This window comes from Phaseolus vulgaris, chromosome 8 (assembly GCF_000499845.2).
Source record: "Phaseolus vulgaris cultivar G19833 chromosome 8, P. vulgaris v2.0, whole genome shotgun sequence".
Lineage (NCBI taxonomy): Eukaryota > Viridiplantae > Streptophyta > Magnoliopsida > Fabales > Fabaceae > Phaseolus > Phaseolus vulgaris.
The window spans coordinates 32608021-32752199 of record NC_023752.2 but is presented as its reverse complement, the minus strand read 5'-3'; the positions used below and the strand labels follow the sequence as shown (position 1 = coordinate 32752199).

At 38.5% G+C, this 144179-nt stretch overlaps 4 protein-coding genes across 16 annotated transcripts; 2 read left to right on the top strand and 2 right to left on the bottom strand.

Annotated features, from left to right (window-relative positions):
* Nucleotides 1–27872: 27872 nt before the first annotated feature.
* On the bottom strand, nucleotides 27873–32660 carry LOC137824291 (probable beta-D-xylosidase 7). The gene is made up of 6 exons (XM_068629866.1): nucleotides 32135–32660; nucleotides 31737–32036; nucleotides 30542–30711; nucleotides 30219–30316; nucleotides 28764–29531; nucleotides 27873–28646 (listed from the first exon to the last, which is right to left on the bottom strand). Exons 1-6 carry the CDS (start codon nucleotides 32540–32542, stop codon nucleotides 28057–28059), a joined length of 2334 nt encoding a protein of 777 aa, XP_068485967.1. The 5' UTR covers nucleotides 32543–32660; the 3' UTR covers nucleotides 27873–28056.
* A 5942-nt stretch (nucleotides 32661–38602) lies between these two features.
* Nucleotides 38603–40385, top strand: LOC137826657 (protein POLYCHOME-like). 4 transcript variants are annotated; one of them, XM_068632724.1, is made up of 3 exons: nucleotides 38603–38983; nucleotides 39412–39474; nucleotides 39927–40385. In XM_068632724.1, the coding sequence occupies exons 1-3, from the start codon at nucleotides 38678–38680 to the stop codon at nucleotides 39963–39965; spliced, it is 408 nt and encodes a 135-aa protein (XP_068488825.1). In that variant the 5' UTR covers nucleotides 38603–38677; the 3' UTR covers nucleotides 39966–40385. The 4 variants fall into 4 exon arrangements, 2 of the variants coding, with proteins under 2 accessions (XP_068488825.1, XP_068488826.1); XM_068632725.1 differs by having other exon boundaries at nucleotides 38603–39006; nucleotides 39404–39474; XR_011083565.1 differs by having other exon boundaries at nucleotides 38648–39006.
* A 9102-nt stretch (nucleotides 40386–49487) lies between these two features.
* LOC137824964 (uncharacterized) lies at nucleotides 49488–50219 on the bottom strand. The gene has a single exon (XM_068630634.1). The coding sequence runs from the start codon at nucleotides 50217–50219 to the stop codon at nucleotides 49488–49490; it is 732 nt and encodes a 243-aa protein (XP_068486735.1).
* A 29408-nt stretch (nucleotides 50220–79627) lies between these two features.
* On the top strand, nucleotides 79628–116215 carry LOC137824063 (ABC transporter B family member 26, chloroplastic-like). 10 transcript variants are annotated; one of them, XM_068629500.1, is made up of 20 exons: nucleotides 79634–80126; nucleotides 81486–81613; nucleotides 82001–82043; nucleotides 84725–84769; nucleotides 84899–85021; nucleotides 85116–85219; nucleotides 86466–86520; nucleotides 86603–86673; nucleotides 91173–91275; nucleotides 92124–92213; nucleotides 97914–97931; nucleotides 98055–98124; nucleotides 98209–98282; nucleotides 110066–110122; nucleotides 110185–110274; nucleotides 114788–114862; nucleotides 114930–115211; nucleotides 115341–115402; nucleotides 115487–115547; nucleotides 115816–116215. In XM_068629500.1, exons 1-20 carry the CDS (start codon nucleotides 79740–79742, stop codon nucleotides 115888–115890), a joined length of 2013 nt encoding a protein of 670 aa, XP_068485601.1. In that variant the 5' UTR covers nucleotides 79634–79739; the 3' UTR covers nucleotides 115891–116215. The 10 variants fall into 10 exon arrangements, with proteins under 10 accessions (XP_068485606.1, XP_068485601.1, XP_068485596.1 ...); XM_068629495.1 differs by having other exon boundaries at nucleotides 97914–98124; XM_068629502.1 differs by lacking the exon at nucleotides 92124–92213 and having other exon boundaries at nucleotides 79635–80126; nucleotides 110200–110274.
* The last annotated feature ends 27964 nt before the right edge of the window (nucleotides 116216–144179 follow it).

Sequence of the window (144179 nt, the reverse complement as noted above, 5' to 3'; positions counted from 1 at the left end):
TCCTTGGTGTGTTCTACAATGTGTATGTGTTTGTAGTTATATTTGTTGCAGCTCCTTGCCTTAACCTCTTATGGTTAGCCAATTAAAATCTTCAAAACAGTACCTACTAAGTAGGGATAGACTCACCACAAGGTTAATTCCACTTAACAAGCACCAATTTGAATTTTGTTCTCCAATCAATTTAGAGGTCAAGAAATGAAAGTAAGAAACAATTCAAATTTTAAAATAGGACAACAGCAAATGGATTTGAATTATATGACACAACTTAGAAGGAGTATTGAATAATATTGGACAAGCAATAAAAATAGGCACTCAACAAAAGGTAGCACACAAATGGAACCTAGAGAATGACACTAGAATTGATTAGAAAAACCAAAACAGCACTACTGGAAATTTGAGGTCCAAAAAGCGTGACTTATAAAATTTATGTTGAGCTGGCTATTTGAAATTTGATTTTGAAATTTGTACCACAAACAATTCAAGGTCTTGGCAAACTTTTGGTGCTGGAATCACACCAAAACTATGCACTAAATAATTGTGATAAATTTTTCAAAATTCTTGTCCAACTACCGTATCTTTTGGCGCCAGGATGCACACTTTTTTTGTTTTATTTATCATTTTTTCTCTATTTTGTCTTTTGATCTGATTCTTTTTTATTGATTTTCTAATACATAAAACTGTATAGATCCAGATTTTCAAAAATTTTCTTCAACGTATTTGAATTTCATAACAAAAAACAGCCAGCACAGAATTTGAAAAACAGAGTAATCCTAATTCTGGAATTTAAAAACAAAATGAAGAACTTAAAAAACACAATGGAATGAATGTATATGAATTTGTATGGATCTAACATACAAATATGAACTCAAACTAAAAAGAAAAATGCACCAAAGGATCAACAAACACAGAATTATAAATCTGGACTCAAATCAAATCAAGAAACCAAAGTTATCAACAAAATCAGCACTACATGGATTTGATGACAAATTAGGAGAAACATGACTTGACAAAACACAATTGGATTCAAAAATCAAAATGACTCAAATGAACACAATATGAACCAATTAAAATTGCAATAAAGACTCAAATAAACCAAAAACAGAACAGCAACACAAACTATATGGAATCCTACACAAAATTGCACAAGGATTGCTTAAGAACAATTGAACAAGATGCACCGATTGGAATTTCCAAACAGCACACCAATTTAAAACGAAAATTAAAAAACAGCAAGACAATATGGAAGTGATGAACAACGAAGAATATAGAATCAAACACAAAAATTAAAATGAAAGAAGACACTTAGCTCTTGTAGAACCATAGCTCTGATACCAAATGATGGATTTGTGCCTTCCAATTTTTGGTTTTGTTGATGAATTGCGGAAGCTACACGGATTGGAGATGGAACAAGGTCCTCCTAAGAGTGGTGGTGACCTTGAAGGTGCATGATAGGTATGATTTGAGAGTGGTGAGGCCAACTTTACTTGCAAAGGGCGAATTTGTGAAGATTAAAAACCTAACCTAGGAGGTTTTAGGCAAAGAGTGATATTGGCACAATTTTGGCAGCAATTCACTCATGTATTAATCTTGAATTTACATGACCCAAACTCCTCTATATATAGCAAGAGTGGGCTGAATATGAAAAGAGAATTGGAGGGAAATTCAAATGTTGGCACATGGGAAGGTGGCTCCTAAATTCAGCACATGTGAGGTAGGTTCTAGAATTCTTCCATGTGCTAGGAGTTCTAGAACCTTACGCTCCACTTAGGCTAAATGTGGGTTGGACCTAAGTTTAATTAGGAGTAGGAAACTCTAATTAATCTTAGGTTAGAATTTTAGGTACCACTTTGCATGTTTCAACAAAAATACAAAAGAATTAAACTATGCTACTTTTGACAAAAATGTAAAAACTATTCTACACTAGAGTTTATGACATGTAGAATGCATCCTCTTGACCCCTCTTTGACCATAACTCTAGTGGTTGCCTTAATTTGATATTTTGGTGGCCTTTCAATGGATTGGTGTCGGGGCCTCTTCCATCACCCTTGCTCAGGTTGTTTGCAAACTTCCTGAGATGGACACTTCACCCTTTGCCTCAACAAATCACATTATTGATGGACAGATCGTGCCAAGGCGTTCTCAGAAGGATATCGCTTAGTCTTTAGGCTTCAAAACTGTAGCTCTGTAAACACTTATAATCTTGAATGTAATTTGCACCTTAAATTGGATGTTTTATTCGTCTTTACTTATGCCTTTACTTGCCGCTTTTACTAACAGCGCTCTGATGCTAACCTCATACGGCATCCTTGAGATACTTTAAGACTTTGAACTTTAGGTAGCACGCCTTCTTGCCCTCTTCTTTTAACTTGTCTAACTACCTGTGATGGAAGTGAGCATGCGTGAACCTTCGACTATCCTTGCCTCCACTTCTTACTTTGGGTAAGGAACCTCTTTGCTCGAGGTGTCTAAACATCAAGGCAACGGGTTCGTTTCTTACTGAACCGTACTGTCCGCGCTTGGCTTCCACTCTCGAGGAGGAGGCGCCCCGAAGGAGGTTGCCACTCCCTCTCGAGGTGTCTAAATACCAGAGCGACAATGTTCTCCCCTGCATTGTACAGAAACTCAGGAATACTTGAAAATGTAATTTTTATTGGGTGACCTCGTTAAAAAACCCCTGTAAGGGAAAAAAAGTGTCCCCCTTTAAACTGTATACAATGCAAGAGTTTTTAATTGAAATAAAACTTGAGGTCGGTTGCATTCCAAGTACGAGAAATGGGGCCTCCCTCCAAGGTTTCAAGGACTTCCGTCACCCTAAAGGGGCCAGTCCACTTGGGGGACAGCTTGTTCTCCAACTGGTATGGGTGAGCCTTCCGCATTACCAGGTCAGCGACTTGGAACTGTCGGGGCTTTAACTTGGAACTATGCTTATGCTCCACCCTTCTCTTTACTCCTTCAGCTTTGATCCTCGCCTCCTCTCTTTCCTCGTCCAGCAGATCCAGGTTCACCCTTCTTTCTTCATTAGATTCTTCGGCCATGAAACATTGAAAGTGTGGCGAGCTCTCCTGAATCTCTATTGGGATCATCGCGTCTGTCCCGTACACCAAACTGAAAGGTGTCTCTCCAGTGGTGGACTGAGGCGTGGTGTGGTAAGCCCACACTATTCTGGGAACTTCTTCCGCCCAGGTCCCCTTAGCCTTCTCGAGTCTTCTCTTCAGAGCCCTGAGTAGGACTCTGTTGGCGGACTCTACCTGCCCATTTGTCTGGGGGTGCTCGACCGATGTGAACACCTGCTTTATCTCGACCTTTGTACACAGCTTGCCCAGCTGCTGGCTTGCAAACTGTGTACCGTTGTCAGAAACGAGACGCCTTGGCACGCCAAAGCGACATACTATATTCTTCCATACGAAGTGTTGTACCTTGTGGGCTGTAATCTGCGCCACCGGCTCAGCCTCGATCCACTTCGTGAAGTACTCGATAGCCACTACCAGATACTTCATCTGCCATATTGCCAAATGGAAAGGCCCCAGAATGTCGATTCCCCACGTGTGAAACGGCCGCGGGCTATAAATCGACCTTAGCTCTTTTGGGGGCGCCTTATGCCAGTCGGCGTGCTGTTGACACTGCTTGCATCGTTGGGCGTGTCTTGTGCAATCTTCTCTCATCGTGGGCCAATAATAACCCGCACAGACAACCTTCGACGCCAAGGAGCGTCCTCCCACATGGCTACCGCAAATCCCCTCATGAAGCTCTGTCATTATACGTGTACACTACTCTCCACTCACGCACACCAAGATTGGGTGAGTGAAACCGTGCCTGAACAGCTCCCCATCTAGAAGGGTGTACTTGGCAGAATTTCTTTTTATCTTCTTGCTCTCCTCAGGCTCCAATGGGAGTATCCCATCAGCCAAGTAATGCCTGTAGGGCGTCATCCATGTGTCCCCTTCTTCAACTACATATACCTGCATAGGATCCCCCTCTCCCACCGAGACCGGGTAAGCACTTACACTGGGCGTCCTCAGCGTTTCTTGAGTCAACGACCGGTGACTCCTCGCCTCTCCCCTAACCGTGTTGATCTGATGGACGCCCACCATATTATCAGTGACAAACGTCCGTGGTGTTTTGAGGGTCTCCTGTATCACCGTCCTCTGCCTTCCCCCCTTGCCCGAACTAGTCAACTTGGCGAGTAGGTCAGCACGAGCATTCTGCTCCCTTGGGACGTGCACCTGCTCAAACACCGTGAATGCCTTCCTCAAGACTTGGAAGTACCCAGGTACGCGGGCTATCTGTGGGTCCTTGGCCTGGTACTCCCCGGTGAGTTGACCCGTAACTAGTTGGGAACCACTCCTTACCAACAGACTGCGCGCCCCCATCTCATTGGCTAAGAGCATTCCAGCTATTAGGGCTTCATATTTCGTCTGGCTGTTGCTTGCCTTGAAAGCAAACCTCAGGGCCTGCTCAATCAACAGCCCGTTCGGCCCTTCCAAGATTACACTAGTTCCACTCCCCTACTGATTGGAGGACCCATCCACTGAGAGCACCCATCTGAAACTGACCTCCTCTTCCAGCTGTGTACCTTCTGAGGAGAGTTCTACCATAAAGTCCGCGTACATCTTGCCTTTGATGGGCCCCGGGGCTCATACTAAACGTCGAACTTCGAGAGCTCCACCGCCCAACGCACCATTCTTCCTGCCACGTCCGGATTCTGCAGCACCTTCTGGATAGGTAAGTCTGTCATTACCACCACCGTAAACCTCTGAAAGTAATGACGAAGCCTCCTGGACGAGAACACCACGGCCAGGGCCGCCTTCTCCAGGCCCTGGTACCTCACTTCTGGCCTCTGCAGTACCTTGCTTACGAAGTATATTGGCCTTATCATCTGGTCCTGCTCCTGAATGAGGATTGAGCTGATCGCTCGCTCCATCACGGCAAAATACAACTGGAGCGGCACGCCCAACTGTGGCTTGCACAGCACGGAAGGAGTGGCCAGATACTCCTTTAGCTTGAGGAATGCCTCCTCACACTCCGTGGTCCACACGAACTGGTTGTTTCTCCTCTGTTCCGACCTCAAGTCGTTGGGCAACATCGCTAGGGTCAATCACCGCATCCGAGGTATTGTCCGCTTTGGAGGTCGGTGCTCCGTCACGATTTTGTCCTTAAAAGGCGCCTCGAAGGGTGAAGGGAGGAGGGAGTATATAAACTGCCCTTGGCCTCGATTCCTGAGCGATGTGGGACTGTATTGGCATACGGGAACAAGCCCCCCAGTCGAGGTCTAAGGGGAGTGGATCCCCCTAGTTTAGGGGCGAAGGAGCCTCTTCGGCCCCACGGTGGGCGCCATTGTTCCGACCTCAAGTCGTTGGGCAGCATCGCTAGGGTCAATCACCGCATCCGAGGTATTGTCCGCTTTGGAGGTCGGTGCTCTCCAATCCCCCCAACACAAGTTTCGCCTACACGCCCTCCTTCTCCGGTCCCTCTTTCTTCTCCTGCTCCACTTCCTTCCCCACCCCCAGCCAGCCAACCCCTCACCCTGCCATCTCAAACTGTTAGGAGCGGGGTCGCTCGCTCGGGGGGAACCTCTCACCCCTCAACTTCACCACGCTCTCAAGCTTCCGCCGCCACGACCGAGGGTGGGAGTGAGAGTTCCCACCGAGCCTCGGGGTCCAGCACTGAAGGGCTCACCAGGGTCATCCAGCTGACCAGGCAACTGCTCCAAAACCACGAGCTGGTCAAGTGGAGCGGGAGCGAGGTGGACCTTCATCTGGCTCGCCAACTGGTGCTCTCCTTGGAATTCTCCACCCAGCATCGCCGCATCGAGAAGCTGGAGGGAAAGATGGGCGAGCTGATCAACCAAAAGGAGTCGCTTCAAAGCGACTACGAGGCCCTGCAGAGCACCAATGAGATGTTGAGGGATATGGTGGAAGAAGCCAAGAGAGGGCGCGCCCTACAAGTCCAAGAAACCATCAAGACGGAGATGTTGATGGGGGACGCCGTCGCCGCTCTTGACGCCGATCTGGTCGATACCACAGGTAGGGCCATCCAGCTTGAAGCCGAGAATGCCTTCCTGCGCCAACAGATCGCAAATCTGGCGGAGGCTCTCGCAGCGAACGAGAGGCGTGCCAATGATCAAGGGTCCAAGCTTAAGGAAACCGAGTCCACCATCGCCACCCTTATCACTGAGAAGGTCGTGCTCGAGACCGGCAAGGCTGAGTTCGAGGCTGAGAAGACCAAGCTTTGGGAAGAGGCTGTTGACACCTTTGCTGAGGGATTTGACTTGGCCCTCGAGCAAGTCAAGTGCGTCTTCGCAGAGGCTGACTGCTCTCAGTTCGCCATTGACTTCGAGGTGGTGGATGGCCAGATCGTTCGCCCTTGATCGTTTGTTGTTTTGTCTTTACCTTCTTGTACATAAACTCTGAATGTAAAAACTCTTATTGTATATATAAAATGCCACTTTCCTCTCACTGTTTCTTCTGCTGTGTATCTCTTAGTTTTTATCTCTTTCCATGCACGATTAACTGCTAACCTGCTCGAACTTGGCACAAATCTTCGCTGTGTTTGACTTCTTTGCTTCTGACTTTGATCACAACTAACAACACTTGATAACTGTTCTGGCGTGGCTTTGCTTGCTCAGGCCTATCGCGTAAGAACTTGTCTAAAACTTCTTAAACAAGGCTCTAACCACCGATAATCGATCAGAATGCTACAGCCACCCACTCATCAGTCATCGCGCCTCTGCTTCTACCTTATATCTTTCTAGATTGCTTGTCATTCCAGCGCTAAGTGCTTAGAGGACCCCTACACCGATCGGTCAAGGATGATGCCTCGTTTTGGGGATGAAGATTGTTTCTCGATAACCCCTCTTGCCTGCCCCAAGATCATCGACCCTTAACACATCGGGTCGTGCTTCCACCTTCTCAATCCTGGGGTGAGAAGGGTTTTGACTAAGAGTTCTACTGCGCCAATATTGATGCTATGCCACTTGGGTAAAGGCGTTTCTCGAAATCCTTCCTTTCCCTTCTTGGGCTTACTAGCACCCCTGGCTTTTCGAACCTTAGCTGCCTGCACTCACACCTGGGGTGAGGAGGACTTTAAATCGGTTGCCATGCTCGCGCCTAGGGCGAGGAAGGCCTAACCGATTACCTGCACTCGCGCCTGGGGCGAGGAGGATTTTAACTTTAAAACTTTGCAAACTCTTATACTGATAACTTCTTTTTTATTGGGTGGCCTCATTAAAACCCTCTTCTGGGAAAAAGAGCGCCCCTGAACTGTTCAAATTGTTTATACTAGCGCGAAAGCGCGACTACTTTACATTTTCAACTAAAATAGAACTTCAAGTGTGTGGTGTTCCACGTTTTGGGGATCGCCCCCCGTCCAAAGTCTCCAGCCGATAAGCACCATTCTCCAACGTCTCCACCACTCTGAACGAGCCATTCCACTTGGGGGACAACTTATTCTCCATCTCGTGCTGATGTGCTTTCCTCATCACCAGGTTCCCTTCCTAAAACTGCCTCGGTCTCACCTTGGAGTTGTGCCTACGCTCCAACCTCCTCTTCACAGCTTCGGCACTGATCCTAGCCTCTTCTCGCACCTCATCCAAGAGGTCTAGGTTCACCTTCCTCTCCTCATTAGACTCCTCAGCAACGAAGTTCAGAAACCTTGGTGAGCTTTCTTGTATCTCCACAGGGATCATAGCGTCTGACCCATAGACCAGGCTGAACGGTCTCTCATGGGTGCTAGATTGTGGAGTTGTGTGATAGGCCCACACGATCCTGGGAACCTCCTCTGCCCACGTTCCCTTGGCCTTCTCTAACCTTCTCTTCAGCCCTCTGAGCAGTACTCGGTTGGCCGACTCTACCTGCCCATTCGTTTGAGGGTGCTCCACCGAGGCAAACACCTGTTGTATCCCCACCTCTTCACACAGGTTCTTCAGTTGGTGACTCGAAAACTGGGTGCCATTGTCGAAAACCAAGCGCTTAGGCACTCCGAAACGGCACACAATGTTCTTCCACACGAACTGTTGAACCTTGTGCGCGGTGATCTGCGCGACCGGCTCTGCCTCTACCCACTTTGTGAAATACTCAATGGCAACGATTAGAAACTTCATCTGCCTTACTGCCAGGGGGAAAGGTCCCAAGATGTGGAACGGCCATGGGCTGTGAATCGACCTCAGTTCTTCAAGGGGCGCCTTGTGCCAATCTGCGTGTTGCTGGCACTGCTTGCAACGCTGAGCATACCCCACACAATCTTCCTTCAGTGTTGGCCAGTAGTACCCCGCACGGAGAACCCTGCTTACCAAGGCGCGACCACCCACATGGCTCCCGCACACTCCCTCGTGGAGTTCTAACATAATTCTCGTGCACTGCTCCCCGTGCACGCACACCAACACCGGATGGGTGAATCCAAATCTAAAGAGATCCCCATCAATAAGAGTGAACTTACTTGAGCTTTTCTTTACCCTCTTTGCCTCTGTCGGGTCCAGCGGAAGCACCCCATCTGCCAGATACCTCTGGTACGGCGTTATCCACGTATCAGCATTCCCAACAGCGCAAACCTCCATCACCTCGTCAGACCTCACTGGTCGCGCTCTCACCCTAGGTGCTCTCAATGTTTCTTGAGTAAGAGACTGATGACCGACCGCTATACGCTCCTTTGACTTATACACTTGAAGTACCTGGTTGTTTGTCACGAACGCGCGAGGCACCTTTAAAGTCTCCTGGATGACGGTCCTCTGCCTTCCCCCCTTGCCTGAGCTGGCTAGCTTGGCAAGCAAGTCGGCTCTGGCATTCTGCTCTCTCGGCACATGGATCAACTCGAACTCTGCAAAGGACGTCTTCAGGGTGCATACATACTCGAGATATGCAGCCATCTGAGGGTCTTTGGCCTGGAACTCTCCTGTCACCTGCCCAGTGACCAGCATAGAGTCGCTTTTGGCCATCAAACTCTTTGCTCCCATCTCTCTTGCTAGCAACATTCCAACAATCAAGGCTTCGTACTCCGCCTGGTTGTTGCTAGCCTTGAAGGCGAAACGCAGCGACTGCTCAATCAACACTCCGTTTGGGCCTTCTACGATTACTCCAGCGCCACTCCCTTGCTGATTGGAGGAACCATCCACTGATAAGACCCAACGAAAGTCCAAACCCTCCGAAGGTGTAACGCCTGATGACAACTCGACGACGAAGTCCGCAAACACCTGTCCCTTGATCGGTCCTCGGGGCTCGTACCTGATATCAAACTCCGACAGCTCTACGACCCACTTCACCATTCTCCCGGCTACATCTGGCTTCTTCAGCACCTTCTGGATAGGCAGATCGGTCATCACCACCACCGTGAAGCTGTGAAATTAGTGGCGGAGCCTCCTCGCCGAAAACACCACCGCCAGAGCCACTTTCTCCAGGGCCTGATACCGTACCTCAGGGCCTTGCAGCACCTTACTCACGAAATAAATAGGTCGCTGAGCTTGGCCCTACTCTTGGACCAGCACCGAACTTACCGTTCTCTCCGTCACAGCAAAGTATAAGCGGAGAGGGGTGCCCACCTGTGGCTTGCACAAAACGGGTGGGCTCGCCAAATATTCCTTTAGCTTGACAAAAGCCTCCTCGCATTCCTTAGTCCAAACGAACCTGTTGTTCCGTTTGAGACATTGGAAGTAAGGGTGACCCTTCTCTCCCCCGGCGAACATGAATCGCGACAAAGCAGCCAGCCGACCGATGAGCTGCTGCACCTCCTTCACCGACGCTGGACTCCTCATTGCCATGATCGCCGCGCATTTCTCGGGGTTCGCCTCGATTCCCCGCTCTGTCAAGAGGAAGCCCAAGAACTTCCCAGCTTCTACGTCGAAAATACACTTCTCTGGGTTGAGCTTCACCCCGTATTTGGCGATAGTCGTAAATAATTCATCCAAATCAGCGACATGTTGTTCCTTCTCTCGTGAAGTCACCACCATGTCGTCCACGTAAGCTTGCACATTCCTTCCCAGCATCGGCGAGAGCACTCTATCCATCAGCCTTTGATAAGTGGCTCTCGCATTCTTCAGCCTGAATGGCATTACCTTATAACAGTAACAAGACCACTCAGTCATGAACGCGGTCTTGCACTCGTCCATCGGATGCATCCTGATCTGGTTATAGCCTGAGAATGCGTCCAAGAAGCTCAGAAGCTTGCACCCCGACGCGCTATCCACCAGGGCGTCTATGCTGGGTAGGGGATAGGAGTCCTTGGGGCACGCCTTGTTCAAATCGGTGAAATCCACGCACATTCTCCACTTGTCGTTCGACTTCTTCACCAGTACCACATTTGCCAGCCATTCTGAGTACTGGATTTCTCTTATGTGCCCCGCGGCCAAGAGCTTGTGGGTTTCTTCATGGATCACCTGCCTTCTTTCCTCATTAAACTTTCTCCTTCTCTGTCGCACCGATCGGACCTGAGGGTCCATTGCAAGGCGATGGCAGAGAAAGTCTGGGTCAATACCTGGCATGTCTGAGGCTGACCACGCAAATGTGTCCAGATGCCTCTCAATCACACCGGCGATCTGTCGTCGCGTGTCCTCGCTGAGCGGCCCTCCCAGCTTGAACTTCTTTCCCTGGATCTCTATCTCCACCCACCCCTCAGCAGGGTGGGGCCTCCTTTCACTGGCGATGACCGCCCTCGCGATCCCAGACTCGCAGGGCGCGATCATGCTCTCTTTCTCAACTTCTTCTTGGGCCACCCCCGAGCCCCCCGACACTTCTTCCTCCATCTCCACATCACCTTATGTACCTCTTACCATCTCCACCTCTGATCGCCTCTCGTCCACACCGGGCGGTGGTGTCGAGGTAACATGGCACACACTCCTTTGCTGCTTGAGGCTGTTTAGGGCTCCGTTGCTCTCCCTCGCGCGCCCCCTGCCCTGGTCCTTCCTAGGCTCGTAAGGGCAAGGCTTCCCCTTAGCCTTCTTTCCTTCTTTGGCCTCATGCACCCTCATCGGCTGCTGAGACCTGCTCGGTCCTCCGTGCGACTTGGTCGGGGCCGCGCTTCCCCTTTTCTCAGAAACCTCCGTTTCTGCTACAATGTGCGCCACAACACGACGCCTAATCTCCGCGAAGGTGCTGGGGTGATTTCTGATCAAAGATTCACTGAAAGGGCCCGGCAGAACCCCTTTCTTGAACGCATGCACCAGCATGTCTTCATCTTTGCTGGGCAGCCTCACCACCTGGGCTCCAAAACGACTAAGGTAGTCCCTGAGGGACTCACCTTGGTTTTGTCGTACGTCAAACAAATCATACGTCACCACTAGGGTGCCCTGTTCACGATATACTGCTCCATGAACAACTTAGAGAACTGCTGAAACGAAGTGATGTGGCCATCTGGTAGGCTCACGAACCACTCCAGAGAAATCCCGCTCAGGTGCTCATGAACAGCTTGCAATACACCGCATTCGAACCCCCAGAGAGCATCATCTGGGACTAAAACGCCGTCAGATGCCTCTCTGGATCCTCCACCCCGGTAAACGAGGCTTTCACCCCCACCAAGTTTGGTGGCACCACTGCACTCATGATCTCAGATGAGAAAGGCATGGGGAAAGTTCTGGGGGGAGATGGCGGTGACACCACTCTTTCCTCCGCTGCGCGTTCCTTCTGCACCTGCAGCGCCTTGCGCAACTCTTCATTCACTCTGTCCAACTCCTCGTTTCTGCTCTGTGATGCAGCTAAATCTGCTTGCATCCTCTCTTGTTCCATTCTTGACGCTGCCACATTGTCTTGCAGCGCTCACATCATTTCCAAGACCTGCGCCATTGTCACAGCTCCTTCTTCAGCTTATGGCATGGGTGTAGTTTGCCTTGTCTTTCTCATTTTTTCAGCAAAGAATCTCTAGAACAAACGAAGTCTAACAGCAAAGTGTGGATGGGATCACAAATTCACACGGGCCCCACGGTGGGCGCCAAATGATCTCGCAGGGGATTCGAACGTCGAAGGATTCGCCACGTCAAACTTTGTCTTCCGCAAGAATGCTCCAAGCACTCCACAAGAACTCCAAGCAAACCTGCGAAACACAACAAACGGCACCTCTAGCGGCCAATTGCACTCTGACGCTCAAGTCAGCCTCGCAAAACCACCAAAGAACTAAGAACTAAGAATCTCAGCGAGACTCGTGTGCACTCTGTGATTCTCTCTTTCTCTCTGTGTGTAAACTAGTAACTTGCAAGAATGAATCTTACCTCTCTTTGCATGAGCGCGGAATGCCTTTATATACTCTGTTGCGCGCCTAAGTTATTCGTGTATGAAGTAACTTAGCGCGTTTCTTTCACTAGGTGTCTCGTGCAACCTCAGCGTGAATACCAAGTGTGGCTTGGCTAAGCGCACGCACCAGGCATCACCTACTGTGTGAACGATCACCTCTGCTTTGCACCATGCACGCTATGGGTTAGGAGAGCACCAATCACCGACTGGCGACTAGCTCTCTTAGGCCACTCTCGTGCACGACACCACAAAGCACATAACTTCTCCTTTCTCTGATACCCTGCCACACAAGGTTCGTATGCAACGCTCTCGCTGGGAAACGTCCTTCGTTTCCAGCTTAACTGCGTGCAACACGAAAACCCGATGATCATCGCTCACACCAGATGACCGATCGGTGCACCATAGCGCCACGCCCTCGGCTTCCGGGCGCTTATCTAGGCGTTGATCGTGCACCCTCTCTGACCGCCATCCCCTTACGACCGATCACCCCCTGGGTGACTTTCTCAATGACTCATCTGCTTCCCTGGCCCACGTGTTCCACTAAGAACGGTCCACGTGGCTATCCTTTGCTGACGTCACCGACTACCGATGACCGACCGGATCACAAGCCCCCCAGCCTCGATCTGTAAACTTGTTTTCAACGAAGAGGCTAAGTGATCATCCTCAGTGGCCACGTGGCAAGTGATGCCACATCACGTGCTGTGTTTTAAATGACGTTACGCCTTCCTTCCTCAATCTTGCGACAGGTGTACGCATCAACGGCTAGCATGAAACGTCGTTTGCGCTTCTCATATTCAAAACTTACGCGCCTCCACTGTTCCATCACCTTCTCCAACACTTCTTCTCTTAAACTCACGAACTCCCTCTTTGCGATTCGTCTTCCCCAACATCAGGCTTCCAGAAACCGCTTGCAATCAACAAAAGGTACCCTTTTTCTTTATCTATGGCATATTTGAATACTTTCTACCGATTGCATCATCCAATAACTGCACTGTGCATACGTTGTGGGCTGTTTTCCCTTTCCCTGCATTGTACCAGGGTTTCTTCTGGTTTTTCTGTGTTTTCACTTCTTCTTCTTCGTCACTTTCGCTTCTCCACTCCCTTCAAACCATAGCATTTTCGTTCTCCTCACCTTCCTCTTGTTTTTCGCTGAACCATGTTTTTCATTGGTCCTTCACTCCTTCTTTTCTTTCTCCATTGTAGCTACTGAGCAATGGCTCGCACAAAAACCACCGCGCGTCTCGCTTACTCCTCCGGTGAACAGCCTTCCGCAAGTGTACCACCACCGCCCTCGGCGAGCGCGCCCCCCTCAACGAGTTCGCACCCCCAAGTGGCGCCTCCTCAACACAACAATGCGCGGGTGTACCAGTGGGCTCCCCTCCACCTGCTCGCTGAGACGTCTACACAACTCCCCAACGACCATCTCGCCAACCTACTGAGCAGCGACACCGACGAACCCACCTGTGCCCTTGACAGGGAGGATGACTCACACTTGAACGTGTGCATTCCCCCTCGAGGCATGCCAATATGTGTGGACGATAGGGCCAACAACGGAGTGCCCTTCACCTTCATCTACTCTGCCATCTTCAAGAGACTGCGCCTCCGCCTCCCCTTCACCTTCTTTGAGAAGGACCTACTCACCGAGCTGAACGTGGCTCCCTGCCAACTCCATCCAAACGCTTGGGCCTTCATCCGAGCATTTGAGATTCTCTGCAACCACTTCGGCCACCCTCCCTCAACCGACGTCTTCCTCCACTTCTTCGAGGCCAAGAACCCAGGCGATCGGTCATGGGTGAGCCTGAACGGCGTGACAGGGAGAGTGATCTTGGACCTATACCAACAATCCTTCAAGGACTGGAAAGGTAGGTTCTACATGATCACCTCCAACGAGCATAGCCCAACTCTACTTGAGGGCTTCCCACTCTACTGGGTTCCCAAGGTAGAGTTCAAAAAACCCCGGAGCTTGGAGGTTATGGCTCCTTACGAGCGCGAGCTGTGCAGCCTACTCTCGAGCTTGGGCGCGAAGTTCGGCTCCTCCACCCTCATCAAGCACGAGTTCGACGTGGAGATGCTCAAAAAATACATTGGTTTGTACCCTCTTCCTTCTCTTCGACTTGTCATACTTGCACATGTTAACCCCTTTTCTGCATGCTACCACCGAGCTGATTAGTTTAATTCACTCTTTTGCACCTTGTTTGCTTTCTTTGGCTCTTTGTGTACTAACCCTTTGCAATGTTTGACTGGTGCAGATATGACTTCTAACAAAGAACAACGACAGAAGCTGATCGCGCTAGCCAAGAGCCGACGAGCTGTCGGGTCGTCCACGGGGACTGAGGCCACCTCCGAGCCTATCTCTGCCTCCCCCATCTCGGTCGCGCCAGCTGAAGGCCCCGAGACCAGGGGTGATAAGAAAAGGAAACGGTTGGTGAAGGCTCCCACCACCGTCATATCCATTGAGGAGGAGAGCTCGGGGTCTCCTTTAGTTCAACGTAGAAGAAGGGGAGCCGAGGGCGATGAGGGAGATGCCTCTCCAATCCCCCCAACACAGGTTTCGCCTACACGCCCTCCTTCTCCGACCCCTCTTTCTTCTCCTGCTCCACTTCCTTCCCCGCCCCCAGCCAGCCAACCCCTCACCCTGCCCTCTTAAACTGCTGGGAGCGGGGCCGCTCGCTCGGAGGGAACCTGATGGCAAATTCATGAAGCTCTTCTTAGAATCATGTGAAAGATGGTGCGAAGCCATGGTTGTAAATGTGCAAGATCCTCCTAGGAGCTATGGTGATCTTGAAGGTGCATGATATGTATGGAAGTAGGGAGGTTCGGCCAGCCCTATAGTAAGTGAGGAAAATGAAGATTAGAGCCTAGAAACTAGGTAGAAGCAAAGCATGGCACAATGTTGGCAGCATAACTTTACTCTCATTAATCTTGAAAAATACAAAAGATGGTCTTCCCTTTTATAGGCTAATGGGCCGTGAAAGCTAAGCTAATTACACATGAAATGGGAGCAAAATGAAATGCAAATGACAAGGCACATGGCACATGGCCGGTCATGTGTGCTAAGGTTCTAGAAAGTGCACAAATCTAGGGTAAATCACATATAAGACAAATTTGTGCTTTCTAACACTACACTAATTACTTAGCCACCCCTAATGGGCCTCCATGTAACATATAAAAGGTCTTCTCTCTTCCATCCGTGGCTAGGTCCATTTGGGCGTGAATATGCTTAGCCATTGACCTTGTAATAGGGCCTAGACGATCTAGGCCTCCTCCTAGACGCTCCATGTGTAGCCTTCCCTCATCACGTCCTAGACGCTCTCTCCTTGAGTCTAGACGCTCATCACGGTCTAGTCTTGGGTCTTGGCCTCCATGGTGAGGTGTGCTTGGCCCTCCTCCATCATCCCCTCCCCCTTGGAAAGGATTTGTCCTCAAATCCAGCTCGTCATCGTCATTGGTACCTACAAATGGAGAAAGATCAATTACATTAAAAGTATCATGTACTCCATATTCAAGAGGTAGGTCCAATTTATATGCATTGTTATTGACTCGCTTGAGGACTTGAAAGGGTCCATCACCTCGGGGACTTAGTTTGGACTTCCTTTGAGTTGGAAATCTATCTTTGCGAAGGTGAAGCCAAACTAAGTCTCCTTCCTCAAAAATTATTTCTTTCTTCCCTTTATTGTTGTATTTTGTGTACTTCTCATTTTGTTGTTGTATTTGGAGTTTAATCTTCTCATGCATTTTTTTCACAAAGTCGTCTTTGATTACTCCTTCCTTATGCACAAATTCTTGTGGATTAGGAAGAGGCAACAAATCCATGGGTGTGAGAGGATTAAAACCATATACTACTTCAAAAGGAGAAGCATTAGTAGTCTTGTGAACTACTCGATTGTAAGCAAACTCAATGTGGGGAAGATACTCATCCCAAGATTTATGGTTGCCCTTCATGATAGCCCTAAGAATAGTCCCAAGAGATCTATTGACTACTTCGGTTTGGCCATCCGTTTGAGGATGACAAGAAGTTGAAAATTGTAGTCTTGTTCCAAGTTTACCCCCAAAGAGTTTTCCAAAAGTGGCTTATAAACTTGGGATCTCTATCGGATACTATACTTCTAGGGAGACCAAGAAGTCTCACCACTTTTCTAAAGAAGAGTCTAGAAATATTTTGAGCATCATCTACCTTGTGGCAAGGAATAAAATGGGACATTTTGCTAAAACGGTCCACTACCACAAAGATAGAGTCATGGCCTTTTGCAGTCCTAGGAAGTCCTAAAATGAAATACATGCTAATGTCTTCCCAAGGAGCATTTGCAATCGGCAAAGGGGTGTAGAGTCCATGAGGCATTGTTCTATACTTTGCTTTTAAACATGATATGCATCTAAAACAATGTCTTTGGACGTCTTTCCTCATGTGTGGCCAACAAAATTTTGCTTTTAAAAGGTCTAGAGTCTTATCAACTCCAAAATGGCCCATGAGTCCCCCTCATGTGATTCCTTGACAAGGAGTTTCCTATTTGTGCCTTAGGGAATGCAAAGTTTTCCTTCTTTAAAAAGATATCCCTCGGACACATAGTAACCTCCTTGCGCTCTATGTTGACATTGGGCATAGATGGATGAGAGTTCTTGATCTTCTTGATAAAGCTCTCTTATGTGATCAAATCCAAGAATTTGGGCACCCAATTTTGAAAAGAGTGTATGCCGCCTTGAAAGAGCATCGGCCACTATATTGGTGCTTCCTTTCTTGTATTTGATTACATAAGGAAATTGTTCAAGAAATTCCATCCATTTAGCATGTCTCTTGTTGAGCTTGTGTTGGCCCTTTAAATATTTTAAAGACTCGTGATCACTATGGATGACAAATTCTTTGGACACAAGATAGTGTTCCCAAGTCTTTAGGGCTCGCACAAGTGCATAGAGCTCTTTGTCATAGGTGGGATAGTTGAGGGTGGCACCATGGAGTTTTTCACTAAAATATGCAATGGGGTGTCCACCTTGCAACAATACCGCACCTATGCCTACCCCCGATGCATCACATTCTATCTCAAAAGTTTTGGAAAAATTTGGGAGAGATAGAATTGGTGCATTGGTGAGTTGAGCTTTTAGCCTTTGGAAGGCTTGCTAATGCTTTTCATTCCAACAAAATGCAACATATTTTCTAACAAGTTCATTCAAAGGAGAAGCTAGACTAGAAAAATTAGGCACAAACCTTCTATAGAAGCTAGCTAACCCATGAAAACTTCTTACATCACTTACATTTTGTGGAGTGGGCCACTCTCAGATGGCTTTGATTTTCTCGGGGTCTACATGCACCCGTCTTTTGTTGACAATGAAACCTAAGAAAACTACACTATCTACATAAAAGGTACACTTATCCCTATTGGCAAAAAGACTATTTTTCCTAAGCACTAGAAGAACTTCCCTAAGGTGACTTAGATGGTCTTCTAGGGTTTTACTATACACTAGGATATCATCAAAATAAACTACTACATATTTACCTATGCAATCTCTCAAGGTGTGATTCATAAGCCTCATGAATGTACTTGGGGCATTAGTAAGCCCAAAGGGCATCACCAACCACTCATATAATCCAAATTTGGTCTTAAAAGCGGTTTTCCACTCATCACCTTCTTTGATTCGAATTTGGTGATATCCACTTTTAAGGTCAATTTTGGAGAATATGGTTGACCCATGTAATTCATCAAGCCTTGGGATTGGATGCCTATACTTGATGGTGATGTTGTTGATTGCTCGACAATCACAACACATGCGCCATTTTCCATCCTTTTTGGGCACCAACAAGACAGGTACAACACAAGGGCTTAGGCTCTTTTGAACCCAACCCTTCTCCAACAAGTCTTGAACTTGTGATTCTATCTCCTTGGTTTCCTAGGGGTTTTTTTCTATAAGCAGGCCTATTTGGTAGGCTTGCCCCCAGAATGAAGTCAATTTGATGTTCTATACCTCTAATGGGAGGGAGTCCAATAGGCCCCTCATTAGAGAATATATCTTCAAATTCACTTAAAAGTTTTTCTATTGGAGGAGGTAGATTCATAAGTTCACTACTTATGGCAGTGCATGTAAGTGCTCCTTTACAAAAGATAAGGCTTGGTTGTTCAACAAGAAGCAAATTTTCAAAAACGTTTTCAAAATGCTTTTCTTGTTGAGCAACCTTGTGGGACGGAACACTCTTCTCCCACGCCTTCCTATCCCTAAGGATTTTCTCTTTTTCTAGCGCTCTTTTTTTTTTTCCTCATCCCTCTTATGTTTCATTTGTATTTGGTCTTTCACCACTTGAGAATGTGGTAAAGGACTAAGTACAAATTTCTTATGTTTGTGGGTGAAGGAAATCTCGTTACTGAGACCATCATGCAAGGTTTTCTTGTCAAATTTCCATGGTCTCCCTAATAAGATGTGGCAAGCTTCCATAGGCACTACATCACATAAAACTTTGTCTTTGTAGTTCCCTATGGAAAACTTGATTTCCACTTGCTTGTCTACACTTAGTTCCCCATTTTCATTAAGCCATTGAAGTTTGTAAGGTTTTGGGTGAGGAACTATTTGTAGATTAAGTTTTTCCACCATTCTAGCACTACAACAATTACAACTAGATCCACTATCCACAATAAGGGAACATATGTTTTCTAAAACATTGCATCTTGTATGAAATATGTTCTCTCTTTGTGTTTCCATGGATGTGCTAGGGTGATTGTTGAGGGTTCTCCTAATCATAAGAAATTCTCCCTCTAGTGGAGCTACTCTATCATCCTCTCCCTCTTCCTCTCTCTCACTAGGCTCATCCTCGCCACTAGTGTATTCATCTACACCCTTAAGAAACAAAGTCCTTTGGTTTGGGCATTGATGAGAATCAAATAAAGGAGGCTTTTATTAATGGAGGAAGAGGACATCCACCCTCACATTTGAAGTTCTTCCTTCTAGTCTTCTCAAAATTAAAAGAAGACATAAAATAAAGATGAGGCCCAAGCCCAAAGCCCAAGCCCAAGAAGGCCAAAGCCCAAAGAGCCCAAGTCCATCCCATGAGGGGCAAGGCCAAGCTTTGAAATACTCTTGTATAGTTTTAGGAGGTGTGGTTATTAAATAAAGGAGTGTGAAAATGTAAAATAAAGTCACATTACCCATGTGACTTAGGAGAGTGGTGTAGGTGTAGTTTTTGGGAGGTGTCATAGTAGAAAAAGGTCACACCTCCCATGTGACTTGTTTTTGGTGGGAATTTCAAATGAGTTTATTTGAAATTTCCCACCTATTTCAAATGTGCTAGGGTGATTGTTGAGGGTTCTCCTAATCATAAGAAATTCTCCCTCTAGTGGAGCTACTCTATCATCCTCTCCCTCTTCCTCTCTCTCACTAGGCTCATCCTCGCCACTAGTGTATTCATCTACACCCTTAAGAAACAAAGTCCTTTGGTTTGGGCATTGATGAGAATCAAATAAAGGAGGCTTTTATTAATGGAGGAAGAGGACATCCACCCTCACATTTGAAGTTCTTCCTTCTAGTCTTCTCAAAATTAAAAGAAGACATAAAATAAAGATGAGGCCCAAGCCCAAAGCCCAAGCCCAAGAAGGCCAAAGCCCAAAGAGCCCAAGTCCATCCCATGAGGGGCAAGGCCAAGCTTTGAAATACTCTTGTATAGTTTTAGGAGGTGTGGTTATTAAATAAAGGAGTGTGAAAATGTAAAATAAAGTCACATTACCCATGTGACTTAGGAGAGTGGTGTAGGTGTAGTTTTTGGGAGGTGTCATAGTAGAAAAAGGTCACACCTCCCATGTGACTTGTTTTTGGTGGGAATTTCAAATGAGTTTATTTGAAATTTCCCACCTATTTCAAATGTGCTAGGGTGATTGTTGAGGGTTCTCCTAATCATAAGAAATTCTCCCTCTAGTGGAGCTACTCTATCATCCTCTCCCTCTTCCTCTCTCTCACTAGGCTCATCCTCGCCACTAGTGTATTCATCTACACCCTTAAGAAACAAAGTCCTTTGGTTTGGGCATTGATGAGAATCAAATAAAGGAGGCTTTTATTAATGGAGGAAGAGGACATCCACCCTCACATTTGAAGTTCTTCCTTCTAGTCTTCTCAAAATTAAAAGAAGACATAAAATAAAGATGAGGCCCAAGCCCAAAGCCCAAGCCCAAGAAGGCCAAAGCCCAAAGAGCCCAAGTCCATCCCATGAGGGGCAAGGCCAAGCTTTGAAATACTCTTGTATAGTTTTAGGAGGTGTGGTTATTAAATAAAGGAGTGTGAAAATGTAAAATAAAGTCACATTACCCATGTGACTTAGGAGAGTGGTGTAGGTGTAGTTTTTGGGAGGTGTCATAGTAGAAAAAGGTCACACCTCCCATGTGACTTGTTTTTTGTGGGAATTTCAAATGAGTTTATTTGAAATTTCCCACCTATTTTTCAGCACCTTAGGCTATAAATAGAGGTGCTTCCTTTGTAAAATTCAGATTGGAATTAATCTAAGAAAACTCTACTCAAATTTTGAGTGATCATCGGAGAGCTTTTGAGCCTTCTTCTCTAGTCTTATCTTGATGGATCCATGGAGTCCTCAAGTGGCGGCAGCACTCTCATCTAGGAGCATTCCACACTTCTAGTGGCGAGATCACCCATCATCCTTCCATCTTCATGAGCAATTCTTCTCTCCTTCCTTTATCCTCTTTCAATTGTTTTTGTTAGCTTGTGTTCTTGAGTTTTGGTTTGGTGTTCTTGCTGTTTTTATGAGTTTTTGGTTCGGCAGTTTTATAATTCTGTCCATTCATCTTGTTCCTTTGTTTTTCTAGCTCATTTGTTCGGTTCAATTCATTCCTTAAGTAATATGTTCGGTGCAATTGCATTTTTTCTTCCACTTTATTCGGTTCAATTTGACTATAATTGGAACATCCAAATGAGTTTGGGATTTGGAACTAGTTTTTGGTGAGTTCTTGTCTTAGAACAATGATCCAAATCTAAGAAAAGTGCCTCTATAATGTCCAACTCAAGGTGATTCCTAAGAAGGTCGAGAACCTTTCTCTATGAGGCTATTGGAATCACATCAGGCATTGTGGTTGCGCATGCCCTCTACCATAGCACTTGAAACACTTAACATCTCTAGCTCGGATGGGTGGGGTTGAGGTTTCTTTGGTTAAGGGTTTGGTAGGTTCTTTTGGTTTTTCTTTTGATGTACTACCTTCCCTTCTAAACACTTTCTTGGGGTAAAAGCTAGAGTAGGAACTCACCTTTTGACTTGAAGTTTTGCGCAAGATTTGTTGTTCAACTTTAATGCAAAGTTGAACCAAGTCATTCAAGTCTTGGTAAGGTAGGAGTTCTACCCTATCTCTTATCTCAAGTGATAGGCCACTAAGGAACCTAGCAATGGTGGTGTCCTCCTCTTCCCTAATGGATGCTCTCATCATGTAGAGCTCCATTTTTTGCCTATACTCTTCCACACTCATGTTTTTTTGTTGGAGTCTTTGGAGCTTGTCCATCAACTCCCTATGGTAATAGGAAGGTATGTGGCGACGTCTTAGGGCACCCCTAAGGTCATTCCAATATGCAATGGGAGGTTCCCTATGAAGACGTCTTTCTCTTTCGAGAGAGGTCCACCAATACATGGCGTTCCCTTGGAAACTAAGGGCGGCTAGGGGTACCTTTCGTTCCTCACTCACCCTATGGCAAGCAAAGAGTTGTTCTACTTTCATCTCCCAATCTAGGTAGATTTCTACATTTTCTTTTCCATGGAAGTGAGGTAGATCTACTCTAACCTCCCTTGGCCCCTCTTGTTCCCTTTGCCTATTTCTTCTAGGGGGTGGTTGGTAATAGTCATTGATTCTAAGGCTCCCCTCCCCTAGAGACTCATTACTCCTAGATGCATGAGTATGAGTTTTCTTTGATTTTTGTGATTTTTGTGATTTCTCTTCTTGGGTTTTAGCCAATTCATTAATTTTAGTCTCATTCTCCAATTGTCTAAAATAAATCATTTGCACAGCTTGTGAAACTTCTTTCAAAAGAGATTTTATAGATTTTACTTCACTTTCAATAGACTTTGGAGAGTGAGGAGGAGAAGACATGGCTAAAGTTTTGTGTATACAAGTATTTTACCTAGAGAAAATTTAGGAAAGTCAAAGAAGGTAGTTTTCCAGGTAAGGGAGGTGAGTCACAAAGGACTACTTAAGTACCAAGCCTTTGCCTTAGCCAAAAACTATCCCTCAATGTCTTCACACAAAGCTTTCTCTTAGTAAACTACTTAGAACACAATGAAGTTGAGAAATCAGATTTTAATACAAGAAAACAATGCAAGCTAACTAATTAACCAAGCTAGACGAAATAACAAAGCTTAAACAAGGCAACCACACATGCAAAGCGTAACTAATTAAGCAAGTAATGTAATTAAAAACAATTAATAATTGCTAATTAAAACTCTACACTAATCGACCCTAGGTGAGGCTTCTTGGAAACTTGGAGCCCTTGAAGACACACTCACCGTCTAATCACGTAATTAAAGAAGTAATTAACACAAATTAAGTTGCAAAGAAATTAAGAAAACTCCCTTTGTTGATCCTCTTTTTGCTATTGGCACTTCCTTGGTTGTCTTTTCTTGTTGGGCCCTCCAAGTGTTTGTGGTGTTTTGAGAAGTATTTGATTCTGCCTTTACCTTTGTTTCCCCTTAGAATTAAGGACTTTAATTCTCCAATTCCAGCACCTATCAAGAAGACTAGACCTTACCCAAGTCAAATTTCCACTCAAATAAGCACCAAAAGAGACTAAATTCCAGCACCAAATTTAGAGGTCAAAGAATAAAAGCAAGAAACAAATTAATTGAAGAAAACAGTACCACACAAATGGAGTTAGATTATGACAACTAGAAAGAGTTCCAAGAATATTAGACAAGCAAATAAAGGTACTCAAATAAAGGTAGGCACACAAAAAGAATCCTAAGAATAGCACTAGAATTAGATTACAAAATAAAAAACAGCACCACTGGAAAATTGTTATGGGCCAGAGAACGTGTTTTTCCCCAATTTATCTGCAAATTGATATGCAAAATATTCAAGATCTTAACTAAAATATGGCTTTGGAATCACTCCAAACGCATGAGCCATTTTTTTTTAATTAAATTTTCAATTTCAGTGTTCAGTTACGCCAACTGTAGCGCCCAGATTTGCACACTGTTTTTAAAATATTTATCATTTTTTTTTCATTGACTCTTTTGAGCTGATTCTTTTTTTGTCCTTTCTGTAACAGCCTAATCTTGCATATTCCAGAGAATCAAAAATTTCCTATGAGTGAAAATAATTTTCTGGAACAGAACAGCCAGCACAGAGAATGTAAAACAGGGGATTCTGGAAAACTGGAAACAAAAACAGCAAGAGACCAAAATATAACACAATGGAATTGATGAAAAAGGAATTTGTGTAAGATCTAAACACAAATATGAACTCAAACTAAAAATAAAAGGCACCAAAAGATCAATATCACAACAGTTTCAAAGTAAGCAAAAATACCCAAAATCAAGAAACAATCAAGCCAAACAAAGGACTACTATGAATTGATGACATTGTGGATGAACATGACTTGACAAAACATATATGGATTCAGAAATTAAAAGACTCAAAGAGCATAATATGAACCAAAATAAAAGTGCAATAAAGACTCAAAAACCTAAAAGAAAAACAGCAACTCAAAGGTGTATGGAATCCTATCACAAATTGCACAAGGATTGTTCAAGATCAATTGAACAAAGTGCACTGGTTGGATCTTCCAAATAACACACCAAATCAAAGTAAAAATTAAAACACAGGAAGACAATTATGGAAACAAGATGAACAACATGAAATAAAGAAGAACTAAAAATGAAAAGACCAAGAACAACTCATCTTTGAAGAACCTATGCTCATGATACCAAATGATGGCAAATTCATGAAGCTCTTCTTAGAATCATGTGAAAGATGGTGCGGAAGCCATGGTTGTACAAGATCCTCCTAGGAGCTATGGTGATCTTGAAGGTGCATGATATGTATGGAAGTAGGGAGGTTCGGCCAGCCCTATGGTAAGTGAGGAAAATGAAGATTAGAGCCTAGAAACTAGGTAGAAGCAAAGCATGGCACAATGTTGGCAGCATAACTTTACTCTCATTAATCTTGAAAAATACAAGAGATGGTCTTCCCTTTTATAGGCTAATGGGCCATGAAAGCTAAGCTAATTACACATGAAATGGGAGCAAAATGAAATGCAAATGACAAGGCACATGGCACATGGCCGGTCATGTGTGCTAAGGTTCTAGAAAGTGCACAAATCTAGGGTAAATCACATATAAGACAAATTTGTGCTTTCTAACACTACACTAATTACTTAGCCACCCCTAATGGGCCTCCATGTAACATATACAAGGTCTTCTCTCTTCCATCCGTGGCTAGGTCCATTTGGGCGTGAATATGCTTAGCCATTGACCTTGTAATAGGGCCTAGACGGTCTAGGCCTCCTCCTAGACGCTCCATGTGTAGCCTTCCCTCATCACGTCCTAGACGCTCTCTCCTTAAGTATAGACGCTCATCACGGTCTAGTCTTGGGTCTTGGCCTCCATGGTGAGGTGTGCTTGGCCCTCCTCCAAGCAATATGGAAAGCGAAAGCCATTGGAGTTCAATGCAGTTGTTAGGGGCAATGGAAACAAGAGAATGGGGGGCAATGCAGTTACGTACCTTCGAAAATGCAGAACTTCGCAACCAGAGAAAACGAAGAACAGATATGAGCGCAAACAGAGAATGAACGAAATTGTTGAGCGCGTAAAATTTTTAGGGTAAAAACCATTTACAAATGCGGCTAAACGTAAAAACCGCATTTGTAAATCAAGCTTTTTGATTTACAAATGCGGCTATTTGAATAACCGCATTTGTAAATGGAAGCTCTTGATTTACAAATGCGGTTATTTAAAGAACCGCATTTGTAAATCAAAATAATTTCAAAAATGTCACTGCGTTTTTTACGAATGCGTTTAAGCGCTGAACCGCATTAAATAAGGAGCACTATTTTCTTATTTTTGTACTAGTGCAAAATCCATTTTCAAACATTTTTCATGTATTGACAATGTCATATAGTTCGTATTTTTTTTCAACTGAGTGAAAAACGGGAATAATGTTTTAATCTGAACGATTTTCATGCATAAATAAGTAAATAATATTTCATTTTCAATTAATTTTAATGACAAAGGAATGATTGTAATCTTACCTTTTTATCAATTAAAAAAAATTATCAATTACACTATCACATCACAGACAAACATTCACAAAAGTTTCTATCCATTTTCCTTCATTTTCTACTTTCTTACCTTCATTCCAAACATCCCCGTTTTTCACTCAGTTTCTTCTCAAATCTATATATTTCCTCTCCCTCAAATCCATCTTCAAATTCAAACAAAGCATTAGTGTCATCTTCTAACGGGTTGGACGTTAAGGTTGTTTTGAATTGGGGAAGGGATGTGTGGGGATTTGAGAAGGTGGATGTGTGAGGATTTGAGAGGGAGGTGTGAAGAAAGTGAGTGTGTTTGGATTGGAGTATGTTAGAGTGGATTTGTGAGAAAAGTTTATTAAAGTTTGTGAATAATATGATGGTTGTGAAGAATTTTTTAATTTTTTTAAAAGGTGTAAAATGTAAGTTTACAAATTTACCCTTATATTTAAAAATATTTGAATAATGAAATATGAGATATTTTTGTGTAGATTTGAGTTAATTAAAATTTTATAAATTATTTTTGTTAGGTAATTATGGACTAGGGTTAGGGTAGGGTTACCATCATAACTAACTATATTAATACAAAGTTAAAAATTTATAACTAAGTATAACGCAAATTCATATTCATATCAACATAATTATTATATACAAAAATAAATTTACAAATAATTATAATTCACACAAATAAAATTATAACTAATCACAATACACACAAATCAAATTATAACTAATAACAAAACACAAATCAAATTATAACTAATAACAAAACACAAAATAAATTAATAACTAATTATAATACACACAAATAAAATTATAACTAATTACAATACACAAATAAATTTATATCTAATTATAATACATAAAAATAAATTAAATAAGTTATTATAATACATACAAATAAGATCATAACTAATTACAATACACAAAAAATAATTTTTAACTAATTATAAGACAGAAAATTTAATTTATAAGTAATTATAATATAGAAAATTAATTTATAACTAATTCTAATATGCCTTTAATAAAATTTCGTATTTGGTTAAATACCAAATGACTCATTGTTTCCAAATACTAAGTTAACAAACAAATTTATTTATGAAGAACTTAAATCAATTATACAACCAATTATATACAAAGTATAAATCTACACAGTTTTTAATTATTAAATGAAATATAATTTTTTTAAAACAAATTATTTAACAAACATTAATTAAATATTTAATTTTTTTTAACACACAACCACAAACTTTTGTGCAAGCTTACAAAATATAGGTTAATCAATTATGCATGAACATAAACGTGGAACATAATCGATTATGACTTTTAAAATAGTTTGTAATCAATTATAGCTAAGATTGAAGCCACCACAATTTTGCTTAGAAAATCTAAGACACAATTGATTATGTTGCATGTGCTTTGCCATGCATAATTGATTGTCTACTAAAAAAATGATTAATCGATTATCTTGCATGTGCTTTCTCATACATAATCGATTATGGTCTCTGTGTATTACTGTACCTAATCAATTTTGGCTACCTTGGTTCCAAGCTTCAACACTAGTTGCAAAATTTTCATGTTTCCAGCAATGTTATCTTTGATCCTAAGGCATAGAAAGTTTCTGAAACACTGCCAAATTTTGAAATGGGAGTGAAGAAACCTCTCAAATGCTTTGAAGAGAACTCAAGAATGATCCTACGTTAATTCCTTCATGGCAGTGTCTCAATGCATTACTTTTCACATGCACACAATGGCAAAACTGCATGTTACGCAGTAGACAAGAGAAATAAGGTAAAAGTCGAATATGGTACATGACTTTAATCGTATTTCTTCGAATTTCTTCATAGTTGAGCGAAGATGCAAAAATCTCACCCACGCGCTTTTTTGTCCTCAAACACAGATTCAAATACGTTTCATCCGCACTCGCCCTTGATCGTGAACAGTACTACCGTGGATCCAAACATAACATAGGGGAAAACAAGTTTTTTTTTTTCTTTTAAAATTTGAGAAACTATATTTTTTTTTTACTCTTAAACTAAAATATTTTTTGTTTTAAAATTGTCCAAAAATAATAAATATTCTTTTATTTAAAAAATCTTGTTTTTCAACTAATTACTTTTGTTAGTTTTTAGTATTTTTTTATTTTTATATTTTTCAAATGAATTCTACTATTTTTTTTATTTAACATTTTTCTGATTACTTGAATAAGTAATGCTTATACAACGTGATGGTTCAACCAAGTTTTATTGATGGCTTCTGGTGGCGCTTGGTGCTTTTATCAAAAAGTGTTGAATTACCTTTCTTCCGTTGCTTTTGATACTTACCAATGACTTTTAGCTAATGCGAATATTAAAATTCCTAGAAGTGACAACTAAAGTGGATAAAGTGCTTTTATTTATTTTATTTAGGTTTGATACTAAAATAAGATAAACTTTTATAAGTATACAACGATGCTAAATAACAAGAAGCGAGATTATTGATTCATGGAAGAAAACTTCTCGACACTTTTTTGAAGTCTCCCAAATGTCGATCACCACGTGTACAATCTGTGAACGAACACTGCCAGGATGTAACATCTTTGCAGATTGGTTATTTATGGCCTTAAGGCGTTACTTGGTTTAATACTGCAATGGTAGCATCAAACTGTAACTTTTAATGGGTACTCTTGGTCCCCCACAAGCAACAAATAAGACCCTTCTTCAATCACCAATGAACCAACTTCGTTTGCCATGCTAAGATGGTCACACGGGCTTAGCTCAAAACCCACTTGAGCAGTTTCCCCTGCATTTAAGTTCACACTTTGAAACCCCACCAATTGTTTCACCGGATTCCCTTTTCTCACTTGTCCCTTCTTCAAAAACAACAACACTGGATGCTTCCCTGCCATGTTACCATGATTTGTGACTCCCAAAGTGATTGACAATGACATGGATTGGCATGTTTGTTCTCCCAAGTCTGAAACCAGTTTGTAACGGATGGTTTCAGAATTTTCAGTCATCAAATGGGTGGAGGATTGGTTGATGTGGAGGGTGCTGTGTGAGAGAGAGAGGAGATTGTAGGAATATTTTGTGTAGCTTAGGCCATAGCCAAATTCATAGACCTTTGGACCAGTGTAAAATCTGTAGGTTCTCCCCGGGTAGCCTGAGGCTGGATCAGCTCTCATCCTCATATCAGTCATTGGTATTCTGATGAAATCCTTGGGGTACCAAGTAATTGGTAGTTTACCACCTGCATTGCAGTGATGAAAATAAATCACCCCATGATGTAGTATGTGTTATATACCTTGTGGGTCTGATGTGTTGTGTGTGTTCATATGGTGACAAATAAAGTGTAGTAGAAATTTACCTGGGTTATGGTCACCAAAGATAACTTGTGCCAGAGCCACTCCTCCAACTTCTCCTGGGTACCCGGCCCACAAGATTCCTCCAACTTTGTTATTAAACTTGGCTGAAGTGATATCCACTGGCCCTCCACACAACAGCACCAAAACAACTGGCCTCTTAGAAGCCTTGGCCACACTCTTGATCAACTCTTCTTGCTTCCCTGGCAAACCTAGGAATTCTCTGTCATGTGACTCCCTCTCTTGACTTTGATCCAACCCCATAACAAGCACCACATAATCCATCTTTTTTGCAACCTCCACTGCCTCTTCTATCCGTGCAGAGACACATTGTGGGCCATCATCACACCCAGGGTGGTAAGTGGTGTCCTTAGAATAGCCTTCAAAGCCTTGCAAAAGGGTCACCAATTTGCAAGGACGACCATAATAGTTTCCTAAGGAAACTAGAGACGAGGCATTGGCATTTGGGCCAATCACAGCAACACTGAGGCCTGTTTTTGGAAGTGGGAGAAGTGAATCAGTGTTCTTTAGAAGGACTATGCCATCTCTTGCTGCTTCAAGAGCAAGTTGGAGGTGTTCTTTGGAACACACTTCGTTGGGACCAATGGTGCCATAGGGAAGCTTCGTGGGGTTCCCATCAAATAGGCCTAGCCTCATTCTTATGGAGAATAGGTTCTGAAGAGCACGGTCGATCTGAGATATGGACAATTTTTTCTGCGACACAGCTGATTTTGCATGCTGAGTTATGTAATCACCACACTCTACATCCATCCCTGCAAATCAATGTTGATTTCTCTATAAGCCAATGATCACAATCCATCAAAATTACTTATGCCATGTACAATGGTGCTTCTCCAACACCCCTCTGACAAATTTCAAATTATATTATACAATTATATCACATGTAATTTTCTAAAATTATAAAACACACTAGACATAGCTGACCTTATTTGTATTAGTATAAACTTTTAAAAATAGAAGTAAATAAGTACATGATACAATTAGAATTATATGTAATATCTAACATAAATACATATACATATCTAACACAAATATAATATGATAAAACTACTATTTGGTCTTAATGTTATTTTCGTAACATTTAACCTTATATTTATATTAATAAATTACAATATCATGATTATTTTAAAAGACAAAACAAGGTGTCGGTGCATGTGATGATTGTCCCTGTATAAAAGTGGTTTAAAAATGTGTGGAGAAAAAAACTCACTAGTGGTGTGGGCCATTCCACATGACTTTGCTAGAAATATTGATTTGAAAAACAAACGTCAAAAGACAAGTGGGAAAATCATCATGCATTGTCAATATTAACACAATTACATAATTACCTTGTGATTGCATTTAGATAATATTACTCTTTGATTATCACATAAACAAAAATGGAAAAAAGATGTATGGATAAAGAATAGACAAAGGAGAATGCACTATATATATAATACCTGCCCTAAAGACATCGGCTATAGCATCTTCTGCTGTTTTTGCATAACCTTGTTTGTCGTGTATGATAGAGACTGCTCCACAATCTGACGTAATATATCTGAAATTTTGCAGTAGAAGAACTTGTTTTAGTTTTAGACGTCACTCTCAAATTTGGTTGTATCTTACCTTCAAAGACATGCAATGAAAAATCCAAATGTGGTAGTATAATGGAAAAAGAAGTTTCAACAGGAAAGAAAACAAGGTTGTACTCTTCCATTGACCCGTGATAGGTGATATATAATTATGGAGCATTGCTTTAAAAAGGGCCAAGCTAAGAACATACCCATCAAATTTCCATTGTTGTCTTGCGGTTTTGGTTAAGAGATTAAAATCTGCACAATTTGGAACTCCATTGACACGGTTGTAGGCACACATTATGCCACTGGCTCGACCTTGCTGAATGCAACTCTTGAATGGAGGTTGGTACGTGTCTGCCAAATCTTGCATTGAGACCTGAATCACAAAGGGTGTGGACAAAATTATGAAAAGTGCAAAAAGGGAAAAGGATTAGGTAGAGAGAGTAACCCGAAAGTAATCATATTATGAGAAGGTATGATCAATCACGTTTGTATATTTTTTTTTTCATAATTAAAATCAAAAAGTAAATTTTTAAATTATATATGCACTAATTTTAAATTATATATAAAATAATTTTCTTAATAAAAAACACAGGGACGTGATACATTCAAATTAATACAAAAAAATTGCATATAATTGACAATCATACAGCAAATTATTTAGGAATGAAATATTATAATTGACTGCTTGAACTTTGAAAAAAATAAATGTGACAAAAAAAATAATATTAAAATAAAACGAGGTTTTCAAAGTTCCGTTTTAGGCTATTTTCTTTTTAAATATCTAAAAGGTGCTAGAGTTAGTGGTAACATAAATGCTCCTTAACATATATTTGCAAATGTGTTTTTAATTATTAGATAAACTTTACTAAAAGTCATACCAAATCCTACTCCTTTGATTCCCAATCACGATTTTTTAATTTTTTTACCAACAAAAATACACTATTTTTATACTAATCCATAAAGTTAAGCAGTCCACTAATGCCATCAGAGCAATAAAATATCTTGTTTAATCATTAAAATATATTTTTTAAACTCAACAAAGATTTTTATTTAAGTAGATAGATGAAAAAAGGACTATTAATTCTTTCGAAAATTCAATTCAGTGTTTATTGTAGAATAAAAATTAGTTGTCGTCTTACGTTAATATACGTATTAAAAAAATAATAAAGAATCCAAATTCAGTTCTTCCATTGGAGTTACTATATATAAATATGTTAAGTAAAAAAGTGCTTCAAATTCCAAAAATGACAGATATCATGGTTCAGAGTTCCAAAAAAATGAATGAGTGGTATGGTAGCATGGAAGCAGAATAAGAAATAATTAATTAGTGATTATGGTGGAGAAAGCATGAAGAAAGAGTGATTTTAAGACAGTGAGTGAGAAAGAAGAGAGACTTACACGAGCATCGAAGACGAAGCGATCGAGGCCCTTCCATTGGTCCACATCATAGGCTGTGAAGTGCTTGCAACAAGCAGAAGCTTGAAGCCTCTCCCCAAGTTCCCCTCCTTCAAAGGAATCACCTTGAAGCCCTCTCACGTAAGCCACACTGTACTTTGCATTCATCAATGGGTCTTCTCCCACTGTCTCTTGCCCCCTGCCCCACCGTGGATCCCTGAAAACGTTAATGTTCGGAGCCCAAAACGTCATCCCTAAGGCTTGCCCTGCATTGTACACCGCCCTCGCTTCCCGGCCAATCGCCTTCACCACACACCAACCACAACAATAATATATTTTTAGAAAGTCTCACATCGGGCATTTAGAGCATTTAGAGGTACTGAAAAGTTGTTTAAGCTGACCTTGCTGATATTGTACCAGAGGTTTTGGTCGAAGGAAGCGGCAGTGAGAATGACTTGAGGGAAGCTGGTGGCGGACTTGATAGTGCCATTGAATCTGATGCCGAGGCCTGCGTCGGCGACACCGTGCAAAGCTTCGCTCCACCACTGGTATTTGGGGATGCCGAGTCGGGGAATCGCGGGCGCTGAGTTAACGAGTTGGGCGAGTTTCTCGTCGAGGGTGAGTTGCGAGACCAGGTCTTTTGCTCTCTGGGGGATAGGGAGTTTGGTGTTGCAGAATGCGTAGTACGGTGAGTTGGAGGAGGAGTCGCAGGAGTGAGGAGGCTGAGTTGACTCGGCAAGGAGAAGGGTGAGGAGAAGGAAAGAGGTGAAAAAGAATGCATTGGGAACTGAAGAGGGAGGGAGAGTCATGGTGTGAAGTGTGTTGGTTGTTTGGTAAAACAGAGTGTGAAAGGCGCGCCTCTCTGTGTAAGGTTCCACTTAGGATAACGTGATGCTCTGTAATGTCACTCAACTAGTAGGAAGAAAAAGCCTGTTTTTAACAGGGTGATCACCAAATAAAAAATATTTATTTTAAAATCATAATATATATTACTATATTATTAAAGTGGATTGTTAAGTCAAGGTTATATTTTGGAAGAATACCAACAAAACTTTTTTCTTTTACCACCTCCACATTTTCTCTTACTTTTATTTAAAAACTATATATAACAATAAAATATTAAATTAAAGTATTTAATTAAAATATAAATTTAATTATTAAATAAAAATTACTATCATTATTAGAAAATGAGAAACTATTACTTGCATATTATATTAGAAACTCCGAATATTATTATATTTAAAAAATTTAACATTAACAAAATACAGAAAAAAAAACATCACAGTGTAAGGTTGGACTTAGATAAGGTGGTGGTTCAGACTGCATTGTCAAGATCTCTAATGCCACTGGACAAGAACTCCGAATATTATTATATATAAAAAAATTAAATTCAAAAAAATATAAAGAAAAACATGTACTTGTGAATGACTTGGTCAAGTTTTTCTTTTCAAAAAAATTTAAACTTTTTCTTTAAAATTGAGTAATCAATAACCTCTTAAATTAGTCCTGAACAAATTACAAATGAAAGCACTTGTATAAGTGTTTTCAAAAATTAAATATAATAATTGTTATATATTTATCATCTAATTTTTGTCATTGCACCTCTTATTACGCCTTATTTCTCTGGTGTTTTGATTTGAAATTTTTTACCAGACATTCTTTATTGTGTGAATTGAGTTGTGACTAAGATTTGAGCATCAAAATCGTTCCACAAGATTTTCAATGAATTTTTTATTCATCATTGCCACAACTGAAAGAAAAGTTCGTTTCTGTGTGAAACTGTTTGATTACTTTCTAACTGAATACTCGTCTATTTGAGCGGAAATTTGTCGCGTTTCGTCCCAAATTCTGTTAAGATTCTTCCATAAGATTTCAACAAGAAATTCTTTTTGGGAAATTTTCCAGAAACTTCTTGCACTCCAAGGCGCTCCTCTTTCCAGATTTGCGAAATTTTGCCCTAGTTTCTGCAATTTTATTCTGAGTTCATATTGCGCTGAAAAGTTCCAAAAACACTTACACAGGTGCTTTCATTTGACGTTATCTAGTCAAAGAGGCACGTCCAAATAGAAAACACAGAAGAAGATATAAGGAAGAAAAACCAGGATGTTCTGTTTTCGAAAAAACAAGTTTTCCAGTTTTGTTTGCTTTCGGTCCAGGACTTATTACGCTTTATTCCTCGGGTGTTTTAATTTGAAATTTTTACCAGACATTCCTTATTGTGTGTATTGAGTTGTGGCTGAGATTTGAGCCTCAAATTCGTTCCCCAAGATTTGGAATCAGTATTTTATTCATCATTGCCACGATTGAAAGGAAAGTTCGTTTCTAGGTGAAACTGTTTGATCATTTCCTAACTGAATACTCGTACGTTTGAGTTAAAATTTGTCGCGTTTCATCCCAAATTTTGTTGGGATTCTTCCATAAGATTTCAACAAGAAATTCCTTTTGGAAAAGGTTTCAAAAACATGTTGCACTCCAAGGCGCTCCTCTTTCCAGATTTGTGAAATTTTGCCCTAATTTCTACAATTTTATTCTTAGTTCATATTGCGCTAAAATGTTCCGAAAACATTTACACAAGTACTTTCATTTGTCGTTTGTATCCAGTCAAAGAGGCACGTCCAAAAAGAAAACACAGAAAAATATAGAAGGAAGAAAAGCCAAGACGTTCTATTTTCGGAAAAAAAACAAGTTTTCCAGTTTTGTTTGCTCTCGGTCCGGGATTTATTACGCCTTATTCCTCGGGTGTTTTGATTTGAAATTTTTACGAGACATTCCTTATTGTGTGTATTGAGTTGTGGCTGAGATTTGAGCCTCAAATTCGTTCCCCAAGATTTGGAATCAGTATTTTATTCGTCATTGTCACGACTGAAAGGAAAGTTCGTATTTGTGTGAAATTGTTGTATCATTTTCTAACTGAATACTCGTCCGTTTTAGCTGAAATTTGTTGCGTTTCATCCCAAATTCTGTTGGGATTCTTCCAAAAGATTTCAACAAGAAATTCTTTTTAGAAAATGTTCCAAAAACTTCTTGCACTCTAAGGCACTCCTCTTTCCAAATTTGTGAAATTTTGCCTTAGTTTCTTGCAATTTTATTATGAGTTCATATTGCGCTGAAAAGTTCGGAAAACACTTAAACAAGTACTTTAATTTTTCGTTTGTATCCAGTCAAGGAGGCACGTCCAAAAAGAAAATACAGAAAAAGATATAAGGAAGAAAATTCAGGACGTTCTGTTTTTGGAAAAACAAGTTTTTCGGTTTTGTTTGCTCTCAATCTATGACTTATTACGCCTTATTCCTCGGGTGTTTTGATTTGAAATTTTTACGAGACATTCCTTATTGTGTGTATTGAGTTGTGGCTGAGATTTGAGCCTCAAATTCGTTCCCCAAGATTTGGAATCAGTATTTTATTCGTCATTGTCACGATTGAAAGGAAAGTTCGTATTTGTGTGAAATTGTTGTATCATTTTCTAACTGAATACTCGTCCGTTTTAGCTGAAATTTGTTGCGTTTCATCCCAAATTCTGTTGGGATTCTTCCAAAAGATTTCAACAAGAAATTCTTTTTAGAAAATGTTCCAAAAACTTCTTGCACTCTAAGGCACTCCTCTTTCCAAATTTGTGAAATTTTGCCTTAGTTTCTTGCAATTTTATTATGAGTTCATATTGCGCTGAAAAGTTCGGAAAACACTTAAACAAGTACTTTAATTTTTCGTTTGTATCCAGTCAAGGAGGCACGTCCAAAAAGAAAATACAGAAAAAGATATAAGGAAGAAAATTCAGGACGTTCTGTTTTTGGAAAAACAAGTTTTTCGGTTTTGTTTGCTCTCAATCTATGACTTATTACGCCTTATTCCTCGGGTGTTTTGATTTGAAATTTTTACCAGACATTTCTTATTGTGTGTATTGAGTTGTGGCTGAGATTTGAGCCTCAAATTCGTGCCACAAGATTTTCAATGAATATTTTATTCATCATTTCCACGACTGAAAGGAAAGTTCGTTTCTGTGTGAAACTGTATGATCATTTTCTAACTGAATACTCGTCCGTTTGAGCTCAAATTTTTCGTGTTTCCCCTCAAATTATGTTGGTATTCTTCCATAAGATTTCAAAAAGAACTTCTTTTTAGAAAATGTTCCAGAAACTTCTTGCACTCCAAAGCGCTCCTCTTTCCAGATTTGCAAAATTTTGCCCTAGTATCTGCAGTTTTATTCTGAGTTGACATTGCGCTGAAAAGTTTAGAAAACACTTACACAAGTACTTTCATTTGTCTTTTGTATCCAGTCAAGGAGGCACGTCCAAAAAGAAAACACAAAAAAAAGATATAAGGAAGAAAAGTCAGGACGTTCTGTTTTTGGAAAAACAAGTTTTCCAGTTTTTTTTGCTCTCGGTCCAAGACTTATTACGCCATATTCCTTGGGTGTTTTGATTTGAAATTTTTACCAGATATTCCTTATTGTGTGTATTGAGTTGTGTCTGAGATTTGAGTCTCAAATTCGTTCCACGTGATTTGCAATGATTTTTTTATTCAATATTGCCACGACTAAAAGGATGGTTCATTTTTGTGTGAAAATGTTTGATCATTTTCTAACTGAATACTTGTCCCTTTAACCTAAAATTTGTCGCGTTTCGTCCCAAATTCTATTGGGATTCTTCCATAAAATTTTAACAAGAATTTCGTTTTGGAAAATATTATAGAACTTCTTGCACTCCAAGGTGCTCTTCTTTCCAGATTTGCGAAATTTTTCCATAGTTTCTGCAATTTTATTATGAGGTCAGATTGCACTGAAAAGTTTCGAAAACACTTACACAAGTAATTTCATATGTCGCTGGTATCCAGTCAAGGAGGCACGTCCAAAAAGAAAACAAAGAAAAAGATATATGGAAGAAAAGTCAGGAAGTTCTGTTTTTGGAAAAACAAGTTTTCCAGTTTTGTTTACTCTCAGTCTGGGACTTATTACGCCTTATTCCTCGGGTGTTTTGATTTGAAATTTTACCAGATATTCCTTATTGCGTGTATTGTGTTGTGGCTGAGATTTGAACCTCAAATTTGTTCCACAAGATTTTGAATGAATATTTTATTCGTCATTGCCACGACTGAAATGAAAGTTCGTTTCTGTGTGAAACTATTTGATCATTTTCTAACTGAATACTGCTCCGTTAGAGCTAAAATTTGTCGCGTTTCATATGTCCTTTGAATCCAGTCAAGGAGGCACGTCCAAAAAGAAAACACAGAAAAAGATATAAGGAAGTAAAGCCAGGACGTTCTGTTTTCGGAAAAACAAGTTTTCCAGTTTTGTTTGCTCTCGGTCTGGGAATTATTATGCCTTATTCCTCGAGTATTTTGATTTGAAATTTTTATCAGCCATTCCTTATTGTGTGTATTGAGTTGTGGCTGAGATTTGAGCCTTTCATATGTCATTTGTATCCAGTCAAGGAGGCACGTCAAAAAAGAAAACACAAAAAAGTATAAGGAAGAAAAGGCAGGATGTTCTGTTTTCGGAAAAACAAGTTTTCCATTTTTGTTTTCTCTCGGTCAGGGACTTATTACGCCTTATTCCTCGGGTGTTTTGATTTGAAATTTTTACAAGACATTACTTATTGTGTGTATTGAGTTGTGACTCAGATTTGAGCCTCAAATTTGTTCCACTAGATTTGCAACGAATTTTTTATTCGTAATTGTCGCGACTGAAAACAAGGTTCGTTTTTGTTTGAAAATGTTTGATCATTTTCTAACTGAATACTCGTCTGTTGCCGTGTTTCATCCCAAATTATGTTGGGATTTTTCCATAAGATTTGAACAAGAAATTATTTTTTGAAAATGTTCCAGAAACGTCTTGCACTCCAAGGCGCTTCTCTTTCCAGATTTGTGAAATTTTGCCATAGTTTCTGCAATTTTTTATGAGTTCATATTGCGCTGAAAAGTTTCGAAAACACTTACACACGTACTTTCATATGTCTGTTGTATCCTGTCAAGGAGGCACGTCCAAAAAAAAAAAACACAGAAAAAGATATAAGTAAGAAAAAGGCATCTCGGTGCGTGATGTCTGACGCCAGCCTTTAAATCGATGAGCAAATTGTTAAAACAAAATTTTCAAAATTTTAAACTTTTTGGTCTAACAGAAAGTTAAACCTAGCATCTTAGTATTTTAGTGTTGAACACTAGATGATTTTTTTTAAAAAAATAAATTAATTAAAACACAATTTTTCTTATTTTTTACACTTTTTAAAATCAGTTTTAGATTATTGTAGGTAACTTTTAGATATATAAAAATTTAGAAGAGTTTTAAACATTTTTCTGAAAATGATTATCTTTCTATAAGTTTTGTATTTATATCGTAACACTGAAGTGATGATTATCTCGTCAAATTTTGTTTGAATTATTCTCTGAAATTATTCGAATAATAATTTTCAAAACATCATACTTACATTTCCAATAAGATTTTAAAAACATCATACTTACATTTCTAATAAAAGAACTCCCATTATAAAATAAATAAATATATAATTTAAGAAAAATGAAGAATTAAAATTATAATTTATTATAAAAATATGGTAGTTGCGTTATTATATAGTAGGTCTAAATTTAATTAGAATAACCTTTTTTTTTTGTTAGTGACTGATTTTGTTTGAATCGAACAGTAATAAATGGAATTAAGTAATTTAGTTTATAATTATTATTATCTTAAATTGTAGCGTGAGTTTGAAGTAATTAAAACATAAAATTTTAATGCATTGAAGAATTAAATATAGCAAGAATAAAGAAGGGTAATCTTTGTTTAGATTTTCTTTTCGGAAACAAAAAATTAATTATAGCAATAGGTAAAAAGTGAAAACAGTATATAATAATACGTTTGGCACTATTGCCAAATTACTTGATTTTCTTTCCATCTCTTAATCTTGCTTTCTTTGTCTGTCTGAATCGTTTGTTTGGAGACCAACATCGAAACAACAATGTCTGCTTCATCTCAATCTGGTTTTAAGAACCAAATAATGTTCAGTTCTCTTTCACCTTCTTCTGTCTTCCGAGAACTGTTTCCTTCTCCTCCCAAGTCTGTTGGAGTTAAGGTTCGGGAAGTCACACCCGCTGGTGGCAAAGTGCCCAAGATTGTGTTCGACTTTTCCAATCTACCGGAAGGGGAATCAGATCGACGGAAGAAGCTTCTGAATTCTATCGATAAAGTAGAAGAGCAGGTGCTTCAACAGTTGGAGATACTGAAGAACACCGCCAGTGCCAAGGAGGCAGAGAGGGCAAACCGAGTACGTATTTTGATGTCCATGAGGTGATGAAAGACCCATTTTGCATACCCTTTCTCTCTTCTACTTGAAGCTCCATCGTACACGATCTTGCATGCATTCTAGATAAGCCCTCTTGTGTTTTTCAGTCATTCTTTGATGGTTTTGGAATGGGGTTATGCTTAACGATTTCTCGTGTTACAGGGATCGTTGTTATTGCTTGCCACTCATTCATCACAGACCTTCATGCATTCCTCTTCTTATTTTCATCATTCTTTTAAGCTTTTTGGTATTTTAATATATCGAATTTTATCATTTTTCGGTAATTAATACTATAGGTATCCTTAAGATGTCTATAGTTGTTCTGCCTGATATTGATTTTAAATTGGAATTATGATGTATGGAGCACTATTCCAGTTCCATCAATAGTTGTTAACACTCCAGGTTTACAGAACAAGTTGTGGATGAGAAGCTTGGTTCAGAGAGTTACGGATGAATATTCCCAAGGTGTTCGGGTAAGAGTTTCATTAGTCTTTGAAAATTTGAAACCTCTGTCAACCTTATATGATATTTGTTGTTAGTTGTATATGGGGTTAATGAAGATTACTTGTCTTTATCATGATTCATCATGAAAATACCTAATCTGATGTTTTGGTTTCGGTGGATTGTCTGTGTTCTGATTTTCACACGTAGTGGACTAGTTTTGCTTCTCCATGTCACAGTTTCTCAATACATCGAATCTATGGCTTCCCAGACTTCAAAGAACAACTGTCAGATTGCAAAATATTTGTCTTCAATTTGTCTTCTTTATCAACTATGAAAGTACTTATGTATTATAATGTTTTGTGTTGCACTCTGGACCTAATCGTCAGGATTAATTTGCTGTGAAATATCTAATCCAGCAATTGCTCAGGTGTGTATATTTCTATACGTTTTGCATATTTTTAATCTGTTCTGCTTGTTTCAGGAGAATGAAAAATATAAGGGGATCAAGTTTATTGGGTAGCTGTTTAATTGGCTTTGTGGAAGGTGAAAGAAGCAAGTGTGGAATAATCAAGAGTTGAATAAACAAGCATTTTTCACTCTCCATCTCAGTGGCTTAACTGCAAGCAAAAGGGGTTCCTTGGGAGATCAACCAGTGGTTGGTTGTTTCTTCTCTTTTATTGGTTTCCATTGTTCCTTGTAGGCTGAAGCTATGGGGTTATCTAGCCATGAAAATCCATATCTCTAAGGGATTCACTAAGCTATGGATTCAATGCTACTCACATATTATCATCCAAGCTGCTTTTCACAATACTAAGTAATTGTTTGGAGAATAGCACTCATATTTTGTATTTTAATAGATTTCAAGGTTTAATTTGTATGGCTTAATTGTACAAGATTCCAAGTTTTTTTCTAATTGATGAGATAATGTTCTTCGATCTTAGTATTTTCAGATATGGCTGGTTTTGCATATATTTATTAATATTTATAAATATATATATATATATATATATGTGTGCGCGCGCGCGTTCCTGCTAGGGAGATGGAACCTAGAGAACTATTGAAGTCTTCTTCTCCTTCCTTCGGTCGGGCAGGTGGCTGGGTGATGAACTGGGATTCTTCTCGTCCTCCTACTTATCCTTCGACACTCGGCACTCGGTCGTCGGGTGAACACCGGATGGTGGGGTACCTGCGAAGGCACTCCGACGCTCAAGTCAGTAAAGTGGGTGGTCAGCTCTCAGGTAGGTGAACAGTAATAAATGACATACCTTACTCCTTGGAATGCGTGCTATTTATATTATTCTAATGGGCCTACCTTGTTGGGCCCGTTTATCAAGGTGGATACCGCTTAGGGTTGCATTACCTAGTTCTTGAAGATGGATTAGCTTCACTGATCTCGCTTTGAACGTTAATTGTAATGGGGTTCGGCCATCGGCCAAATTCCCATGGTAAGGGTCGGCCATCGGCCAAATACATGTGGTCTTCGGCCGTCTCAGTTAAGTCTTCTAAGGTCTCGGCCTCTCGGCCAAGTCTCCAAAGGTGTTGGCCTCTCGGTCTCTCGGCCAAGTCTTCAAAGGTCTCGGCCTCTCGGTCTCTCGGCCAAGTCTTCAAAGGTCTCGGCCTCTCGGTCGCTCGGCCAAGTCTCCAAAGGTCTTGGCCTCTTGGTCTCTCGGCCAAGTCTTCAAAGGTCTCGGCCTCTCGGTCTCTCGGCCTCTCGGTCTCTCGGCCAAGTCTTCAAAGGTCTCGGCCTCTCGGTCTCTCGGCCAAGTCTTCAAAGGTCTCGGCCTCTCGGTCGCTCGGCCAAGTCTCCAAAGGTCTTGGCCTCTCGGTCTCTCGGCCAAGTCTCCAAAGGTCTCGGTCGGGTTGACTGGGGCATCGGGCAGCCAGGTGGGTCCCAGCCTCGCCCAGTACCGGTACACTTGCACCCAGGCTCAAGGGCAGATGCGTAAAGTTATGTCCGATGAGTCTTAAATAATGGGAGTCGGTCGGTCTCCCTTGGTCGTGCGGGTATTCCACTTCTCGAGGTGTGATGTGACTTGGGCGGCGTGACGTGACCTTTGGTGACGTGATATGATTGGCATTAATGAGGGGTTTTTCGGGCGGGAAGTATTGTGAACCGTTGAATCTAAAAAGATCTAACGGTTGAGATCGATTCGACGCTTCGAATTCCGAGGCCCATGGGCCCTATAAATAGGGGTCTTCAACAGTGTCGACACCTTGCATTTTCTGAGTTAGTTTACTAGATAGCCGAGCCTCCCATCGCCCACTGCTCTGAGAACCGAGTGACCGTTCGGCCTTTTTACCAAGCTTTGCCTTCGTATTCCCTTTCTTTTCTCACAAAGGTTAGTGATGTCAAATGTGTCTCGGTCAACGTCTCCCTCGTCCGGTCATTCCTCCCCCCCTCTCGGTCGTCCTTTTCCTGCCCTCGGGCTTTCTTCCACTTCGTCAACTTCTTTGTCAACATCTTCATCAACCTCTTCATCTGCCACCGATTCTTTATCGGTTGGGGTGGCTGAGGTGCCACCCATGGTAGAGGTGGTTAGGGGGACGACCCGGTTAACGCTGTTGACCGATCGGATTCCCCCCTTACCATCGTGGTTGCCTAGCCAGAGTCTCCCCCCGCCAGCGTTGGCGACCAGCCGGGATCACCCCCGACGGCCGTCCCACTTGCGGATTTTAGTTGGGTGGATCCTAGGGTTGTTGAGTTCTCGTCCACTTATGACACCGAGAAGTCTGTGGCCAAGTTTTTGGCTAAGTAAGTACCCGGTGTTGAAAGCGGGCGAGGGTTCTGACGATTCCAGGGATCCAGACTACTTCAGGATCCTGCCTTGTGGGCCGATCGAGCGGGTGTGTATGGATCGGGCTGGTGCCGGTCCTCCTTTCTTTTATATGTATGCTTGTTTCTTTTCCGACCTTCATGTATCCCTCCCCTTTGATAAGTTCACAATGGGCGTCCTTCGGGCACTCAACGTGGCCCCCACCCAAGTACACCCAAATACATGGGCGTCCCTTCAGGCATTTCGCTTGTTGTGTGACGTCATGCGACTTCGCCCAACCCCCTCTTCTTTTCTTTGCTATTACGGCTCTCATCCCGGTCGCCTTGCCTCTTGGCTCTCTTTGGCCGGTCGGCCAGGGCATGTCTTGTTCGACCCTTTCGCGATCTCGTACAAGAGGTTTAAAGAAAGGTTCGTCAAGGTCGTCATTCGACCTGAGGCGACGGCCTTTTTCTTTGACCGAGCAGGTCGGCCTCGGTTCCCCCTGTATTGGACTTCCAAGCCTAAGGATTTTAAGTCTTGGCCGAGGCCGACGGAGGGTGAGGAGGAGGTGGAGATTCTCTCCTTCTTCGATGCACTCCCAAGGAAGCTTCCTTGCCGATCGTTGATTGGTGCATATACCGAGACAGCGCGTTGGGCGGCCATTAGGGGTATGGGGGCTCATCCTTTGTTGTGTCGGTCGGTGTTTTTACTGCCGTTGTTCTAACTTATGTTTTTTGGTTTGCAGCTACGATGGTTCAAGAGAAGCCGGCAGGCGTCAGCGTCCTTGACAAGTATCGGGAAAGGGCGGCTGCTCGAAAGGGGCGCCAAAGTATTGACGTTATTCCTGCGACCGCCCATGGCGCTGGAAGGGGCGAGGCTGGTCCCTCCCATAAGTCCAAGAAGAGGCCGAGGGATGGAGGCAACATTGCTACCACCCACCGTTCCCCCGGCTCTCTGCCGACACCGCCTCCTTGTCGTGAGGCTGCCGAGGCGGTCCCTCTGTCCCCCCGGCGCGTGGAGCAAGCGTCCGGGCATCAGGCTGGCTGCCAACGGCCTTCGTCCTCGGCCCTGGATCTTCTTGGGGGGAATCACAGGTTCATGCGCAGAGTTCGCGTGGCTCTCCCCGAGGGGACTCGGGAGTCGCTCCGGTCGGTCGCCCCAATTGACTTGGTGAGGAGCGGCCTAGAACTTATGTGCCGGTCGATCGTCCTCGTTGAGCACGGGGTTGAAGGCCACGACTGGCATGCCGAGGAAATTTCTCGGTTGGAGCAGGAGTTGGCCGAGGCTCGTGAGAATTTGAAGCGGTCTTTGGCTGCTAATGACGACCTCTCGGCCAGCGTTGCCCGGGAGGCTGCCGGAAGGGAGCTCGCCGCGAAGGATGCTGCTGAGGCGAGGCGGCTTTTGGCTTCGGCCAAGGAGGAGGCTCTAAGGGCGGCGGCTGAAGTCGTCGAGGTTAAGAAGACGGCCGAGGAGAAGCTCTCATCCTCGGCCGCTGAGTTGGCCGCCCTCCAAACCACAAAGGAGCAGGTCGAGGCTGAGCTCGACCAAAATTATGAGGAGTCGGAGGAGTTGCTCAAGCAATGCTTCGACCGAGCGGTGCGCCAAGCCCACGTGCTTTATGGGGGGCCGCCAGCCTCTGGTAACTTTGACATGGATTATGAGGTTTACCAGGGTCGGTTGGTACCAAGTTCTGAGGTGGCTGCGCTGGTCGCCCAAGAGAATGAGCCGGCCGGGACCGAGGCGGGGAAGGCCGAAGCTCAGGGTGGAGAGGCCGAGACCGGGATCGAAGAGGGTGAATGTGTTGAGATTCAAGATTAGGCGTGCCTTTGGCCGGGTTGTGGCCTTTTCTTTGTTTTAGCATTCTCTGAGGCCGGAGTGTCGCCTCCTTGTTTTGTTTTTTGATGTAATGCCCATATTCTAATATATCGTTCAGTTTTCATTTTGCAATGACTTTCATAAGATTTACCAAGTTATATAAACGGTCTTCCATTGATTCGGGCGGTCGGCCATAAATTCGAGCAAGTAATATATGGGCGATCGGCCATTAATTGCGAGCGTTAAACTCGAGCAAGTAAAATATGGGCGACCGGCCATAACTGCGAACGTCGAAATTCGAGCAAGTAATATATGGGCGATCGACCATTAATTGCGAGCGTTAAACTCGAGCAAGTAAAATATGGGCGATCGGCCATAACTGCGAACGTCGAAATTTGAGCAAGTAATATTTGGGCGATCTGCCATTAATTGCGAGCGTTAAACTCGAGCAAGTAAAATATGGGCGATCGGCCACTAATTGCGAATGTTGAATTCGGGCAAGTAAAATATGGGCGATCGGCCACTAATTGCGAATGTTGAATTCGAGCAAGTAAAATGTGGGCGATCGGCCATTTGTTCGTGATTTTCATTTAGACAAGAATGGTCGGTCGGCCATTTTATTTTGATTTTTAATCGAGGTGAAAACGGGCGGTCGGCCATTAATTGCGATGTTAATCGAGCAAATTTGGTGAGCGTTCGGCCGGCACTTGCGATGTTAATCAAGCAAGTGGGCGTTCGGCCAATACTTGCGATGTTAATTGAGCAAGTTTGGTTGGCGATCGGCCGACACTTGCGATGTTAATCGAGCAAGCGGGCGTTCGACCAATACTTGCGATGTTAATCGAGCAAGTTTGGTTGGCGATCGGCCGACACTTGCGATGTTAATCGAGCAAGCGGGCAGTCGGTCGGCCGACACTTGCGATGTTAATCGAGCAAGCGGGCGTTCGGCCAATACTTGCGATGTTAATCGAGCAAGTTTGGTTGGCGATCGGCCGACACTTGCGATGTTAATCGAGCAAATTTGGTGAGCGTTCGGCCGGCACTTGCGATGTTAATCAAGCAAGTGGGCGTTCGGCCAATACTTGCGATGTTAATCGAGCAAGTTTGGTTGGCGATCGGCCGACACTTGCGATGTTAATCGAGCAAGCGGGCGTTCGACCAATACTTGCGATGTTAATCGAGCAAGTTTGGTTGGCGATCGGCCGACACTTGCGATGTTAATCGAGCAAGCGGGCAGTCGGTCGGCCGACACTTGCGATGTTAATCGAGCAAGCGGGCGTTCGGCCAATACTTGCGATGTTAATCGAGCAAGTTTGGTTGGCGATCGGCCGACACTTGCGATGTTAATCGAGCAAGCGGGCAGTCGGTCGGCCGGCAGTTGCGATGTTAATCGAGCAAGCGGGCGTTCGGCCAATACTTGCAATGTCATCGAGTAAGTTTGGTGGGTGGTCGGCCGACACTTGCGATGTTAATCGAGCAAGTGTAGGTGGCGGTCGGCCATTGCTTGTTCGGTAGAATATTTCCAATACTTTTGATGAAAACGCCTCGTTAAAACCTCCCTGGTTGGGTGAGGAAAGAGTGCGTGATTTTATTGATTTTAGCTGTAATAGAACTTGAGGTGCGTGGCATTCCACGTCCTCGGTACAATTTTTCCTGAAAGCCATTCTAGATGATAGGCTCCTCCTTGTGCGACTTCTCGGACTCGGAAAGGCCCCTCCCAGTTGGATGAGAATTTCCCTTCATTTTTTCTTGCATCGCTGCGCATTCTCCAGACGAGATCACCCTTCTGGAAACCTCTCGGCCGGACTTTGGTGTTGTACCGTCTGGACGCCCGGGCTTTGCAGGCAGCCTCCCGAATCTTGCTTTTGTCACCGAGCTCACTTATCAGGTCGAGGTTGACCGCTAGGCTTTCCTCGTTTAGGGTGAGATCGAACATTTGTCGTCGTATGGTGGGCTCGGCCACCTCAACTGGGATCATGGCCTCGGTCCCGTACGTCAGGCTGTAGGGTGTTTCCTGTGTGGTAGTTTGGGGGGTGCATCTGTACGCCCAAAGTACCTCGATCAGTTCCTCGGTCCATCGGCCCTTTGCTTTGCCCAGTCGCTTCTTCAGCTCGTTGAGTATGACCTTGTTGGCGGCCTCGGCCTGCCCATTGGTTTGTGGGTGTTCCACCGAGGCCGTGATGGACTTGATGCCCAGGTCGTCATAGAAGGACTGTAGGCCTCGGTCAGTGAACTGTCGGCCATTGTCAGTTACTATTGTGTGTGGGACGCCGAATCGGCAGACAATGCTCCTCCATACGAAGTTTTGTACATTCTTCGACGAGATGGAGGTGAGGGGTTCGGCCTCGATCCATTTTGTGAAGTAGTCGACTCCCACCAGGAGGAACTTGGTCTGCCCCTTCCCTGGGGAGAATGGACCGATAATGTCCATCCCCCACATGGCGAACGGCCACGGGGAGATGATGCTGTGCAGTTCTTCCGGCCTGGTGTGGTGGAGGGGGCCGAACTCTTGGCACTTGGCGCATTTCTTCACGAATTCAGCACAGTCGCCCTGTATGGTCGGCCAGTAGTAGCCGGCTCTCAAGACCTTGGCGGCCATCGTCCTCGCCCCAGCGTGATTTCCGCAGATTCCCTCATGGATCTCGGCCAGAACGTACTCGGCCCTTTTATTGGTGATGCATTTTAGCAAGGGGGTCGAGTAGCCTCTCCGGTACAAATCTTCGTTGATCATGGTGTACCGGGTGCATTGTTGCTTCATCGCCTTCTCTTGGTCGGCCTTGCATGTGCCATCCGTTAGGTATTGGATGACGGGTGTCATCTAGTTGTCGACCTCGGCCTCTTCCTCTTTTATAGCTAGACACTCGGCCTCGGCCTCCGTCACACTAGGGTGTCTCAGCCATATTTGTATGACTAACCTCTGATGGCTCTTCTTTTTTGTGACCGAGAGCTTGGATAGGATGTCGGCCCTTTTGTTGTCCTCCCTCGGTATGTGTTGCAAGGGTGCTTTGCTGAAGCGGGCGATACTGTTTTTGGCTGCGTGGTAGTACCGCTGCAGCAAAGGCTCTTTAACCTCGAAATCTCCATTGACTTGGCCGACCATCACCTGGAGTCGCTTTTGCATGTAACCTCGCGCGCTCCCATGTCGTAGGCTAGGTTCAGCCTGGCCAGCAAGGCTTCGTACTCGGCCTGGTTGTTGGTCGCCCGGAATCCAAACTCGAAGGCTTGTTCCAAGAAGAGGTCGCCCGGCCCCTCTAGGACGACTCCCACTCCACAGCCTGTTTTATTTGAGGAGCCGTAGAGAGTCCACCCGCCCGAGAGGGTGGGTAGCGGTGTCAGCTCGACCGAGAAGTCGGCCAAGCATTGAGACTTGATGGCGCCCCTCGGCTCATAGCGTATGTCGAACTCGGAGAGTTCGACCGACCATCCTATCATCCTCCCTGCAAGGTCCGGTTTAGATAAAATTTTGAAAATAGGGTAGTCGGTTCTTACAGTTATGGAGTGATTTTGGAAGTAGGGGCGCATCCGCCTTGCCGTGAGGACGAGTGCGAGAGCCACCTTCTCAATCATCTGATATCGGGTCTCGGCCGAGTGGAGGGTTCGGCTGACAAAGTATACGGGTCGCTCCTCGCCCTCGGCTTCCTGCACTAGGGCAGCGCTGACTGCTTCTTCCGAGACTGCTACATATAACAGGATTGGGTTGTCGGGCCTCGGCTTCTGGATGACGGCCGGGGATGTGAGGAACCCCTTGAATTGTTTGAATATTTCCTCACATTGGTCGTCCCAGACGAATTTTTTGCCCTTTTGGAGCAACTGGACGATCGGCCTCGTCCTCTCGGCCAGGCGGGGGACAAATCGAGAGAGGACGGCCAACCGCCCAAGGAGTTGTTGTACCTCCTTCACGGTGTTCGGACTTCTCATGTTGAGTATGGCCTGACATTTGTCGGGGTTGGCCTCTATCCCTCGGTGGGTGAGCATGAAGCTTAGGAACTTTCCTCCCTCCACCCCGAAAGTACATTTCTCGGGGTTGAGTTTCATGTTGACTCCCCTTAGAGCCCTGAAGACCTCGTCCAGATCCTTCAGATGTTGCTCGAACGAGTCGGACTTCACGACTATGTCGTCCACATAGACTTCTACCGCCTGGCCTATCAGACCCTTGAAAACTTTGTCCATGAGACGCTGGTAGGTCGCCCCTGCGTTCTTGAGGCCGAACGGCATGACCTCGTAGTAGTAGTTGGCGTCGGCCGTCATGAAGGTCGTCTTCTCCTTGTCCCTCGGATGCATGCTTATCTGGTTATAGCCAGAGTAAGCGTCCAGGAAGCTCATAATTTTGAGGTCGGCCGCCCCATCCACCAGGCGGTCAATGTTCAGGAGGGGGTAGGTGTCCTTCGGACATGCGCTGTTGATGTTTATGTAGTCGACGCACATCCTCCAGTTACCGTTAGGCTTGGTGACCATGACGACGTTGGCCAGCCATGTCGTGTATCGGGCCTCCCTTATGAATCCGGTCGACAGGAGCTTGCCGGCTTCCTCCTTCACCGCGAGATATTTTTCGTTGCCCAAGTCCCTCTTCTTTTGGGAGATCGGGCGGGCTTCCTTGAATATTGACAACCGATGGGTGATGACATCGGGGCTCACACCCGGCATGTCGGCCGGCGTCCAAGCGAACATGTCGATATTCTTTTTTAGTGCGGCATGCATGATCTCGGCCTCGGCCGCTGCCAAGGCTGTTCCTACAGCCGTGCTGTGTTCTTCGTCGAGGAGGGGGACTCTCCTTAGCTCTTCTCTCGCCTCCAGTCTGTCTTCGGTCGCCCGGGGATCGAGGTCCACCAACGCCACGGTTGGCTTGATTTCCCTCGGTCGGTCCTTCCTGGGGGAGCGGTCTTTTCGGGAGGACTTCCTTACTCTAAGGGGAGAGGTGTCGGCCCTTAAAGGTTCCACCCGGAGGCTCTCGGCGTAGCACTGTCGCGCTTCTTTCTGGTCTACGTGGACCGTGAGAATGTCCCATGTTCTTGAGGGGAACTTCATTGCGAGGTGAGGGGTTGATACTATGGCCATCAGCCGGTTGATGGATGGTCGGCCGAGGAGGATGTTGTAGGAAGTGTTGGCGTCAATGACCAGGTATCGGATTTTGATGGTCCTGGTGCTCTTCCCTTCTCCGAAGGTGGTGTACATCTCGATATAACCCTTGGTACCCACCCTCTCGCCCGAGAATCCTACCACGTGGTCGTCGTATGGCATCATCTCGGTCTCGGCTAACCTCATAGCCTTGAAAGTTTTCCAGTAGAGGATGTCTACTGAGCTTCCTTGGTCCACAAGTGTCTTTCGTATGGTAAATCGGTCTATGTCGACCGCTATTACCATCGGGTCGTCCAGCTGGCGGTACCTTTAAAGTCTTCGTCCGTGAACGTGATGGGTGGCATCCTCGGTCGGAACGCCACAGCGTTTACCTGGTGTACCGCCCGGAGGTGCTTCTTTCAGGCGTTGTTTGTGTTTCCTCCCCCGGCAAAGCCGCCGGCTATAGTGTTGATAACCTCTCGGTTACCTCTCCTATCGACCTCCCTGGGGGGATCGTCTCTTCGAGGGGGATCGGCCCTTGCGGGTTGCCGGTCGCCTCTGTTATTTTGGTTTTCTCGGTCGCGCTGAGGTGACCTCGTCCGCCTGGGTGGATCCGCCCGGCCGGGTGGGTCTCGGCCATTCCTGACGAAACGGCGGAGATGCCCAGCCTGGATAAGTTCCTCGATCTTATCCTTAAGGGCCTGACACTCGTCGGTTGAGTGTCCGGTGTTTTGGTGGTACCGACACTGCTTCCTCCGGTCGGCGTTATTTGGGCTGGCCACCTTCCTTGGGGGAGGGATCAGCTCAGCGTTGAGGGCTTCGTCCAGAATCCTCCCCCGCTCGGTCGTCAGGGGTGTATACCTTGAGAACCGGATCGGTTGGTCTCGATTTTCCCGGCGTCGGTCGTTCCTTTGACCCGGCCGCCCCTGACGATCCTTCTCTTCCTTGTTTTTCTCCCCACCGGCCTCGGCACGGGCCTGGTTACAGAATTCTCTTAGCTCTTCCAGCTGCATGTACTTAGCAGCTCTCTTTCTCAGCTCGTCCAGGCTGTCGGCCGGCTGCATGCACAGGTTGTCGGCAAAGGGCCTCGGACGCAGGGCCGTCAGCATGTGGTGCATGGCGACGTCCGGACTCAGATTCCGGATGCTCATCGCCACTTTACTGAACCTATCCACGAAGGTTCTCAGCGACTCTCCCTTCTCTTGGCGGATGCCTACCAGAGCGATGGAGGTCAGATGGTGCGGCCGGCTGGTCGCGAACTGCGTTTCGAACTTTGCGACGAGCGTGGTAAAGCTGTCGATGGAGTTGGGTGAGAGCGTGGTGAACCAACTAAGGGCTGCACCCTTCAAGGATGGGGGGGAACACTCGGCACAAGACGACGTCGTCCGAGGTGTAGAGACTCATATGGGTGGTGTAGGCGTCCATATGCTCGTCCGGGTCGGTCGACCCGTCGTATCGGTCTCGGTTGAAACCCTTCCACCTCTCAGGAAGTGGGACTTCGATGATGTTGTTTGTAAAGGGATGTCGGCGGTTCGGGTCGGCTGTCAGGGTCGTCCGGGTGGACCTGATTAGGCACGACTCGTCGCCCATCTCAGTCTCGCGGGGAGGGGGTCGGCCTCTCGTCCCCTCGGCCACATCCGGGTTGGGGGGAGAGGTGTAGGACTTGCCGACCACGTTCGCCGGTATGACAGAGGGTCCTCCCTCCCCCAGCTTCTTTCTCATATCTTCGTTCTCCCTGAGGAGAACTTGCAGCTCTTGCTCATTTTTCTGAGCGGCCTCCTTGGCCTTTCTTCGCATCTCGGCCATCTCCCTCTGGAGAGACAGCAGCTGCATTGTTTGGTCGGCTTCAGTCATTCTTTCCATGCTTCTTGTTGAAACCATCTACTTTTTTCCTTCAGCTAGTTTCCCTCGGCCCCACGGTGGGCGCCAATTGTTCCTGCTAGGGAGATGGGACCTAGAGAACTATTGAAGTCTTCTTCTCCTTCCTTCGGTCGGGCAGGTGGCTGGGTGATGAACTGGGATTCTTCTCGTCCTCCTGCTTATCCTTCGACACTCGGCACTCGGTCGTCGGGTGAACACCGGATGGTGGGGGTACCTGCGAAGGCACTCCGACGCTTAAGTCAGTAAAGTGGGTGGTCAGCTCTCAGGTAGGTGAACAGTAATAAATGACATACCTTACTCCTTGGAATGTGTGCTATTTATATTATTCTAATGGGCCTACCTTGTTGGGCCCGTTTATCGAGGTGGATACCGCTTAGGGTTGCATTACCTAGTTCTTGATGATGGATTAGCTTCACTGATCTCGGTTTGAGCGTTAATTGTAATGGGGTTCGGCCATCGGCCAAATTCCCATGGTGAGGGTCGGCCATCGGCCAAATACCTGTGGTCTTCGGCCGTCTCAGTTAAGTCTTCTAAGGTCTCGGCCTCTCGGCCAAGTCTTCAAAGGTCTCGGCCTCTCGGCCAAGTCTTCAAAGGTCTCGGCCTCTCGGTCTCTCGGCCAAGTCTTCAAAGGTCTCGGCATCTCGATCGCTCAGCCAAGTCTCCAAAGGTCTTGGCCTCTCGGTCTCTCGGCCAAGTCTTCAAAGGTCTCGGCCTCTCGGTCTCTCGGCCAAGTCTTCAAAGGTCTCGGCCTCTCGGTCTCTCGGCCAAGTCTTCAAAAGTCTCGGCCTCTCGGTCGCTCGGCCAAGTCTCCAAAGGTCTTGGCCTCTCGGTCTCTCGGCCAAGTCTCCAAAGGTCTCGGTCGGGTTGACTGGAGCATCGAGCAACCAGGTGGGTCCCAGCCTCGCCCAATACCGGTACAATATGTATATTAAAAATAAAGAAATAAATTCACATGGAAAGAGATACGTTTTTAATATATATTATATGTCTTTTGTAATAATAGATTAGGTAACAAAAGCAATTGATTCTTTTATATTTATAAAATTAATCATTATATAAACTTTTTTTTTATAAATTCATGCTAGATATCACTCACGTTAGAGATCAATATGAAAAAAGTCCATAAAAAGATTAGAGGGCATATTATTATTCTAAAATTAACTCATATTTATTAATCAATTACTTTATCAACACAATGATTACTTTTCTTAAAATATGTAACACTTTAAACTCAAAAACATTATAAAATATCAAAAATTTATTCCAACGAGTTTTGATAGACCAAGATCAAGCTGCTAAGAAGAAAAACTTGACAAACCAAGATATAATCACTTCCAGCCGCAAATGCCTATAGTCTGCCTCTTTAACATGCTTACCAAGATAACACCCATGAGTTCAACGTAAAGTGAAGAACATCCAAAAAAGAAGAAAAACCACCAACATATTCACCCAGACTCCCTCTTTATGCAATCCTCCTTGACTCCAATGGTTGAAACCTTGAAGGATTGATAATAAAGCTTGCAAAAGTGTGAATCAATCGATGAAGATGGAGGAAGTGGAACGATTTGATGAAAGGAAGAGAGATTATGCCAACTCTTCTAGCTCAAGAGGTTAGGTCAACTCTTGAAGGTGTTTCTAGACCAGTTCTATAGAAAGAATAACCTAGAGGGAGCTAAGAACAAGTAGAAAGTTGTGCATAATTTAGCAGCATTTCAACAATTATATTCAAAGCTGCAAATGAATGTACATAAGTGCCTTATTTACAGGGAGAGGTAGCTTACATCCCAAAAGCTACTAAACTCTAACCCTAAGCTAACCTTAAGCCAAAGGTGGTAAAAGACATAGGGGAGAGTAGCTTGCACTGCAAGCTAGGGTAAATATCCTAACTTGGAGAGAAGTCACTCCTAACCCTACCTTAGCACCCAAGTTAGGTTTCCAAGGGTGGGAATGAGTCTCCTCTCATAGGGTTAGATTTTATACACTGTTTGACTCAAATACAAAGTCTAAAAAATAAATCTACACTAATATAGCCTAGACTACCAGTCCAGAGGTTTTATTCTATTTTATACATTTATTTACAAGACTTTGGAAGATAAATCTTTATTGAAATGAAGTTATATCCTCTTAGTGTATCTCCTCTCCCGAGTCTTCTTATTTCTAATTCTTGATGGCCAATATGATTGCATCAGACCCTTCCTTTTAAAAGGATTTCTCTCGATATCTACAAAAAAAACGTGAGGGTCTGACCACCTTTATTGATTTGATGAAAATGTTTTATTTGCCAGGGTCATGAATACATCTGCATAAGACAAGAAAGAAGTATCATTGCACATATATAAGACCAAAAGACAGTAAAAATAATGTTTTTATGGTGATGAAATTTATTTTGAAAACAATCAGGGTCGTCTTTCGAAGTTTGTTTGTGGTCCCATAGATCTAAAGAATCTTTGTGAAGTTTCTGGAATGTTAACTTATTACCATGATCAAGGGAAGAAAGAATAATCATGCATACCTTGTTCGAGGTTTGTACTTTAGATTCCCTGTGATGTTTATTTTCTTCTTTGTTTTCTTTTTCTAGTTTAAATTTTAATTTAATTTCATCATTTTTAACTTGTTGGGTGTGAGAGGAGTTAAAATTATGTTACTTCCTTGGTGAGTGAAGGTTATTTTATTGATTTGGCCATCATGAATATTATTATGATCAAAATGCCATGGCCTTCCCAGAATGATGTGTCCAACATCCATAAGAATAATATTACATAACACATGTTCATTGTATTTTCCCATGGAAATTGGTACATTCACTTGTTGTCTAACTATGAACCCACTATTATTACTTATCCACTCGAGTTTATAAGGTTTGGGATGGTGTTTAGTGTTTAAGGCAAATTTATTGACCAACCTAGAATTACAATAGTTACAACAAAAACCATTATCTATTATAAGTGAACAAAATGTTAGAAACTTCAGCTGAGTTAAGGGTGATCTAAACTTTCAATTTTTTTCACAAAAGATCTAAGTTATAATAATATTTCTACAAAATCAATTGATTAGAATATTGAACAACAAATTAGAATATTGAACAAAAAATTTATAAGGTAGTTAATCAGTAGAAATCATAAAAGTTAAAATAGTTAAATTTTTCCAGATCAATTAATCAACCAGTTAAATTATCGGATGTTCAATAAGTATTACTAGAAATCTAAATGCAAAAAGTAAAGAAAAAGAGAAAAAAAATAACACTCAAAATTTTATATTGGTTTACTATTTCTAAGAGCTACATTTAGTTCCTAGCCACACCAGCGAAGAATTCACTAAAAACAAAGATTAATACAAATCATGAAAATCAAGAAAAAACCTCTTGAACCCTACAAGAGCTTTTTCTAAACACACAACAAGATCTACTATGAAACTTAGACACCTTATCTAATTTTGTACAACATAACACTTAGAGTTTTTTAATTAAAATTAAAGACACCTGAGTTTATGTAGCAAAAGCTTTCAGATTATAGTAAAACTCATAAATCAGTCTTCTCCAATACAAGATGATCCAAGAAGGCTAAACCCTAAACCCTAAGGATAAAACGTTTTCTACAAGGTTCAAGGGCTACGTAAAAATATTTTCTTGCCCCTAGAAGTATGAAAATCTATATGTTTTTTTATATCTTAAACTTTTCTGAAAACCATATTTAAACTATAAAAATAGTTTTGATTTAAAATTGAAATTGTCAATTTTAACATATTAAAATTTCGAAATAATTTGTTGAATTTAATTAAACTGAAAACATTGAATTTAACTCAAGCTTTCAAAATCAACCTTCCTTTGCAAAAAAAAAATTTAAGTTTCACAAAAAAGGTTACTTTTGATAAAAATATTTTCCTTAACTTCAAAAGTTCTTAAGTGATTTTAACCAATTGATTCAATAAATCAATAAGTTAAAATATTTACTTCAATCCATAAAGACTTCAATTAAGAACATTTTAACATACTTACGTATCAATCAACTAACTAAAATCCTCTTAACAAATTCATTAAGTTTTAAAACAATTTTGAAAAAACATTTCGTGTAGTTTTTCTTGGATCAAAAAGTTTTGGGCCTTCATTCTAGACACTTGAAACATTGGATATGTCTATTGCAAGCTTCATCAGGGGGTTCTCTATTAAATCTTTCTTTTTATTTTAATTTATCTTTATCCCTCTTGTCTTCTTGTGGCCCTTCCGGTTTATATTTGGAAGGGTAACCCTGATGTGAGTTGATTTTAGATATTTTCATTTATGGTGACATTTTTACTTAAGATTAGGATTTTAACAATTAATGGTGAGGACCTAAGGAAGATTCCCACTGGACACGAACTTAACCAAGTGGTTAAGTAAGTGTGAAGGTTCACTTCACAGAGGCAAAGATGAAAAACAAGATATGGTGAGGATGATATGCAATTTCGGAATTGAAAATGGGCACAAGGTTAACATCAATGGTGGTCATGGCCTCCCAAATGATGCAACATACTCATGATTATGAGTGAAACCCAAGAGCAACAAAGAATAGAAACTAAAGAGACAAACACATAAAATGGAATGGAGAAATGGAATGAGAAAACTTATGATGGTGGGTGAGAAATGTCACACCACTTGGAGGGTGATATGCTCCAAGATGAGTGTGTTTTCCGCCACTTGAGAGCTTCCCAATCACTCAAGATAAGACCTCAAACCTAAGAGGACATAAGCCTCACTGAGAGCTCACACAATTTGTGCAGAGTTTCTTTACTTCATTCAAATTCAACTTGTAAAATATAATAGGTAGGCCTCCTATTTATAGGTGAAGGAGCCTTCGAAAACAAACAAGAAGGGTAGGATGGGAAAAGGGCAAAAAAGGGCAGCCTTAGGGTTTGACGAAGTCAAACTCACACCCTAGGCTTGTCCATCTAGAAAATAGGTGAAAATGCCTTCCTAAAGGGCTAGGAACAAGCTAAAATGATAATTACAACTCGTATTATGCTAAGGACACCTTTTCTAGCCTATCTTTGCTATTTGGACCCCTAAAGTGAGTCCAAATTATTTACAAATATATTCTATTTTTTAAGAAGACCAAAACGAAGAACTTCTGGTATTCTGGTTTATAGCTTCTTCTTCTTTTGTTGATTCTTTCTCGAGGCTTGGTGGGGTCTGACTTTGTATTTTGAGAAGTGCTTGTTGTGTCCTTATTCATCTGTCGGTTTGTATCCAACCCTCTCTCTTAAGATCTTGCATAAGATAGGTTGTATTAGGGTATTCTCGTCTAGGTCTTCTCTTTAATTGTTGTAGCCTAACACAAAGTTGAACTAAGTTATTAAGATCAATAAAATGTACTAGTTCAACCCTATCCCTAATCTCGTAATTTAGGTCACTTTAGAACCTTGCCATGATTATCCTAATTTCTTCTTTTATTTATACCCTCAATATAAGTAGCTCCATTTTTTGTCTATAATCTTCCACAATCATATCACCTTGTTGGAGCCTTTGGAGTTTATACATTAACTCCCTATCATAATATGAGGGCATGTGGCATTTCCTTAGGACAATCCTAAATTCGTTCCAATATCTTATTTTAGGGTTATTATTTAATGTAAGGTTTTTAATTAATGAAGTCCGCCAATACATGGATGGTCCTTGAAAGCTACGTGTAGCCAATGACACTCGTCTTTCTTGATCCACTTGATGGAACTCAAAAAGTTGTTCTACCTTCATCTCCCAATCTAAATAGTCTTCTACATTTTATTTACCATGAAAGGGAGGAAGGTCAACCTTGATTTATTTATTATAATTATGGTGTGATCTTGACCTATGTTGTCTAAGAGGTTTTTTATAGTAGTTCGTGCTATGATGGGTACTATGTATTCCCTCACTATGGGAGGGGGTGTTTGAAAATTTGTCTCTTCTCCTACTATGTCCCTCCACATCTCTACTTTTAGGTTTTTCATTGATAATTAAATATTTAGAAAACATATCCTTTAACTCAGATATTTCTTTTTTTGTATTTTTAATTTCTTCTCGGAGGTTTTCACCTTCTTCTATTCTAAGACTACCTTGTACACTAGACTTATTAACACAAGACTTATGGGAATCGTCACTCATTTTATTTATTCTTTTATTTGGTTTTGAAAAGATAAGTTTTCAAGAAGGTCGAAAGGTCAAAGTGTTTCCAAGTTCACTCCCAAAAAAGAGAGGTGAGTCACTAGGATTATAAGTACTAAATTTTTCCTAAAAATAGTTCTAATAGTTAGCTTTCACTAGTCTTCCTTACTGGAAACCAAATTACATTTTCTTAAAAAAAATGAAAATAAAATAAAAGAACCTACAAGACACTAAATGTTACTGAAAAATAGTAAATCTATGCTAATGTGTCCTAAGTGAGACTTAGAAGTACATGTGGACTTCTTAAGACACACTCATTGACAAGACTAAGACTATACTACCCTGGGTGAGGCTCATTGGCACCTATGGACCTTTGAAAACACTCACCATCTACACGCATTATTATTATTGAACTATTTGAAGAGTATAAGTTGAAATTCAAGAAAATACAACAATGAGAATATAAAAAACAACTTTTTTGGTGTTTGACGCTTTTAGTGTTTGCACCTTTACTCTTTTTGTGTTTTCTCTCTTCCTCGCTTGCAAATGTACTTGATGTGTCTCCTTAGGTGATTGTTTATAACGTAAACTTTGCCTAGAGATTCTAAACAAGAGATGGTGTATCTCTTCTTCAAACCAAAGTGTTCTTCCACCAAATAGTATTACTTCCAAGAGGGCAAAAATTACAAAGCAATAAAACACAATTTGAATAACTAAACTTAAATAAGAGTAAAACAGTAACAAGATGGAAAGAGATGCAAGAAATTGTGACAATCAAGCAATTAAGGCACAAAAGAGAGTTAGCACAACAAAAGGAACTCTAGGAATAACACTAGAATGAATTAAAAACCAAAATAAGACTAGAGTAGCGCTGGTAGCGAGGCTTCCAGAATTTATGTAAATTCTTTCATTTGTAATTTGAGGCTAACATTTTTATCAACACTATCTAAGATGTCAATGGACACAGTTGCAAAACCATTGGACCAAAAACAACATTAGATTAATCACAATAAATTGTTTTCCAGAGAGCAACTGTGGAGCTTAGTTAAAAAACTTCAGCACTGACATCCTAAATTTTTCAAATTATCATAGTTTTCTCTATTTTGAATTAGGATATGCCTTTTTAACACAATATTTTATACAACTTGAAGTGTTCAAATATACATTTTCAAGAAATTGCACCACGTCAATGTTCAGAACAAATTTTTCAATCTAGTGAAATTTTAAAGCAACTGTCAGCAAAAATAGAAACCTAAGGAGTTAAAAGAAATTGAACAAAACAGCAAGACAATTGTGAAACCTAATGCTAAAAAGCTTACTAATGATCTGATAATAAGCTAAGAGACTCAAAAATTGAAATGAAAAGGCACATAAAGCACTTAGAAATATTTTTCACTTGTCTTTATTGCAGAAAGTATGTTGTCTCGCATAAGTAAGAAAGAGTGTGAAGCAAGGGTAAAGAGGATAAGGACAGCGACCCTCTTGCCCGGTGAACCCCTCAAACAAAGCATATCTCTCGTAATTGTTGCCCCAACTCCAACCGATCAAGATGAAGAGACCACCTTCGGGTTGGTCTTTAAGAGAGAGAGAGAGCAACCACTCCCACTACCGAGCACTCCCATTTTGATGGTCGAACTCCCTACCTTGGCGTTGCTCACTCTGAAGGTCATCTAGAGTTCAACAGCGTCCAAGAGTGCGAGGCAGGGAGTTCAAGGGGAAAAATCCTATGGGACCCAAACTTTTGTTAGAATATATGACCTTAAACGAGAAGGGGGGGGGTGAATTGTTAAAGAGGGATTTTCGCAAACTTTGAAGGTATAATGAAAATCAATGCTGAATTATAGAGAAAAGAATCAAGGAAACAAATACCCAAAACTGTTTTAAGATGATATTAGAAAAACAATCGGTTGTTTTGTCGAAACAATCGGTTGTTTTTATCAGCAGTTAATAAAAACAACTTAAAACAGATATATGTGAGATTAGGGAAAGAGAGAATCACACAAACAGATTTATACTGGTTCACTCTTACACCAAGAGCTACATCCAGTCCCCAGGAACCACTAGGAAATTGCTCCTTTGTTTTTCTATGGTTTTTAAGCCTCTTTTCCCCATTTTACCTACCTTTACCTTAGCCACATTACATCCCTTACGAAGTCCTCTTGATCTTTGATTGCATGTTTTTTTCGGTTGTTGTGAATATTAGAGTCTTGCTAAGCATATGGTAGTGTTTGTCTGCATGGGTGCTGAGTGTAAATACAAACCCTAAACACTTGAGAGTTTGAGAGTGTCCAATGAAGTTTTGTCAATTTTGATTCAACCTTCGATTTCATTTACCTGCTTGTATATTAAAATATAGGAATTTCCATTCACATTTTGATTGATTCCTTGATTTCTTGAAATTATAGCATATTTGTCATTATGCATTCTTAGAATTTGCTATTTGTTATTTGCACTGTTTTTCTTTTCTTTTTAAACCTTAGAGTGTTTTGCCCGGGAGTGCAAAAGGATAAGTGTGGGGGTATTTGATGAGCATATATTTATTCACATACAATAGCCTTAATCATAGATTATTGGACTATAATAATAAATAAATCCATTGTTTTAATTAATATTCTTATAATTGGGTTTATTTGGGCCTTAACTATTATTATTGTTAATTTTGTGTTTTTAGAGTAAATTATCCGGAGGAAGCATCTACCTTTGTGAATGGGCCAAATATGCAAAAGTCCAAGTTGCTTCTTGAACCAAAACAGGAAACAAATTCTGAGGAGAAGAAAGAGAAAATAAAATCTACAATATCTCAGAAACAGAATTGGAAGCAAATCTTCTGCAAAATACAAGAATTATGGAAAGATAGAAACCTGGAAACGGTTAACAAAATATAAACTACAATATTCTCTCAAGATCCTTGGAGCAGAAAAGCCTATAAAAGGACACAAGCATAAAGGAGAAAAGGGAGAGCTTCATAGGGTTTTCTTAGTTTATTTTCTTCTTAGTAATTCTTTTGTTTTGCCTCCGCATGGAAGGCTAAACCTTTTTGGTTGATTCTTTTGTAATTCCCCATTGAGTTCTGAGGTTTTGTTCAATAAAGTTTCGATTTTTAATTCTTTATAACAGTTGTTTTCATTGTCTAATCTCCTGGAAAACTAGTTTTTGTGAGAGGTTGTACTTGAACGCATGATTGAGAGTCTTCCTTATCTTAAACTTTGGTTTCTTAGTTAGTTCGCACTGTTGTAATTAATTTCTTGGGCGCATGATTCAAGAGAGAAGAGGTAAGCATTCCCATGGAGTATACGCATGGAACAAATTGGGTATTGATTAAACTAGTAGACGCATGTTTTACTGGTGAGTTTCAATTGAATCAGATCGGCGCATGTTCAATCTGGTTTAGCTCTGTTGGAGGATTGAGAAAAGATTAATCTTTAGAGAACCTGTGAAGAATTCAATGGTGGAAGAACTTGGGATCAACCGCTTTTTATTTGCTATTTTAATCTCTTTTATATTTTTTGCACAACTATCTCAAACCCCCTTTTTATCTTTATTATTATTGCTAACTTTTATTGTCTGCAGATAGATTTTAAACCCTGATCAACTGATTTTACTATTGGATTTGTTGGGAGACGACTTGGGGACATTTGTCCACAATTATATTATCATCTCTCTAGTGTTAGACAAGTCTACGCTAGAATCATATTAATTTGACAGCAAAACGACAGCTACCAAATTTGGCGCCGTTGCCGGGGAATCCAATTTGATTTTGGTTATCAGGTTTTTCTTTCTTATCTGCATAATTTTTTTTCCTAACTAAAAACATAAAAGATATAAAATAAAGGCAAAATAAGATAAAGATAAAAGATATAAAGGAATAAAATAAAATAAAAACAAATCAAAACAAAACAAAATAAAGATAAAAGATATAAAGAAAGAAAATATTTAGGATATATCTTATCTTTATTTTATTTTGATTTGTTTTTATTTTCTTTCTTTATATCTTTTATCTTTATTTTGTTTTGATTTGTTATATTTTCTTTCTTTATATCTTTTATCTTTATTTTGTTTTGATTTGTTTTTATTTTATTTTATTCCTTTATATCTTTTATCTTTATCTTATTTTGCCTTTATTTTATATCTTTTATATTTTTAGTTAGGAAAAAAAATTATGCAGATAAGAAAGAAAAACCTGATAACCAAAATCAAATTGGATTCCCCGGCAACGGCGCCAAATTTGGTAGCTGTCGTTTTGCTGTCAAATTAATATGATTCTAGCGTAGACTTGTCTAACACTAGAGAGATGATAATATAATTGTGGACAAATGTCCCCAAGTCGTCTCCCAACGAATCCAATAGTAAAATCAGTTGATCAGGGTTTAAAATCTATCTGCAGACAATAAAAGTTAGCAATAATAATAAAGATAAAAAGGGGGTTTGAGATAGTTGTGCAAAAAATATAAAAGAGATTAAAATAGCAAATAAAAAGCGGTTGATCCCAAGTTCTTCCACCATTGAATTCTTCACAGGTTCTCTAAAGATTAATCTTTTCTCAATCCTCCAACAGAGCTAAACCAGATTGAACATGCGCCGATCTGATTCAATTGAAACTCACCAGTAAAACATGCGTCTACTAGTTTAATCAATACCCACTTTGTTCCATGCGTATACTCCATGGGAATGCTTACCTCCTCTCTCTTGAATCATGCGCCCAAGAAATTAATTACAACAGTGCGAACTAACTAAGAAACCAAAGTTTAAGATAAGGAAGACTCTCAATCATGCGTTCAAGTACAACCTCTCACAAAAACTAGTTTTCCAGGAGATTAGACAATGAAAACAACTGTTATAAGATTTAAAAATCGAAACTTTATTGAACAAAACCTCAGAACTCAATGGGGAATTACAAAAGAATCAACCAAAAAGGTTTAGCCTTCCATGCGGAGGCAAAACAAAAGAATTACTAAGAAGAAAATAAACTAAGAAAACCCTATGAAGCTCTCCCTTTTCTCCTTTATGCTTGTGTCCTTTTATAGGCTTTTCTGCTCCAAGGATCTTGAGAGAATATTGTAGTTTATATTTTGTTAACCGTTTCCAAGTTTCTATCTTTCCATAATTCTTGTATTTTGCAGAAGATTTGCTTCCAATTCTGTTTCTGAGATATTGTAGATTTTATTTTCTCTTTCTTCTCCTCAGAATTTGTTTCCTGTTTTGGTTCAAGAAGCAACTTGGACTTTTGCATATTTGGCCCATTCACAAAGGTAGATGCTTCCTCCGGATAATTTACTCTAAAAACACAAAATTAACAATAATAATAGTTAAGGCCCAAATAAACCCAATTATAAGAATATTAATTAAAACAATGGATTTATTTATTATTATAGTCCAATAATCTATGATTAAGGCTATTGTATGTGAATAAATATATGCTCATCAGAAATCCACTATGTAATCAAAACCAGATTACACACATCACACACCAAAGTAGTGACCTTGAACCCCTTAAGAAACACACTACCTTTGCCAAACCACACCAAGAATGTTGATCTTGAACACATCAAGAACACACAACACTCCTCGGCAACACAACTACAAAAATACAGTAATCAAGGAAGAATGTTATAGAATACACCTAGGTATTACAAAACTTAAAGTTCAAAATTACAACCCAATCTTATTCCACACACTTAAGAATGATCCAAAGCTCTTTCAAATCTTGAAAAAACTGTTTTGATAAACTCTTTTTCTTACTTCAAGATTAGGAGCGTAAAATCACCTTTATATAGACCAACCAAGTGGTCAAAAACATTTAATAAATGAGTCAATTTAGTTAGGATCATTTAAAACATATTAAAACCGCTTAATAGAATTTTGTTAAGGTATTCAGGAAAACAATCGATTGTTTTGTCGAAACAATCGATTGATTTGGTTTGACAGCAAAGTCAACCAAGTCAAACAGCTTTCAACCTTTTTCAAAAACTACTAAGGTAAAACAACCTGTTGTTTCAAACAACCTATTGAAATTTTAACAGCTTTTTAGAAAACACATCTTTTCAAAAGGTTAAAGATTCAAATGATCTTGGATCATCTTAAGGAGTGAATTAACAAGTTTCAAAAAACTAGACAACACACACACACAGCAGCAAGGTCTTCAAGCTTTCCTCTTGGATTTGGAGACATCAAAACATCTTGTTCAACAATCTCCCCTATTTGATGTTTGTTTGTGTTGTTGTTTTTGAACTTGAAAAATCCTGCAAAACAGAATTTGTGCATATACAAAGCAAGTATACTAGCAGGATACCAAGGCACACAAAACCAGTTTTCTGCATAAGCCTTTAAGCAGAAAAACCATTCAAATAACCATAAAAAATGAGACTTGTGTGCAGCAGAACTATGGTGAATAAGAGCATGGCAGCAGCAGAATTTAAACCATGATAAAACTAGACAACACTAGAGTGTAGCAGCAGCACTACAACACATAAAACCACACAATTCTCCCCCTATTTGTCTTCTCAAATAGAATGAAAGAAGGGATATAAACAATAGAATTTCCAGCATTGAAAACCAGCATATAGTAGCAACATAATAAACCAGAAAACCAGTGTGTGTAGCAGCACCATTGCAGCAACAAAACTTTGATACTATATCAGAAATTACAGCAGAAATCTATGGTGTATCAGAGCTAAGACAACAGCAGAATCAAAGTACCATAGGCCCGAGAAATTTCAGCAAGGAGACCACAGTTTCTCCCTTTATCTTTTCTTCATTTAGCAATTCAAGTTGGTCAAATGATTGCTCAAGAGGTGGATTTGGTAGAAATATTCTTTCTTCTGTTAAGAGCAGACCTTACAGACGTTGCAAAGATACATTCACAAATATTCATCAACCCCATGAACACCAATGTGGTTGCCATTCATAAAAAGCTTTGAATTTCAAGGATGACAAAGAATATATCTCTTTATGATCTAATTCAGAGGCACAAAGGATGCATATTTGACTCATAATAGGTTATGAAAGAAAATAAACAGTTGTAATCCTCATTGATAATTCCATTGAGGAAAGCACTCTTATCATCCATTTGAAACAATTTGAATCCACTCAAACAAGCAAAGGCCAGCAACAACCATACAACATCTAATCTTGCAACTGGAGCAAAGGTTTCACCATAATCTATGCCTTCTTCTAGATTATTGTTAGAATTTATGGCCTTAAACGAGAGGGGGGTCAATTGTTTAAGAAATATTTTAGTAAACTTTTAAGCTTAGAATGAAAAATACTTCAAGAAAACCTTGATTAAGAATTCAGTTTTTCAAAACATAAAGCAAAAGCACAATACTGGAAAAATAATCGGTTGTTTTACCGAAACAATCAGTTGTTTATACTAGTTATTAATTGACAAAACTAAATTTAAAGAGATAGGGATAGAGAAATTGTACACAGTTGTTTATGCTGGTTCACTCCAAATCCAGAGCTACATCCAGTCTTCTCAGAACCCTGAGGAAATCCACTAAGCAATCACCACTTGATCACTTACACAACAACCAAGAGAATGACCTTGAACACTTTAAGAAACACACTCTCCTTGGCCAACACTAAGATTGTTGATCTTGAACACCTCAAGAACACACAACCAATCTCAACAAACACGGAAATGAATTGTTCAACAGAGTACAAGGATTACACTTGTTACAGAAGATAATCTGAAATCAATACAAGCAGAATCCTATTCCAACACTTTGATCAATCACAAAACTCTTAGCAATCTCAGCATTTTGAAAAACTCTTTGGAAAAACTTTGTCAAAGATTCTTAATTGTCAAATCTGTTTCTCTGAATTTATTCAAAGATGTAGTTTGTTATCAAATCTTAACAAACTCTTAAATTGCATTAAAAGATTGGTCAAAGCATTTAATGACTGGAGTGTAAGCAGTTAAAACATTTAAAGCTTAGTCAAAGAGAAAACAGTTTTTCTGTTATGGTCCCAAAACAAACAATCGGTTGTTTCCTCGAATCAATCGGTTGTTTTGGTACTTAACAGTTCAACCATTCAAAACAGTTTTCAATCTTTTTCTCAAAACACCTAAGTATAAACAATCGGTTGTTTCGAAAAAACAATCGGTTGTTTTAACTTAGTTTGAAATCATTTTACTTTCACAAAGATTGAGAATGCTAATGCTTTAGATTTAATTAAAGGGTGGATTAGAACATATAAACTACCCCAGAACAAAGCTTAAACCAGCACAGCAACATCAAGCATAACAGAGGCTTCAACATCCTTCAAAGGATTTGGATTCTTCAAAACATGAACACCACAAGGTTCAACAATCTCCCCCTATTTGATGAAGACAAATCCCTGGTGCTTGTGTTTGATCTGATTAAATCTGAAGCAGTTCCTGCAGAAAAAACATTTATACTATCCAAAGCTTCTTACAGCAGCAAGTCAATTTATTACTCTTTTAAAGCATGAAACATAATAAACAATCGGTTGTTTACACGAAACAATCGGTTGTTTCTATCAGCAGCAATAGAAAACACTTTCATATAAGAGATTTTAACATTTTATACAGTATCAGACAAAGATATACAAGAACCAATTAATTCTCCCCCTATTTGTCTTCACAAAAATAGACTTTAGCATGTACCAAAAACAGACTTAGGAGAGATTATTAAGATCAAGGATACCTAACTCATTTCTTAAGAAGAAAAACCTCTCTTTTGGTAAAGGCTTTGTGAAAATGTCAGCTAGCTGCAGTTTGGTCTCCACAAACTTCACTTCACAGTTCCCATTTTGTACATGATCCCTGATGAAATGATGTCTTATCTCAATATGTTTGGTCCTTGAGTGTTGAATCTGATTTTTGGTGAGATTGATGGCACTTGTGTTATCACACATCAAGGGAACCTTGCTGATTTGTAAACCAAAATCTGCAAGTTGTTGCTTGAGCCATAGAATTTGTGCACAGCAGCTACCAGCAGCTATATATTCAGCCTTAGCAGTAGAGAGAGCAACACATGTTTGCTTCTTGCTATGCCATGATATTAGGCTTGAGCCAAGAAGGTGACAAGTGCCACTTGTGCTCTTTCTATCTAGCTTACAACCTGCAAAGTCAGAATCTGAATAACCAATTAAATATATTGGAGAGTGAGAAAGATACCATAATCCTACAGATGATGTTCCTTTGAGATATGTCAGAATTCTTTTTGCAACTTTGAAGTGTGACTCTTTAGGATTTGCTTGATATCTTGCACATAGACACACCGCAAACATGATGTCCGGCCTACTAGCTGTTAGATATAGCAAAGATCCAATCAAACCTCTGTATTTTGTTTGATCTACACTCTTTCCAGAAGCTTCAGCATCCATGTAACAGCTTGATGGCATTGGAGTGCTTGCTTCTTTGCAATTCTCCATTTCGAATTTCTTGAGAATCTCCTAACAATACTTTGATTGACTTAAGAAGATCCCATCCTTCGTTTGCTTAACCTGCAATCCAAGAAAGAAAGATAGTTCTCCCATCATAGACATTTCAAACTCACCTTTCATTGCAACCACAAATTCTTCACACAATCTATCTTGTGTAGCACCAAAGATGATATCATCAACATAGATTTGCACAAGAATTATTTCTGCATTTGACTTTTTGATGAAGAGAGTCTTGTCTACCATTCCTCTTTCATAACCATGAGATAGCAGAAAGTTGCTAAGCCTCTCATACCACTGCCTTGGAGCTTGTTTCAGTCCATACAAAGCTTTCTTCAACTTGAAGACATGGTTGGGATACTTGTGATCTTCAAAGCTCGATGGTTGATCTACATAGACTTCCTCATTGATGTAGCCATTCAAGAAGGCACTCTTTACATCCATTTGGAAGAGTTTAAAACCACTCATACATGCAAAGACCAGCAGCAGCCTCACAACCTCCAATCTAGCAACAAGAGCAAAGGTTTCACCATAGTCTATGCCCTCTTCTTAATTGTAGCCTTTGGCAACTAGCCTTGCTTTGTTCCTTGTGATCACACCATCCTCATCTAGCTTGTTCCTGAAAACCCATTTCGAACCAATAATATTCATTTCATTAGTTTTAGGGACAAGAAACCATACCTCATTCCTTTCAAATTGATTTAGCTCTTCATGCATAACTTCAACCCACTTCTCATCCTTGAGAGCTTCCTCACTTGACTTTGGTTCAATTTGAGAGACAAAAGTTGTGTGCCTGCAGAAGTTTGAGATGGAGCTACGTGTGAAGACACCTTCCTTTATCTGCCCTATGATGTTATCCACTCACAGATCTCTAGGAATCCTCCACTCTTTGGGCAGCTCACTCTGTTGCAGAATTTCAATCGGTTGTTTCTGCGAATCAACCGGTTGTTTTTCTGCACAGATTTCCAGCTTCTCCAAATTGATGGTCTGTTCATCTTCCTCAGCACTGGTCTTTGGGATCTGACTGATTCTGCGATCTACCTCATCAAAGACAACGTGAACTGATTCTTCTACAGTCATCAACCTCTTGTTGTAGACTCTATATGCATGACTTGTAAGTGAATAACCAATGAATATACCAAGGTCCGCTTTCTCATCAAACTTTCCCAACCTTTCCTTTCCATTGTTGAGAACGAAACAGCTGAAGCCAAAGACTTTGAGGTGACTGATGTTGGACTTCCTTCCATTGAAAATTTCATATGGAGTTTTCTTCAAAATGGGCCTTATAAGCACCCTATTCATCACATAACAAGAGGTTCTCACTACATCTGCCCAAAAATACTTAGGAAGTGATGATTCACTAAGCATTGTTCTTGCAAGCTCTTCAAGAGACTTGTTCTTCCTCTCTACAACTCCATTTTGCTGTGGTGTTCTTGGAGCAGAGAAATTGATGAGAATCAAATAAAGGAGGCTTTTATTAATGGAGGAAGAGGACATTCACCCTCACATTTGAAGTTCTTCCTTCTAGTCTTCTCAAAATTAAAAGAAGACATAAAATAAAGATGAGGCCCAAGCCCAAAGCCCAAGCCCAAGAAGGCCAAAGCCCAAAGAGCCCAAGTCCATCCCATGAGGGGCAAGGCCAAGCTTTGAAATACTCTTGTATAGTTTTAGGAGGTGTGGTTATTAAATAAAGGAGTGTGAAAATGTAAAATAAAGTCACATTGTCCATGTGACTTAGGAGAGTGGTGTAGGTGTAGTTTTTAGGAGGTGTCATAGTAAAAAAAGGTCACACCTCCCATGTGACTTGTTTTTGGTGGGAATTTCAAATGAGTTTTATTTGAAATTTCCCACCTATTTTTCAGCACCTCCAGGCTATAAATAAAGGTGCTTAGCTTGTACAATTCAGATTTGAATTTTAATTAGAGAAACTATGCTCAAATTTTGAGAGAGCATTGGAGAGCTTTGTGCCTTCTTCTCTAGTCTTATCTTGATGGTTCCATGGTTACCTCAAGTGGCGGCTTGCACACTCATCTAGGAGTCTCCATCCTTCTAGTGGCGTGATCATCCAACCATATATCCATCTTCATGAGCTTTCTCTTCTCCTTCCTTCCTTCTCTTTTGATATTCATGTTTTGAGCTTTTGTTCTTGTTTTGGTTCGGCTATTTCTGTTTCCAGCAACCGTTCTTCTTCTTTTCCATGTTTTGGTTTGGTTCTTTTATAATTCCAACACTCTTATTCAGTTTTCTTTCCTTTTAATTCATTTTGTTCGGTTCATTGTTGTTCTTTTTCAATTCTATTCGGTGCATTTGCTTCTTCTTTCACTTTAATCAGTTCAATTTGACTATAATTGGAACTTCCATATGAGTTTGGATTTAGTGCTAGTTTTGGTGAGTTCTTGACTTAGAACATTGATCCAATTCTAAGAAAAAGTGCCTAACTATTGTCCAACTCAAGTTGATTCCTAAGAAGGTCAAGAATCTTTCTCTTCTTTGCTATTGGAATCACATCAGAAATTGTGCAGAATTCCCAACTTCTCACAGAATTTGCCAAACTTCTCATTCTGAAATTCTCCTCCATGATCACTCCTTATAGAACCTATGTTGCTGCTCTTTGTGTTTTGTAGTCTTCTTGCTAGCTTTTTGAATGCAGCAAAGGCATCACTCTTTGATTCCAAGAACAAAGTCCAAGTGTACCTAGAGAAATCATCAACAATAACAAGAGCATAATAATTTCCACCAAGACTCATAGTTCTAGAGGGTCCAAAGAGATCCATGTCAAGAAGTTCAAGAGGTCTCAAAGAAGAGACAACATTTTTGGTTTTAAAAGAACTTTTCACTTGTTTCCCTTTTTGGCATGCTTCACAAATGTGATCCCTCTCAAACTTGAGTTTTGGCAGCCCAATCACAAGATCCTTTTATATTAGCTTGTTCAAATGATTCATGTGAATATGAGCAATTCTTCTATGCCAAAGCCAAGATTCATCTTGCTTGGGTAGAAGACATCCAATTGAACATGGTGAAGAGATATCTAGAAGATACACATTATTAACTCTCTTACCTACCAACATTACCTCTTTAGTGTTGGGTAGACAGATTTCACATGTGTTTGACTTGAACATTACTTGATATACCTTGTCACAAAGTTGGCTAATGCTCAGCAGATTATGCTTTAGGCCTTCAACAAAGAGCACATCATGGATTACCAAGATGTTCTCATCTCCTATGGATCCTTTCCCAAGAATTCTTCCTTTGTTGTTGTCTCCATAGGTGACATGACCTTCTTGCTTAAAGGATATTCTCAAGAACTTTGATTTGTCCCCTGTCATATGCTTGGAGCATTCACTGTCCAAGTACCATAGTTGCTTGCTCTCCTCAAAGATTTCCTACAAAAGAGATTTTCAAGTACAAAGATTTGGTCCCCTTATGAATGTGGGTCCATCTGGTTTATACTTATCAATTAAAGCTTTATTTCCCTTAGGAATCCACTTCATAAGCCCTTTAGGAATAACATGTTTCCTGATTTTACAGAACCTCACAGAATGGCCTCTTTTCATGCAATAGAAGCATGTAACAATCGGTTGTTTCGATGGTCCAATCGATTGTTTTTCTGGCATTTTCGAAAATGATTTTGAAAATCTATCTTGTTTGTTTTGTGGATTAAAACCCAATCCAGATTTTCCAAAAATACAATTTTGAGATGCTAGCACACTCTCAAAGTTGGATTGGCCTTTAGAAAGCTTATCCACTGTTTTAACAAGATAGTGGACCTTCTTTTCAAGATTTTCGCAATTTTCACAAACTAGAGTATCACACTTGCAAGAGGAGTTTTTGTAAATGATTTCCAGATTTTCAAAATCCATTTTTGAATGTTCTAAATCCTCTTCCAGTGTCTTTACTCTGTTTTCTAGCCAGCTGTTCTTTTCTTTTAACCGATTGTTCAAGAGAGTCAATCGGTTGGCTTCTTCATGCGTTTCTTGAAAGGCTTGAAGCAATTGACTATAATTTTCAAAGTTTGAAGAGTTTGATGAACTTACACTGCTTGAGTCATCCTCCTTTTTGGCCATGAAGCAAAGATTGAGGCTTTTCTTATTTTGCCTTCTCTTCCTTCTTGCTTGACTTTTTGTCATTGCTTCCTTTGGTTCATGAGCAGCCTTGAGTGTCTCCCACATTTCCTTAGCAGTTTTGCACTTTGATATCCTGAAAAATTCATTAGTATCTAGTGCAGAAGCTATAATGTTTTGAGCAGACCGATCAAGCTGGGCCATCTTACATTCATCATTTGTCCATTTGGACAAAGGTTTTGCAATAAAAGAATTATCCTTTTTGAACTTTTGAATGTAAGGACCATTCTCAATTGAATCCCAAATTCCTTGATCAATAGATTCAATAAAGATTTTCATTCTTGCTTCCCAAAAGTTATAATTCAATCCACAGAATAAAGGTGGTTTGTAGATTGAAGCACCTTCCTCAAAAGATAGTTTTCCAGCCATAAAAAAGATTTTTGATCAACTTGAACAACTTTCAAGAACCAAGCTCTTGATGCCAATTGTTAGAACTTATGGCCTTCAACGAGAGGGGGGATGAATTGTTTAAGAAAGATTTTAGTAAACTTTTAAGCTTAGAATGAAAAATACTTCAAGAAAACCTTCATTAAGAATTCAGTTTTTCAAAACATAAAGCAAAAGCACAATACTGGAAAAACAATCGGTTGTTTTACCGAAACAATCGGTTGTTTATACCAGTTATTAATTGACAAAATTGAATTTAAAGAGATAGGGATAGAGAAATTGTACACAGTTGTTTATACTGGTTCACTCCAAATCCAGAGCTACATCCAGTCTTCTCAGAACCCTGAGGAAATCCACTAAGCAATCACCACTTGATCACTTACACAACAACCAAGAGAATGACCTTGAACACCTCAAGAAACACACTCTCCTTGGCCAACACTAAGATTGTTGATCTTGAAAACCTCAAGAACACACAGCCAATCTCAGCAAACACAGAAACAAATTGTTCAACATAGTACAAGGATTACACTTGTTACAGAAGATAATCTGAAATCAATACAAGCAGAATCCTATTCCAACACTTTGATCAATCACAAAACTCTTAGCAATCTCAGCACTTTGAAAAACTCTTTGGAAAAACTTTGTCAAAGATTCTTAATTGTCAAATCTGTTTCTCTGAATTTATTCAAAGATGTAGTTTGTTATCAAATCTTAACAAACTCTTAAATTGCATTAAAAGATTGGTCAAAACATTTAATGACTGGAGCGTAAGCAGTTAAAATATTTAAAGCTTAGTCAAAGAGAAAACAGTTTTTCTGTTATGGTCCCAAAACAAACAATCGGTTGTTTTCTCGAATCAATCGGTTGTTTTGGTACTTAACAGTTCAACCATTCAAAACAGTTTTCAATCTTTTTCTCAAAACACCTAAGTATAAACAATCGGTTGTTTCGACAAAACAATCGGTTGTTTTAACTTAGTTTGAAATCATTTTACTTTCACAAAGATTGAGAATGCTAATGCTTTAGATTTAATTAAAGGGTGGATTACAACATATAAACTACCCCATAACAAAGCTTAAACCAGCACAACAACATCAAGCATAGCAGAGGCTTCAACATCCTTCAAAGGATTTGGATTCTTCAAAACTTGAACACCACAAGGTTCAACAATTATAACCTTTAACCACAAGCCTTGCCTTGTTCCTTGTAATTACTCCAGATTCACCCAGCTTGTTTCTGAAAACCCATTTGCATCCAATGATGTTCTCCATTGAAAGATCCCATGGAATTCTCCATTCCTTTGGCAGCTCTTCCTGTTGCAAAATTTCATTCGGTTGTTTCGCAGAATCAATCGGTTGTTTTTCTGGACAGGATTCCAGCTTCTCCAAGGTGATGTTCTGCTCATCTTCTTCTGCATAAACTTTTGTAGAACTTTGATCACTATGAATGATTTCCACCAATGAATTCCTCACAGGTTCTCTAAAGATTATTCCTTTCTCAATCCTCAAACAGAGCTAAACTTGATTGAACATGCACCAACCTAATTCAACTAAAGCTCACCAATAAAGCATGCGTCTATCGTTTTAATTAATACCCATTTTGTTCCATGCGTATACTCCATGGGAATTCTTATCTCTTTCCTATTGAATCATTCACCTAAGAAATTAATTACAACAATACGAATTAACTTAGAAACCAAAGTTTAAGATAAGGAAAACTCTCAATCATGCGTTCAAGTACAACCTCTCACAAAAACTAGTTTTCTAGGTGATTAAACAATAAAAACAACTGCTATAAAGAATTGAAAAATGGAACTTTTATTGATCAAAACCTCAAAACTCAATGGGGAATCACAAAGGAATTGACCAAAAGGTTTAACTTTCCATGCGGAGGCAAAAGAATTACAAAGAATAAAAGAAACTAAGAAAACCTTATGAAGCTCCCCTTTCTCCTTGATGTTTGTGTCCTTTTATAGGCTTTTCTACTCCAAGGATCTTGGGAAAGTATTGTAGTTTAGATTTTGTTGACAGTTTCCAACTTTTCATAATTCTTTTTATTTTGTAGAAGATTTGCTTCCAGTTTTGTTTCTGAGATATTGTAGCTTTTGTTTTCTCTTTCTTCTCCTTATAATTTGTTTCCTGTTTTGATTCAAAGAAGCAACTTGGACTTTTTCATATTTGGCCCATTCACAGAGGTAGACACTTCCTTCAGATCTTTTACTCTAAAACACAAAATTAACAAAAATAATAGTTAAGGCCCAAATAAACCCAATTATATGAATATTAATTAAAATAATGGATTTATTTATTATTATAGTCCAATAATTTATGATTAAAGTTATTAAGTGTGAATAAATATATGCTCATCAATGACAAAGATTGACTCATGGCCTAGGATGAAGCCAACCTTTATTGGGACGCCGTGAAGCAAATGGGGCAAACGTTTGCTATGGGGTGCTTGGTTGTGTTGAAGACAAGGGTTCAACAGGCAACAAAAAATCAATAGACCAAAGAGAATTTGGAGCTTCGTCGTAAACTCGAACAACTCCAAGCTGAACTCCAAAATTCACACAACCTGCTCCAAGAGGCCAAACGACTCCAAGCTGAGAATTCGAAGGAAGCCAAGGACCGGGCTCTAGAGTTCGCATGCTTAGCTGAAGAATGGAGCCAACTCTCAGCTGAAAACGAGAAACTAAAGGGAGACTTGACCCGAAGGGATGGGGACCTCGCTGAAGCTATTGAGGAACTTAAGATGGACGCTGCCCAATCCTACCTTGTGGGATTCGAGGTAGCGATTGCACAAGAATCAGGGCTTCACCCCGAGATTGACTATTCTCAACTCGGCCTAGGTAAAACCATGGTCATTAATTAAGGGATTAAAAGCTTTTGTGTAGAACATGTTAACTTTCTTAACATTTGAACAATGTAGTACTTTACTCTTATCAGCACCTTTACCTTATGCATGATGATTGTGAATGTTTTTAGCAATGTATGCCTCACTATCTAACTTAGTTAAACTCGACTAGCTTAAGCCAGTGTATGCCTCGTTATTTAACTTAGTAAATTTCGACTAGCCTAAGTATAACAACTATTGTTAACATATCATTTAACTCTTAGGCTAATTCTCTGAGCATGAAGTAACAAAAATAACAAGAATTCATCGCACAAACTGAGCATGAGAAATCATGGGGTTATCAAAGAACTAACCTTTTGATGAACTATACACCTTAGCCACAATGAGCCGATGCTCATTCTCGACGTACATGGGTGTATTTCACAAATTTGGGCAAGGGTCACATACCTTGACCTCGCCCAGCATTGCTTCGCATACCTGCACCTTTCTGAGCTTTGTCTTCTCATCTTGCACTAAGAATGATTCATTTGTCTCTTAGGGTATCTGAACTCTGATACTCATTCATACATCGAGTCAACCCCAATATATCGTAAGCATAAGCAGACAATTCCACTGCGCATTACTTAATTATTCCACAAAGCGCATGAACTCGGGTGATCGTTCTCTCAACGAGCTAGCCCAACTTACCATACACTTAGACAACTTAGTCATAATACTCATATGCAGAGCGCCTAGCTTGGGTGATCGCTCGCACATTGAGTTAGATCGTCTTACCTTGCTCTGAGCCAAACAACTTAGTTATAGCAAATCAAATTGCAGAGCGCCTGAACTCGGTGGTCATACTGACACTGAGCTAGGTCGTCTTACTTGTCTATAGATAATCAATTTACAGAAAGAGTGATGTGAGTTGATTTTAGGATTGTTCATTTTATGGTGTGACACTTTACTTAGGTTGAGATTTTTAAGCAAAAATATGGTGAGAACTCTAAGAAGATCCCCACTAGACATGAACTTAACCAAGTGGTTAAGTAAGTGCGAAGGTTCACTTCACAAGAGCAAAAGGAAAAGACAATTACAAGGTGAATATGATGCCAATTGATGCAGAATCAAAGAACATGAAAAGGAAAGACAAATAAGAATTGTCGAATAGAAGAATGAAACAAAGTAAGAACATAACACAAGAGTAAAAGTGGAATGACAAATGGAAGAAGAAATGAAGGAAGGAGAAAGCTTATGTGATGGATTTGAGAATGGGAACACGCCACTTGGAGTGTGATTGGCCTCCAAGATAAGTGTTGCTAGCCACCACTTGAGAGCTCTTAATTACTCACAAGATAAGACCTAAATGCTAAGAGGAATCAAGCCTCATTAACACCTCACACAATTTGTTTAGAGTAACTTTTCTTCTATTTATTTCAACATGTAAAATACAATGGGTAGGCCTCCTATTTATAGGGGAAGGAGCCTTGGAAAACAAGCAAGAAGGGTAGGATGGGAAAAGGGAAAAAAGGGGCAATCTTAGGGTTTGACTAAGTCAATCCCGCATCCTAGGCTTGTCCTTTTATAAACTAGGTCACAATGTCTTCCTAAAAGACTAGGAACAAGCTAAAATGATACCTACACCCCTTATTATGCTAAAGGCACCTTATTCTAGCCTATCTTTGTTATTTGGACCCCTAAAGTGAGCCAAATTTATTTACATAACTTTTCTCTTGTGGAAAAGACCAGAAGGAAGAACTTATGATATTCTTGTTTATAACTTCTTCTTCCGTTGATGCTTTCTCGAGGTTTGGTGAGGCTCGACTTTGTATACTGAGATGACTTACCTTTCTGTGAGATGCTTGATGTGTCCTTAGTCATCTGCTGGTTGCTTTGGTTTGTATCAAAGAGCGTTGGCTCGATCAATCTTACCGAGACAGGTCGTCTTATATGTCAATAGATAATCAACTTACACACAGGGTGTCTACTTGGATAATCTTACCAGACAGGTCGTCTTATCTATCAATAGATAATCGACTTACACACAGAGCGCCTACTCGGATAATCTTACCGAGACAGGTCGTCTTATCTGTTAATAGATAATCGACTTACACAAAGGGCACCTACTCGGATAATCTTACCGAGACAGGTCGTCTTATCTGTCAATAGATAATCAACTTACACACAGGGCGCCTACTCGGATAATCTTACCGAGATAAGTCGTCTTATCATGTGTTAACTCTAAACAAATAAACAAAACTAATGCACCATCTTTCAAGAACAAACTTATCATTAGTTGACCTTGTTAAAAAACTCTCCAAAGGGAAAAAAGCATCACCTTAAACATCACATTGTTCAGAAAGAAAGCATTAAAACAAGATATTTTAGCTGAAATAAAACTTAAGATTTGTCGCGTTCCACGTTCGAGGAATGGCTCCCCCCTCTAGAGTTTCTAGCTTGTATGCTCCATTCCCGAGCACCTCGACTACCCGAAACGGGCCAATCCACTTTAGAGGTAATTTGTTTTCTAACTGGTAGGGATGGGCGTTTCGCATGACCAAGTCGGCAACTTGGAACTGCCGAGGTCTCGCCTTGGTCTTTTTCCTTAACTCCACCTTTCTCTATAGAGCCTTTGAGTTAATGCGGGCCTGTTCACGCACTTCATCTAGCAGATCCAGGTCCACCTTCCTTCCTTTTGTTAGACTCTTCAATAATGAAGTTCTGGAACCGAGGAGAGCTCTTTTGGATCTCTACTGGTATCATGGCATTTGACCCATATACAAAATTGAAGGGCGTCTCCTTAGTTGTTGACTAAGGAGTGGTGTGATAAGCCCACATAATTTGAGGAACTTCTTCTGACCAAGTTCCTTTAGCCTTCTCTAGTCTCCTCTTCAACATTCTCAGCAAGACTCTATTGGTTGACTGAACCTGGCCATTTGTTTAGGGGTGTTCTACCGAGGCAAATATTTGCTTTATCCCGAGCTCCAAGCACAACTTACACAATTGTTGACTTGCAAATTCGGTTCTGTTATCGGACACCAGGTGTCTAGGGATCCCAAAATGGCATATAATGTTTTTCCACACAAAATACTGCACCTTGTGAGCAGTTATTTGTGCGACTGGCTCGGCTTCAATCCACTTAGTGAAGTATTCAATGGCCACTATGAGATACTTCATCTATCGTATCACCAATGGCCACTTAAACTTATTTCCTTCTATCTCCCTTTCCTGAACCTCACCAGTAGGCCCAAGTCGCCTCTCGTTGGCGTCTTCAGCCTCCACAATCCATTATGGCTCTCTTGCCTGAATAGTGATTGCTTAGGTTCCTCTCCTGTTTTCCAAGCTACTCTCGTAGCATTTCCGGGCCATCTTCTACTGCACCCAACCTGTTTAGGGAAGGTCACCCCAAAAGCAAGTTATAGGCTGAAGATGCATTAACCACAATGTACCTCACAGTAACCGTCTTAGTCGAGGTGCCATCAGAAAAAGTCGTCCTCAGCTCAATGTACCCTCGCACCTCCACCTGATCTTCCGCGAAGCTAACCAAGCACCCATCATATGGCCTCAGCTAGTCGGGGGACAACTACAAACTGTTGAACGTTGGCCAGAACATCACATTTGCCGAGCTCCTTGGTCAATGAAAACTCTATGTACCTTCCTTCCCACGGTGACAACAAATATGACCATTGGATCATCCTCGTGTGGAATCACGTCTTCCAAGTCAGAGCTTGTGAAGTAGAGATCGAGCTCTGGTGGATGGTCATGCCTCCTTGCCTCCAGAGACATCACTACTCGCGCGTATCGCTTACATTTGGAAGCAGAGCTCCCTCCTTCAGAGAATCCTCCTGAGATGGTGTCAACTCTCCATTGATTGGGATCTCGTGTACTTGGTCCCTAAGAGCAACTTCTCCCTTTGGATCTTCCTGATCAGACTCAAGGTACTCCTTTAAGAACCCCTCCTTCACCAAGCTCGGCAGTTGGTGACCCAGGGCTATGCACCGCTCGACGTCGTGCCCAAACCCCTTGTGGAACTTGCACCAGACGTCCTTTCGCAACCCCATATTCTTGTCAGTCTTTTGAGGAAACTTCAGCTTGTCCACTACCTCTAGCATGCCTAGAAATTCCTTGTAGGATACTTAAAACTTGGGTCGAAATGCCAACTCCCATCTGGCCTTCGCCTTAGGCTCGTTTCTCTTGGCTACGTATGGTGTGTACCTCGAGTCCATTGTCTTATCGGCCGAGGTTTCGTTAACCCTCAAAGGTCAGGCTCGGCTGCTCTCCTTAGGCTTAGGCTGCCTCGAAGACGAGCTGCCACGCTTCATGGCTACAATCCTCCACGTTGATGTGGGCAACAATCTGTTGTCGTATCTCGGAGAATGTCTCTGCCAGATTTCTTATCAACGAATTGTTGAACGGTCCTGTCGCGATCCCTTGTTCGAAAGAGGTGACCATGAGAACTTCATCATGGGTCTGGAGTCTTACTGTAAGTGCCCAGAATCTGTTCAACTAATCCTTCAACAACTCTCCCTCCCTCTATTTCACGTTGAAGAGGTCATACAACATTGGAGGCTTGACCTGGTTGACAGAGAACTGTTCTCTAAACAGTCTGGAGAACTGCTCAAAAGAGGTGATGTGGCCATCGGGAAGCCCGCTGAACCATTGTAGTGTTGTACCTATGAATGTGCTCATGAACATCTTGCACTGAATAGCCTCCGTTCCTCCAAAAACAATCATATGGGCATTGAATGCCGTGAGATGATTTTCAGGGTCTTCTACCCTTGTGAAAAAAATCTTGGATGTGATGTAGTGCGGTGGCACAAGCTCATCCATGATCGCTTGCAATAATAGCTTGGGACGATCTCTCAAGGGCAAATTCGACCTTCGCTCCCTTGTAGAACGTTGGTCACGCTGATGTAGATTCTTGTGCAAGTCGTTGTTGGTCTTGCACAATTCCTCATTGGCTGCCCGGGAAGCCTATATCTCTTCCATCAGTTGATCCTGCAAAAGCACATTGCTTAGCTCGGGCTTCTGCTCGTAGCCTCTCTTGCTCGGCTCTAGCTTCTTGCTAGATCCGTTCCTGCTCTTGTTTGTACTGCTCATTGGCTTCTTGGAGAGCCCTCATGATCTCCATGAGTTTCTATAAAGTGGGGCCATCACTTCCTTCGGATCTCAGTGGTCCTTGTCTAATGTTCCTCATCACGTTGAAAGGTTTTAAACACGGATGTGGGTGGGATTAGGTTTTATCGGACTCCATGGTGGGCTCCAAATGTTCCCGTTGGTTGACTTTCTCGTCGGTGGACCTGATTGGAAAGCTCCGCTTCTAATCTGTCTCCTCCAGATTCTTTTCTTCGTTTTCTTTTCGCTCTAGAACGTGACTCTGTTTAGACAGAGATGACTCTACCGATTGATCATAAAATATTATATAAAAATCCATACAATCATTCTTTAATTATATATAATAAAAAAGTATTTTATAAAAAATTATTTTTCTTTAACTATATATAATAAAATAAAAAATTTTAAAAGCATATACTTAGTATAAGGAATGTATTTGAAAATCGTAAACATGATATACAATTTCTCCATTTTTTTTAAAAATTTTTTAGATTTTAATTTTATTTTTATTAAAAGCGTATTGGTTCCATACGATTTTAAATTGAATTTGCATACTCCAGATTTTCTTATAATTAAATTGTATTATGCTATTTACCCACTTTTATAAATACTTTTTTTTGTCTATTTTCTGAATTTTCGTTTTAAATTACACCGAAAAAAAACCTAAAATATTCAAATAATGATTCCGTATGAAAAGCTCTTCGGTGGATTTGTTCCTTCTCACAAATTCCATAAATCTGAAAAATAGTGCAAGAAATTACCATGGTCTGTTTACATTTCATAGTAATAGCTTCTGAAGAGAAACATCAGCAATGATCATGTCCTCTAGCCAAAACTTCCTTCGTTTTCCTCACTCCACCATTCACTTAACCCACATTCCCGAATGGAACACCTTCGTACCCTACATCTCTACCAAACCCCAAGTCCACTTTTTCTCCTCCTTCACCCACCCGGGTCGCTCCGAAACCTTCCGAATCATTGCCCCGAAAACCCTGTGCCAGCTCGGTCCCCTGTTCGCAAAACGGGTCGGGCTTTTGGGATCAATTCTACCCAGTGGAGGCTGGTGGGCCTTGCCGGAGCTCCGGGAAGACGGCGTGGAGACAACGGCGGCGCTGACTGCTCTCCGGCGTATATGGGAATTGGTCGCCGATGAGCGACGGGTCGCGTTTGTGGCGGTTGTGTCCCTTGTAATTGCTGCTGTGAGTGTGAATTGTAATAGTTACTTTCTATTCCGTGAGAGTTTGTATGAAAAGCTTCTTCGCAAGCACTTACGTGAGAAGCAAGAAAATAAAACAAGTTTCTCGGTAAACTTAAATTAACCTCAAACTTCAAAAGCTATAGAAGCTCTATCACGTAATTTTTTCAAAATTCTTATTTTAAATTTGTACAATATATGAAAAGTATATTTCAGTTTTTTCTTCTTATTTTTTCTTTAATAGGAATGACTATGGAGAAATTTATAGACACCTATTTTAATTATTATTTGCAAACTGTGCCAAAACACAAAGAATCTTATGCAGAGTGTAACATTCAACTCTAGTGGGTTTATTGAGCATAATTTAGTTACCAAGAAGTTGCTAATATTCCTTTAGTTCTAACTGCTATATATAAATTCGTTCTCAGGGATGTTAACTAGTTGATAATTTTTTATGGTACTGTGAGCTTTGTGGAACAAAAGTAATACCAGTATATCTTTCAGTGACCGGATTATATATTTAATAGTGTTTGTTTCTTTTATAGAAGTCTGGTAGGTTAAATTTGGATAACACTTGTTATTCTGCACTACAATGTTGTCAGGGAAATGTTATATATTTCATGAGTTTAATATTCATGTACTATCTTGGAAAACAATATTATAGTTTGAAGTATCTACCAATTAAAGTAATTACTATTAAGTCAATGAATTTATCATATAAAATACCTTTACATTGTCCATGTATTCTAAATAGATTCATATTCCTTTGTTTCAATATTTGTTCCCCCTTTTTGTTTCAATGGAGTTCTATAGTCGAGTGCGTGGTATAATACTGTATCACTGATCATGTGTTGCCATGCATTTCAATAAAAGAGTTTGACCCTGACATTATTAACTATCTAAAAGTTCAATCTTAGTGTTTTCCATTGCATGATTGAGGGATAGATGGTCCACCAAAACCCCTCCACTTGGTTATTGGTTACGTAACTTCTTTTTATTGCGAAGAAGATCTAAGACCTAATTACAGAGATCACTCTAGAAATAGCCTCTCTAATCTAAGATCTTAGTGCACTTGGTTGCCACTTCTTTTAAGAACTATGACCTCGTGCAAGGAAGGCGGGTAGGCTAAGGTCCATGCACAGTTTTCTAGATAATGTTATCAAGCAAGCTAGCTGTTTTCCCCAGAAAGACTCAGCACCATTTGAGTTATGTTTCTTATAGTTTATTAAGTTTTATTTATTAAGAGTTGGTAAAGGCACTATTGTCCTAAAATAACTGGTGCAACTTGATATACGTGCAACACTGTAGCTTCATATTTTCTCCTAATCTATGTTAGTTCTCAGTATTTATTCTGCTGCTGCAGCTTTCAGAAATCTCCATGCCAAGTATATTGGCAGCATCAATATTTTCAGCACAGAGTGGTGAGACTATGGCATTCTCTAGGAATGCACTGTTTTTGCTTCTTTTGTGTTTAACATCAGGGATATGCAGGTGATTTAGAGCTTTGTTTCTCTGTAACCTATTTTTTTTAGTCATTCTTCCTGATATCTCTACAATGGTTAGTAAAATGGTTATCAAGGTCCTACAGGACAGACTTAATACACCCTAAAGTAATTAGGGAGCTTGTTCTCAGTAACTAGGGCCACTTATAGTTAAAATAAGATACTACTGATATCTGAACTTTGAAAACACATGACCTAATTGTTAAACCTTGTGTGAAGTGCCTAATGCTTTTTTCTATATGTTTATTCTACCATTCTCTAAACAAGGAACACTTTGACTCTATTTATTGCTTAGTCTTGATATGGGCTATTTGTCATATGTTTTAGTATTAAGATGGAGTGGGTCATAATTTTGTTCTCCCATTTTGAATTTCAGTGGCCTACGAAGTGGCTGCTTTGGAATTTTGAATGTAACCTTGGTAAGTCTTTCTTGATCTCAGCCCTTTCTCAAATCTCAATTAACATTTTCGGATGGATCAACTTTCATATGCAGGACAGTTTTCTTTACTTGTCCATCATGCCTCTACTATTGCTATGAATTATTATGAATTTTATGCCAGATAATACAATCAGTGGAGCTTTTCTAGGGAAATTCCCAGGCTAATGTTTGATAGTAGATAGGGTTTGTTCTTGTTGTTATTGGGTTTACATGATGTATAGTTTGTTGGTAAAGTATTTACAAGGTATTTGAGCTTTTAGTGTTGGTCTAGTACTGGGGATCTAGATTCCCTATGAGCAGTACTTCACAAATTCTTGGAAAGTTTGACATAACATGTGAGCCCTAGAAGGTGGGTTGAATTTACACTTAAAACTGTTTCACGAAGTTTTTCAAAAGACAAATATGAATAGACGGTCTCATACTATCGTCTACTAGTTCGAAAATGTTTTCAAAATGTTTTTGAAAAAATTGTGCAAGGATATAAATGTGCAATATAAATGTATAGTAGAAATAACAATGAAAACATGTTTTTTTTATTCTTGTTCAGTCAAAATGAACTATATTCAATTCTCCTTTAAAAACTCCTAAAAAGGGTTTTATTATAATCAAACTGATTGCACAAGTATTCTCACTACCACTCCTGACTCATAAGAGTACACAAAGTCACTTTTGGTTATCACCCTTTTCTTCTTCGGAGATAAAAACACAAGTATTCTTTGAAACTAAGCCACTTCTGGCTTTCACAAGTATTTTATGAGTGTTACTGATGGCTAAAACAAAGATAAGCTGTTTTTGAGTAAAAGGAAAATCTCTTTATGAGAGGATACAAAATCTAAGCTCTCCTTAAAGCAAGATAACTTCATAAAAGTGAAGGTTTTACAAAGAAAATCACTCTCTGAATATTGTCTATCAGATGGTCTAACACTTAGAGATTTTTAGCACTTCTAATTATAGCGACATTGCATGCAATATATGCATTTTGCATTCTCTCGTCAGTTTTTTTTCTTGCATAGAAAGACACTTTTATTGCTAGTTGGTGTGTTGATCTTCTGTTGAATGTGTTAGAGCTAAGAGTTTGTAGCCTTTTAGCTAACATCTTTTGTGTTACATTCAGCTTGCTGTGCTTAAAGCAACTTTCACTCTGATAATCATTTTCTTGTATTGACAACATATCTAGCATACACATTTAGAAAGCTTTGTCTACTGGTGCACTGTTGTGTCAGAATCTTCATAAGCAGACGTGAGTCAGTTCTGTATGCTGTAGATGGTCTGACAAATTCAAATGAATTCATGTCTTGTGTATTGTAGTGCATCTTGTGCATTTTGCTCGTTTTGGTAGAGTCTTCTTATGTTCTATATGTTTTGAAGATCTTGCTTTGTAGAATAGATGTTTTTTATTATGATATTATGATGACTTGTAGGTAGATCATCTTTTGTTCGATTACTTAGATGAAATCATCAATTCATCAAAATAGAATACTATTTGTTATGATAAGAACATATGAGATGAATATTTCTTATTGAGATTGTACTAGAAGGGCCGGACTAGACTGTCAAGAGTAGAAGTATACCATCCAGGTGTAACAATGTTAAAACAACAAGAAGGAAAAAAGAGAAAGGCCATAGAAACACCCAACCCTAGCCTCTGAAATGTCCTACACAATGCAGCCACTTTGTATAGTATTTTTTCCCCTCCTCTTCCACACCAATATGGTTAGGATTCCCCATTTCTTCTTTTTTGCAGCTCAACATTCGTATCATTTTGCTCACTGTTCCCTCCCTGGACCATGGGTAAATTAACTCCTCTCTAGGTCCATTATCCATCACCTTAGCTCCTTAATGGCTCCTTCTAGAGTAATCATGAGTTATGGGTTTAATACACTGATTCATTATATTTTTTGTGTGGTTACACTATTAGGTAAGGATGTTAGCCTTTTCACCAATGTCTCAGGTATGACAATGGTGTAAAAGGAACTTCAAAGTCTAGCCGACAAAGCAAATTATGTGGGGAACTAATGCAAATAGAAGGCTTAATTGGTTTTCATTAACATTAAGTTAGGCTTAGTTTTGGAGGTCAAGGGAGAGTTATTTTGAACTTCAATTAGAATCTCCCCTTTTGCTCAGAAGTTTTGGAGGTTTAAACTAAGGGAGAGTTTTTTTTTTTCTTTTTTTTTTTGTGTAGCTTTCTTTTGATTGTAATTTTATGAATTGGAACTTTTTTCGGTTTCTTGTGTGGGTTTTTCTCATGCATTCTTTTGAGGAAAAATTTCAAGCCAGGAAATGTCATGATCAATGTCGGGGTAAGCAAGAAAAAATGCTTAATAATGAATGGTTAAACTACTAGATAGCACAATTAACAACTTTTTGTTATCCATTACTCTCTTGCTCCAACATTTCCATTAAGACATCCCACTTGGGAATTCTCCATTGCCTTTTTGTGTTCACATTTCATTACTACAGCTTCAATTTTCTACTTTGACTGAATTGTTTATTCCATCCATATAATTTCATGGGATTACCCTCTTCTCCTGGTTCTTAGTTCTTATTGCTATGGCAGATCATTTTCACACTCCAATGTTGTGCTTTTTTCTTTAAAGTACCATTGTTGTCTAAGATTGACAGCACCAGTCACCATCCAATGTTCCATGCTTAATTTTTCAGGTAAAGCATCTACGAGAAAACTTATATACAACAATTCTTTTTCAGGTATGCATTATATACAACACTAGTGGGCATTATTTAGAATTTTTTTGGTTATTTATTTATATGTTTTGCTATTTCTTTCTTTTCCTCTGGTTAATCTATGGCCTATGTTTGTTATTATCTGTGATGTAGGACATCTCCTATTTTGATAAAGAAAGGGTTGGTGACTTGACAAGCAGGCTCACAGCAGATTGTCAAAGACTATCCCATGCAATAGGAAATGATCTTCAGCTGATATTACGCAACACTTGTCAGGTGTTAATTCTTACATTACATATTAATCTGTTATTTTAATTTGATGACTTTATCTTTCCATCTAGTATTATCTGTTCTTTTATTTTATATATAGGGAATTGGAGCAATACTTAATTTGATGGTTTTATCTTGGCCTCTAGCATTATCTGCCTTGGTGATTTGTTCTATTTTATCTGCAATTTTCTTGGTTTATGTACAGTAAGCATCGGTAACATCTTCCCCTTTATGTTAAACCTGTAGCTTTGCTTCATTATTTTCTTACGTCTTTTGGTTCTCTTTTGTTTTGTATTTTTTTTATAAGATCTCCTGTCTCCCTGTCTGTTTGTATCTATTTTTCTATTATAATAGTGAAATTACTTTTGTATCCGTAAAACATTTTGTGCTTTATTGAATTTCTCTTAAGCTTCGATTTTTTCCTTTGATTATATTTATTTCTACATATATACATATCCATAATTTTTTTAATCAATAGAAAGAATGCTATCGCATCACTATACAAGGTTACAATCCTAACCAAGTTAGCACTATAATTTGTACCAATCACATGCAGAATTCTTGATACAATTAATAGAAAAAAAATACAAAAGTTGCGGGACCAAATCGAAACCCACTAAGAAAATCTGTAATGTGGGAGGCCACATCTATTTGTACAGAAATCGGAGACAATATAAGGAGGCTATCCATCCCACCAAGTAAAAAATAAAGTTCTAAGACCATAAACAGCTAAGCTATCTTCACACTTATTTCCCTCCCTAAAAATGTGTGAAAATATAAACTGTATACCCGTAATTTCCAAGGAACTAAAGAACTAGCATACAAAGCTTTCACAGTAAGTGAAGAATCCGTCTCCACCCAAAGAGCTGGCCAAATTTTTTGATCAGTGATATCAATAGCCTGAATAACACTCACGAGTCCAGCTTCAAAAGCTAAATTTGCTTGTATAAATTTTGCAAAACAACCCATGTTCTCCATTTTTATTGTGTTTTCCTTTGCTTTGATTGGCATTGTAGTTGTTTTCTTTAATGCTTACCATGCATATCCTTTTTTTATCGTTTGCTTAATGAATTTTTATAAATTGAAGTTCAATTTTATTGCATAATTTCTATGCAGTGAAGTTAAGCCATTAAATTGCTGCTGACATACATACATCATGTTTGTCTCAGCTAGTTTTTTTGTTTATGGATTTCATTTTAATTCTGTTGTCTTAACTTTGTCTAGGATATTTTGACATAAACTTTATGTAATTTAAGGTTTTACTATAAGTCATCTTGTTTGAAATGAAAGGTTCTTTAGGGCATTTAAAGATGGAAAACTGTTCTGACTAAGGTGATAAATGTGCTTAAATGTTTACAAATTTAAATTAACCATAGATATTTCCCTTCTAGTTTTATTTACACCTTTGCATTGCTGATGGTCTGAAGCATGTATTTTTTTGTTTTAATAGGTATCAGAGAAAGGCAGCAAAGTTAATCCAAGATTTCACAGCTTGTGCAAATGATGTATATATATTATACCAGTAGATATTGTTTCTGAAACAGTGCCCGGAATCTTATTTTAATTATTAATATTTTTTCTACGCAGGTTGCTCTGGAAACACTTTCTTCAATAAGAACTGTCCGAGCTTATGGAACAGGAAAAAGAGAATTTGGAAGGTGCTTTATTCTGTTTTTTGTTACTGAATATTCTCGCCAAAAATCTATATTTTTACTTTATGTTACAATGGGAATATCTCATAATATCAATATCATATCTTGAAATATTTGTGTATATACACATTATCTTTCATTTTGAAATTTTCTAATATTTTATGATTTTCTTTTGTATTTAGTTTGGATTCTTAATCTAAACAAGGATGGCTTTAGTTTAGGTTTCATCATATTTCATATTGTAATACATAACAGTGCACAAGTAATACTATTCAAAGTCTCTTAGTTCTCTTTTTTCCCTCTACCTAAAACCACTTAATTAGAACAATTACTTTAGTGGCATGGTAAGATCCCTATCACTGAAGCTTTTAATTGGTAATGTATAGGAACCTAACCATTTGTGCAAAGTTCAAGGCTCCTACAGTCTTACGCTCTCAATGATATAGCTCAATCAAACTATGCATACCAATAAGTTTCGAGCATGAAAGGGGGATTGAATAGAACTTATTAAATTCTAGGGAATTGTAAAACATTGAGCTGAAACCGTATGTTTCCATGACAACAGGAGGTGTTTTGTTTATATTGAAAAAATGAATCAATACATTAAATAGAGAGATTTGATATCTTTAATAGCTAAAATATGACACGAGAATAAATAAAATGTTTCAAATAATACATATATAATCTAAATATTCTTGATTATATCAACTCCTTCTTTCTATAATTATAACCAAGGTTATCAGACTTGAAAGTCTACTCAGACTCGTGGGAGGCCTATAAACCCGACTCGTAGACTCATAAGAGTTTACTTCATATAAAAAATTTAACAAAATAAAATAAAATTCATGATAGCAATTCCATAATATTGAAATAAACAAGTTCATACACCAACAAAATAACTAAAGCAACACCATCCATTTGTCCAAGGATATTGAACTTTCTTTTCTTCATTGAGGCATCTTTAGCTTTTGAGACAACTTTCAACATTAAAGCTTTGATTTCTTCTGCTACTGATACACAAGGTTCAGAGTCTTATCTAGTTATGGCAAGATGATGTTTGAATATGAAAATGCCTCCGTTAAATGTCTAAGGAGTAATTACATTTCACTTTTTTTCCGTTTCCTGAAGAATAATTCCATGTTTTCCTTCCAATATTTGTTCGATTTCCCACATAATTCTTACTTCTAGGTGGTAGTGGAAATGCTGAATTTGAACAACTTTTAGACATCTTACAATTTGCAAAAAATCTAAAAAAAAATTCAATCTGCCAAAAATCTAAAAAAAAAATCCAATTTGCCCAAAAATCCCTAATCTGCCAAAAATCTCAATCTGTCCAAAAATCCCCAATCTGCCAAAAATCCTAATCTGCCCAAAAATCCCCAATCTGTCCAAAATTCCCAAACCCAACCTAAAAATAACCCTAAACCCAATCAGCTAAAAGGCCCCAACCCAATTTAAAAATCCCTAACCTTAAACCCAATATGGCATAATTTCCTAACCTTAAACCTAAGCCCTGCAAAACCCAAAGCATGCCAGCAACAAAATACCTGCGGTGCAGTGAGGTAGCGTGGACGATGCGCGGTGAGTGGTGGTGGCGTGAACGATGAGCGGCGGGGTGCAACGAGGGACCGTGAACGTGAAGTATGGAACTAGGTAAAGAAACCCTAAATTCTAATCTAATCTTAATGAAACACACCGTTTTTGTCTTTTTTTTTTCACAACTCGGTGAGTCGGCCTCAAACTCGCGAGTTTGCTACGAGTTCACCGAGTTTGATTGAGTCTGCTCCAAGTTTACTCAAAAACGAGTTTACTCCCGAGTCAACTCGTGACCCTTCAGTAGACCACCCTTAAACTCGTTAAGGTTTATGAGTTAACCTAGGGTTTGATAACCTTGATTATAACACTCCCTCTCATGTTGGAGCATATAGGTCGTATGTAACCAACTTGTTTCAAAATATAATTGATCATCGCTCCTCTTAGAGACTTGATGAACATGCCAGCAATTGTTCATTAGAGTTGACAAATCTAGTGGTGATGTTTCCAATCTCCAATTTTTCTCTTGTGAAATGACAATTCATCTCAATATGTTTAGTTCCCTTATGATAGACAGGATTAGAAGTAATGTGTAATGTTGCCTAGTTGTCACATACAACGTGCATTTGGAAACTTTCAAATTTAGGCTCTTTGAGGAGTTGTTTTAGCCATATGATCTCACAAATGACTAATGTCATTGTCTTGTATTCTGCCTCTGCATTTGACCTTACCATAATATTTTGTTTCTTACGTTTTCATGATATTAACTCATCTCCAACAAGAACAAAGTACTCTGAAGTGAAGTGTTTATTGCTTGGTGACCTTGCCCAATCACCTTCAGAATACCTAATAGTTTGAGTGTTTTCCTTATCTTCACAAATGAGGCTATTATAGGAGACTTCTTTGTTAGAAAAGAATGAGTGACTCAACTAAACTAAGAGGGGGAGAGGGTGAATTGATTTTGAAACTTTTTCACAAAGATTTCCCTTTAAGTTCTTTTTAAAAACTCTTTTCAATTTGAAAACTGAATGAAATTAGATTTGGAATCAAGATTGATACAAGATTGAAATGCAACGCAATAAAAGAAGATAAAGGAAAGGAAGATTGCATAAGAAGTTCTATACTGGTTCAGATCCAATGATCTTTAATCGAGTTTCAACTATTCAACCTTAGAATAACTAATTCAACTATCTTCAAGAAGTTTGCACAAAGCACTCAACAATTACAAACTCAAAACAAAATAAAAATCAACCATTGAACACTCTCAAGAGGATATTAGTCTTAGCAACTTTGATCACACAAGAGGATGTATGCCTTATCAACTCTTGAACAACAAGAAAACAATACTGGAACAGTTCAACAAGAACATCAAAGAAAAAGTTTACCAAAATTACACAACAAAAGCGAACAGTAAGATTCTTATTTTTGAACAACACAACCTTGAATCTCAAATCTTATAAATAGTTTGAGTGTATGGAAATTGCCTAGAGTATCTCAATTTGAATTGATTTTGTGATTGTAATCGTTGTATAAAAGATTTAGATAGAAGTTCTATTTATATAATTTTGAAAACTTTGATGGATAGTAACGCATTATTAGATTATTTCAAGATGCTAATCGATTATTCTTAGTTAAACTTAAAAAGAAATTTCAACACTTTTTGTTTTAATTGATTATGGCATGTGTTAATCGATTATTTCTGCTTTACAATTAATGCATATAACATCAATTATGAAAGATGTTAATCGATTAATATCCTAGAACATGATTTTCCAACTCTTTGGTTTAATCGACTATTAGAGAGATAACCAATTATGTTGTTTTGAACCTCATCAGAAACAATTTAATCAATTGTACAAATATTTAAACGATTAACAAGACCATAAAACCTTTTCTAAACATTTTCTCACTTTTCGAAGCACGTTTTCTTTTAATTCATTTTAGTAAAGGTTTATCCCCCTTATTAAGGATCAACCTCCCATGCAAATGGTTCTTGCAATCTTCCAAACCAACCAAATATACTTCTTTTGGAATCTGAATTGAAACCATATCATCCTTGATGCATGATAAAGGCAACTATGACAATGGGATGTTGCAGGCATTATTCAAGGCTTGCACAAAAGTTTTGCGTTGAACCCATACAAATTGTTGAACCAGTTTGGAGACACCATGATCTTGTAAACATCCCCAAGGTATTTGGAACCCTGCAGAATCAGGGCCCATACTACAGAGAAAGCGAACAAGAACAACCAAGAACGCAAAGCAACAAATAAGAACCTGTAAAAACTGAAAAAACAACCAAAACAACAGGAATAACCAAACCACAAGGACCCCAACATCGTAGAAGGAGAAAGAAGAAGCTCAAACTCCCTGAAGAATAACCAAATAAGGGGAGGGTTCTTAGAGAGAATCTTGATTTCAAATTTTGAAATAAGCTTTCTGTATTGTTATTTGAATTTCTAGACTTGCTATTACTATTAATTATATGGTTGTCTTTATTATTTTTGAATTACAATTATATTTATGCATTTTTTAATATTTTTTAGTTACATAATGTATTTTTTTTTTTGTCCTTGATGCTTTTGCCATAACTTGTTATGACTTTTGATATATTTTCATAAAGGATTTTGGGGTTACCAATATTTTTCGTTATGTGATATCAATAACATTGAGCTATAGGCTTTGATACTAAGTCATTTCATCTTAAAACCAATTGGAATTAAGCAAAGTGGTCCTACAAATATATTAGCCACACTCCAAAAATTGAGACAAGCAATGTGAGACTTCCCAATACCCCTCCTCCACATATCTTGCCAAACTTGACAATTACCAAGTTAATTTATAGGCTCTGATACCTTTTTTGCGATACTATACTAGATTGTATACACAAGTTTATGATAGATTTTTTGTGTAAATGTTTATATCTATTTGAACAATATTGACGTCCATAAACCCATTTTATATTTATTCAGGTACAAGCAATGGCTACAGAGCTTAGCACTTATAACTCTTCGAGAGAATGTGGCTTTTGGGTTTTGGGACCTCATATTTAGCACCTTATACCGTTCTATGCAGGTTTGGCTTATTTAACCTTATTAAAAGATACAAAACTAGTAATTGATTGTTGAGGTTGCTGCATTATTTCAAAAGGGAAAAAAAGCAATTGAAAGAAGTTAGATTAGAGGGGTAGTTATGTGTTTGGATGATAGTTACTTTTAGTTGTGCGTGGGTCATAACTATTTAGATAGTTATATGTTTTCGTTATATATGCATGGGTACCAATTACCTAGTAGGGGAGAATGGATATGCAAATTTGGATGTATGTTTGAGATAATTTTCTGTTAGGGTTTAGGCTTGTGTTTTGTGGGTTTGTGCTCTAATTTTAGTTTGGTCCAAAATTGTTATCATTAAAATTGTTCTATTTGTGTTGATCATAAGATGAATACTCATATTAATGAATTCTTGTGTGTTATTGAGCACAACCAAGAAACATATTATATATAGATTGTACAATATACTACATAGATATGGGCCTAGGCCCATATAATGGAAATACATTTAACAATCTCCTTAAGCTTTTTCATATAAATCATATGCACCAACCTTGTTACATATATAATCAATTTTAAGACCTCTGCAATAATTTGGTGAAGAAAATTGTGAACTGATAACTGGAATTAACAAGCTGAGTATTAATGTCTCCATATATAATCTTTTTACGAATGTAGTGAAAATCTATCTTACTATATTTGGCCCTTGTTAAATACTGGATTTGAGGCAATATGAAGGGCAACTTGCTTGTCTCAAATGAGAATTAGAGGGCTTATCACAAAGTAAAATAACTTCTCTTGTCTTCTCCCCACGACTTTCCGGTTTCTTCCAGTGAATGTCTTGATCAAATGGGCTTTTGATTTTTCGGACAGGTGGGCTTGAGCTTTCTGGGACAGGTTTGCTTTAAGCTCTCTTGGACATGTTTAGTTGGGCTCTCTCGGACAGGCAGATGTACCTGCAAGGTGCTCTGATGATAAAGTCCGAATCAATTCGATTAAGTTATAATTTCTCTAAAAAACACTACTTACCTGTTAATCAAGTCACATACTGCTTGTTATTGGGCTTTATCAACTTTATTGAGCTTTTACTTTTTATACCTTATATTTGTTGAGTGCATTCTTAATATTTTGGGCTTATCCATTGGGCTTTGGTACAATATCAAGGCTGTTTTATTCTTTTATCTTTTTCTAATTACATTTGACTTTTGTGAGATAACGGTGTCTCGACCTTTCGACCAGACCTTTCAAATATTATTAATGAGCTTTTCCTGGACAGTACAAGAACCTTTCCAAATATTAGATCTTTAGGAAGCTGTGTCGTCCAAATAAGTTCACAAAGGGCAAAAGTCATAGATTTATACTTCGCTTCCACACACTCTTGCCAATGCATTTTGTATTGGAGATCCCATATCGACTAAAGATTAAGACATTTCATAGAATATAAGTGGATGCAAACCTCACCTTATAAGCCGGTTTTATGAGGTTAGTTAGGCTTAATGTTCACTTCTTAATATGACATAAGAGTAGGTGAGAAACATTTATATCCTTTTAGTGATCTAGTGAACCCTAAAAAGCACATTTGTGTGACTTAGGAGATAATTTATCAAGACCATGACTAAAGTTATGAACGAAGCATGTGGACCCAAACACTTTGGGAGGTAAAGAGTGGAGAGGATCATGTGGAAATAAAATAGAATGATGAATTTTGTCATCTAAAACTGAAAAGATGACATGCAATTACTGAGATAACATGCACTAGGAACAACATCACCCCCAAAAATGTTGAGGAACATCACCATGGATTAAAATAGTACGAGTTGTTTCAACAAGATGTCTATTCTTGTGCTCAACTATCCCATTTTGTTGAGGTGTATAGGCACATGAAGTTTGATGAAGAATATCTTGAGAAGCCATAAAATTTTTAAAAGAACAAGAAAGATACTCACGTCCATTATCACTGCGCAAAATTCAAATGGAAATTCCAAATTGTTTTTTAATTTCATTTCAAAATATTTGAAATATAGAAAACAACTCAGAACGGTTTTTCATTAAGCACACCCAAGTACATCTTGAATAATCATTAATAAAAGTAACAAAATATTGAAATCCTAAATTAGACTTAATTCGACTTGGTCCCCAAATGTTAGAGTGAACTAAGCGAAAAGGAGATGAAGCACGTTTTGAGACACTACTAGGAAAAGAACTACGAATGTGCTTTCCTAACTGAGAACATAAAGAACATTATTAATAGATAAAGAAGGAAAAAGATTAATTGTATCAACACCATGTGATGGTACCCTAAATCCATTTACCATGGTAATCAAAGGTAAATAACCCATAGTAGATAGGGAAGAGAAAAAAGGTTGATTACCAGTAATGTAATCTATGACACCTGAATCTAGAACCCAAAGGGCCAAGGGAAGTAAACTGAGTGAGGCCAACAAAAGATGTACCTGAATGTGCAACAGAAGCAGTGAAACCTGGGTTCTGACGATCCTTATACCATTTAAGAAATTCATTGAAAATAGCAGGCTGGCCTGGGGTATCAAATGAAGTATGGTCCACAGTAGAAGGTTGCACATGAGCAATTTGGGCAATCACAATAGTTTTAGGAGGACGACCATGTAAGGCATAACATCTGTCAATTTTGTGGCCAAGTTTGCCACAATGGTATCTAGAGCATAGGGTTAGGGTTCAATTTTTATTGGTGAACCCACTGTTCATTGTTATTTTCCAGCCACCGCCCCGCTGCCTCATCGGAGCCGCCACCACTGATGTCACCTCGCTTATTGCTTTTCGAAGAAATCAAGTTGCCACCAATAAAGACACATTATTCGGAAGTGAATCTCTTATCAGTTCGAGAGCCTGCCCATTGTACATCTGAGTATCCCACGACTCGAGTATGATTATTGTGTTCATATATCAAATCTTTTATCGAGGTTCATTTATTGTACTTTAGAATGCAAATAGAAACATTCCAATGTCCTGTACATGGAGAGTTTAGAATTTGACTTACCACATTGACCATAAAAGTGATGTTTGGATGAGTGACTATGAGGTTATTCAATTTCCAAACCAATCTCCTGTACTTTTCAGGATACGAAAGTGACTTCCCCTGACTTAGTAGAAGTTTAGCATTGGGATCCATAGGTGTGTCAAGGGACTTGGAATTCATGAGCCCACTCTCCTCTAAAATATCCAAAGCATACTTTGTTTGAGAAATTACAATTCCATTGTTGGATTGTGCTACCTCAATTCTCAATATGTATTTAAGTTTACCCAGGTCCTTTGTCTGATAATAATGACAAATGTGTTGTGTTATATGTAATCACTATCTCTAAGAACAATGTCATCCTCATACACTACCAAGTAGATACACACAACCCTCTGAATTACAATAAAACACAAAATGATCAGCTTCACACCGAATAATACCAAACTATTTAACTATTGCACTAAATCTCCCAAATCATGCCTTGGGAGGTTGTTTAAGACTATATAATGGTTTGCGAAGATGACATACCAAGTAGGAGTCCCCTTAAAAAACAATACTAGGTGGTTGCTTCATATACATTTCCTCCAACAAATCATCATGTAGGAAGACATTTTTTACTTCCAAGTGATAGAGAGACAACTGTTGAAGAGTAGCCATAGCTAATAATAATATGACAAAGATCTTCTTGGTGATAGGAGCGGTGTCACCGTAATCTAGCCCAAAGATTTGAGTATAACTTTTAGCAACTAAATGAGCTTTGACCTAGTTAATAGTGTCATCAGAGCCAACTTTGACTATAATTGCCTATTGATAACCAAAAACAAATTTCCGAGGAGGTAAAGGAACAAGATTCCAAGTACCACGGTTCTAAAGAGCATACAGTTCATCAAGCACGATCTTTCTCCAACCAGGGTGGGTTAAGGCATCACCTACAATTTTAGGAATTGAAATAGAGAAAATGCAAGATAGACAAGTATAAAGGGATGGAGACAGCCTGTGATAACTTAGAGTGACATAATTACAGGAAATATTATGAGTAGAGTGTGTACCTTCACGAAATGTAGTAGGGAGATCAAACACAAAAGGAGGGGACAAAAGTGCAAGCATTGAAATAGAGTCAGAAAGTTGGCCCAACGGGAAGACATAAATGTTGTCAGTGATGATAAACTCGGAGAGGAGGTGTGGGAAGATGGTGACATTAGGAAAGACTAAATAACAATAAAGTGAGGGTGATAAACATTTATACTTTTTTCGAGACAAAGGTTTGCCTAACAGGACACCTTTGTGAGACTAAATTGACATTTTTATCAAGGCTAGTACTAAGATTGTCAAGAAAATAGGTAGATGAAAAGACTCAAGGAGTGAAGTGGTGGAAAGGTTGATGAAGGGACAAAATAGAGTGAGATATTTAGTGCTTGAGGATAAAAGAAGGCACGTGATTGATGAGAGATAGCATGTAGTGAGAACATCACCTCAAAACTGTAGAAGAACATCACTATGAGTAAAGAGTGAGTTGTTTCAATAAGGTGTCAATTCCTACACTCTGTCACTTCATTTTGTTGCGGCATGTGGATAGGATGTCCAAAGAAAAAACCATGAAAGGAAATGAAAGTCTTAAAGGCATGGAAAAGGTATTCATGAGCATTATCACTATGGAAAATACAATTAAAAGCACCAAAGATATTTTTAATTTCATTATAAGGAATTGAAATATGTAAAACAACTTAGAATGATTTTTCATTAAGAACAACTAAGTAATTGAGAATAAACAACAATGAAAGTTACAATGTATTGAAATCCTAAAGTAGACCTAACATGACTTGGTCCTTGAGTGAACTAAAGTAAAATGGGACAAAGCTCATACGAGGATACTCTTAGAAAACAAACTATGACTATGTTTTCCTAATTGGCACGATTTACATGACAAAGTAGATAACTGAGACAGACGTGGTACAAGGTGTTGAAGTATGGTAAAGTTAGGACGACCCAATTGAGCATAGACGAGAGAAGAGGAATCCACCATCGAGCCAACATGAACAAATGTCCATTGTAGATAAAGGTCGTTAGACTCACATTTGGTGTTAATCATCCATTATGAACTCCAATCCAATAAGAAAACATAATCTTTAGTAAAATAAATAACACAAACAAGAGAACAGGTGAGGCGAGCGAGACATAATAAATTAAATGGAGACACGAGGACATAATGACATTCTGAAGGGAGAGAGAAGATGGACAGTACCACACTCATGAGAGGAGGCGCAGGAGCCATTAGCCATAGTAATAGAAGGTAAAAGGCAGAACTTGATTTTCTCTTCCCCAAGTCAACATGTTCAGTTATGTAATTAACTCAATGATCCATGAAATTGATTTTAACCCAATTCCTCGACAAAAAAAAATTCCTATAAACTTAAAGGGAGAACTTGATTCCTTAGTGGACTTTGTCAAGCAATCAACACTAAGGAAAAGGACTTATAGCTGACATGGTAGTTCCTACCCCTGTTCCTGGTTTTAGATTATACCACAATTCTATTTAGATCCAAATTTGTAAAAGGGTTTTCAAACTGCAATTAAAATTATGAAATCATGATTTAATTAGCTAGGCCAAGCAAGCATTAAGAACAAAGTAAAAACAATTAATCGATTCACAAAATAATGTTAGAAAGTAAAAGATATATTACGAACCGAGTAGCTACTTTAACCTTTACAATTAAGGTGTTTAGTACCTTATGGCTTCACAATGACACAAACTAAAGAGAAAAACTAAGAGCGCACACTACACAAATATTCAAATGTATGTTTCTCAATGACTTAAGATTAAGTCTACCTAGGATGATTTGCAAGGTTGTCTAGCCCTAAATTTATAATGTTTGGAGTTGGGAGTACACATTGCCCTAATTGTTGAAAAACTCGAGAGTGTAAGCCATGTGCCTTTTGCTTAAGTGATAGTTCCTTGCTTAGGCTGCTTGGGCAAGAATCTTGGGTCATATATGGGCCAAATCTTCTCCTTTTCATGCAAAAATAAACAAAAGTAACTAAGCATAAAATTAGAATAAAAAATAATAAAAATTAAATTTGAACAAAAAACTATCAAAAAGACATCATAAAAAAATATTAAGTGCTGAAATGTAAGCAAAAAATAGGGTTAAAATATATCAATATTTGACACTTTGTTAGGGTAGATTTTAGGATCTTGTAGGTAAGTTGGGAATGATTGATCCTCATTTATCAACTTGAGAGGGAGTATTGTAAATAGCAGATTATGAGGATAAACATATTTTCAATATCTCCATAGTGATTAAGGAAAATATCTTTAGAATCTTCTTATTTTTTTCCAGGATATTTTATTTCGTTATTTGAAAGGATTTGAATATTTCAAATAATGAGAATGTAAGTGGTGTGATTGTTATCAATAAAATAGTTCTTTATTCCCTTACGTAGTTCAAGTATTCTAAACACCAAATTCTTGTAACATTAATACAGTTACATCAGATAGTTGTCAGAGTATTATGTTGATCTTGGGTACTTTATAGAAGATTTTTTAACTTAGGTTTTTCATAAACCGACCAATGTTTGCAATTTTTTTATGCTTTTCCCATTTTTCGAGGGATACTATATAATAGAAAAATATCAAATTAATATTGTGTTCGTTAAATTACAACTTGCAGATATTTGCAGTGCTGTTGGTAGGTTTATCTGTTCTCAGATGTCATGTAACTGTAGAACAACTTACCAAGTATGTACTGTACTGTGAGTGGTTGATTTATGCAACGTGGAGGCTGACAAACAGCTTAACATCATTGCTGCAGTCCATTGGAGCATCTGAACAAATATTCCAACTGATTAATCTTTTGCCCAGTGATCAATTCTTAGCCAAAGGCAAGTAACTGTTGGTCTACAACTCCCGTTACTCCTCAAGTATAGAGTTTTCTATTGTTTAATTGGGCTTTTCACCTAATGCAGGAGTGAAGTTACAGAGGTTAGCAGGGCATATAAGGTTTGCAAATGTAACATTTTCTTATCCAGCAAGGAGTATGGTATGTATGTGTTTTTGTTATATTTTGTCTTTTGTTCTATTTGTTATAAGAAGCATGTTTAGCTTTACTCACTACAGCTTGATAATTAAAATGCATATATGACTGTTTGCAATTTCCAGGACATTTGATGTCACTTTAATTAAAAATTAGTTTTGTGTGCATTTAATTACTTTCCAAAGCAATGAATAGAAAAGTTCATTGCATTTGACTATTTAAAGCAACAATTGGTGATTATTGTTTGCTTATTCTCAATGTTATTCATGTAGTTTCCACGAGCTTAAGCACCGTCCAAATGATTTAGTTATGAGTTCACTACTAATGATTTTAATGCTTTCTACATGGTAAGCCTTTTATGTGTGGGTGGGTATGGTAGTAGCAAGGAAGTTATGCAAGGCCGATAAAAATAACAAGTGGCAATGGGAAATTGGGAGGAAAGAGAAGGATTTTATAGAGGGTGTGTGTGGCAAGCTACTACGTTGAGAGTGAAGAAAATTTGTGTCAATATTGGTTAGACCGAGAGAAGAAGGAAGAAGGAAGAAGCAAATCTTCCCTAGGAAAAGAGTTCTCTAATTTTTGTTATTTGTTTGTTGGCTAATATTCATCTTGCAGCAAAGCTTTATACCATTAATTTCACTCTAATTTAGTGTCGGTTACTTTTATTTTACAATTCCTATTCTAGTTCCTATCACTACCGTAAGCATTTGTACATGGACTCACATTCATTGTTAATCATTAAAATCATTATTCATTGAAAGTGTGTTGCATTACACATATACAACTTATTTACAACTCGGGAATCAAAATAGTTAAGCTTATTTTTTTATTTCTGGGAACAATTTTGTTGAGTTACAAGTATGTGATGATTGACTCTAAATCATGATCGTTGATGAAGAGTGCAAAAGATTGTCTACCAGGGGATCAATAGTGTTAAGTCTAGATAGACTGTCTGACACATTATCATCTAACACATGAATTATGTTTAGGTTTAACTCTTTTTAGTGGTTTTCTGCTATTCCGTTTCTTAGGTTCTATATATATAGAAACTTTATGTGTATAGATGATACACTGTATCTTGTAATAATTCTTTGTGTAGAACCAATTGTTGGAGAACATAGAAGTAGAGTTAGAGGACGAAGACAAGGCTTTACTACTTCATATCCCCTTGCCGAAGGCATTTAAGCATTTTAAGGATGTTTTGTAATTCAGGAAGGAATAGACCATTACGTTGGAGGAGGTACAAACTTCAATTATGACTAAGGAGCTACAAAAGCTTTAAAAGTCTAAAGAAGACGATGGTTGGTTGAGTTTGAATGTTACAAAGTCAACAGGTAGAGAAAAAGAAGCCATCAAAGTGTTCATCTAATAAATAGGCAGATATTGAGTGCTTTAACTTTCACAAGAAGGGTCACTTCCAGTCAAATTGTCTGGGGAGAAATGAGAAAGCCAAGAAATCTCATTTCAAGAAGGAATTCGTTGATGCTGCGATAGTGTCTAATAGCTATGAGTCTAAGGGGAAGTGTTGGTGCCATTTACTTCTGATGCACAGAGAAGTTGGATCATGAGCTTAGGATGCATTTATCACACGTGTCTTATGAAGGAGTTCTTTGATACTTTGGAATTGAAAGGAGAAGTGGTTCTTTTGGGGAACAATAAAGCTTTTAAGGTGCAAGGTTATAAACTATACAAAATTTTGTTACAATATATATATATATATATTTTATTTGGCTTTGTTATTGTTAGATATTATTAGATATTATTTGATATTATGAGATATTATAGATATTGTTAGATATTTCATATTTATGTAATGGACTTAGTCCATATGTTTATTTTCCTATATAAGCATAACCCTATGTGTTCAATATACACAAGGGATTTACCCTATTATTTATTTTCCTTTAATACGGTATCTAGAGCATAAGGTTAGAATTTAGGGTTCAATTTTTATTGGTGAACCCACTATTCACTAGAATTTTCCAGCCACTACCTCACTAGAGCCGCCACTGCCTCGTTGGAGCCGTCGTCAGATCCTCGCCGGAATCTCGTCGGAGCCTTTGCCGGAGACGCTGCCGGAATTGTTGTCGGAGCCTTCATCTTTGTTGCTGCCGCCAATTAACTGGTGACTGGATTTGTCCTTATCTTCCATGGCTTCTTTCGCTTCCGCTGCCACTATGGCTTCTTCCGCTGCCGCTACCACTGTGGCTTCTTCCGTAGTCATTATGCCGGATCCATCTATTTATACTAATTACGTCAATGTTCATCTTTCCATTGACAAATTGGATGGAACCAATTATGAAACTCGGGCATCAGATATTAAATTATGGCTTGAGTCAAGGTTATGTTGATCATCTTACTCATCCTACTGTTGCTGAAAATGAGGTTTCCCGTTGGTTGAAAATTGATGCTCAATTATGCATTGTTATCAAATCTACCATTCACTCATCTTTAAAACAAATTTTTCGTACCTATGAGACATGTTCAGAAGTTTGGGAACAAGCAAAATTATTATACACCAATTATACTCAACGTCTCATGTTGATGACTCTTCTGCTTTAGTCTCTCAGCATAATGATTGTACTCGCCCTCACAAGCCAGGCAAAGGGCGTCACAAGTGTGACCATTGTGGCAAACTTGGCCACAAAATTGACAGATGTTATGCCTTACATGGTCGTCCTCCTAAATTTGTTGCAGTTGCTCAAACTGCCCCTGTGCAACCTTCTACTATGGACTATACTTCAATTGATACCCCAGGCCAGCCTGCTATTTTCATTGAATTTCTTAAATGATATGAGGATCGTCAGAACCCTAGTTCCACGACTTTTGTTGCACATTCAGGTACATCTTTTGTTGGCCTCACTCACTCCACTTCCCTTGGCCCTTGGATTCTAGATTCAGATGCCACAGATCACATTACTGGTAATAAATCTTTTTTCTCTTCCCTATCTTCTACGGGTTATTTACCTTTGGTTACCATGGCCAATGGATATAGGGTACCATCACATGGTGTTGGTACTATTCATCTTTTTTCTTTATTTATTGATAATGTTCTTTATGTCCCTGGGTCTCCATTTAACTTATTATCCATTAGTAGTCTCACTCGTTCCCTTGATTGTGTTATTTCTTTTAAGAAAGTTTATGTTACTTTACAGGACCGGAGTTTGGGACGGATGATTGGCACCGGATGTGAGTCTCATGCACTTTATCAACTACAAATCTCTGCACATGTTGGCGCGATTATGGATTCTCCATCTCTCATTCATGCTCGGTTGGGTCATCCTAGTCTTGCCAAGATGCAACAACGTGTTTCATCTCCTTTTGCCTTAGTTCACTCTGACATTTGGGGACCAAGTCGTATTAAGTCTAATTTAGGATTTCAGTATTTTGTTACTTTTATTGATGATTATTCAAGATGTACTTGGGTATTTTTAATGAAAAACCGTTCTGAGTTGTTTTCTATATTTTCAAATATTTTACAATGAAATTAAAAATCAATTTGGAATTTCCATCCGCAAAAGTGATAATGGACGTGAGTACTTTTTCATTCTTTTAAAAATTTTATGGCTTTTCATGGTATTCTTCATCAAACTTCATGTGCTTATACACCTCAACATAATGGGGTAGCTGAGCGGAATAATAGACATCTTGTTGAAACAACTCGTACTATTTTAATCCATGGTGATGTTCCTTAGCGTTTTTGGGGTGATGCTGTTCTTAGTGCATGTTATCTCATTAATCGTATGCCATCTTCAATTTTAGATAACAAAATTCCTCATTCTATTTTATTTCCACATGACCCTCTCCATTCTTTACCTCCCAAAGTTTTTGGGTCCACATGTTTTGTTCATAATTTTAGTTTTGGTCTTGATAAATTATCTCCTAAGTCACACAAATGTGTCTTTTTAGGGTTCACTAGATCACAAAAAGGATATAAATGTTTCTCACCTTCTTTAAACCGTTATTTTATTTCAGCAGATGTCACGCTCAGTGAATGTTCCCTTTACTTTAAGTCTTGTCCTTCTCCTTCAATTTCTTCATCTAATTAAGTTAATATTCCTTCTGTTGTGCCTAGTGCACCTAACGATTCACCATTGCCACCAACTCTTCAGGTGTATAGTCGTCGTCAAACATCTCATTGTCCATCAGCAGACTCTATTTTGGTGGCAACACCTCATCTCCCTCCGGCTCCTACAGTTGAACCTGACCTTCCTTTTGCTATCCGTAAACGTATACGTTCTACCCGTAATCCCTCTCCACATTATACTGCTTTGAGTTAGCATAGGCTATCTCAACCCTTTTATACCTGCCTTTTGTCTATTTCTTCCGTATCCATTCCAAAATCTGTAGGTGATACATTAGCTCATCCTGGTTGGCGTCAGGCCATGCTTGATGAAATGAATGCGCTTCAGAATAATGGAACTTGGGAACTTGTTCCTTTACCATCTTGGAAATTTGTTGTTGGTTGTAGGTGGATTTTTGCTATCAAAGTTGGTTTTGATGGTACTATTGATCATCTCAAAGCTCGTCTTGTGGCTAAGGGTTATACCCAAATTTTTGGTTTAGACTATGGTGATACTTTTTCTCCGGTGGCAAAGATGGCCTCTGTTCGCTTATTCATAGTTATGACTGCTCTTCAACAATGACCTCTTTATCAATTGGATGTCAAAAATGCTTTTTTAATGGGGATTTGCAGGAAGAAATTTATATGTAGCAACCTCCCGGTTTTGTTGCTTAGGGGGAGTCTTCTGGATTGGTATGTCGTCTTCGCAAATCCTTATATGGCCTCAAGCAGTCTCCTAGGGCTTGATTTGGAAAATTTAGCAATGTTGTTCAACAATTTGGTATGACTCGCAGTGAAACAGATCATTCAGTTTTTTATCGTCACTCGAGTGCTGGGTGTATCTATCTTGTAGTATATGTTGATGACATTGTTCTTACAGGCAACGATCACCATGGCATCTCACAAGTAAAATAACACCTTTGTCAACACTTTCAGACCAAAGATCTTGGGTATTGAGGTAGCACAATCCGAATACTGGTATTGTTATCTCTCAAAGAAAATACGCATTGGATATTTTGTAGGAAATTGGGTTGATGAATTCGAAATCTGTTGATACACCCATGGATCCCAATAAAGAAACAATCGGTTGAAGCCACGAAACAACCGATTGTTTGGCTTGACAGTTAAGTCAACCAAACTAAAACAGTTTTTAACCTTTTCAAAACTTCTAAGAGTAAAACAACCGGTTGATTCGACAAAACAACAGGTTGTTTTTCACTTAGTTAGAAAAACACTTGATTTCAAATAGGTTTAAATCACATCAGTTTTAGATTCAATAAAGGAGTGGATCACATTCTATTCTACCCAGATCCATCCCAGAAACAGCAGCAACACCAGCCTTTCATCAAACACTTAGATTTGGATTCTTCAAAGCACATGATCACTCTGGATCAACAATCTCCCCCTATTTGATGAAAACAAATCCCAGGTTGCTTGTGTTGATCTTGATTGAATCTGAAACCGCACTTGCAAAACAAAAAACTATCCAGAGCATCTCTCATAGCAGGTTATGATCATACATCAACTAGTTTTCAGCATAAATGAAAAAGTAGAAAACCAACCATAACAAACAACTATACCAGACAAACAACCGGTTGTTTTCTCGATTCAATCGGTTGTTTTTATCAGCAGAAGCAAAAACATCTTAAAAATAGAAATTAAAGAGTTATAACAGTTTGTAAAGCAACACAGAAACCACATTCTCCCTCTATTTGTCTTCACAAATAGACTTTAGGAAGAGATAAAAACAGAATAGTCCAAAATAAAACAATACAAACATGGAAAGAACAATAAAGACTTGATTTCTCAGCTTCACAATCGGTTGTTTCGTGATATCAACCGATTGTTTTTCTTCAATCTTCTTTCCCATACTGCAGCTCAAACAACTGATTCTGAACAGCTTCAATATGTTCATCAAGGGTCTGGAAACGTGTATCCATGCTTTGAAATCTATTGTCAAAGTTCTGAAAACTTGTCACACAAAGATCATGAAGATTCCTTTGGTTTTCAGCAAAGCCATCTAGCCTATTCACCATGTAGCTCTCAAAGGAAGATATTGAAGGAGTCCTATCTCCTTGATGTCCAACACTTGTACCAACACCAAAATCAGTAGCAGGTTGTTCTTCATCTGGAACATCCATACCAGCACCTTCAGCAACTTCTTGATCTTCTTCACCAAGTTCAGCATGAAAGCCACTTGAAGAACCATCATGTTCACTATCCTTACTTACCCATTTTCCATTGATCTTGGTAAAACCCATCTTGCTTTGTGATCCATTGTTCACTTCAAGTGTTGATTTCTCCAACTCAGATGTTTCATCCTCAAGGTTCACTTCAAAATAGTTTAAGAATTTAGAAATCAAGATAGCACAAGGATAATGATAATCACTTAACCTTATAGATTTTTGCATGTGCTCCTTGATGATACGAATCCAATTAATCTCGACTGTGCTCATTATGTAGTATATGTAGACATGATCTTCCTCAGTTAGAACAGAATGGTTGCTCTCTCTTGGTGTTAGAATCCAAGTGACAATAAGAGCCGACAACCTTTCATTCAATTTCAAAACTCCAACCGAGCATGTTCTTACTTGTGCATGAGGATTCTTCAAACAACTTTTGTAATATTGAATTTTGTTGAAGTCTTCCACCACACCAATGTTTCCTTTGTTGATTTTCAAGCCAACATACTTTAGGCCAGTCACAACTGCCCAAACTTCATGAGTGATCTCTATATCGACACCCTTGACATGAGAAACAAGATTGTTACCTTCAAACTTTAAATTGATGTAGAAAACCCGAATAAGATCCGAATAAATGTTCCCTTTCATCTTTAAGAACCTTTTCAGCAGTTGTTCTTTAAGAAGCCTTCTCACATCATCCATCTTTTGACTCTTCAACCAGCTAAAATTGACAACTTTTGGGTTGTTTATCTCTTTTCTACTTGTTTCAAAGCGATATTTCTCAATCAATTCATTGTCTCCTGAAATTCAGCCTTCAAGATGTCCTCCCGATCTTACAAATCTGGTTTCAATCCTTTTTGATGATGGAGGATTGGAATCCATGAAACCAGAATGTAAGAAATCAGAAAAACAGAGGAGGATATGAGATGCAGTAAGAGATATGCCAATGGGTTGTTTTTGTGTAGAAAAACAGCTGTAGATGGTTATATAGCAAAACAGAAATCCTCTTTGATCCTTTGACTACAGTGGGTTTCAGTCTTCAAGAAGAGGAATCTGGTCGAATCTTGCATAGAACCACGTCAGCCCTTACCAGAAAATCACATGGTCAGCACATGTTGATTTGACTAGTCATAAAGGCACTTGAATTTCCAAGATATGAAATATATTCCTTTTATGACAAGAAGCAACTTTCTTCTGAACCAAATCAGGCTTCATGACTGCTTTATTGACTCATAATCCCCTTAAAAAGAATCCTGTAATAGATAGAATGCATAAAGAAATTAAATCAATTTTTATGCCATGCTGTCGGAGAAGAAATAATCGGTTGTTTCTAGAAAACAATCGGTTCTTTTTCTGCAACATCAACAATGTTCAGGATTTTAAAACAAAAACAGAGAGGAATCAAAATGTAATTGTATACACACATAGATGAATATTTTAGCATGAATTTATAACAAATAAAAAGAAAACAAAGACAAAGAAGGTATTATCCTTTTGTCATGAAGTCCCTTCCATGAGTCATTTATTTATGATCAAGAGTGCTTCTTTTGGCTTTCAAGGCACCTTGAGCTGGAACAAAATCTTAATTCAGTTCCATACAAACTCCTTGTCTTCCAAAAGCTTGATCAAATAACTCAAGACTTCATGGTTCTCTTAGTATCCCTGCAACACAATAAATTCAAGCAACAAGATTTGGTCCCCTTATAAATGTGGGTCCTTTTGATTCAGCTTTATTAATGGGATCTTCAGAACTTTTGAGAATCCATCTCATAATACCTTTAGGAACAAAATATTTCCTAATTTTACAGAATCTAATTGAGTGGCCTCTTTTCATGCAGTAAAAACATGTAACAACCGGTTGTTCCGATCTTTCTATCGGTTGTTTTTTTGGCACTTTTGGAAAAGGCTTTGAAATCCCATTTTTCTTGTTTTGAGGATAAAACCCCAAACTAGATTTTCCAAAAACACATTTTTGGGATGCCAAGACAGTTTCAAAGTTGGATTTACCCTTTGAAAGTTTATCCACAGTTCTTACAAGATAGTGAACCTTACTCTCAAGAGTTTTACAATTTTCACAAATTTTAGAGTTACACAAATGAGAAGAATTTTTGCAATGCTTTTGAAGATTTTCAAAATCAGTTTTTGACTTTTCCAATTCTTCTTCAAAAGTCTTGACTCTATTTTCAAGCCCGTTATTCAACCCTTTCAATCGGTTGTTTGAAGAGCCAATCGGTTAGCTTCTTCATGAGTTTTTTTAAAAGCTTGAAGTAATTAACTATAGTTTTCAGCATTTAAGGAAGCACAAGAACTTACACTGCTTGAGCGGCTTGAATCATCATCTCCTTTTGCCATTAAACACAAATTGACCTTTTCATCTTCACTTGATGAGGAGCTTGATGAAGAGACTTCATTTTCATCCCAAGCAATATAGGCTCTTTTTGATTTCCCTTTCTTTTCCTTATTGCTTGACTTCTTTTCCTTGCCTTCTTTATTTGGGCAATCAGCTTTTATATGCCCTTGTTCTCCACAACCAAAGCAAGTATAATTGTTAGAATTGAGATCACTAATTTTCTTGTTTCCATACCTTTCTTTGTTGGATTCTTTGTTGCGGTTTCTCTTCAAGAATTTGCTGAACTTTTTGGACAGCAAGCTAAGATTTTCTTCCTCACTTTCATCACTTGAGTCTTGCTTATTCTTGTGCTTGACAACTTTCAAAGCAATGTTCCTTACATGCTTATCTTCACTTTTTGAACATAGAGTCTATTCATCTCCAACTCATATTCTCTAAGCTTTCCAAACAAGGAGGCTGTAGTTAAAGATGTCAAGTCCTTTGATTCAGAGATAGCCGTGACTTTAGGTTGCCAAGATCTATCAAGACACTTGAGGATCTTGATGTTTAACTCCTCTTTGTCAAAGGTTTTTTCCAAGACTCATTAGATGGTTGATGATGTGAGTGAATCTCTTTTGTACTTCAGCAATCGGTTCTCCCTTGAGCATTCTAAACATCTCATACTCTTGTATTAAAGTATGTTTCCTTGCTCTCTTCACATCATTTGTTCCTTCATGGGTGACCTCTAGAGTATCCCACATTTCCTTAGCAGATACACATTGTGAGATCCTGAAAAATTCATCCGAATTCAAAGCAGAGGTTATGAAGGAGCGTATTCAGTTGAAAAACATTTAAAGCAGATTCAACAATCAAAACTTAATTCTGTTAGGATTTTCAAAGAAACAATCGGTTGAATCCACGAAACAACCGATTGTTTGGCTTGACAGTTAAGTCAACAAAACTAAAACAATTTTTAACCTTTTCAAAACTCCTAAGAGTAAAACAAGCGGTTGATTCGACAAAACAACTTGTTTTTCACTTAGTTGGAAGAACACTTGATTTCAAAAAGGTTTTAAATCACATCAATTTTAGATTCAACAAAGGAGTGGATCACATTCTATTCTACCTAGATCCTTCCTAGAAACAGCACAACACCAGCCTTTCATCAAACACTTGGATTTGGATTCTTCAAAGCACTTATCACTCTTGATCAACAATGTGATCATAAGCTGAAGGAGTAACACCCTCTAGAACCCGAGAAGGTAATCTATTAATCAAATAAGTGGCAGTCAGGACTGTTTCCCCAGTAAGATCTAGGAACAAATGTTTGGAAAAGTAAAGCTCAAGTAACCTTAAGGAGATGACAATTTTTCCTTTCAGCAACTCCATTTTGTTGAGTAGTCTCTTAATTGGACTTTCAAATTGTGTTTGAACTATTCTGTAAAAAATTATAAACAAGTGAAAATCTTCAGACTTATCTTTCATGAGAAGTGGACTTTAAATCTAACTCAACCCCATAAAACTGGCTTATAAGGTGAGTTTTGCACCCACTTATGTACAATGAAATCTCCTCATCTCTAGTCGATGTGGGATTTCCAACACACCCTCCTCACGCTGAGAGTGACAACTCGTTTGTGGGACAACATATTATGGGTGGTCCGATAATGGCCTGATAACGGGTTGTTTGATAAGCCCAACAAACTCTCGCTAGGATAGACTAAAAAATGGCTCTGATACCAAGTTGAAAGAAATAGATGAAATATATTTTTGAGATATATTTACATATATGATTATAGTCTCAATTTATAGACGGTTTACAACCTAATTAAGGAAAGAAATAATAGGTAATGAAAACACGAAATAATAAGTAATTAAGGTTATACAAATCAAATCACTAAAAGATATTAAATTTGTCCTAATAAATAGAGAATGAAATTTGCACTTAATTACGAAATAATTATCTCCTAATTATGCAACAAGATTGGACATAGAAACTTGACATTTGTCCATTTTTAATTATTTAATTTCTACAACTTTAACAACTTATGTTTTGTAACATTTGTATGTAGTTGTTTATTTGGGATACTTTTAACTTGTACAATTTTCATTCACTACTAAATGTAGTTATTTTATTAAGATTGTGGACTTAAGTACATGATTAATTATATTAGTGAAATATTTTTTTCATACAAAGTAAACTCGTATTCTTACGACGGAGCTCCCACAAGTTTATGTAGACTCTGGATTTGATAACCTTGGTGGATGCAGTTGGTTGTACAAAATGCTTTCCGATCAGATGAGTCTTCAAGATACATTTTATCAGAAGAGACGTTGTTTACTAGCAGAGAAGACTATATTAAAGCTACGCACTTTATCCAATTGCATGTACCACCATGAAAAATGTATTAAACGCTAGGCACGTTATCCAATTGAATGTACAACCATGAAAACTAGAAGCGCATATACCATTAGACGACCTTATACAACAAGATAATATTCTACTGAACCAATTTTCAATAAAGTGACATTTTTTAAACGTTTGAGATATGGCAAAGATATCTGAAACACTCAATTGAAAGTGAAAATGTATCGGAATTGAAAGTGACAATTTAAAACATTCATGAAATACTCTTTAATCGGCGTCACTCCAAAAGAAATAGGAAAATGTATCGTTCAAAGCTGCAACACATCTGACTTTGGTATTCATATATCTGTGTTTTGTAATCTAGTTATGTCCTCAAGATGGATACGTTTGCTTCAAGAACATATCAATGTATCATAGGTTTTATCCATGTAAACTTCTTGCAACTCACCACGAAATAAGACATTTTTAATATCCAGTGAAGCAGTCAAAGGAAACAAAACAGAGGAATATTGTGACTGAAACTGCTTTTTTTAATACACAACAGATGCGTGTTTATATAGACTTATTACATTAATTATACATAGGGGACATTATGTATTCTTTAAAACTGCTATTGTTATTACAATAAATTCAGAATATTATATTCTGATTTTCATCAGTATGCACTGTACTTGTCACAAACAATTTTTTGTAATCGAGTTACTGACATTGTAATTTGTAATATGACGTCCATATATACCTTCTCCATAAGATTTATTACCTTGCATCACTTTTACTACTCAATTCTTAGGCATGACATATTTGTTTCTTATTAATTGTTAAATTTCATTCTTTCCTACATTTGATCAGATGCCTGTTCTAGAACACTTGGACTTCTCCATAGAGGAAAATCAAGTCATTGCCATTGTAAGAATTTTCTTAATTCCTTGTGATTAAATGTTGGGGATTCTAAAATATTAACTGGACAGCTCTACCTTGCCAAGGTTGGTCTGAGTGGTAGTGGGAAGAGCACATTACTCAACCTTTTACTTCGTCTCTATGAACCTAGTAGTGGTCAGGTAAATAGTTTATATCTTTTAGGCCTCGTACATCAGAAATTAAATTTATATGAATATCTGCGTGCTCATGCTCGTCATCCACTACTTTATTAGTTGTGTTTGCTGGAATCATGTTTACTATGCTTCCCAATGCCTATAAATGTTTTATATACATTTTTGTAGTAATAAAGAGCAACATATTTTACTAGAACTCTTTCCTACTTTATTGACACAAGTTATCAGCTTCTTGCATTTTAATTTCTTGAAGCAAATCCAGTGAAGTCACGGTCTCGTTAAATGATTGCTCCTGAATTGGAAAACCCTTGTTTTTAATATTCTGCACCATTGAGATAGTGACTACTACGGACTAGAAATGGCACATTTCAAAGCATATGAGTTCATGTTAGCGATAGTTAGTTAATGGAAATAGACTCAATAAAGCCGTGCATTCTGTGTTACGGATAGTTGGAAATGAAGGTTACATATTTCACTTGTTATGTATTGATGATATTTAATTTATTCTTGGCATATTTGATCTCTACATATGTGAGTGAGAAACATGGGGCATTACAATTCTTTAAATTAAATACTTGGGCAGGAATCCTTCTCAGTTCAGGGGAATGGGATATCAAGATTCAAAGAGAAAATGAAACTGCTTAAGTCTGATCTGAAAGTGTGGAACAGGGAGGTTTTTGGGAATCTTCATACTACGAAGAGTAGGATTCTACAGGAGTTGGAGGTTTTAGACGGCAGAGACTGTAATGGGGGTCTAGAGGAAAGCGATAGAATCAAAAGAATGGAGCTGACAAGCCATTTGGTAAAGAATGATAAAAAACTTGAGTCTCTTATGTGCCAAAAGGCTAGAGCAAATTGGTTTAAGAGTGGAGATTCGTGTACTAGGTTTTTTCACTCATCTTTGAGGTGGAGAAGACTTAGGAATGAAGTGAAGGGTGTCCAGGTGGGGGACCGATGGTGTGAGGAACCGGGTACAGTTCGGCTGGAGGCGAAAAAGCTGTTTGAAGCCAGGTTCAATGCTACGAAAGATCTAGGGGTGAGGTTGGATGAGGTTGAGTTCAAGACTCTAACCTTAACGGATAATGAGGGGCTGGTGGCCGGTTTCACTGAGAAAGAGATTAAGGATGCTGTGTGGCAGTGTGAAGGATCTAAGAGCCCAGGCCTAGATGGGTTCAATTTTAATTTTATCCGGAAAAGTTGGGACTTTGTGAAAGAGGAGTTAATGGTAGCAATGGCCTCTTTTCAAGCGACAGGGAACATCCCGAAGGGATGCAATGCCTCATTCATTGCGCTTATCCCGAAGGTGAGGGACCCCGCTAAGCTGGAGCAATACAGACCCATATCTTTGGTGGGTGTCATTTATAAAATCATTACAAAGGTGTTGGCTGGCAAATTGAAGAAGGTGTTGCCTGCGATTATTGACGAAAGCCAATCAGCGTTCCTTAAGGGTAGAGGGATCTTGGATAGTGTCCTGATGGCTAATGAAGTGGTGGAAGACCTCAGGAAGAAGGGGAGAAGCAGTATTTGCCTAAAAGTGGACTTTGAGAAGGCCTACGACTCAGTTAGATGGGATTTCCTTTATGATATGTTACACAAATTGGGGTTCCACAATGTTTGGATTTCGTGGATCAGAGGGTGTCTGGAATATGCTACTGTGTCAGTCTTAGTGAATGGGAGTCCTACGGAGGAGTTTAAACCTTCTAGAGGGTTGCAACAGGGTGACCCGCTGGCACCCTTTTTGTTTATAGTGGTAGCTGAAGGACTTGCAGGGTTAGTAAGACAAGCTTTGAAGGTTAATTTGCTTACGGGCCTTAAGATAGGAAGGAATGAGGTGGAGATGTGTATGTTACAGTTTGCGGACGACACTCTTTTTTAGTGTGAAGACACCTTTGGAAATGTGCTAACCTTGAAGGCCATTATGAGGGGCTTTGAGCTAGCCTCAGGTTTGAAGATCAACTTCCACAAGTCAAGGTTAGCAGGCATTAATGTACAAAGCAGTAAGATAGGGTGTTTCACTAAGACGTTGATCTGCATTCAGATGGAAGTACCGTTCAAATATTTGGGTCTGGAGGTGGGAGGGAACCCAAGAAAGAAGCAATTCTGGGAACCAGTTATAAGCAAGTTGAAAGCAAAACTCAGTGTTTGGAAGGGGAGATTTTTATCCATGGCAGGGAGGATATGCCTAATCAATTCTGTTCTAACCGCAATTCCTTTGTATTACCTCTCTCTTTTCAGAGTACCGGCTTCGGTGTGTAAAAGGATTATTAGTATTCAAACAAGATTTTTATGGGGCTGGGGGAAACTAACCAAGCCAATTGCTTGGGTTAGCTGGAATGATGTTTGCAAACCAAAAGAGGAGGGAGGGTTGGGGTGTAGAGATATACGCTTGTTTAATCAAGCTCTACTAGCCAAGTGGAGATGGAGGTTTCTTTCGGAGGAGAATGGAAGATGGAAGATGCTGTTGGATTCTAAATACAACCTTGGGGATGAAAACAGTCAAACACCTGTCAAATATCAATCTTGGTGGTGGAGAGACCTCGCTAAAGTATGCAAGGTTGGTGGTGGAAGAGGGTGGTTTCAGGAAGAGCTAGGTTGGGAAGTAGGTTGTGGTGACAAAGCAAAGTTCTGGGAGGATGTATGGATTGGTAGTGTCGATCTTAAGTCCTTGTTCCCGTGCTTATACTCTTTATCTTTAAACCAAGGTAAAGCAGTGGGGGAGATGGGTGTATGGGATGATACGGAGTGGAGGTGGGACTTGAGGTGGAGGCGTGACAGATTTGTATGGGAATCCTCTCTGGAGAGGGACCTTATTCTGCTTCTATCAAGGGTCATTATGAGAAAGAATGTCCAGGATATCTAGGTTTGGGGGAAGGAGATACCGGGGCTGTTTTCGGTGAGCTTGGCGTATGAGTGTCTATCTAAGCATGGTAGAGGGAACAATGACGAAGTGTTTAAGCTCCTGTGGAAGGTGAAGGCCTTTCCAAATGTATTGGTAACTGCCTGGAGGGTGTTTAAGGGGAGAATCCCCACTAGAGTGAGTTTGAGCCGGAGAGGAATGATGTTGAACTCAACAGTGTGTCCCTTGTGTCTGCTACAGGAAGAGACCTGTCAACATCTCTTCATGGATTGTAAATATGCTCAACAGGTATGGTCTCAATGCCTTCAGTGGGTAGGCATTTCTTTTGTTGAGCATCATGATCTTAAGCGGCATTTCCTAAGTTTCCACTTGTTTCAAGTTAGTAACAAGCAGAATAAGATCTGGAAAGGGGTCTGGGTTAATGTTATTTAGAAGTATATGGGACCAGAGGAATCTGATTACCTTTCAGCAAGGGGTAGTAGATGCAGAGGAGATATTCCAGAGGGCCCAACTTAAGTCTTGGTTTTGGCTAAAGCATAAAGCCCATTCGTTTTCTTATTCTTTTACAGATTGGGTTTTCAACCCAATTATCTGCATTAAAAGCTGCTAATGTTTCCTGGTTTTGGGTCTCCTGAAGAAGCTGGTTTTTCTGGTTGGTATCATGTGAAGGTTATGGTTCGGTTGGAACCTGTGATGGTGATGGAGTGAATCCCTTAGGGGTTAACTGCTGTTACCTGTATTGGGGTTGGTCTTCAATCATCTTTTGCAGGAACACGAAGCATCTTAATAAAGGAGTCATAACATGGGAACAACTGTTTTGTGGTGGCAGGGTGGTCTTCCTGCAGTTTCTGGAGTCATGGGGCGTGCTTAGATCAAGGTTGGATGCTTTGGAGGGGAGCTGAGGTTGGGTTTGAGCCACGCTTTTCGGGGGGTAGAGATAGCTTGGTTGAGGAATGTGAAACTGTGGCAATGAGTAACCAAGGCGTTATGTCGGGTTACGTAATTGCTGTTTGGTGTAAAGGTGAACTGGTTGGACTGCTATAATTCGTATGTGTAGGAGGGGTCGGTGAAGGAATGAAGGTTTCAATTGGAGAGGGTGTGATTAGAAGGGTGCCGTGGGGAGCAGCTTGGAAAACTGGTGAAGAGTGTTAGGATTTTTTAGGTGTTGCTGTGCTGTTCTTTGGAGTGCAGTAGGGTGTTGGGTGCTGTTATTTTATTGGTTCTGTCATTTGGTTCTTTTATAAATGCTGGTTTGGGTTTGGCATTCCCTTTTGTAGGCTTAGGTTTTTGGTTATACTTTCTTTTGTGGAAGTGTAACTTTGTGGTTGTGGTACACGGGTTGGGATACCCCTTAAGTATCCCCTTAATTTTATTCATTTATTGCTGATAAAAAAAAAAAACTTGGGCAGGAGGAGTGAAGATACAAAGTGCAGACCATAATAAATCCTAATGAGTGAAAATTGCATAATTTTTACATTGACATAATAAATCCTTTCCTAGTTAATAAATCTGAATAGTGCGTACTTTTTACATTGGCACAAAACCTTGGCATCTTGATCTTTACCTATTACTGATTTGGAATGTGATAATATCAATAATGTGTATATACATGTTCTTTTCACGATCATTTCTTATGTAATCTACATCTACATTTATGTACAGATATATATTGATGGATTCCCTCTTAGAGAGTTGGATATCCGGTGGCTGCGTCAGCACATTGGATATGTTGCACAGGTTAGACAACTAAATTGTAGTTCACTCAGTTAAAAGCACGTTTTCTGAAAATTAGTATTTCAAACAGGAATCCCATCTCTTTCATATGGACATCAAGTCAAACATAAAGTATGGTTGCCCCGGGAACATAAAACAAGAAGATATTGAACGGGCAGCCAAAAAGGCCTATGCCCATGATTTCATTTCTTCTCTTCCTAATGGATATGAAACGCTTGTTGATGACAATGCACTTAGTGGTGGACAAAAGCAGCGAATTGCCATTACCAGAGCCATTCTTAGGGACCCTGTTATAATGATACTTGATGAAGCAACCAGTGCTCTAGATTCTGAGTGTGAGCATTATGTCAAGGTATATTTCACAAATTCTAGTTTTTGAAATTTAAATGTCATTTTCATTTCTTGGTCAATCTAATTTCTGTATTTATCTAAGAAAATACAAGTCTGCAATTGTTTATTTGTGATGTAATTCTTATTTCAGGAGTCACTGTATGCGTTAAAAGATGAATGTAAAAGAAGAACCATCATTATCATAGCTCATAGGTGAATTCTTAACCACCTTGGTTCTTTCTTTCTTTCTTTCTTTAATATATAAGATTAGTTGCATATAATCACTGAACTTCACAGGCTTTCTACTGCAAAAGCTGCTGATAAGATCTTTGTTATGGATGATGGTCGCATCATTGAGGTGATTTCTAGTTGAAGTTAGTTACTTTATCTTGTCATTTATGAAATTGATTTTAAGTGAAGTGATAAGTTTGAATTCTTAAATGATAAGCAAGTTTGGAGGAAATCCCTAAATGTTTTTTATTTAATGCAAAAGCTATCTTAAGACGCTTTAACTCAATAAATTTTGGAGTCAACAATTTCTTGAAGACCAAACATATGAACATTTCAACAAGCAGGTAGCCGGCCCAAGGCGAATGCATAATCAATTTTTTATTCCCTCTTTTCAGATGGGAGATCATGAAGGTCTTATGCTCAAGGATGGACTCTATGCAAAATTAAATAAAATTCAAGCAAATATTTGACTTAAATTACGTTTGGGTTTTCAGTGATGATGAAAAAATAGGACTGCAATTTAAAGTTAAACAAGCCCTAAGGTGGAACACTTAAGAGTCTGTAAGCCAAATGTTGAAGAAAACACAAACATGTGAAAAGCATTTGAAGTGTTTCACCTAATTTTGAAGGTTCCTGTCCTACTGGTTTATAGGCTCATTCAGTGAAAAGTTACAATGAAATTTGTTTCCATTTAAAATATTGATCAAAATAGAAGGTGATTTATGAGATGTGGAACAATTAGATATGAATACAAGGCTTCTATAGAGAAGCTAATATAAATTTTGTCCTTTCTAATTCTTAGTTGTTTTTCTTTGTACATATGTCTAGCTTTTATTTTATCTTTTCTTATTCTAATTTTTATCAATTCTTTGTTTTACATTTTGTCTCTTTAGGTAGACCTGAAATAAATGTATTGTTTGTATATGTTCATACTCTCTACTTTGATTTAGGTAAGGAAAAGAAAATAGAAGAAATATTCATTTTCATATCATTTGCCTTCCTTTTTCTCTTTTATTCATCTCAGTTTTTTTTTTTATAATATAGTATTAAAGCTCCAAGAGCATTGGTTGCTACATTTATTTATGGTGAAGTTGTTGATCCCTCACAAAATTTGTGTTAACCTTAACATGTTAATTCATCTAATAATCCTTTTTTTCTTATTGTCTCTATTATTTTTTATGGACCAAATTATCATCATTGGTCTCGTTTATTTCAAATGAGTCTCATTTCAAAAAATAAGATAGGTTTCATTGATGGAATCATATAAGCTCTCACTCATACCAACTTATTATTTTCAGCATGACAAAAAGCTAATATGTTGGTTGTTTCCTAGATGCTCAAGGTTGTTTCACCACCCATCATACAAAACATCATTTGTATGAATAATGCCTTTGACAAATGGAATGATTTAAAGGAGAGGTTCCCACAAGAAAACATGATTCATATTTCTGATCGTCAGGAGATGATTTATTCTTTCATACAAGGTTCTAATAATGATGAGCAAAATCATGAAGGTTCAAAGTCAAAAGTGCAGTCTCAACAAATTGGTGGTTTTACTCTTGAGCAGTATCAAACATTTTTATCTCTTTTAAAACTGTCCAAATCCAGTGACAATGTTTCTAATCAAGTTTTTGTTATTCCTTCCAACATTACAACACAAATTAGTAATAAATTTTTTTCTTCTTTTAATTCTTGGATTCTTGATAATGGTGTTACTAACCACATTTGTTCATCTTTAACTCATTTCACTTCTTATCTTCAAATTAATCATATTTATGTCAAATTACCGAATGGAAATCAAGTCAATTATTATGGAAGTATTTTTTTTAATCAAAATAATGTCATATATAATGTTCTGTATATTTCTTGTTTCATTTTTAATTTTCTTTCAATAACAAAATTGATTGATAATTTATCTTGTGTTCTTACCTTTGATTCTAATGGTTGTCACATTTAGGACAAGAACTTCTTGAAAATAATTGGAGAAGAAGAACAATGGAGAATGTATACAAGAAGAAAAGGGAGGAACACGAAAAACGAAAAAAGAATTCAATGGAGAAGAGTTCACCCGAGAAGAACTTTTAAAGTAACTATTTTTGGTAAAGTAACTTTTAATTTAAACAACTCTTAAAAAGTTAAATCAATTTTGGAAGAGCTGAACCACTTTTAAAAAAAGCAATTTTTCAAAAAGGTTACCGTTGGACTATTTATTTTCGAAAAACTAATTTTATTTTTTATATAAAACTATTTAAGTTTTTGTTATTTTATTTTATTTTATTATATAAGATATTTTTTAATTATACTTTAAAATAAATTCTTATATTTGTTTATTTATGTTATTTTTTATATAAAGTTGTAAGTTTGGTTTATTTTATTTTTTATATAAAAGAATTTTAGTACTTATTTTATTTTATCAGATAATATTTTTTTAGTTAAAATAAATTCTTATATTTGTTTGTTTATGTTATTTTTATTTTTTTATATAAAATTATTTAAGTTTCTCTTTATTTTATTTTTTATATAAAATTATTTCAATATTTATTTTATTATATTATATAAGAATTTTTTTGTAATTTTTTATTTTTTATTTTGGTTATTTTCAGTACTTACAATTTCTTATAATATTTTTTGCTTTTTTTTTCTACAAAAGTGAGTGTTTTAAGGATGTTTATTTTTTTTTATTTTAGGAAAAAAAATCATTTGTTACTTGTTTGACTTTGTTGGTAGAGGCAATGAGTTAAACAAAGCGAAAGAAAGAAATATATATTACATGGAATCACTGTGAGAGTGTTCCCCCTTATAGATTTCTAGTCAAGTATAAGTATTGTTCACATATTTGTTAAGGTGATGTTGCAAGAATGAAACATCATTTTGCTAGTACAAAGAAAAATGTCATTGCATGTACATCAAACCCAGACGATATCAAAGACATGTTTACGAAATTATTAAGAGATAAAGAAAAAATCAAAGAAGCAAATCATCAAGATTGTTTTGAAGAAGTGGATATCCAAAATAGCAATAAAAAGGGAACAATTTTGGTGAATAGTCCAAGTGGAACAATTTTGTCAAAATCTATTGATACTAGTAATGTGATAAAGGATGTCAAACAAATGTTTGAACTATTTTGTAGTAAAAGAAATTGGAGAGGATAATGTTGTGTAAGTTGTAATTGATGGTGATTCTAATTTTGCAGCAAAAGGGAATTATTTTTGTCTCCTTGTGCAACTCATTAACTTGACTTAATTCTTGAAGACATTGGTCACCTCCCAGTATTTTATAATATCATTTCAAATGCCAAAAATATCACAACTTTCGTTTATAGGAACACATGGGTCTTAAACTATTAGAATATATGACCTTAAACGAGAGGGGTGGAGGTGAATTGTTTAAGAGGGATTATCGCAAACTTTGAAGGTATAGTGAAAATCAATGCTGAATTACAGAGAAAAGAATAAAGGAAACAAATACCCAAAACTGTTTTAAGATGATATCAGAAAAATAATCGGTTGTTTTGTTGAAACAATCGGTTGTTTTTATCAGCAGTTAATAAAAACAACTTAAAACAGATATATGTGAGATAAGGGAAAGAGAGAATTACACAAACAGATTTATACTGGTTCACTCTTACACCAAGAGCTACATTTAGTCCCCAGAAACCACTAGTAATCCATTATGCAATCAAAACCAGATTACACACACCACACACCAAAGTATACCTTGAACCCCTCAAGAAACACACTACCTTTGGCAAACCACACCAAGAGTGTTGATCTTGAACCCCTCAAAAACACACAACACTCATTGGCAACAAAAATACAGAAATACAGTAATCAAGGAAGAAGAGAATAGAATACACCTGGGTATTACAAAGCTTAAAGTTCAGAATACAACCCAATCCTATTCCACACACTTAAGAATGATCCAAAGCTCTTTCAAATCTTGGAAAAACTGTTTTGATAAACTCTTTCTCTTACTCCAAGATTAGGAGCGTAAAACCACATTTATATAGACCCACCAAGTGGTCTAAAGCATTTAATAAAAGAGTCAATTAGGATAATTTAAAACATATTAAAACCACTTAACAGGATTTTGTTAAGGTTTTCAGGAAAACAATCGATTGTTTTGTCGAAACAATCGATTGATTTGGTTTGACAGCAAAGTCAACCAAGTCAAACAACTTTCAACCTTTTTCAAAAACTACTAAGGTAAAACAACCTATTGAAATTTTGACAACATTTTAGAAAACACATATTTTCAAAAGGTTAAAGATTCAAATGAACTTGGATCATCTTAAGGAGTGAATTAATAAGTTTTAAACAACTAGACAACACACACACCCAACAGCAAGGTCTTCAAGCTTTCCTCTTGGATTTGGAGACATCAAAGCATCTTGTTCAACAATCTCCCCCTATTTGATGAAGACAAATCTCTGGTTTGTTTGTGTTGTTGGTTTTGAACTTGATAGATCCTGCAAAATAGAATTTGTGCATATACAAAGCAAGTTTACCAGCAGGATACCAAGGCACACAAAACCAGTTTTCTGCATAAGCCCTTAAGCAGAAAAACCAATCAAATAACCATAAAAACCAGTGTCAAAATGAGACTTGTGTGCAACAGAACTATGATGAATAAGAGCATGACAACAACAAAATTTAAACAATGATAAAACCTGATAACACCATAGTGTAGCAGCAACAACACAACACATAAAACCACACCATTTTCCCCTTATTTGTCTTCTCAAATAGAATGAAAGAAGGGATAAAATCAGGATTAAGAAAAAACCATAATACCAGTATGTGTAGCAGCACCATTGCAGCAATAAACCTGTGATACCACATCAAAATTGCAGCATAAATCTATGGTGTATCAGAGCTGTGACAACAGCAAAATCAAAGTACCATAGACCCCATAAATTTCAGCAAGGAGACCATAGTTTCTCCCTCTATCTTTTCTTTATCCAGGAGTTCAAGTTGGTCAAATGATTGCTCAAGAGGTGGATTTGGTAGAGATATTCTTTCTTCTGTTAAGAGCAAACCTTCCAAACGTTCCAAAGATACATTCACAAATATTCATCAACCCCATGGCCACCAATGTGGTTGATATTCATAAAAAGCTTTGAATTTCAAGGATGACAAAGAATATATCTCTTTATGATCTAATTCAGAGGCACAAAGAATGCATATTTGACTCATAATGGGTTATGAAAGAAAATAAACAGTTGTAATCGTGCATAAGAAATCATAATAGCTTTATTCAAATGTGCCAGAGGTAAAACAATCGGTTGTTTTTCTGAGACAGCAAGAAAATGTTATTTTTCAAAGCAAATCATCTTTCAAAGTGATGGGAAATGCATAATGAAATACATTCATACCTTTGCATTACCTCCAGCATGTTTAGAATCTCATTTGGTCTTATGAAGCCAAAAGCATAGGATGAACATATACAAGTTACTAAGCCTCTCATACCATACTGCCTTGGAACTTGTTTAAGCCCATACAAGGCCTTTTTCAGCTTGTATACATGGTTAGGATGTTGATGATCTTCAAAGCCCGGTGGTTGTTCAACATAGACTTCCTCATTCATAATTCCATTGAGGAAAGCACACTTAACATCCATTTGAAACAATTTGAATCCACTCATACAAGCAAAGGCCAACAACAACCTCACAGCCTCCAATCTTGCAACAGGAGCAAAGGTTTCCCCATAGTCAATCCCCTCCTATTGATTGTAGCCTTTGGCAACTAGCCTTGCCTTGTTCGTTTTGATTACTCCAGATTCATCCAACTTGTTTCTGAAAACCCATTTGCATCCAATGATGTTCTCCACTGAAAGATCCCTTGGAATTCTCCATTCCTTTAGCAGTTCTTCCTGTTGCAGAATTTCAACCGGTTGTTTCGCATAATCAATCGGTTGTTTTTCTGGACAGGATTTCAGTTTCTTCAAGGTGATGTTCTGCTCATCTTCTTTTGCATAAACCTTTGTAGAACCCTTATCACTATGAATGATTTCATCAAATACCACATGGATAGACTCCTCCACAGTTATAAGCCATCAACAACACCAGATCAAACTCTTTATTCTTGAAGTTTCTTTACATAGTCAAGAATTTTAACTTGTCAAGAATATGAGTAAGGTGTATATGCTCTTGAACCATAAGCATCACTTTGATCATTCTTCATCATAGCACCTGTACTTGAAAGGTCCTGTAACACAGAATTGATGCATATACAAAGCAAGTACAACAACAAGATAAAAAGACACACACAAACTAGTTTTCTACATATACAACATTAGCAGAAAAACCAGTAAAATTGAAGTAATCAAGTGCTTTCAAGTGCATAGAAGCAATAACATAATGCATTAGTTTTAAAGTTATCTTATACAACCAAATCAAGCATAAACAACTTCCCCTATTTGCTTTCACAAATAGCAAATGAGAAGGGTTGTACAAAGCATAAATCAGAATGATAATATAATAGATTAGCACTACGAACAATGTTGACATTTCAAGAATAGAAAATGATATAGAGCTTTCAAGAAAACAAGTGGATATTATCTTTTATTATCAGATTATGAGGCACACTCAAAGTATATTTGTCCAAAAGCAAGATTTGAAAAAGAGAAATAGGTTTAATCATGCATAAGCAAACTTGACAACATTATACAGAGGTGCCAGAGGAAAAACAATCGGTTGTTTTACTGTGACAGCAAAAAGAACATTTTTCATAACCATAAATTATCTTTTAAATTGATGAAAATGCAGTATGCAATTTGTTCATACCTTTGCACAGAGAACCCCAATAGATTCACTCAAAAAGAAGACTGAGATGTTCATATGGTCACAAGGCACATTTACATAAATTGAGAAATGAAAACACACATACTCTCTTTGAAGTTTCTCTTTTGATCAACACTATGCATGTGCCAAGGATGTCTCTTGACATTCAAAGAACCTTGCAAGACATATACAATTGAAAGTACAGGCACAGAGATAGACTTTTCTTTGGATGGTTTTCCCTTTAGCAGTCACTCTTCAAGTCCAAAAGTGATTATTGGCTGCCAAGGATACCTACAAGAAAAGATTAAGAAGCAAGATTTGGTCCCCTTATGAATTTGGGTCCAATGATGTTAGTAGGGACCTTAAAACCTTAAAATCCTTAGGAATCCATTTCAAAATACCTTTAGGAACAAAAAACCTTCTTACTTTGCAGAATCTAATAGTGTGGCCCATTTTCATGCAGTAATGACAAATTTCAACCGGTTGTTTCGATAAAACAAAAGGTTGTTTTCCAAAGAAACTTGAAAAGGGTTTTGAAACAGATATGTTATTGCTGTTTGGATTAAACCCCAACCCAACCTTGCCAAAAACACATTTTTGAGAACCAAGAATAGTTTCAAGATTGGATTGGCCTTTGGAAAACTTGTCCATGGTTTTTAAAAGATAGTGAACCTTCTTTTGAAGAGATTCACAATTTTCACAAGAACTTGAATCAACACACTTACAAGAAGAGTTTTGGTAAATCATTTCCAAATTTTCAAAATCAGTTTTTGAATTGTTCAACTCTTCTTCCAAGATCTTGACTCTATTTTCCAATGAGTTGTTTAAACCTTTCAACCGTTTGTTCAAAAGGGCCAATCTATTAGCTTCTTCATGAGTGTCATTGAAGGCTTGAAAAAGTTGACTATAATTATCAGCATTTAAAGAAGTACAAGAACTTACACTATGATGTGAATGTAACTACAAGAACACATGATTCTTGACATTCTTAGGAGCAACTTGAGCTGGATTTGAAAGGCACTTTACTTTAGAATTGGATCAATGTTCTAATTCAAGAACTCACCAAAACTTAGCACCAACCAAGACTCATATGAAAGTCCATGTATTGTCAAATGGAATCAAAATACAAGGAATGAAGAACAAGAATTAAAAACTGGACATAAATGAAAAGCTAGCTACTGAGCCGAAAAGAAACAAAGAACAAAGCTGGAAAAGTAAATGTAAACGGTAGAAAATGAAGGAAATCACTAGGAATTAAAACTACCGAATGGAAAATTGAAGAAAAGGAAGAAGAACACTTATAGGAAGATGCTTGCTGGATTTTGAGAATTGGAAGAAGCCATTCACGCCACTTGGAACCTTGAACCAAGATAGGTGATGGAGTGCCACCACTTGAAGCTCACCATAGCTCACAAGATAAGGCAAAGAAGAAGAAGACTCAAAACTCACAATTTCTCTCCAAATTTGAGTAGTCTCTCTACTATAAAATTCCAATCTCAAAAATACAAAGAGAAGCACCTTATTTATAGCCTATGAGGTGCTGAAAATGCAAGCTAAATGACTCACAAATGTAATGAAATTCGGCGCCAATCTAGACAATGAAGGAAGTGTGACTTTCCTTCCTAGTTTGGCACCTCCTAATCTCCTATCTACACTCCCCCCTAGACTCCCTTACTACTTACACCTTTTTATTACATCCACACCCCTATTCTACAAAAGAAATAAGAAGAGCCATCTTATTATACTCTTGTCCCAAAGCTCTTGCCATGCTCCTAGTAATTCGTTGGGCTTGGGCCCCTTGTTGGGCTTGGGCCCCTTGTTGGGCTTGGACCCCTTGATGGGCTTGGGCCCCTTGTTGGGCTTGGGCTTCATGGGCTTGAGCATCCTCTACTTGGTTTCCATCACACTACTTGCATCATCTTCTTCTTTGGCCATCAAACACAGATTGGCTTTTTTTTTTTATTATTTTGCTTTCTTTTCCTTTTTGCTTGACTTGATCCAGATTCTTCTTTTGTCATAAGACAAACCTCCTTTCTGGATTTTGAAGAGAAAGATTCAACATAAGATTCTTCTTTGTCCATCAAGACACTCCTTGGATTCTTGTGATACTCTTCAAGGGTATTCCACATTTCTTTGGCAGAACTACATTCTGAAACTTTGAGCAATTCATTAGAATCAAGTGCAGATACAATGATGTTCATAGCTACACAATCAAGATGTTCTCTTTCAGAAGAAACATTTTCAGATATAGGAATGAGATAACTATTTGTAATAACATTCCAAATTTTTCTATCTATAGATTCAACAAAGAATTTCATTCTAACCTTCCATAATTGATAATTCAGTCCACAAAACAGAGGTGTCTTGTTAATTGAGGCACCCTCCCCAAAAGGTAGTTTTTCAGCCATAGAAAAAAAGATTTTGGATCGAAAACTTTAATAACTTTCAAGAACTTAGCACTTGATCCCAATTGTTAGAATATATGGCCTTAAACGAGAGGGGGGGGGGGTGAATTGTTTAAGAGGGATTTTCACAAACGTTGAAGGTATAATGAAAATCAATGCTGAATTACAGAGAAAAGAATCAAGGAAATAAATACCCAAAACTGTTTTAAGATGATATCAGAAAAAGAATCGGTTGTTTTGTTGAAACAATCGGTTGTTTTTATCAGCAGTTAATAAAAACAACTTAAAACAGATATATGTGAGATCAGGGAAAGAGAAAATCATACAAACAGATTTATACTGGTTCACTCTTACACCAAGAGCTACATCCAGTCCCCAGAAACCACTAGTAATCCATTATGCAATCAAAACCAGATTACACACACCACACACCAAAGTATACCTTGAACCCCTCAAGAAACACACTACCTTTGGTAAACCACACCAAGAGTGTTGATCTTGAACCCCTCAAGAACACATAACACTCCTTGGCAACACAAATACAGAAATACAGTAATCAAGGAAGAAGAGAATAAAATACACCTGGGTATTACAAAGCTTAAAGTTCAGATTACAACCCAATCCTATCCCACACACTTAAGAATGATTCAAAGCTCTTTCAAATCTTGGAAAAATTGTTTTGATAAACTCTTTCTCTTACTCCAAGATTAGGAGCATAAAACCACATTTATATAAACCCACCAAGTGGTCAAAAGCATTTAATAAAGGAGTCAAGTTAGTTAGGATCATTTAAGACATATTAAAACCACTTAACAGAATTCTGTTAAGGTTTTCAGGAAAACAATCGATTGTTTTGTCGAAACAATCGATTGATTTGGTTTGACAGCAAAGTCAACCAAGTCAAACAACTTTCAACCTTTTTCAAAAACTACTAAGGTAAAACAACCTGTTGTTTCGAAAAGCAACCTGTTGAAATGTTGGCATCTTTTCAAAAGGTTAAAGATTCAAATGAACTTGGATCATCTTAAGGAGTGAATTAACAAGTTTCAAACAACTAGACAACACACACACCCAGCAGCAAGGTCTTCAAGCTTTCCTCTTGGATTTAGAGACATCAAAGCATCTTGTTCATCATGAACTTGTTTGAAAGTATTCCAAAGGAAAAGAATTAGCTCGACCAACAATCACAAGATTTGCAATTACTTTTCTTATCCTACAATCGATGGCATAATAGAAAAATACTTATAATAAGTATTTTCTTTCTTTAATAGGTCCAAGAAATTTAACTACTAAAGCTGATAGAAAGGGAAAATTTACCATAATCACAAATGATAATGAAATTAAAGATAGGGTTGAAGATGTAGAGGAAGAGAATGAAAATGAGCTGCAAGAAAATGTTATATTAGAGGAAAAAGATGATCAAGTGATGTTGATCTAGGAAATGATGAATGAAAGCATAAAATTAGCATGTAGGATTTAAATATAAAAAGTAGTTCACATTTTATTATGTTTTGATTTTGTAGATTGAACATTTTGATTTTATGGATTAAACATTTATTCATGTCACTTATTCTTATTTAAAAATATAGATATTTTAATTATTATGTATCTTACGATTCATAATAAGATTCGATTCACGATTCAAAAAAAATTTGAAAAATGATTGAATCTCAATTCTACAAAGGGCTTTACAAAACTATAGCATATTTTAATGGATTAAAGGTGTTTGGATCTTTATGCTATGTTAGTACTTTATCAACAAACAGAAGAAAATTTGATGTAAAGGCATCAAAATGTGTTTTTATAGGTTTTAAAATGAGACATAAGGATATGTTATGAATATTCAATCAAGAGAATCATTTGTGTCTGGGGATGTTGTCTTCTATGAACATGTTTTTCCTTATCAAAGGGTTCAAGATACTAGCAATGAAACTAACAGTCCTAACATTCATGATCATTTTTTTTACTGAAGATCAACATGTTTTGAGTCAGCCATCACAAATCATTCTTATACCTTGTGATAATGCTGAAAATAACAGTAATAATAATTGTGAATTAGACATTGATATTCTATTAGAAGTTTGTTCCCATATAGACCAAAACCTTAATGATGATCATGACAAAAAAAAATAAATTATGAATCAGATTAGTCTGTTTGAATAAGTACCAAAATAAAAAGACCACCTCAGTATCTAAAGGATTGTTATCTAAAGGATTGTCATTGTAATCTTAATGTTTTCAATACATCTTCAAGAGTTAAATATCCTATGACATTTTTTTATCTCATAACAATTTATCACCTTCTTACACATAATTTTTTATGTCTCTTTCTGCACATGTTGATTCAAACACCTATTTTAAAGTTGTGAAACATGACTCTGGGAGAAAAGTTATACAATTTAAGATATATACTTTGGATTCAAGTCAAACATGGGAGACTACTCTTTTGCCTAAAGAAAAAATAGACATAGGTTGCAAATGGATATTCAAAGTAGGATAGTTGAAAGGTATAAAGCAAGGTTAGTAGCAAAGGGATACACAACATTGACTACCTTGATACTTTCTCTTGAGTAGCAAAGATGACCACCATAAGGTTGCTTCTTTCTATAATTGGGAATTGAAATAATTAGACATAAACAATGTCTTTTTACATAGAGTGTTGAAAGAAGATGTTTACATGGTTGCTCCTCCTGGATTGACTTTTATTCAAATAGGAAGAGTTTGTAAATTAAAAAAGGTTTTATATTGCCTTTAAGCAAGCCAACAGAGAGTGGTTTTTCAAACTATCATCCTTTTTGCTTTCTGTGGGATATACTCAATCTATGAATGATCATTCCTTGTTCATTATTCTTTTGAAGGATCTTTTACATCATTATTGGTGTATGTGCGATATAATATTGACAAGAAATGTTAAAAAGGAGATTAAGCGAATCAATCTTGGGAATTTAAGATATTTTCTTGGTCTTGAAATAGGAAGAAGTAAGAAAAGAATAATAATGAATAAAAGGAAATATGCACTGAAATTTTTAACAGATGCAAGTATTTTAGCCTGCAAACCTACACTTATTCCAATTGATAATCATGCAAAATTATCTTCTACTGGAAGTGTTCCTTTCACAGATGTTCAAGCTTAGGAAAGATTGATTGAAAAGCTTATGTATCTCACTAATACCCGACCTAACATAATCTTTTATGTGCAACAACTTTCTCAATTTCTAGCTAAGCCTGTAATTCTTCATTATAATGCAGCAATTATAATTCTCAAATATATTAAAAAAGCTTCAAGTCTTGATTTATTTTTCTCTTCCAACACTTCTTCTCATTTAAAAAGCCTTTAGTGATAGTGATTGGGACACCTTTAATGATTCAAGACAATCAGTGATTGGTTTTAGTGCGTATCTTGGGAATTTCCTCATATCCTGAAAACCAAAGAAGCAAGGAACAATATCAAAGAGTTCTTGTGAAGCTGAATACAGGTCAATGACCACTTTTACATGTGAAATTCAATGGCTAACTTATCTTCTTCAAGATTTCAAAGTTCCTTTTGAGCAACCATCTCTTTTATACTGTGACAATGACTCAACAAGATACATGCAACAAATTCAGTGTTTCACGAGCATCCGAAATACATAGAAATAGATTGTCACATTTGTTAGAATATATGGTCTTAAATGAGAGGGGAGTGAATTGTTTAAGAGGGGTTTTTGAAAACTTTTTCAGATTTAACAAAATTCTTTGTGTGAATCCAGAATAGGAATCAAGTTAGCCAAGAATATAAGCAATTAAACAACAAAGCAACAGAAAAACAATCGGTTGTTTCTTCGAAACAATCGGTTGTTTATATCAACAAAACTTAAAAAAAAAATTAAATGAGTTTTGAGTAAGAGAGATGTACACCAACAGTTTATACTGGTTCACTCTTAAGCCAAGAGCTACATCCAGTCCCCAGAAAACCACTAGGTAATCCACTAAGCAATCAAACCAGATTACAAAGCACAAACCACCAAAGTAGTGACCTTGAACCCTTCAAGAAACACACTCCCTTTGGAAAAACACACCAAGAGTATTGATCTTGACCACCTCAAGAACACACAACAGTGCTTGGCAACACAACACCAAGAATACAGTAGGTTTAGAAGGGATTGCACTTGTTCACAGTACAAACTGAAATCAATACAACTGCAATCCTATTCCACTCTCTTTGAAAACCCAAAGCTTGATATGAATGTTCAAATCTTATAATCAACTTTGACACAACTCAAAAACTCAAATATGTTTCTCTTACTTGTTTGAAAACATAAACAAACCATTTATATTTTCCAAAGATTGGTCAAAGCAGTTAATGAAGGAGCGTATTCAGTTGAAAAACATTTAAAGCAGATTCAACATTCAAAACTGAATTCTGTTAGAATTTTCAAAGAAATAATCGGTTGAAACCACGAAACAACCGATTGTTTGGTTTGACAGTTAAGTCAACCAAACTAAAACAATTTTCAACCTTTTCAAAACTCTTAAGAGTAAAACAACCGGTTGATTCGGCAAAACAACAGGTTGTTTTCCACTTAGTTGGAAAAACACTTGATTTCAAAAAGGTTTTAAATCACATCAGTTTTAGATTCAACAAAGGAGTGGATCACATTCTATTATACCCAGATCCCACCCAAACACATCAGCAACACTAGTCTTTCATCAAACACTTTGGATTTGAATTCTTCAAAGCACTTGATCACTCTTGATAAACAACATTGTTAGGGAAAAATTGAAGAGAGGTCTCATACATTTTCTTCCCATTTCTACCACAGAGCAACTGACTAACCTTTATACCAAAACCTTAAGTCCTCAATCTTTCAAGAGTATTTGTTCCAAGCAGGGTCTCATTAATATTTGTTCCCTAGCATGTTGGGGACTAACAAAGGATATGGATATAAGGCTTCTACAAGAAAGCTAATATTAATTTTGTCTTTTCTAGTTCTTAGGTATTTTTCCTTGTACATATGTCTAGCCTTTATTTTGTCTTTTCTTATTCTAGCCTTTATTGGCTTTTTGTTTTACATTTTGTCTCTTTAGCTAGACCTATAATGAATGTACTGCTTGTATATATTCAGACTCTCTGCTTTGATTTAGTTAAGAAAAAGAAAATAGAATAAATATCCTTTCTAATATCCTTTGCCTTCATTTTTCTCTTTTTTTCATCTCAGTTCTTTTTTTATAATAGTTACAAAAAGAGGGACAAATTTTATCTATGGGGGGAATTGAATAATCATTTTATGATAATTGTTCTTGCCGGCTACCTGGATCTGACCTTGATGGTGGACTCTGAGCTGAATTTCTTTTTTTGTTGTTGATGCCTTCGGATGCTAATAATTCACAATGAGAGGAGCTCCACGTGTTGACAAGACTCCGACGATCAAGTCAGTGAGAGCATATAACTATAAGAATATGAATATAGTATCTATATGGGTGTGGTATCACTAGATTGAAAACTTACCTTTGCCAGTTGTCTGGGCTGACCTCTTGACGTATCATTAGGCTTACCATTTATCTTGGACCGAGCTAAGTATTTTCCCCGTATTGACCTGACCAACCAAGATAACATACTTAAGTGCTCAGGTCAGGCCTCGAGTACGTCCGATCAGTACACAACCCCCAACCTCAAGCCGAGCATGGTGAGGCGAAGAGGCTTACCTATACCGACGGCTGACACGACATTTGTCTTAAAGGGTAGCAGGTACACGATTTCCGAAACGCCTTTTGAAAAGATGTCTTACCATACTTATTATGGTGCGTACATGTGGCAAGCCATCAACAGTGGGGAAACCTTACCGTTTCGACTTCCCCTTTTTAAAAAATGACAACCCTTCCCTCTTCGAACTCACTACTCTCGTTATTTCCTACCTGTACAAAATTCTCAGGGAAAGCAAACCATTTTTCCCCTTCGCTGCATCACCTTACACCGTCACGACTTACCAGAAATATAGGTATGTTTTCACCGTACAAAACTCTATGAAGCGGTGATCATTATCGTTTGTTATTGATTTCAATTTAGAACAATGCACCTTGCTATACTTCAATTAGCTTATTTTGTATATGTTTTCCTGAACTATGCCTCGTATTTTATTTATGTTTATGCCTTAGTTGCTTCCAAAGTTAGATGGTTATAGCTCTACTTATCCTTGGGCCAAAAAGGAATTGTTTAAAGAAACTTCTATTTACAGCTCCCGTTTGAGAATTAGGGAGTTAAGGGAATCGGGGGCGTTAAGTAAGATGAAAACTTAGTAAAAGTTGTAGCCTGTAGGAAGGGTGAGTGATGAAAAAGTCATGGAGCTCTTCTCGGATTTGTGATCAAAGGGTGCGGAAGCTATGGATTGAGATGTGCAAGATCCTCCTAGGAGCTATGGTGATCTTGAAGGTGCATGATGTGTATGGAAAGAGGGAGGTTCGGCCAGCCCTATGGTAGATGATGAAGATGAAGATTAGATCCTAGAAACTAGGGAAAAGCAATGTATGGCACAATGTTGGCAGCATAACATTACTCTCATTAATCTTTCAAATACATGAGCCAAGCCCTCTTATTTATAGTGTTTAGAGGGCTGGAAATTCAAAAGAAAGTGGAGGGAAATTCAAATGAGAAGCATTTGAATTTGGAGCCAATTCCTAGTCACAAGAGAAGTGTGACTTGGTTTCTATTTTTGGCACCTCCTAAATCTATACCTACACCTTCTTTTGTGTCACATGGAAGGTGTGACTTAGCTTTATACATTTGCACCTCTTATATTTATATCTACACCTCCCTTTATGTTCTACTAAAAAAATACTCAAAAGTAATTACAAAAGAAAGACATCCAATGATGCTTAGTTTGCCCATATCTTCTATTTGTTGGGCTTGAGTTGAAGCTTGAACTTGTATTTGGGCTTGGGCTTGGGCTTTTTTCTATCATGGGCTTGGGCCTCTTCCATCATCCCCTCGCTCTTGAAAAGGATTTGTCCTCAAATCCAATGCTTCTTCTTCATCATCATTATGTGGATGTATGTGGTTGGATGGTTTCCATCAGTGAGCCTATATGTAGTGACGAGTCGCCGGACCCTAACAGGCCGTTCTACTTTTCTATGATACCTTTTTCACTAAAGACTTATTGCGTCTCCCCCTATCGATCTTTGAAAAAGAATTGTTAACCGAGCTAAATGTGGCTCTAACCCAGCTGCATACAAACAGTTGGATCATCTGAGGTTTCATTATTTTGTGTTCCCAACTCGACATTTTGCCAACTGTGGAAGTTTTCTTTTACTTTTTCGAACTCAAACATTCTGGTCATTAATTATGGGCTTTCTTAAACAGTGCTCCTGGGAGAGGTCTGCTTACCCTTTTTCAGTCTTCCTGCAAAAACTCAAAGGTTGATTTATCAAGCTTCGTGCTTCGCCCAAGATCCATCTCCACTAGATGGCTTCCCTTTGTATTGGTCGCCCAACCCCCGATTCCATAGTGCTCAGCATTTGGAAGACTTCCCCAAGGGAACCAGGTATTTGCGAATTTTTGGAAAACCTGAAGGTCATCTTCGACACGCCAACACTTTTGACATAAGAATACCTTCTTGGTGCTCTCTGTTAGAAAGGATGGCTTTAAACTAGAGGGGGGGTGAATTGTTTAAAGAGGGTTTTCGCAAACTTTTAAGTCAAGAATGAAATTATCTCAAGAATCAATTGATAAAGAATTCAGTTTGCCAAAACACAAAGCAAAAACAACAACACTAGAAAAACAATCAGTTGTTTCGCATAAACAATTGGTTGTTTATACCAGTTTGCTAAAGTCAAAACTGAATTTAAAGAGATTAAGGATAGAGAGAATGCACACAGTTTGAAAACACCTAAGTATAAAACAATCGGTTGTTTCAACAAAACAATCGGTTGTTTTTCACTTAGTTTGAAAAACACTTTTCTTTTAAAAAGATTGAGAATGCCTATGCTTTGTTTTCAATCAAGAGTGGATTACATAACTCAATCTACCCCAAATCCTATCTAAGACAGCTCAGCAACAGCAAGCACAACCTAGCCTTCAACATCCTTCAAAGGGTTTGGATTCTTTAAAGCTTGAACACCACTTGGTTCAACAATCTCGCCCTATTTGATGAAGACAAATCCCTGATGCTTGTGTTGTACCTGATTGAATCTGAAGCAGTTCCTGCAAAGCACAGTTTTAAGCAAAACACAGAACTTCTGATATTTGGTTAGCACAGAAACAAATATAGAGGTTCAGAACATGATATCAGAGCAAAGAGCAAACAACAAAACCTATAAGGTTTCACTCATCCAAACTATTTTGCAGAAAATAAAAGCTGAAATCAACCACAACATATATCTCCCCCTATTTGTCTTCACAAATAGACAAAAAGAAGAGATGAAAAAGATAATTGTTCTCAATACATCAGATTTAAAACAAAAAAAGCAGAAAAATAGAAAAACTGATATAACCACCAAAACCAATCGGTTGTTTCGATACATCAACCTGTTATTTTTCTTCATTCATCATCATCAGCATATTGAAGATCAAAGATTTGGTTATGTACTGCCTCAATCTATTCATCTAGGGTCATGAAACGTGCATCCATGCTGTCAAACTTGTTATCAATCCTCTGGAAATTGCTGACACATAGATCATGGAGATTCCTTTGATTCTTCGCAAAGCTATCAAGCCTATTAACCATGAGTTCCTCAAAAGAAGACATGGATTGCATTCTTTCTTCTTGATTTCCAGCACCAGCACTAGGTCTAGCATCTTGATGTGCTTCAGGTATATATCTTCATGTTGAAAATCCATATCTGCAGCATGTGCATCTTGTTCATGATCAGCAGCAGCACCTACTTTGGTAAAACCCATTTTGCTGAGAGATCCATTCTTCAACTCTTGAGTTGACTTGACCAACTCAGATGTTTCATCCTCTAGGTTCACTTCAAAATAGAGCATAAATTTAGAAATCAAAACAGCATATGGATAATGATAGTCACTTAACCTCATTGCCTTTTGCATGTGCTCTTTGATGATGTGTATCCAATTAATTATGATCTTCTTCATAATGCAGAAGATGTACACCAGATCCTCCTCAGTAAGCAATGAATGATTGCTCCCCCTTGGAGTTAGAATCCAAGTCACAATGAGGGCTAGCAACCTTTCATCAAGCCTTAAGCCACCAACCGAACAAGTCCTAACTTGTGCATTTTGGTTCTTCAAGCAGCTCTTGTAGTATTGAACTTTGTTAAAGTTCTCCACTACTCCAAGGTTGCCCTTGTTAATTCTGAGGCCTGAGTACTTTAGACCAGCTACAACAGTCCACACTTCATGTGTAATCTCCATATCTACACCTTTTACATGAGAAACAAGGTTGTTTCCCTCAAACTTGAGATTTGTGTAGAAAACTCTTATCAAATCTGGATAGATATTCCATTTCATCTCCAAGAACTTTCTAAGGGACTGATCTTTGAGAAGCCTTCTGACATTGTCCAGCTTTTGGCTTTTCAGCCAATCAAAGCAAACAACTTTAGGGTTGTTTATCACTTTGGTGCTAGTCTCAAATCTATATCTCTCAATAAGATCATTATCACCAGAAAACCATCCTTCAAGCCTTCCTCCAGACCTTACTGCTCTGGATTTGAATCTTCTTGAGGTGGGAGGAGTTGAGTCCATGATGGCAGAGATGAAAAGCAGAGAAAAGCTCACTCACAAATTTTGCAAGAGATGTTGCAATTGCTTGTTCTTGTGGAAGATCAGCTGTAACAGATTTTATAGTACAAACAGAATCATAAAGCATTTAATGACAAGAGTGGGTACCAGATTTTCAGAGAGAGAGGACTTGACCATGCCCTGCACAGAAAACGTCTGAAAAAGTAGAAAATCACATGGTCTTCACATGTGATCTTTGACTAGTCATTAAGGCTCTTGAATTTCCAAGATTTTGGAATATATTCCTTTATGACTCTTGTAACTTCTTTCTGAGCGTGATCAGCTTTCAACACAGGTTCATAGACCAAAGATTCCCTCTTTAATTTGACCTGCAACGGATAGAAATTCAAAGTATAAAATAAATTGGTTTCTTCACAGTGCTGTCAGACTCAAAATAATCGGTTGTTTCGAGAAAACAATCGGTTGTTTTTCTGCAGCAGTAAACTCATTTTGAATTTTTAAGCATGAGCAGAATTAAATCAAAGCAAATGAAATTGAACACTTTAAGGAGGTTATATAAACATGAAAAAAAACTTAAAAATAGAGATTAATAATAGAGATAAGGTATGTCTTATCCTTTGTGTTGTTCTTTCAATGAGCCATGTGCTTTGAGATAAAAAAGCCTTGATTTGACCGTTGAGGTCTTTTGGATAGATACATAACATTGATTCAGCTTCAATGTTGGTCTTTTCTTTCCAAAAACTTGATCAGATGACTCAGTCCTTCACACTTCTTCAGATTTCCTGCACAAGTATGTGTTCAAGCAACAAGATTTGGTCCCTTTACAAATGTGGGTCCAATTGGTTTCTTTTTCTCATTTGGAACCTCACATTCTTTAGGAATCAATTTCATGTAGCCTCTAGGAACACAAAACTTTCTTATTTTGCATAATCTAACCGAATGGCCCTTCTTCATGCAATAAAAGCATGTAACAACCGGTTGTTTCGATTTAACAATCGGTTGTTTTACTGGCTTTCTTAAAAAAACATTGAAAACTTATCTTGTTGGTTTTGTGGATTGAAACCTAAACCAGCCTTTCCAAAAACACAGCTTTGAGATGCCAAGACATTCTCAAAGTTAGATTTCCCTTTTGAAAGCTTGTCCGCAGTGTCAACAAGATAATGCACCTTTTTCTCAAGATTTTCACAATTTTCACAAATGAGAGTGTCACACTTGCAAGAAGAATTTTTGAAATGATTTTCCAGGTTTTTGAAATCAATTTTTGATTTTTCAATCTCATCTTCAAGTGATTTAACTCTCTTTTCCAGCCAGCTGTTAAGTTCTTTCAATCGGTTGTTTGAAAGCACCAATCGATTAGCTTCATCGTGAGTTTCTTGAAAAGCTTCAAGTAATTCACTATAATTTTGTTCATTTAAAGAAGCACATGAACTTACCTCACTTGAGCTACATGATTCATCATCTTCTTCAGCAATCAAGCAGATGTTTGCTTTATCATCTTCACTTGATGACGATACCTCATTTTCATCCCAAGCTATGTAGGCTCTCTTTGTTTTGCCCTTCTTGTCCTTGTAGCTAGGCTTTTTCTCTTTGCTTTTGTTTGGACAATATGCCTTTATGTGACCTTGCTCACCACAGCCAAAGCAAGTATAGTTATTGGAGTTAAAATCATTGGATTTCTTGTTTCCATACCTATCTTTGTTGTTGTCCTTGTTGTGGTTCCTCTTCAAGAATTTGCTAAACTTTCTTGACAGCAAGCTAATGTTTTCCTCGTCACTATCATTGTTGGATTCTTGTTTGCCTTTATGCTTGGAAGCTTTTAAGGCTATGTTCCTTACGTGCTTGTCTTCGCTTTCTTGAACATTGAGTCGATTCATCTCTAACTCATGTTCCCTAAGCTTGCCAAATAAAGAAGCCATACTCAAGGATGTTAGATCTTTAGATTCGAAAATAGCAGTTACCTTGAGTTGCCATGCTCTATCAAGACATTTCAAGATCTTGATGTTTAGCTCTTCCTTTTCAAAGGTCTTGTCAAGGCTCATGAGATGATTGATGATGTGTGTGAATCTTTTTTCCACCTCAGCAATTGTTTCACCTTTGAGCATTCTGAACATCTCATACTCTTGGATTAGAGTATGCTTCCTAGCTCTCTTCACCTCATTTGTATCTTCATGAGTTACCTCCAAGGTGTCACACATTTCCTTTGCTAATTTGCATTGAGAGACCCTGAAAAATTCATCTGAATTCAAGGCAAAAGTTATTATGTTTTTAGCAATGCAATCGAATTTGGCCTTCTTGCTTTCAAAATCAGTCCATTGAGACCAAGGCTTTTCTATGAAAGATCCATCTATTTCAAACTTTGGGACAAAAGGACCATTTTCAATTGCATCCCAAATTCCTTTGTCAAGTGATTCCATAAAGATTTTCATTCTCACTTTCCAAAATTGGTAGTTCAAACCACAAAACAGAGGTGGTCTGTTGATTGAAGCACCTTCCCCAAAAGGTAGTCTATCAACCACCAAATACAGTTTTTAGGAGCACACTTGAATAAATTTCAAGAACCAAGCTCTTGATGCCAATTGTTAGAAAGGATGGCTTTAAACTAGAGGCGGGTGAATTGTTTAAAGAGGGTTTTCGCAAACTTTTAAGTCAAGAATGAAATTATCTCAAGAATCAATTGATAAAGAATTCAGTTTGCCAAAACACAAAGCAAAAACAACAGCACCAGAAAAACAATCGGTTGTTTATACCAGTTTGCTAAAGTCAAAACTGAATTTAAAGAGATTAAGGATAGAGAGAATGCACATAGATGTTTATACTGGTTCACTCTAAACCCAGAGCTACATCCAGTCTTCTCAGAAACCACTGAGGAATTCCACTAAGTAATCAAACCTAGATTACTTACAACACAACCAAGAAAGTGACATTGATCCCCTCAAGACACACACTTCTCTTCGCCAACACACCAACACTAAGAATGCTGATCTTGATCCCCTCAAGAACACACAACACTTCTCAGCAAACACACAAAGATACTTTTTCAATAGATACAAGGATTACACTTGTTACAGAAGCAATTCTGAAATCAATACAAGCAGAAATCCTATCTCACACTCTTTGATCAATCTCAATCTCTAAGCAATCTCAACTCTTTGAAAATCGCAAAAACTTTTGTAAGTTCTTCTAAAACTCAAATCTGTTTTTCTGAATATATTCAAAGATGTTGTTTGTTATCAAATCTTAACAAACTATTCATTGCATTTAAAGATTGGTCAAAGCATTAAAAACTGGAGCGTAAACAATTAGAAAATCATTTAATGCTCAGTCAAAGCACAAACTATTTTTCTGTTATGGTACCAAAACAAACAATCGGTTGTTTCCACGAATCAATCGGTTGTTTTGGTTTTGAAAGCAAGTCAACCATAAAAACAGTTTTCAATCTTTTCTAAAAACACCTAAGTATAAAACAATCGGTTGTTTTTAACTTGATTTGAAAAACACTTTTCTTTTAAAAAGATTGAGAATGCCTATGCTTTGGATTCAATCAAGAGTGGATTACATAACTCAATCTACCCCAGATCCTATCTAAGACAGCTCAGCAACAGCAAGCACAGCCTAGCCTTCAACATCCTTCAAAGGGTTTGGATTCTTCAAAGCTTGAACACCACTTGGTTCAACACTCTCAAGGATTACATTGGTATACCCCCAAGGACAAGCTCAAATGTCTGATGGAAGAGGCCGAAGGACAAGCTCAAATGAAAGCCCAACAAAGATAAGATTCGGGCCTAATACTAGAGCTATGGCCAAGAAGATTCAGGAAGACTAGGATATGGCTACTGACAGTAGAGAAACCTCCCAATATATGTTCAAAGATGTCATAACTCTAGTGTAGAGTAGAATTTATTTTCTTGTTAAAATTAGATTAGGAATTTTACTTGTAATTTTTCTTAGAGTTAATTTTGGCACCTAATACCAACCTAGATTAAATTAGGGTTTCTAAAACACCTAATTTAATCTAGGTCGATCATGGGAAGGCCCATGGAGGAGGGAATATGAAATGCTAATCACACCTCCCATGTGTTCTCTTTTTGGCACCAAATTCCATTTTAATTTAGCTTTCATTTCACTTGTATTTGGATCTTCAAATTTCAGTCCTCCATTGCTATAAAAGGAGTTGCTTGGTTCATCATTTGCTCAAGATTAATGAAGAGTGAATTGCTGCCAAATTTTTGCCAATTTCACTCATTGTCTCCTACCTCCCTAAGATAGACACTTAGTCTTCATTTTTCACATATTCCAAGTGAGATGGCCTCACCACTCACTCTCCACACCTAGCATGCACCTCCAAGGAAACCAAAACTCTACATGAGCTCCTTGTTCATCTTCCTTCATTGATGCTTCCGCCATTCCTCCAAAGAAAACGCAAATCGGATGAAGGACTACTACATCAAGTGGTATCATGAGCCTAGGTTCTTTATGAGCTAAGTGCCTTCTTCTTTTCATTTTAATTATGTTTTTGTCTTAATTCCGTGTTGTTCATCTTGTTTCCTTCATGTCTTGTTGTTTTTGAATTTTAATTTTGATTTGGTTGCTATTTGGAGAAATCCAATCGGTGCAATGTGTTCAAATTGTTCTTGAGCTTCTATTTTCAATTTTGTGTAGGATTCCTTTGAGTTTTGGTGTTGCTATTTTAATTTTGCTAGATTTGATTCTTTCTTGCAATTTTAATCGGTTCACATTGTTTGTGTTTGAGTCATTTTGATTTTTGAATCCATATGTTTTGTTAAGTCATGTGCATCCTAAAATGTCATCAATTCTAAGTAGTCCTTTTATTGATAATTTTGGTTGTTTGATTTTAAATTTGAGTCCAGATTTATAATTTTGTGTTTGATCCTTTGGTGCATTTTAATTTTTAGATTTGAGATCTTACTTGTGTGCTAGATCCACACAAGTTCATATACATCAATTATATTGTGTTTTTGAAGTTTCTTAAAACTGTTTTTAATTCCAGATTAAGATTCTATATTCTGTGCTGGTTGTTTCTGTTTATGAAATTAAAATTCCTTGGAGAAAAATTCTGAAGTTCTGAATCTGAGTAGATTGGAGTGTTAGAAAAAAGTGAATCAAAATTCGAAATACAAAAAAAATGATAAATAAAAAACAAACAGTGTGCAATCTGGCGCGAACAAAAATAGTAAAGTGGCAACAAATTTGAAAAGTTTATCACAATTAGTTGGCGCATTGTTTTGGTGTGATTCCAGCGCCAAAATTTAGCTAAGATCTTGAACTGTCTGTGATTCAAATTTCAAATTCAAATTAGAATTGTCCAACTCAGCATAAATATTTTAAGTCACGCATTTGATACCTCAAATTCTAATGCCATTCATTAGGTTCAATTTGTGTGCTATCCTTTTGTTAAGTACCTTATTTTGTTTGCTTGTCAATTTTTGTTCAATTACTCTTTCAAGTTGTCATATATCAACTCTCTTTGTCGTATCCCAATTTCAAATTGATTTTTGTTGCTTTAAAATTTTGTTGACCTCTTGGTGTAAGTAATTCAAAGGTGCCTTGTAAGTTTGGAGCTAACATCTTTGGTGAGAGCTTTATCACTTAGTAGGTGTTGTTTTGAATTCTCAAAGTTGAATATCCTTGAGAGGTTGAGCAAGAGAATAGCAGCAAGTGAGCTTAAACACTTACACAAAGAAGAAGTGCCAAAAAGAAAAAGGAGTGCAAAAAGAAGGATTGCATAGAATAGGAATTTCTAAATTTGGTCAATTCAATTTTCTTTGTATTTTTTTGAGTTGTAATTTGCAAAACCTTGAACAATTAGTGGATTAATTGCGCATTAGACGGTGAGTGTGTCTTCAAGGTTCAAAGTGACAAGAAGCCTCACCTTAGGAAATGCCTAGTTTACAAGCTTTTCTAGATAGCAACTTTCTACTAAGTGTTTTTATTGCTTTGTATTGTTTTCTTGCATTAAAATTGTATTTTCATTCTTAAATGTGCTCTAAGTGAATTTCTTAGAGAAAGGTTTTTGAAAGTCTTGAATGATAGAATCTGGCTAGGGAAAGGCTTGGTACTTAAGTGATCCAAGTGATTCACCTCCTTTTCCTGGGAATCTACCTACATTACTCCACTTATCTTTCTTTTGGTAAATTGATTTTAATACATAACTTTAACCATGTCTTCTCATTCTCATCACTCTAGTGAAAATGATAGAGAGTCTATTAAATCTCTTTTGTAACAACTAGAACAAGACTTTCAATCACTTTCATATAGACAATTGCAATATGAGGCACCACTCAAAGAAAGGGATGCTCATTTTGCTTTGATGGAAGAAAAGTTGAAAATGGTTAAAGAATGGGATGAATACAACAAATCAAAAAAAAGGTTCTCATGCATCTTGATGAGAATCAAATAAAGGAGGCTTTTATTAATGAAGGAAAAGGGCATTCACCCTCACATTTGAAGTTCTTCCTTCTAGTCTTCTCAAAATTAAAAGAAGACATAAAATAAAGAGAGGATCAAGCCTAACGCCAAAGAAGTCTACAAGCTTTCAAGAATGGGCTTCAATTAAATATCTCTCTTTATAGTTTCTTTTAAATTGTAAATAATAGAGAATATTGTTTAGAAAGGTTCTTAGAGGGAAACATTAGACACCTTTTTTGTAAAAGCATCTTTAGGCTTTAGTTTAGAAAATTCTAGAAGCTTGGGGAGTGAGCTTAGTAAGGAGGGCATGAGCTTAGGAGCATTTTGGGTAGCTTAGGGAATAAGCTATGTAAATGACCAGCCCTTGCTCCTATAAAAGAAGGGTTTAGGTCCTTCACAATTCAGAATTGAAATTGGTAATAGAGAAACTCTACTCAATTTGAGAGAGAATTGTGAGAACTTGTCTTCTCCTTCACCTTGTCTTATCTTGAGTGCATTTGGTTCTCTCAAGTGGCGGCACTAGCTCACTTATCTTGGAGCCTTCACCATCCAAGTGGCGTGATCATCAAACCAAGTCCTACATCTCCATAATTTCTTCTTTCTTTCATCTCCTAGCTCATTTGAATCTAAAAACATGTCTTAGTTTACTTTTTCTAGCATTTTCATTCGGTATTTTATTTTGTTTCTGAATTTTCTTCGGTTCATTTTCTCCTTGGTTGTTTCCATTTGTTTCTTCTTCATTTCTAGTTGTTTTGTTCGGTTCAATTCCGTTCTTGAGCTTTTTAAATGGTGCTTTTGCTTTTATACACATTTTAATCGGTTCAATTGGCAATAGATGGATCTTCCATATGAGTTTGGTGTTTGGTGCAAGTTTTGGTGAGTTCTTGAAACATAGAACATTGATCAAATTCTATTAAAAGTTCCTAAGCTATCTCCAACTCAAGTTGATTCCATAGAATGTCAAAGAATCATCTCTATTTGGCTAGTGGAATCATATCACATCTAGCTCTAGGGGAGATGATTCTCTTGGGGAACAAAGTCTTAGAATTAGTGAATATTATCAACCACCCTCTGCTAGAAAAGAAAGAAAAGAAAGCACTAAGGAGGTTAGGGTAGATCTACCTTATTTCCATGGGAAAGAAAATGTAGAAGCTTACCTAGATTGGGAAATGAAGGTAGAAAAATTGTTTGTTTGCCATAGAGTAAGTGAGGAAAGAAAGGCACCCTTAGCCACCCTAAGCTTTCAAGGTAATGCTATGTATTGGTGGACTGCCCTTGAGCGAGATAGACGACTTCATGAGGACCCTCCCATAGAGTTTTGGAATGATTTTAGGGGAGCCTGAAGACGTTGCCATATTCCCTCTTATTATAATAGGGAGTTAATGGACAAGCTCCAAAGACTCCAACAAAAGTCTATGAGTGTAGAGGAATATGGGCAGAAAATGGAATTATATATGATGAGAGCCTCAATTAGGGAGTCTGAACCCACCACCATAGCAAGGTTTTTAAGTGGACTTAATCTTGAGATTAGAGATAAGGTTGAACTTTTACCCTATAGAGACTTAAAGTGATTTAATTCAACTTTGTATCAAAGTTGAACAACAAAATTTGAGAAAAACTTCAAGTCGTAGGGAAAGCTCATATTCTAACTCTTATCCCAAAGAGGAGTATAAAAGGAAGGGAAGCCTATCAAAGGAAAAACCAAAGGAAACTCCTAAAAATATATACAAAGATGTGCTAATCCCCCAAACCCGCAGTAGAGATGTCAAATGCTTTAACTGTTATGGTAGAGGCCATGTACAAGCCCAATGCCCAAATCAGAGAACTATGTTCCTAAGAGGGGTAGATGAATATAGCAGCCATGACGATGAACCTAGTGGGGTAGAAGAAAAAGAAAATAGTGAGGGAGCATATCCATGTGAGGGTGAGTTAATGATGATCCGCAGAACCCTCAACAACCAATCTAGCGTGAACCAAGAGACACAAAGAGAGAACATTTTCCATACAAGATGTAAAGTTTTCGAAAATGTTTGTTCTCTCATTGTGGACAGTGGTTCTTGCTGCAATTGTTATAGCGCTAGAATGGTTGAGAAGCTGAATCTACAATTAATACCTCATCCTAAACCTTATAAACTTCAATGGATAAATGAAGATAGGGAATTAACTGTAGATAAGCAAGTGAAAGTCGAGCTCTGTATGGGAAACTATAAAGATAAAGTTTTATGTGATGTAGTTCCCATGGAAGCTTGTCATATTTTGTTGGGTAGACCTTGGCAATTTGATAAGAAAACTATGCACAATGGGTTTACCAATGAGATTACTTTCACTCATAAAGAAATATAAACTCTATCCCTTATCACATTCCCAAGTGGTAAAGGATCAAGAACAAATGCAGCACAAGAGAGAGGAAGAGAAAAATTAAAAAAAAATAGAAAACCAAGTAAAAGCCCTTAGGGAAAAAGAGGCGTGGGAAAAGAGTGTTCCTTTCCACAAGGTCAATTTGAAAGAAGAAAAATTTGAAAACAAACTTGAAAAGATACTTCTTTCTGAACAACCTTCGAGCCTCCTGTTTTGTAAAGGAACACATTGTTAGAATATATGGCCTTAAATGAGAGGGGGGGGGGGGGAAGGGGGTGAATTGTTTAAGAAGGGTTTTTGAAAACTTTTTCAGCTTGAACAAAATCCTTTATGTGAATCCATATCAGAATTTTAGTTAGCCAAGAATTTAAGCATAAAACACCAAAGCACCAAAAAAACAATCGGTTGTTTATACCAGTAAAGATATAACAACTGAATTTAAAGGAGTTTAAGGGAAGAAAGAGATACACAAAAAGTTTATACTGGTTCACTCTTAACCCAAGAGCTACATCCAGTCCCCAGAAGTCACTGGGCAATCCACTAAGCAATCAAAACAGATTACACACAAATCACCAAAGTAGTGACCTTGAACCCTTCAAGAAACACACTCACATTGGCACAACACACACCAAGAATGTTGATCTTGACCACCTCAAGAGCACACAACACTCCTTGGTAACAACACCAGAAAATACAGAAGATTTAGAACAAATTACACTTATTTACAGAACAATCTGAAATCAATACATATGCAATCCTATTCCACTCTTTCTTCAGAAAACCCAAACCTTGATGTGAATGTTCAAAACTTGAATGCAATCTTTCTCACAACTGAAAAACTCAAATTTGTTTCACTTGTTTGTTTTAAAACATAAACAAACCATTTATCCTTTTCAAAGATTGGTCAAAGCATTTAATAGAGGAGCGTATTCAATTGGAAATCATTTAAAGCACATTCAACCATCAAAACAGAATTTTGTTAGGATTTTCAAAGAAACAATAGATTGAAACAACGAAACAATCGATTGTTTTGGTTTGACAGCAAGTCGACCAACCAAAACAATTTTCAACCTTTTCAAAAACACCTAAGAGTAAAACAATCGGCTGTTTCGACAA

What these genes read in the sequence shown, in the direction of transcription:
- LOC137824291 (XM_068629866.1), bottom strand. Translation starts at nt 32,542, where the DNA reads ATGACTCTCCCTCCCTCTTCAGTTCCCAATGCATTCTTTTTCACCTCT. An exon ending in GCTTCGTCTTCGATGCTCGT is followed by an intron (nt 30,712 to 31,736) that starts GTAAGTCTCTCT and finishes TTTGTGATTCAG; the next exon opens with GTCTCAATGCAAGATTTGGC. An exon ending in AGCCGATGTCTTTAGGGCAG is followed by an intron (nt 29,532 to 30,218) that starts GTATTATATATA and finishes ATTGATTTGCAG; the next exon opens with GGATGGATGTAGAGTGTGGT.
- LOC137826657 (XM_068632724.1), top strand. Translation starts at nt 38,678, where the DNA reads ATGTCTGCTTCATCTCAATCTGGTTTTAAGAACCAAATAATGTTCAGT. An exon ending in AGGCAGAGAGGGCAAACCGA is followed by an intron (nt 38,984 to 39,411) that starts GTACGTATTTTG and finishes CCAGGTTTACAG; the next exon opens with AACAAGTTGTGGATGAGAAG. An exon ending in AATATTCCCAAGGTGTTCGG is followed by an intron (nt 39,475 to 39,926) that starts GTAAGAGTTTCA and finishes TGCTTGTTTCAG; the next exon opens with GAGAATGAAAAATATAAGGG.
- LOC137824964 (XM_068630634.1), bottom strand. Translation starts at nt 50,219, where the DNA reads ATGAGCATCCGGAATCTGAGTCCGGACGTCGCCATGCACCACATGCTG.
- LOC137824063 (XM_068629495.1), top strand. Translation starts at nt 79,740, where the DNA reads ATGATCATGTCCTCTAGCCAAAACTTCCTTCGTTTTCCTCACTCCACC. An exon ending in TTAACATCAGGGATATGCAG is followed by an intron (nt 81,614 to 82,000) that starts GTGATTTAGAGC and finishes TTTGAATTTCAG; the next exon opens with TGGCCTACGAAGTGGCTGCT. An exon ending in ATGAACCTAGTAGTGGTCAG is followed by an intron (nt 110,275 to 114,787) that starts GTAAATAGTTTA and finishes ATTTATGTACAG; the next exon opens with ATATATATTGATGGATTCCC.